This window comes from Haliotis cracherodii, unplaced genomic scaffold, assembly GCF_022045235.1.
Source record: "Haliotis cracherodii isolate W230 unplaced genomic scaffold, xgHalCrac1.p SCAF_19, whole genome shotgun sequence".
In the NCBI taxonomy this organism is placed as follows: Eukaryota; Metazoa; Mollusca; class Gastropoda; order Lepetellida; family Haliotidae; genus Haliotis; species Haliotis cracherodii.
The window spans coordinates 3,278,354-3,395,377 of NW_027266274.1; the positions used below are offsets into that span (position 1 = coordinate 3,278,354).

At 42.7% G+C, this 117,024-nt stretch overlaps 3 protein-coding genes and 1 non-coding gene across 10 annotated transcripts; 1 reads left to right on the top strand and 3 right to left on the bottom strand.

Annotated features, from left to right (window-relative positions):
• Positions 1-1,400: 1,400 nt before the first annotated feature.
• LOC139467013 (SET and MYND domain-containing protein 4-like) lies at positions 1,401-36,137 on the bottom strand. 2 transcript variants are annotated; one of them, XM_071248721.1, is made up of 17 exons: positions 35,995-36,137; positions 32,267-32,411; positions 31,963-32,064; positions 31,056-31,179; positions 30,639-30,698; positions 29,912-29,963; positions 29,286-29,415; positions 28,420-28,547; positions 23,619-23,724; positions 20,704-20,764; positions 17,674-17,813; positions 10,189-10,469; positions 8,226-8,299; positions 7,243-7,361; positions 4,592-4,754; positions 4,286-4,399; positions 1,401-2,125 (listed from the first exon to the last, which is right to left on the bottom strand). In XM_071248721.1, the coding sequence occupies exons 1-17, from the start codon at positions 36,135-36,137 to the stop codon at positions 1,851-1,853; spliced, it is 2,217 nt and encodes a 738-aa protein (XP_071104822.1). In that variant the 3' UTR covers positions 1,401-1,850. The 2 variants fall into 2 exon arrangements, with proteins under 2 accessions (XP_071104822.1, XP_071104823.1); XM_071248722.1 differs by having other exon boundaries at positions 32,267-32,430; positions 35,995-36,067.
• Positions 36,138-37,476: 1,339 nt separating this feature from the next.
• LOC139467014 (uncharacterized) lies at positions 37,477-47,115 on the top strand. 2 transcript variants are annotated; one of them, XM_071248724.1, is made up of 4 exons: positions 37,477-37,526; positions 45,157-45,613; positions 45,720-45,890; positions 46,065-47,115. In XM_071248724.1, the coding sequence occupies exons 2-4, from the start codon at positions 45,167-45,169 to the stop codon at positions 46,881-46,883; spliced, it is 1,437 nt and encodes a 478-aa protein (XP_071104825.1). In that variant the 5' UTR covers positions 37,477-37,526; positions 45,157-45,166; the 3' UTR covers positions 46,884-47,115. The 2 variants fall into 2 exon arrangements, with proteins under 2 accessions (XP_071104825.1, XP_071104824.1); XM_071248723.1 differs by lacking the exon at positions 37,477-37,526 and adding an exon at positions 44,622-44,704.
• A 2,704-nt stretch (positions 47,116-49,819) lies between these two features.
• LOC139466668 (DNA damage-regulated autophagy modulator protein 1-like) lies at positions 49,820-97,427 on the bottom strand. Of its 5 annotated transcripts, none has more exons than XM_071248266.1 (9): positions 97,277-97,427; positions 64,886-64,998; positions 62,381-62,434; positions 60,100-60,167; positions 58,135-58,286; positions 54,862-55,039; positions 51,731-51,789; positions 51,116-51,265; positions 49,820-50,502 (listed from the first exon to the last, which is right to left on the bottom strand). In XM_071248266.1, the coding sequence occupies exons 1-9, from the start codon at positions 97,379-97,381 to the stop codon at positions 50,428-50,430; spliced, it is 954 nt and encodes a 317-aa protein (XP_071104367.1). In that variant the 5' UTR covers positions 97,382-97,427; the 3' UTR covers positions 49,820-50,427. The 5 variants fall into 5 exon arrangements, with proteins under 5 accessions (XP_071104367.1, XP_071104366.1, XP_071104370.1 ...); XM_071248265.1 differs by having other exon boundaries at positions 60,100-60,182; XM_071248269.1 differs by lacking the exon at positions 97,277-97,427 and adding an exon at positions 77,966-78,177 and having other exon boundaries at positions 60,100-60,182.
• A 5,153-nt stretch (positions 97,428-102,580) lies between these two features.
• On the bottom strand, positions 102,581-102,653 carry Trnaa-agc (transfer RNA alanine (anticodon AGC)). Its single transcript has one exon. It is a non-coding gene; the product is annotated as a tRNA-Ala (tRNA).
• Between the last annotated feature and the right edge of the window lie 14,371 nt (positions 102,654-117,024).

Sequence of the window (117,024 nt, forward strand, 5' to 3'; positions counted from 1 at the left end):
TGCGGCGTTACACAACAAACAAACAAAGCTCTGAAATGAAAATACTTTACAGAAGAAAATGTTAAATTATGCAATACAATAAAAAGGAGCCCAGTGACACTCTTCATTTTCATACCTGAAACTGCAGTAATCTAGACTTGGCAACTAGTACACAGACTTGCATGGTCTGTATTGGATATATTGTTTTAGTGTCTGTGTAAGAGAGTAGTGTCAGCAGAGTTCACCCACATCACCTGTAGACACCAGTGGACAGAATAAGATTAACTGATAAAAACAATCTACAATCTCGCTTGTGGTTTTGACAGACCCGAGTCCGAATCAATCTAGACTTGTGTTGGGGTCCTGTTTATAATTTATTCTCAGACTAGTGCCAGTGGTATGATGACAACCATTCATTGTAACTAATGGATCCTCATCTGTCGACTCTCACTACACTGCGGGGTACTCCAGAATCCCACTTGATCCCAATGATTTATCAGACACTTGCTGAATAGCTACATTGAAAGCTATTTTGAAACTAAACCTCTGTACTCCTGAACCAGAACAGCAACTTCTGCGATGACATATAATTGTCTTTGTAGTGACAGATCAACCATTATGGAGGGGTTCAAAGAAGGTCAAATAACCTTGATAACACATTAGGACTGATCAGTAAAGCTGCAGCCACCTGCTTAGGTAGACAGTGAATATTTGCTGCTTCACCCCTCAGACAGCAATATTTCAGCCATTCGACAGGCTGATCATAGCTGATGCCGTGCCAAGCAAACCAGCTGGTGATGATATGAGCAATGCTCAAGGGTATGATGACACACGCATTAGGACCACCCTTCCTCAGGTTTGTCAGGTCTAAGATAAGCATGTGGTGATGGGCATCTTTTCCCTTGGGGATGCTCTGCTAGAACAACCCACTTACCAGAAGTACATCTAACAGTTGTGTTGCTGCTGTGGCTGATAGATGACAACACCCAAATGTCCTCAAAGGTATTGTGGCTCTCTCAAATGTGATTTTGACATTGCAAAACCTGTGACTAAGGGCATTAATATACCTTCCTGTTTACTGCATACATATATTGGACAATACCTATGTCAGTGTGGGACAATAAAGTGTCGTGTAAAGGTTTGTAATCTTGTTCAACTTCACTAGAAACACAATGATAAACTAATGATAAATTAATGACCTATCAAAACCGAAAATGACAATAAAGTTCCAATATGCTTCAGCATTGTCTAAAAGCTGCACCCTACAGCACCCAGATAACAGCTGTTTAATGAAGCTGAGAGTTGATGCATACATTTAGTGTTGTCAGGTTCCTCTGAATCATTCAGCCTGACCGATGTCATATTCTCAGCCGTATCTCTCACGTACAGAACCTGGCACTGAAAGTCATACAAAACACAAATTGTGAGTACTCCATTATTTATTTCTGTGTTGTAAAATCACCCAATCCACAGGATCATGTAAATAAAATGTTTGTTATTTGTCAAAGATCTTGGGAGCCTCTGACAAATATGTTCTCATCTTTCATGCCAAACATCTTCCCATCTCAATGGAACCACTGACAAACGTTCTCATCATTCACGCCAAACATCTTCCCATCTCCTCGGAACCACTGACAAACATGTTCTCATCCTCAAGCTTCACATCAACATGTTTATCATGTAGAGGTCAACCTAGGACCTGGTCATTGATCCATGTCAGACAGAAGGGTAGGTCCAGCAGGCCTGATGGGTCTGTCTGTGGTGACACACACATGTCCTTGTATACAGTAGTTCATCAGAGAGGCTCAGTTCTATACAAACTGGCTGGCCCCACTGCCCAGTAGATTGTGTTCATATTAATCTTCCCGTCATCATGTGTCTATAGTGGCTTGGTACTGTACCAGACATGACTTCATCTGCACCAGCTCCTCCATGTCTTTATTACCAGAGTTCTTCCCAAAGTGAATGGTGAGTATAGTGAGAGCTCTATCTATGACAGTGAGTGCTTTGCCAACTTGTTTATCATTGAAGAGCACCTGTGCTAGCTTCTGCAGCTCATAGCCAAGCTCTATGCTGGAGTGCCCGTACTTCAGCTCCGAGGCAGACAGGTTCAGCTCCAGGTACTTGGCTGCGCTGCTGAACTGGCCTGGGATAGGACACAAGGAGAAGGATCAATCACAAATGTATCTGGATATGTGTGTGATGTATAAACAGCTACCCTATTTATATCTTGAAATTATCAGTCCCACCTGAATTAAAGCCATACAAATATACAAAACAGTTCATAATTTCCAGCCCAATTGGGGGTCATGGGGCAGAGAAGCTCCCAGTTTCCCATGACTGATAAAAATCAGGTGTGTGACCAGGCTGTGTCAGCCTACCCTGACCGTGTAGATCCTATCCACCACAGACTTGACTGGATCAGATAAACGGACTGAAGCTATGCACAACAACTATACACAACATTCAGTCAGTAAGTAAGTCTATTTTCACACGAGAAGTGGCTTCTTCCTTTAATCCTATATTAAGATGTATGTTGTAGAGATTTGTTTACATTGTACTTTGAATATTCAGTCATGCTTGGCTGAGTGTAATATGGACCAGGCAAAGTACATTTAAAAAGTGCCAGATTCCATCCACCAAGTGGCTCCTCACAGTGCTACATGATACAGGAAAGATAAAAGTAAAAATCAAGAAATCTACATATACACAGTTCTGTCGTGTAAATAGAGAATCTCACCCGAGTGTCTTTTGATATCAAATATATCAACACGAGTTGATAAAAGTGGGAAAACTCCGAGGGTGAGATTTTATTTATCATTCAACATCTTTCTTCCAACTTTTTTAGTTTGTAGACAATAATAAGCAGTGTCTTAAGTGTAAAAAGTACTGCTAACAGCTTCAGTAGCAGAGCCATTAGTGATGTCATTTGATTGTGACGTCATGGTAACCAATGACATCACAATGGTCTGCAAAGCATTGTGATGCAATTTCATTGCAGCGATATCTACAGTTTATATACTACCTACATATATATACTACCAGCCACTGGAGCACCATGACACATAGTCGGTCAATATACATATATATATACAACCAGACACTGGAGCACCATGACACACAGTCAGTCAATATACATGCATATATATAACCAGCCACTGGAGCACCATGACACACAGTTAGTCAGTATACATACATATATATAAACAGCCACTGGAGCACCATGACACACAGTCAGTCGGTATACATATATATATATACGACCAGCCACTGGAGCACCATGACACACAGTCAGTCAATATACATATATATGACCAGCCACTGGAGCACCATGACACACAGTCAGTCAGTATACATATATATATATATGACCAGCCACTGGAGCACCATGACACACAGTCAGTCAGTATACATATATATATACGACCAGCCACTAAAGCACCATGACACACAGTCAGTCAGTATACATATATATATACGACCAGCCACTAAAGCACCATGACACACAGCCGGTCAGTATACATGCATATATATATATGACCAGCCACTGGAGCACCATGACACACAGTCAGTCAATATACATATATATATCTGACCAGCCACTGGAGCACCATGACACACAGTCAGTCAATATACATATATATATCTGACCAGCCACTGGAGCACCATGACACACAGTCAGTCAATATACATATATATGACCAGCCACTGGAGCACCATGACACACAGTCAGTCAGTATACATGCATATATCTGACCAGCCACTGGAGCACCATGACACACAGTCAGTCAATAAACATATATATGACCAGCCACTGGAGCACCATGGCACACAGTCAGTCAATATACATATATATGACCAGCCACTGGAGCACCATGACACACAGTCAGTCAATATACATATATATGACCAGCCACTGGAGCACCATGACACACAGTCAGTCAATATACATATATATGACCAGCCACTGGAGCACCATGACACACTGTGAGTCAATATACATATATATGACCAGCCACTGGAGCACCATGACACACAGTCAGTCAATATACATGCATATAGGACCAATTCTTATATAGTCAGGAGCCTGAACGGGACATCTGGAACATTGACATATCAAGCCTGATTTGCCTGGTTCATAAGACCAAGTAGACTGTAGCAGGCATGTAGACTTGTGTAGCCACTTCCAATACAAACCATAGAAGGATCTGCGATGATATATTGTAGAGATGTTGGACAGTAAGAATCAGCAGTCCCTGTGAGACATGATGTCTGCTCAAAGTCGTCTAAGTGACTTGTGACTTACCTGTCATTGCATAAGATCTAGCCAGACAATCCCGGGCCTCACAGAGAGGTGTCTGGTGCCTGTCCATGCATCTCTCCCTCAGTTCAACACACCGTGTGAAACTCACTATAGCACCTACAAGGAGAAAACTCTCACATTGTCACATTATAGCCACAAGGGAAACCAATAAGAGCAATTCTGTCTTACAGGAGTATATTGTATCTATATCATAGTATTGATGGAGAGCTACCTGCAACATCCATCTGCCATGATATACTTGTCAGAAGAGTATATTGTGTCAGGGTCTAAGTATGGATGGAGAGGTACCTGCAATATCCATCTGTTGAAGCCGGTCAAGCCCTTGTTGGAAGAGGTGGTCAGCCTGTCTGGTGTCGGAGACCAGCCTCTCAGTGTCGTAGTGGCAGACTGGACATGGAGTTGAGGCACTGACCAGCTCCACTCTACAAGCTGGACACGTCAGGACCTGTAACTATATTCACATTACTACTGTCAACACCTTCACAACCTTCATGAAACATTACAGAGTGTCTTGCTAAAATATCAGTTCTAACAATGCCACTGGATTAGAAAAACAGTGCATTTGGCAACAATCATTAAACATTCTGTTTATCATAGAATTCTATGACATTACTCCTCAAACAAAGTGCTCGAACAATAACCAGTTTGGGACCAAACCACTTCCGTTAGGTTCACATACATGACAGAAAATAATTCCAACTTAAGAGATGAATGGAAAATTATGGAAGTGTATTCTAAAACAGGCCAAACTGCCAATTATCAAGTGCCAAGTTTGTTTTAACCAACACCAAGTGGTCTCTTCTAACAATGATGTGGCAGTGCCACTTCAGCGATCCTAACCTCAAGCCATGACGAGTGGCCTTGAACTGGTGGCTATATGTGATATTACGTCTCTCAAGAGACAACATCGGCTTATCACCACTCAACTGAGACAGAGGACATATTTCACTGATAGATGTGACTATTCCACTGCCAAGTATACATCAAGAGTTATACATAACAACCTATATGTCCACTGTCCTTCCTGGCAAAAGCCTACTGCCACCAGATCATGGGCAACAACTTGTCTCACAGCTGGAGTATCTAGGTGTTACCATGGGTGCTGTCAGATGGTTAACACTGGTTAACAGGCCTTCTGTATCCATCAGGAGCACTTATTTACACTTACACTACACATTTATCCAGTACTTAACCCATCTGACTGTTCACTACACACTTATCCAGTACTTAACTCATCTGACTGTTCACTACACACTTATCCAGTACTTAACCCATCTGACTGTTCACTACACACTTATCCAGTACTTAACTCATCTGACTGTTCACTACACACTTATCCAGTACTTAACTCATCTGACTGCTCACTACACACTTATCCAGTACTTAACCCATCTGACTGTTCACTACACACTTATCCAGTACTTAACTCATCTGACTGTTCACTACACACTTATCCAGTACTTAACCCATCTGACTGCTCACTACACACTTATCCAGTACTTAACCCATCTGACTGTTCACTACACACTTATCCAGTACTTCACCCATCTGATTGCTCACAGTACACACTTATCCAGTACTTAACCCATCTGACTGCTCACACAACACACTTATCTAGTACTTAACCCATCTGACTGCTCACACTACACATATATCCAGTACTTCACCCATCTGATTGCTCACAGTACACACTTATCCAGTACTTAACCCATCTGACTGCTCACACTACACACTTATCCAGTACTTAGCCCATCTGACTGCTCACACTACACACTTATCTAGTACTTAACCCATCTGACTGCTCACACTACACACTTATCTAGTACTTAACCCATCTGACTGCTCACACTACACACTTATCCAGTACTTAGCCCATCTGACCGCTCACACTACACACTTATCCAGTACTTAATCCATCTGACTGCTTACAATACACACTTATCCAGTACTTAACTCATCTGACTGCTCACACTACACACTTATCCAGTACTTAATCTATCTGACTGCTCACAATACACATTTATCCAGTACTTAGCCCATCTGACTGCTCACAATACACACTTATCCAGTACTTAGCCCATCTGACCGCTCACAATACACACTTATCCAGTACTTAATCCATCTGACTGCTCACACTACACACTTATCTAGTACTTAACCCATCTGACTGCTTACAATACACACTTATCCAGTACTTAACTCATCTGACTGCTCATACTACACACTTATCTAGTACTCAACCCATCTGACTGCTCACACTACACACTTATCCAGTACTTAGCCCATCTGACTGCTTACAATACAGACTTATCCAGTAATTAACCCATCTGACTGCTCACACTACACACTTATCCAGTACTTAACCCATCTGACTGACTGCTCACACTACACACTTATCCAGTACTTAATCCATCTGACTGCTCACAATACACACTTATCTAGTACTTAACCAATCTGACTGCTTACAATACAGACTTATCCAGTACTTAACTCATCTGACTGCTCACACTACACACTTATCCAGTACTTAATCTATCTGACTGCTCACACTACACACTTATCCAGTACTTCACCCATCTGACTGCTCACACTACACACTTATCCAGTACTTAATCCATCTGACTGCTCACAATACACACTTATCTAGTACTTAACCCATATGACTGCTCACACAACACACTTATCTAGTACTTAACCCATCTGACTGCTCACACTACACACTTATCCAGTACTTAATCCATCTGACTGCTTACAATACACACTTATCCAGTACTTAACTCATCTGACTGCTCACACTACACACTTATCTAGTACTTAACTCATCTGACTGCTCACAATACACACTTATCTAGTACTTAACCCATCTGACTGCTCACAATACACACTTATCCAGTACTTAATCCATCTGACTGCTCACACTACACACATCCAATGCTTACCCCGTCTTGCTGTGCTGACGGCTGGTCCTCAACACAAGCCTGACACTGACAGTGGAAGAAGTACTGGCTCCTGAGGGCCTGTTGTCTCTCTCCACGGCACATACGCTTGCAGTGGGGCCCTGTCAGCAGGAAAGACATTATCTGTTACGATTATACAAACACACATGGTGTATGCTCAAGTGATATGCAATGGTCATCATTGTAGGAGCCATAGCAGATCAATATTGACTTGTTTATGCTGCCAACAAAATGAACTAGATGTAGATTCATCAATAGTTGATGGCAGAAGATGCTGTGAGATCACATGAGTAAAATTTAACCTCCTTAAGTACATATTTTTCACTCAAATACAAATAAAAGATACAGTGATCAAGCATGTATACTGGTATGGCAGGTTTGGTGAAAAATCAGTCAGTATTGGGTTAAGGAACAGTTTTTGTATAGAAGGTAAAAGCTTGTTTAATGTCTGGTATATTTACATATCTAAAAAGTCATGCTGTGTTTAATAGCTAAATAGCTTTTTTCAGTTGATTGCCAGTGGCAGTATAATATTATTTTTCAAAAGATGGCCACGTAATTTTCAAAATGTCTTGCACAAAAAAAGAAATGAACACTTTGCCCCCTTATTGTCAAGAACAACTTTACAAAGTTTACTTTCATCTATTCAGCATTTCTCAGAACATGCTGACATGTGATACTGTTCCTGGATGTTGAACCATAAACTCCATTTGGAAACGGAAAGACTTCCACCCATATCCCCCCTCCAAAAGTCACATCTCCTATGCATTGGGACTCAATCCTTTTTATTATATAAATTTTGGCGGGAGAATACAGGCGGAAGTCTTACCTGAGAAACAAGGTGCTACATTTTAATACAGTCAACTACAGACTGCCTGCACATTCTCTAAATAAAAAAGATGATTGTCTTAATAAACAAATGCAAGAAACATTTGTAAGTGTTGTACACAAAGTTTGCTACTTACCGTAACAGTTGAAGATCTCCTGACCGGCAGCTACGTCCTTGACTGCCCTGACTACCAGCATGTCTCCCTGAAAGCTGACATCACACACAGAGCTAGTGACATATGCTTCATATTACTTCAAGGACTGCAGAGTACCTAAATGCAGAATACCTTAATACTGCAATCAGGACCCTCCTTCACTGGACATGTACACAACGAGCAGTGTTTTGCTTGTAATTGTAAGATAATGTGACAAGATTACCATGGACAAAGACGCTGTCATCAACTTGTGAGGCAGTGTTTATGTATGTGTACTTCCTCTATTTTGCAAATTTATATTGAAATGATGTACTGACCTTGTACTGTGTGGCTTTAAATGTTAAAAACCTGGATAGCTGCTGTACTCTACAGCTTTGCTTTCAGCAGAATAATAACTTGACCTGTGTGGGGTCTTCTTTAATCAGCTCTATTTTAAATTAACTGTTATCAGCTGTGGGCAGCTTAGGTGACTCCAGCATGTAGTTTCTGATTGGCCTTGATCAAAATACAAACTAACACTCAGCATTTGACCTGCACTTCACATTTTACACCTTGACTGACCACAACCCGATTTTGTGTGGTCACTGAGATTCTTTCACAGATAAGTAGTAAATTTTATACACATTGTTTTGTTGTATCTATTTGTGTATTAAGTCATAGGTATATATTTTAATATTTACATGGTCAGAGCAGATGGTCATTCAGATGTTTTAACAAGATCAGTAAATTTATAAATAGCTTACGTAATTCCAGCAGTATATATCTTCTATATCTTTCATTTGAGAATGAGCAAGCAAGTGCATATTAACCTACTGTGTGTTGTAGTATTTTTAGGGCAGGAGCAATAACAACGAAAATCTGTAAAACCTGTTCAATCATTTACTAGGATGGCATCTTCCACATACACTGGTGACGTCACGCATGACGTAGTTCACGCACAGTGGGTGTGGCACTGCTGTAATATAAACAATACCATGTGCTGCTACAGCACTCCATAGCATGCAGGAATTATATACTACATTCAAGAGTGATCGAGCGAGCGCATATTAACCTACTGTGTACGTGTTTATGAATAATGTGAAGTTCCCATGGTATATGTTATGAGTATTACACAATATTTGTTTTCTACACTACACTACTTGTTGTCTGAAGTAGTATGTTTGTATTTGTATTTAGATGCAGTGACCACTGTCATTCAGATCAGATCAGTACTGGGTGAATCCAGGGAGTGCCACAACAGGGTAGGCTCGTCTTGATGTGTATGACTCATAATGCATGTATACAGAAGCATATGTATACATAGTTATTGTAACAAATAACATCCTTGAATGTATTTGCTGAATACATGAGTTCTGTTTATTTCTATGATGACATCAGTGTGATCACTGCATGTGATGTGTCCTTATGTTCTCATGAACATGTCTACTTAGTTTCAAGTATGTTCCAGGGTGTTTGTTCGACTTCCGTTGATATATACCTGGTATCCCCATTGCAATGCAACCTGCATCCTGTCTGCGCACAACCCCACCTACACTTGTGTAAACAAATTGACAATACTTGACGCAGAGCTTGGTGAGGAGCAATGTCTATATGAAGTGCTCAGTTACGTTGTGATTGAGTGAGTTTGGTTTTACGCCGCTTTTAGCAATATTCCAGCAATATCACGGATGGGGACACCAGAAATGTGCTTCACACATTGTACCCATGTCGGGATTTGAACCCGGGTCTTCGGCGTGATGAGAGAACGCTTTAACCACTAGGCTACCCGACCACCCCAGTTAGATTGTGAGCTTTGTTATATATGCCATTGTTTCCACACGACTTTATTAATGCGAGCAAGGTATGATCACATTTTTTGAATATGCCACCAGTCTAAAGAGTTCCAATTGTAATCTGTTGTTGCATAACCTGAAGAGCAATCACTGGAGCCTTGTCTCCCACTGACCTTGAGATGATGGTGGAATCGCACGAGTGGTTCATCAAGCTTGCTGTGGGATATATTGCTGTGGCGACACGGACCTGGCTCTTGCTGTCCACCAGGTCACTGTCAGCAACTTGAGACACCTGCAGCTCCGTAATGGCGTGTGCGTTGCACACCAGCTGCAGGATGTGCCGCAGTAGACAGCTGCCTATACGCATCATGTCGTCGGTCAGCTGGTCCGCCTGGGGAGCGCCGTGAGGGAACCACCCCGCATCAACCAATACCCGGATAAGTAAGTATGCTGTCTGCAACAACAAATTCAAGCAGATACCAAAGTTACTTTTTTTCTGGAGAGTACTGACATGAATTCACTTTCAAAATATTTGCCATGATGGCAATTCATTTATTATGGAAGAAGACAGCACTGTAGCTCATCTGGCTATGTAAAAGCCTGACATGTCAACAGACACTCAAGATACTCTGCTGTCAGCTTTGATATTTAGTCACCTTGTGTATGATTACTGAGAATCAATGGACAAATTCTGTACCATGTAACAGTGTTTCCCAATCTGCACCAATAATAAGGTGTCATTTGTACACCATTAGGACATACACAAACGTTAATTCTCCTTCACCAAATGTATCAATGGACATGAAATTGCTTCAAAAAATCTAATTTCAATTTTTATTCTTTTCACAAAACTATACTCTTACAAACACCCATATATAGCAACATTTAACTACAGCTGCTACTGATAAAGTTCAAGCAAAAGTCTTCACATGACATACATGCTCACCACCTTTCCCTCAGTCCCGCCAAACAAGTACTTAAAAAATGGCCCAACGATGGCATGTAGACTTAAAAAATGAAGCTGCATGTTAATGTAGCGGCCATAAAATTTCCGAGTCCTATGATGGGATTCGAACCACGGATCTTCTCATCCGGGGTGTATGCCTTGTCCACATGACCAAGGAGGTTAACCCCGACAGCAAGCTGACAAGGTAAGGATGTCATCTGTGGGATGACTCCACGTCCTGCTACATATTCCCCGTCATCAGAAGGCACGTCCCGGACCGCATAGTAGGGTACTGAGGCTTAGTTTGATCAAATTTAATATGAATGTGCTCAGCCCCACATTGGGCGCCAATGTAGCAGCCATAAAATGTCCGAGTCCCATGATGGGATTCAAACCACGGACCTTCTCATCCGAGGTCAGGCGCCTTGTCCACATGACCAAAGAGGATGCCATCTGTGGGATGACTCCACGCCCTGCTACATAAACATGAATAAGTTTTGATCTTTTATAATTTTCATCACAAAGAATATCACATTAAATTAGACATCTACCCACTTGATTCATTTTTGGAACCATAGATTGACATTTATCACTGTTTGCAAGATAACTGACTTAAATTATTAAATGATGCAGTAGATTTGAAGAAATGTAATATTGAAAAAGTATACAGGCTACAGCCTCAGTTGGGATAACACTAGCTGAAAGATCTTTGTAAAAGATTTGTGCCTAGGAACATAATCCAGTTACGGACCATTCAGTGATTACTTATGCACTATTATGTTCTGACTAAAGGGGGTTACTCAGCCAGGTAGAACAAGAGACAACTAGTACAATATACACAGATTTATTTACATGAACATCATATATATAAGTAGCTAACAAATATATATAACAATGGTGAGCATACATAGACTTCCCAGGGACCGAGCATGTTCCTAGGAAGGCGAGAGCAAGTCTCCAGACACTAAGTAAGTAAGTAATTTGGAGATTTTATTTGTGCTTTCCGCATTTTGAAATGTAAAACGATACATCCCACGGGGGGTTGCACTTATACTATTGGGGAAAAAAACCGTAAAGAATAAATAAAGAAGTGCAACCCAAAAAGATATAAACGTTTATAGTGCTTAATCTGAAAAAAGTAAAGGGGTGGGGTTTGGCTGGGCGGGAGTGAGGTATAATAAAACAGCAATAAGGTGGAAAATTTGGGCTTGGGTTGGAGGGGGAGGGGTCAAACGTTTGAAGGCACTGCGTTGGCTGGCGAGTGTGTGAGGTGGCTGGTGCCGTTTTATCGGCGGTAGCTATTTCCTCTTCAATAGAGCAAGGGGACTGGTAGAGACTCTTGGTGAGGAGGGCGGTGGTGTTGGCAAAAAAGTTCTGATTGGTCCATATATCGCAGTCCATGAAGAAATGGGAAAGGTCCTTGAAACTATGGATGTCGTGCTCAAACCGCTCCCCCCCAAGGTATTGCACCATGACAAGTGGAGAGCGAGGGCGATCGCTCAGGTAAAGCTTGGTCATGGGGGTCTTAATGAGGTCATGCGTGGTGGCCGGTGTGGACCTTGTAGTAGTCCAGTAGTACGTCCACTCGCTTGAGCAATTCAGCACAGAGGTCCTCGGCCATAAAGGTCTGGGTGTGGATGCGATTTAGCGAGGGAGGCACTGGGGAGGCGGTCTTGGCACAGCTGTCGTTGAAAGAAGGCGGCGCAGGTGTGGAGCTCTGGGACTCAGCTTTAGCGGTGTGGGTCGGTCGGGAGGTAGCTTCGGGAGAGGGGATGTCTTTCCTCTTCCGCTTCTTTCTCCCATGACCCGTGCCCTCTGGCGAGAGGAAGGGCTCCTCCCCTCTAGATTCGTGGGGTGCAAGTTCCAAGGCTGTAGCTGGGGGCTGGGGGGAAGGGTCTCCATTGTGCTGATTGAAGGAGCCTTCTTCCTCCTGACTGGTGGTCTTACTTTCTGCACCGAGCCTGGTGCAGTAGGGGTCAGTGCCGGTTTTGGATGTCTCCTTGGGCTTGGACTTGGCCGGAGCTTTGTCCAGAGGCCTCTTCCTCTGACCCAAGTCAAAGGAGATGGAGAGGGTCGAAGTCCTTTTGCTTTAGGACATATTTAGGGAGAAGTCCCCAACCCGGTACGCTAGAAGCGGTTCCAAGATGGAGACTAACTCCCTGGGCAGAGCTTTGCTGATGTAGAGCGCTTGGAACGTCACGTCAGGTTCCTCCAGACACTATCTATCTATCTGTCATTGGAGATTTAACGTGCACTATAGCGTATGTTGAACATGGGGTTGCACTTATACTATTGGGGAAAAAAAGCGTAATGAATAAATAAAGAAGTGCAACCCCCCAAAATATACAGTTTACAGTTATACTTTACAGTTCTTATCTAAAAAGGCTTAAAGGGGGTTGGATTTGGCTGGGTGGGAGTGGGGGATAAAAGAATATACAATAATATGGAAAAGTTTTGGTCATGGGTTGGAGGGGGCGGGTTCAAGCGTGGGAAGGCACGGCGTTGGCTGGCGAGCTGGTGTGGTGGCAGGTCCCGTTACTCACTACTGTTTAAGCCAGTCAGTGAAAGAGCTCCTCCCCTCTGAATTTTGGGGGAGCGAGTTCCAATGCTGTGACCAGGGGTGGGGGGGTAGTGGGAAGGCTCTCCTCAATCTCCATGACAGAGACAGGTGGAGTCTTCTTTACCCTTGGAGGCCTAGCATTCTGAACCGGGCATGGTGCAGTAAGGGTGGGGGCCGGGGTGTATTTCTCCTGAGACTTGGGCTTGGCCTGAGCTTTGCCTAGAGGTCTCTTCCTTTGGTCAAGGTCAAAGGAGATGGAGATGATGGAGGTTTTAGACTTATAGGAAGTCTTGAGGGAGTAGTCGCCTACCTGGTAAGCCAGCAAGGGCTCCAGGATGGCAACTAGCTCCCTCAGCAGAGACTTAGCGAGGTCTCTCATGTTGCAGAGTAAGTGAGCTTGGATGGACACGTGTGCACTGTGCGAGTGTCCAAGCTGAGATTTCCAGACACTTACTTACTTACTTACTTACTTTGGAGATTTAACGTGCGACTGATCCGTATTTCGCACACGGGCCCGGACAGGCCATTTAATGTGTTTCCGAAAGGGGCGAAAGTGGTCTGTGCAACCCAAGAGGGGGCTTTAGGGGTTGCTTATATAGAATTTGGGAATTTTGAGATTTGGAATAGATGCCGATGGGGTTGGGAAGGAGAACTAAGGGAACTGGGTATGGTGGATGTTTGTTTGTTTATGTGATTTGGTAGGTTATTGTGTTTTTAGATGCGTTTTATTAGTTCTGTTTTGATTAAGAATACGCCTAAGGTCTTGAAGTTTTCTAGTTTATTTTGTGGGTTTAGTATTGCTTCTAGAGTGAGAGCCTTGTATAGTTTGAGGGTGGTTTGTAATGCGGTTCGATGTGGCAGGTAGTGTGTGCAGTGGATGAGTGCGTGTTCTGGGGTTTCTGGTTGTTTGCAGTGTGGGCAGTTACCTGTAGTGTGTTTTTGGGGGGTTTTTTAGGTGGTTATTTAGGTGGGTGTGTCCTGTTTGGAGTTTAGTGATTACTCTGTCGATTTTTTTTGATGGATGGAGAATTTTTGGTTTGGTTAGTTGTTTGTTGAGCACTTTTTGATTTGGCTATTTGAGTTTAGATATAGGTTATGCCATTTTTTTGTGATTTTTGTTTGTTTACACTTTTAATATCTGATTTTGTGTTTAAGTTTAAGCTTATTTCTGGGATTTTGAGGGATAGTTTAGCTGCTTTATCTGCGTTTTCATTACCGTATATTCCTACGTGGGCGGGTATCCACAAGAAGGTTATTTGTTTGCCTGCCTTAGTTAGGTCGTTGGAGCTTTTAAGTATTTGATTTATTAATTTAGGTCGTTTTTTGGATTCTTGATTATGGAGGGCTGAGGCCATGCCCATTAGTTCTGACATTTGTTGTTGTTGCATTAGGTGTTTAAGAGGTCGCCTTCTGCCTAGGCAATTTCGGCTGACCTGTCCCTCTTTGGGACTCCTGTGTGTGAGAAGGGTTCACATATCTATTGTGAGTTCGGTGTTCACATAATTTCTGTTTTTGCATTGATATGATTTCTTTTTTCTTATATTGATATGATTTCATTTTTATCCTTGGCTGCTCTGTTTATATACGTTCGAGCAGCTGTCCATCTCTCAGAAATAGAGTTAGTTTGGCCTTCGCTATTGCATCTTTTGGCTTTAGATCTATGACAGATAGCGGATCTAACTGCAATTCTTGTTTTAACCTAGCCCGGGCTGGGGCATGGTCTTGACATTCTAGTAACAGGTGGTCAATGGTTTCAGCCTGATTGCAAGATGAACAAACCTTGTCATAGTGCTTTTTGTGACCAAGTCTGAGGCGTGAGATAGCAGTTTCAATTTTCCTTTCATTTGAGTATGAGTTTGGCTTTTGTTGGACCTTGGGTTGAATTTTGTATAGCCATCTGCCGATCTTACTTGCGTCCCATTGGGCTTGCCATCTTTTTGCTATGGAGGCTTTGATTTTGCTTTTTATCTCTAGTTTACAAAAGGGAATAGGCTCTATATCCGCTTTGTCTAGAGCTAGCTTCGCCAGTGAGTCTGCTTTTTCATTTCCATGAATATCTATGTGAGAGGGGATCCAACACAGCTCCACCTGTTGCCCTTGGTCCGATAGTTTTGTATATTTGTATAGAATATTGTTGACTGTGTTTGGCCTGGAGTTTGAGTTTCTCTCACTGATGGCCTGAAGTGCACTTAGCGAGTCTGATAGGACGACTGCCTTTGCTTCCGGGAGTTCCGGTATGAGTTTGAGTGCATGATGAATTGCCTCCAATTCAGCCGTGAATACTGACTGACCATCAGGCAAGCGAACTGAATGTGCTTGGGGTTTGGAGCTGTGGATATGGATCCCGTAACCAGCACTGCTGTTGATAGGATTCTTGGATCCATCGGTGTATATATGGGCCCAGCTGTCCCAGGTAGTTTGAATTTTAGTGATAGCTACTGATCGTAGTAGGGTTGGGTTTTCTCTTTTAGTGACTTCTGATGTTAAAGCAGTGTCAACTTTGGGAGTTTGTAAAGTCCAGGGAGGGTGTAACCCTTTGTAATGACTTTCTGGAGGCTGAATGTCATCGCAGTTGTGACTTCGAATGAGTTCACACACTAATATCCCAGATGGCTTTAGTGAGGGATTTTTTCGAGGTAGGGCTTCATCTCGAGCGTTTTTGTCTTGCCATATCTTTTTAACCAAAGGACGATAATATTGCCTGCTCTCTTCTTAGTTTCAATGGGAGTTCTCCCGTTTCTACTTGTAGTGCTTCTAGTGAGGTGCCTGTCGCTGCGCCTGTGGCCAGCATTAGGGCTTTGTATTGTATTCTGTCTAGGCGCCTCAAGACAGTATTTGATGCTGAGTGAAAAGCCTCACTACCATAGTCAATTTTTGATCTGATAAGAGCTTTGTAGAGGTCCAGCTGAGTGTCCCTCGATGTGCGCCAAGATGTGCCTGAAATTGCCCGTAATACATTCAGGTCTTTTTGACACATCTTTTCCACATATTCTATATGCTTGCGCCAAGTGAGGTGTTGATCAAGGATAACTCCAAGAAATATTGCAGATTTTTCGAATTTGATAGGTTTGCCTTTTATGGAGACACGGGGTATCATAGCATCTTTCCCCCAGCGTTTGAATAGAACTCCAACGTTTTTTTCACTTGAAAGGATGAATCCCCATTTATTGCACCATTGATCTACTCCGTCCAGGGCTGACTGGAGTTTTTTTCTGATTTGTGAGATATCTCTGTGCTTTACCCATATTGCTCCGTCATCAGCGAATTTAGAAGTTTGGGTAGGAGAGTTGACATGGTCAAAAAGATCATTGATCATGATATTAAACAGGGTTGGGCTTATGATGCTGCCTTGTGGCGTGCCATTGTCCAGTGCCATAGGATCCGATCGATTTGTTCTGACACTTCTTCCGGACCGATATTTATATTAACTTATATGTGGTATACCATGGGTTTGGGTAAGTTGACCAATCACAACAAGCTAAGGTTGTGTTGACCAACCAATGTTATTATAAGGTCTAGAACTATTAAGAACCTTAAGATGTGTATCCTTTGATGCTAACCAGCTGGCAGGTGACACATCTATTGTTTTAGATGATTAGCTCTAGGTAATTAGGGTGCTGTCTAGACTTATTGAATACAGAGGTAATTAAGAAGTGGAGACAATGTTATTTCAGGGCTATGTTTATATAGTTGGATTATGGGGATTAAGGTTTGTTTACATTGATACTTAGACACCCAAATTAAGTCATAGCTTACATAGCATTTAGATTAACAACATTTCAATAGGGATAATTATTGAATGTTTTGGTTTATGTGACAAAGTATTTATGGTTTAATATTAAGTTGATTTAGAACATTGCAATGATATTATATTTTGATATTTTATGTATTAAAGTATATTTTATGAATAACTACCATTAAAGGTTTTCTAACATTCTTTTTTTTAGTATATAGCATCATTACAAAACTGATGTTCCTATTTAATGCCAATGATAGCACCGACAGATTTGGGCAGAGTATATGTTTGTTGAAGACTTGAGAAAGACATGGTGGAGGTACATATTGGGTTGGGGAGGCTGCCTGATTCAAGGCTTTTTGTAGTGTGGCTGTCGGGCAGGGTAAAACAGAAGCTGTCGAGGTAGCAGAACCTACCAAGGAGTACTGGAACAAGTCCTCGGCTTCAATGTCCTGTTCGTGAGTCAACAGATCGTACACGGCGTGGTAGTCCCCCTGGTACTTCTGCCCTCCTGTCAGACCTCGTATAACACTGTCTCTGTCTGGGGTACTGAAAGCTGCACAAATGTGGTCCAATTAGGTGACAATAAACTCACACTGCATAAGATAACATATAGTAACATATAGTAACATATAGTAACATAGACTTTTATTTTTAACTTATCCTGCATTAAGTATTGCACATTGCTCTTACTAAGTCCTAACTGGAAATGAATGACGATCTATCAACGTATTCAGTAACGCTTCTGCCCAACATGACCTCCATGACCCTTGTGACATCTGCTGTCAAAAGACATGACCCCTTTACGTCATTATTCTCTTACTTTGCTGACTGAACAGGACATGGTTTTTTTAAGATTATATTCTTTGCTGGTTGAATTGAAGCTGTTTTAGTGCAGATGGTGTGTTATCCTCCCTTTTTATCACAGATGACTAGGTTATTCAGCGTTTTTCAGTGCATGGAAGTAATTAATCCATGCCTCTACCTCAGATCAGGCTACATGTTAGCTGCAACTTCTTCCTGTTGGCGTGTAACGCGAGAGGTTGTTATCGACAGCGTGATTCATAATATGAATGTTTTAACTTTTGCAGCATTTATTCTTCATATTATTGAGTAATCAAACCTATTTGCTCTACAAAACATGGTTTTACTCACTCATTAATGACATCACATCACAGTACCAATGATGAGACTTGAGTGGGCTTTTATGTCGTATATGAGGTTACCTTCAAATCCCATGTTACAGATGTTTGCTGCCAAGTGTGGTCTATGCAACAACAAGAAATCGAGTGCACATCCCTCTGCAATACAGACTTCCTGTCCTATATCAGAGTCATCGCCAAGAGGAAACAACAACAGGCATTTCTCAAAACATCAGAACACTCCTCTTCCTCTTCATCGCCTTGACATTGACCAAGTCTACCAAGATGCCCTTATGGGTATGGACGCGCACCTAGGAGACCACCCATCTGATGAGAAGCAACAGTTACAGTCAGTGTTGTCCTGGCATCGTCCCTTATGGGCATGGACGCGCACCTAGGAGACCACCCATCTGATGAGAAGCAACAGTTACAGTCAGTGTTGTCCTGGCATCGTCCCTTATGGGCATGGACGCGCACCTAGGAGACCACCCATATGATGAGAAGCAACAGTTACAGTCAGTGTTGTCCTGGCATTGTCCCTTATGGGCATGGACACGCACCTAGGAAACCACCCATCTGATGAGAAGCAACAGTTACAGTCAGTGTTGTCCTGGCATCGTCCCTTATGGGCATGGACACGCACCTAGGAGACCACAGCTATCCTAGCACTGGACTGAAGGTAAGCACCACCACCTACTATTGGATGAAGTGCAATATGTAAAGCAGGATAAATTAAAAATATTCCATAATCAGAATATTATGATTATTCTATATACTTAAGCTGCATTCCCCGAAGGGCTCTCCTGTGACAGACGTCTTCCTCCGCAAAGTAGAGAAAGTAGAGACAATTTATGGACAACACTTATTTACTGTTTCAGTATAGATCCTTATACCTTTTCAAGCAAGTACCATCAGTCCTGAGGGAAGCTTTGGAAGACAATAATGACATATACCGTAGGGGGCATGTCATCCGACACCAGATGTCAGGAGGGTGAGGGAGGTCATGTTGGGCAAAAGAAGGCACCAACAGATCGTCAATCATTTTCAGTTTGGACTTAGTAGTAAGAACAGTGTGCAATATGTAATATTATTAGTATATTAAATAAACTCTTATTATGGAATTTAGCCTCAAGGAAATACATAATACATAACTTTTGTCATTTAGCATTATACATGCTTTTTTCATAATACTTGCTATGACAAGACCAAAAGCCAGTATTTTTATTTGCAGTGTTCACAGTTCATCACTGGTATTCTATTTTCATTTTGAACAGTCAGATTCCCATATCAGCAGTAGATATTGAACGTAAAAGTGCTCTGTATACATGTTCTAAAATCCAGAAAAGAACTGTGTCGTGTTAATGCCTTACATGACACAGTGAGAACAATCTGTATTGCCCCTGTCTGTAAATATAGTCCATATTTGGGTTCTATGAAAGTTATTGTCAATGATGGTACCAAGGCACAAATATTCTTTTCTTTACATTTAAAAATAAGTAGTCTTCGTTTCATCACTCTATAATCTTTGTTGCATGTGTTTCTTGGCTCAATGAAGGACATAAAACAGATTCAATAAGGACAAAGACAGATAAACATTGAGAAGTTCTAAATCTATTCTATACATGATAAATCCATCTTCCCTAGGCAAGGGCGTTAACTGACCATAAAAGTCCAGTTTCCACCCTTGCAGAACTTGCCTAGAATAACATTTTGGCTGTTCTAACGAGTCTATGCATTGTCCAATCAAAATAATGTAACCAACTAGACATCAGGTTCATAAACAATATGGATTTCAACGTGTTCATTTTGGTCCACTGCAGGCTTTGCAAAGCATGTGTACTGCCAACATGGCTTTGACAGATATTTTGTAAACTGTTTCATGTTTTTAATCAAGGTGCTTAAGTGAAATTATGGACTTTGCGGGGTAAGACCCGTTATAGTACAATATTGATCTTGGTTATCGATCAGATCGTCTTGAATGGGCGCCACTAATTTATTAGAAGCAAATACAAGTGATAATAGAGATGGAATCTTATTGGTCAATAGGAGAGACATAGGAGGGACATAATAGCATAATAGCCACTGGTGGTGCTACGACCTAGCCTGGAAATTCTAGCCTAGTTTGGCAAGGGTGGAAACTGGACATTTACAGTCATATATGCCCTGGGAAGATGGCTAAATCACTGTAAAATCAGCCTCATCAGAAATCCTTGACAAGCATCACACGGCAAGGGTAGGAACTGCTCTCAGCCATGATTGTCAACAGAAGAAGGATATTGTGCACACAACCCACTCCACACTTACCCAGGAGAAACTTGAGACCTGTCGTCAGGATGATTCTCAGACTCAAGTGAGCAATGCCAACCTGCAAATGAGTAGTATCAGTCTGAGTACAACCTGTAACATTAGCACGACACCAGCGGCAGCAGGACATAGCCTTGCTGCAGATGAGTAGTATCAGTCTGAGTACAACCTGTAACATTAGCACGACACCAGTGGCAGCAGGACATAGCCTTGCTGCAGATGAGTAGTATCAGTCTGAGTACAACCTGTAACATTAGCTCGACACCAGTGGCAGCAGGACATAGCCTTGCTGCAGATGAGTAGTATCAGTCTGAGTACAACCTGTAACATTAGCTCGACACCAGTGGCAGCAGGACACAGCCTTGCTGCAGATGAGTAGTATCAGTCTGAGTACAACCTGTAACATTAGCACGACACCAGTAGCTGCAGGACATAGCCTTGCTGCAGATGAGTAGTATCAGTCTGAGTACAACCTGTAACATTAGCACGACACCAGTAGCTGCAGGACACAGCCTTGCTGCAGATGAGTAGTATCAGTCTGAGTACAACCTGTAACATTAGCACGACACCAGTAGCTGCAGGACATAGCCTTGCTGCAGATGAGTAGTATCAGTCTGAGTACAACCTGTAACATTAGCTCGACACCAGTGGCAGCAGGACACAGCCTTGCTGCAGATGAGTAGTATCAGTCTGAGTACAACCTGTAACATTAGCTCGACACCAGTGGCAGCAGGACATAGCCTTGCTGCAGATGAGTAGTATCAGTCTGAGTACAACCTGTAACATTAGCACGACACCAGTGGCAGCAGGACATAGCCTTGCTGCAGATGAGTAGTATCAGTCTGAGTACAACCTGTAACATTAGCATGACACCAGTGGCAGCAGGACATAGCCTTGCTGCAGATGAGTAGTATCAGTCTGAGTACAACCTGTAACATTAGCTCGACACCAGTGGCAGCAGGACATAGCCTTGATGCAGATGAGTAGTATCAGTCTGAGTACAACCTGTAACATTAGCACGACACCAGCGGCAGCAGGACATAGCCTTGCTGCAGATGAGTAGTATCAGTCTGAGTACAACCTGTAACATTAGTACGACACCAGTAGCAGCAGGACACAGCCTTGCTGCAGATGAGTAGTATCAGTCTGAGTACAACCTGTAACATTAGCTCGACACCAGTGGCAGCAGGACATAGCCTTGCTGCAGATGAGTAGTATCAGTCTGAGTACAACCTGTAACATTAGCACGACACCAGTAGCTGCAGGACACAGCCTTGCTGCAGATGAGTAGTATCAGTCTGAGTACAACCTGTAACATTAGCACGACACCAGTGGCAGCAGGACACAGCCTTGCTGCAGATGAGTAGTATCAGTCTGAGTACAACCTGTAACATTAGCACGACACCAGTAGCAGCAGGACATAGCCTTGCTGCAGATGAGTAGTATCAGTCTGAGTACAACCTGTAACATTAGCACGACACCAGTGGCAGCAGGACATAGCCTTGCTGCAGATGAGTAGTATCAGTCTGAGTACAACCTGTAACATTAGCATGACACCAGTGGCAGCAGGACATAGCCTTGCTGCAGATGCTGGTGGCCTCATCTGATAGAATCCCCTCTCATATGGTTAGTGTAATAGTGTACATGTAGATTGTAGTTCCTGTATAAACTGATCATGTTTTATTGATTAGCTGTTTTACTTCAGTATGTTGTACCTACTGCTACTTTTGGATTGTTCAGATATGGCAGTAATTAACAAATTATTGAATTTGTATCTGATTTATCAAGCAACTATCTTCATTGATGTTCATACAATTGTAGTTGTAAGTAGTTGTTAGCTACGCATCAACAGTTAAGCTCTAGTCTTGTGTTAGGTTAAGTTCATGGGGTCGGTCCACTGCAATATGAGAAGGACACGTATGTCTTAGGTTTGAAATCACAGTGTCCTGCTTTAGGTCCCTTGCTTTCACCTCTAAACCTTCCTGAGGCAAGGGAGTTAACTAACTACAAAAGTCCAGTTTCATCCCTTGCCAAACGGCAGGAATTATAGAGTTATATCTTGGTTGTCTATGCACAGTCCAATCAAATTCAACATCCGGTTCGTAAACTGCCTTGTGGATTTTGGTCAATTGCAGGATTTGCAAAGCATGTGTACCGACAACTTAGTGTGTTCAATCAAGGTGCTCACGTAATTTGATGAACTTTGCAAAGAAAATAGATCTTGATAATTGATCAGATCGCCTTCACTAGGCGACACCATTTTATTTGAAGCAAATGCAAGTGATATGAGAGGTGGAATCTGTTTGATCAATAGGAGGGACATACTCGAGACATAACTTGTAACAGCCACTGGTGGCACAACGATCAAGCCCAGAAATGCTAGCCTTGTTCGGCAAGGGTGGAAACTGGCCTTTTACAGTCAGTTAACTCCCTTGCCTCGGAAAGTTGTCACCTCTACACCTCTCTTTCACTCTCACTCACTCCAGCAAGTTAAAGGTTAGTAGTATAACATGCAAACCTCTTCAGATAGATACATGTCTACATCTCATTACTAGTACTTAGCATGTTACATATACTAGTGATTGTGTGTTTATGGCAAGTGTATGTGTACTAGATATATTTCACTTTGTTGTATGTGCGTGTTTTGGTCTTAGTGTTAATTATATTAGTTTGTATATCCAGTGCTTGCTTGGTGGAGAATCCTCAGAGTAGATTTTGTGGACTTCCCAGAATGTAACCCCCTGTTCCCAGAATTTACCTCCAGGGGGAATAATCTTGGATTTCCCAGCTATCTGTATGACCGGGCTAGTACAAAATCATGCTGATTCATGAGACATTTAATAAGATTCATAAGCGCTGGCAGGATTACAGACATTCTTATCAGAAAATGTGAGTGAATGAAGGCTGTTGCTTACAGAGGAGAGAAGGTCTTGGTACTGGCATTCAGTGCTGTGGTACATGGTCCAGGCAGTGTCACGACATTCTACACTGCAGTACAACACCACACAACACTCCATACATCTGTAACACAACACACACATGTAGGATGATAATGATCATGATAATTTCTTGACAAACTTGTATCTATGGCCTTCAATACAATTACTAATTTACAAATTATAACATTAGACCAATGTGAAAATGGAATAAGGTTGTATTAACAGTGGTTTTAGTAGAAAGTTCTACACAGATGCTATGACATCATTGTTTCCGGCTATGGCTTTCTTCATGTCAAGGAACAGATGGAAGTCTGATGGAGCCGGATCAAAGCAACACTTGTTGATTATAGCCATGGCCATGAATGATTTGCGCACTCGCACATTGTCCTTATGGAAAAGCACACCTTTTCTCAGCTTCCCACATCTCTTAGTCCCACTTTCATCCTGCGTAATATGCACCCTTTATTGTCTGGCCTTTTGGAAGACAGTCCACCATGATGACACCCTGGGCATCCCAGAACACAGAGGCCATAATGTTTCCAGTGGATGGTACAGTCTTTGCCTTCTCTGCTGGTGGTGATGTTACATGCTCCCACTGCTTTGATTGTTGACTGGACTCAGACTCAAAGTGGTGAACCCAGGTTTTATCCAGTCACAAATCGTTGCAAAACTCTTTCTGGATCACATTCAAACAGAGCTAGATTACCACGAGATACCTTGTGCCTGGTGTGTTTTGTTATCAGGCGTCAGAAGCTTTAGAAGCAAACAAGCATACATACATTATAATGGAGTGTACTCTCTCCTGAACCTATTGAACCAGCAATATGATGCTCTGTCATTTGCCGTGTTGATGACATGACAGACCTTCCAGGACAGGGGTCGTCTTCAAGGCTCTCCATGCCATGCTTAAACTCTGCTGCCTAACTCTTTACAGTGGCAGACAGAGGGGCATCCTTCCCTAGTGGTGTACTCACATCTTCATGATGTTGGGTGTTAAGCCCTTTTTCTGCAAGTACTTGGTCACTGCATGTTCTTCAAGTTTGTCCAAAAATAATTTGCTCAACTGACTCAAGTTTTTGCAGATATAGCTCTTGAGACATCATGTAATGTCCACAACAGAAAGATTAAGCAATTCCTTCTATGTGAGGCTCAGAATTAGTCAATCATTGTTGGCGCCAGTGAGAGGACATGGGAAAAGGGTGTGTTAACATACAGTGTTGGCGCCAGTGAGAGGACATGGAAGAAGGGTATGTTGACATACAGTGTTGGAGCCAGTGAGAGGACATGAAATAAGGGTGTGTTGACATACAGTGTTGGAGCCAGTGAGAGGACATGAAATAAGGGTGTATTCACATACGGTGTTGGCGCCAGTGAGAGGACATGGAATAAGGGTGTATTAACATATGGTGTTGGCGCCAGTGAGAGGACATGGAATAAGGGTGTATTAACATATGGTGTTGGCGCCAGTGAAAGGACATGGAATAAGGGTGTATTAACATACGGTGTTGGTGCCAGTGAGAGCACATGGAATAAGGGTGTATTTACATACGGTGTTGGCGCCAGTGAGAGGACATGGAACAATGGTGTATTTACATACGATGTTGGCGCCAGTGAGAGGACATGGAATAAGGGTGTATTACATACGGTGTTGGCGCCAATGAGAGGACATAAAATAAGGGTCTATTTACATACGGTGTTGGCGCCAGTGAGAGGACATGAAATAAGGGGGTATTTACATACGGTGTTGGTGCCAGTGAGAGGACATGGAATAAGGCCTAAGGGTGTGTTAACATACAGTGTTGGAGCCAGTAACAGGACACGGAATAAGGGTGTGTTGACATACAGCGTTGGAGCCAGTGAGAGGACATGGAATGAGGGTGTGTTGACATACAGTGTTGGAGCCAGTAACAGGACATGGAAGAAGGGTGTGTTGACATACAGTGTTGGAGCCAGTGAGAGGACATGGAATAAGGGTGTGTTGACATACAGTGTTGGGGCCAGTGAGAGGACATGGAAGAAGGGTGTGTTGACATACAGTGTTGGAGCCAGTGAGAGGACATGAAATAAGGGGGTATTTACATACGGTGTTGGGGCCAGTGAGAGGACATGGAATGAGGGTGTGTTGACATACAGTGTTGGAGCCAGTAACAGGACATGGAAGAAGGGTGTGTTGACATACAGTGTTGGAGCCAGTGAGAGGACATGGAATAAGGGTGTGTTGACATACAGTGTTGGGGCCAGTGAGAGGACATGGAAGAAGGGTGTGTTGACATACAGTGTTGGAGCCAGTGAGAGGACATGAAATAAGGGGGTATTTACATACGGTGTTGGTGCCAGTGAGAGAACATGGAATAAGGGTGTGTTGACATACAGCGTTGGAGCCAGTGAGAGGACATGGAATGAGGGTGTGTTGACATACAGTGTTGGAGCCAGTCACAGGACATGGAAGAAGGGTGTGTTGACATACAGTGTTGGAGCCAGTGAGAGGACATGGAATAAGGGTGTGTTGACATACAGTGTTGGGGCCAGTGAGAGGACATGGAAGAAGGGTGTGTTGACATACAGTGTTGGAGCCAGTGAGAGGACATGAAATAAGGGGGTATTTACATACGGTGTTGGTGCCAGTGAGAGAACATGGAATAAGGGTGTGTTGACATACAGCGTTGGAGCCAGTGAGAGGACATGGAATGAGGGTGTGTTGACATACAGTGTTGGAGCCAGTAACAGGACATGGAAGAAGGGTGTGTTGACATACAGTGTTGGAGCCAGTGAGAGGACATGGAATAAGGGTGTGTTGACATACAGTGTTGGGGCCAGTGAGAGGACATGGAAGAAGGGTGTGTTGACATACAGTGTTGGAGCCAGTGAGAGGACATGAAATAAGGGGGTATTTACATACGGTGTTGGGGCCAGTGAGAGGACATGGAATGAGGGTGTGTTGACATACAGTGTTGGAGCCAGTAACAGGACATGGAATAAGGGTGTGTTGACATACAGTGTTGGAGCCAGTGAGAGGACATGGAATAAGGGTGTGTTGACATACAGTGTTGGGGCCAGTGAGAGGACATGGAATAAGGGTGTGTTGACATACAGTGTTGGGGCCAGTGAGAGGACATGGAAGAAGGGTGTGTTGACATACAGTGTTGGAGCCAGTGAGAGGACATGAAATAAGGGGGTATTTACATACGGTGTTGGTGCCAGTGAGAGAACATGGAATAAGGGTGTGTTGACATACGATGTTGGCGCCAGTGAGAGGACATGGAATAAGGGTGTGTTAACAAACAGTGTTGGAGGCAGTAACAGGACACAGAATAAGGGTGTGTTGACATACAGTGTTCGAGCCAGTGAGAGGACATGGAATAAGGGTGTGTTGACATACAGTGTTGGAGCCAGTGAGAGGACATGGAAGAAGGGTGTATTAACATATGGTGTTGGCGCCAGTGAAAGGACATGGAATAAGGGTGTATTAACATACGGTGTTGGTGCCAGTGAGAGCACATGGAATAAGGGTGTATTTACATACGGTGTTGGCGCCAGTGAGAGGACATGGAACAATGGTGTATTTACATACGATGTTGGCGCCAGTGAGAGGACATGGAATAAGGGTGTATTACATACGGTGTTGGCGCCAATGAGAGGACATAAAATAAGGGTCTATTTACATACGGTGTTGGCGCCAGTGAGAGGACATGAAATAAGGGGGTATTTACATACGGTGTTGGTGCCAGTGAGAGGACATGGAATAAGGCCTAAGGGTGTGTTAACATACAGTGTTGGAGCCAGTAACAGGACACGGAATAAGGGTGTGTTGACATACAGCGTTGGAGCCAGTGAGAGGACATGGAATGAGGGTGTGTTGACATACAGTGTTGGAGCCAGTAACAGGACATGGAAGAAGGGTGTGTTGACATACAGTGTTGGAGCCAGTGAGAGGACATGGAATAAGGGTGTGTTGACATACAGTGTTGGGGCCAGTGAGAGGACATGGAAGAAGGGTGTGTTGACATACAGTGTTGGAGCCAGTGAGAGGACATGAAATAAGGGGGTATTTACATACGGTGTTGGGGCCAGTGAGAGGACATGGAATGAGGGTGTGTTGACATACAGTGTTGGAGCCAGTAACAGGACATGGAAGAAGGGTGTGTTGACATACAGTGTTGGCGCCAGTGAGAGGACATGGAATAAGGGTGTGTTGACATACAGTGTTGGGGCCAGTGAGAGGACATGGAAGAAGGGTGTGTTGACATACAGTGTTGGAGCCAGTGAGAGGACATGAAATAAGGGGGTATTTACATACGGTGTTGGTGCCAGTGAGAGAACATGGAATAAGGGTGTGTTGACATACGATGTTGGCGCCAGTGAGAGGACATGGAATAAGGGTGTGTTAACAAACAGTGTTGGAGGCAGTAACAGGACACAGAATAAGGGTGTGTTGACATACAGTGTTCGAGCCAGTGAGAGGACATGGAATAAGGGTGTGTTGACATACAGTGTTGGAGCCAGTGAGAGGACATGGAAGAAGGGTGTATTTACATACAATGTTGGCGCCAGTGAGAGGACATGGAATGAGGGTGTGTTGACATACAGTGTTGGCGCCAAGGAGAGGACATGGAATAAGGGTGTATTCACATACGGTGTTGGCACCAGTGAGAGGACATGGAATAAGGGTGTATTTACATGCGGTGTTGGCGCCAGTGAGAGGACATGGAATAAGGGTGTATTTACATACGGTGTTGGCGCCAGTGAGAGGACATGGAATAAGGGTGTATTTACATACGGTGTTGGGGCCAGTGAGAGGACCTTGAAGCAATGGTGGCAGTTAGAGTGTTTGTGGCCAGGCAGGAGCACTGCTGCATATGGACGCTCCACAATCAGGGTGGCACCCGCAGGGATGGCTTGCTTGGCCTGCAGTAGATAAAGACACTTCAACCAATAGGCAGATGATACAATGTTCAGGTTACCGAAGTACAGGACAGCAGACAAAGATGGATTTCAGTTCACTTTGTGAGTGATGGTGAATAATTCACAGAATGAGGTTAGGTTAAATTGGGTTTAACGTCGCGTCTAAGATTAATGCACTTATATAGAGACTTGCATGCACGTGTGTGTGGGGCTGCTTGTACTAGTCCGGACTGATGCCAATTTATAGTGCTAGCTCACTGAGATACCATGCCGCAGTTTAACATGAATACCCTACTCAGACACAGTATACTGACTCCAAGCAGACCAGTCCTTGTTTTAGCCCCTTAATGCCGAGCGCCAGACAGGGTAACAACAAGTACCATCTTTGAACGTCTTCACAGAATGAAGAAGACAGTAGGTTCAAGCTCTTTGTTTGCCACAAAAGATAACAAATATAAGGGAGGAGGGGATCATTGTGCTTGATATGGTTGAGTGCAGATTGTATATGGAGCTGTTTCAGCCAAGATCTGACTTCCTCCCCAGAAGGATACCCTGTGTATGTTGTGGAGCATATTAAGGGGATTGCGGACAAACACCTCAACTCTCCATTACTCGTTCAAAGAAGGATTATATTATGTGCAAGTTACGAATCACACCTTGAAAACTCGTTATGAGATAAAAGCATACCACATGACATATTTAAAGGTGCCATGTTATACATCATCAGGCTGAAACACTCACAACGAGATGCCGTCCTTGGCTGCATGTGTGCTTCATTTCCACAGCTGTAGAAGCTTGTGTGATGACTTCACTTGCCCCCTGGAACAACTGAGGCAGCTGTATCTCCGTCTCCCAATCAGTGTCCACCAGTCTAGACAACACAGGCAACACTATTCTCACTACGCCCTCAGTAAACAAATAATGAGGTAAACATCAGTTCCTCAACAAAATGTGGGTACATGTATCTGCACATTACCATCAAAGCACTACAAGGTTTGAGCATGGACTATTCCTTAGAGTAACAACACAAGTCTCTCCCCTTCTCGTACTACTCATATATCAAAATATGGACACCTGATACTGCACATAAATGTGTGCATGTGTTGGGGATGCATATGTGCATGTGTTGGTGATGCTGCACATATGCTGCATATGTTGGGGATGCTGCACATATGCATGTCTTGGGGATTCTTCACATGTGCATGTCTTGGGGATTCTGCACATGTGCATGTCTTGGAGATTCTGCACATATGCATGTCTTGGGGATTCTGCACATATGCATGTCTTGGGGATTCTGCACATATGCATGTCTTGGGGATTCTGCACATATGCATGTCTTGGGGATTCTGCACATATGCATGTATTACCGGTTCTGGCTCAGCTTAAGTTGCAGAGTGGCTATGTCATCTTCTAATTTACCTGCAGTAAAAGAGAAAGATCATGTATAATCAAATATGTATTAATGTTCCTAGTCAAGACAAATGTAAACTCTGATAACACACCTGTCTGCATGAAGAGCTGGTGGCACCTTCATGGAAGAACTTACTAACCCCCTAATCAGCATGGAGGCCTCTAAAGTCTCAGTACAAGCAACAAAGCAATTATACAAGCTTATCTGATCTCCCAAACCATCATTATAAAGGAATTTCAACACAAAAATAAAAAAGCCACACTGCATTATTGTCGTGAATTTTTATAAATCCTGTTGTGTCTGAGCTGATGATATTAACACCCAAAAGGGTGTACTGATGATGGCATATTTGTTCTGTGGTAGGTTTTCTTCTGTTAAGATCAAAATGTGTGAAGCCCATTTTTGGTGTCCCCTGCGGTAATATTGCTGGAATATTGCTAAAAGCAGCATTAAACCATACTCATTCACTGCTAAGATCAACATTTCTGAAGAGGCGGCAGAGAAAAGAAGCTGAAATGTTTTTGAAAGCTGACATCTGATTGGCTCAAGAACCCAGGGTTCACCTGCTGTGACCATCCATGGAGGTGTTCTTAAAACTTTAAGCAGAGAGCTATCAGAGGAAAATATCATTTAATAAGATTCGGTAAATAATTACCTTAATTTCTACTAGTTATGATGCATACCTTTCACCTTCTTCTCAGTGTCTTTATGATCGGCCAGGTGTTTCATCAAGTCTCTAATGACTGAAGCATGAAGCAGAGCACCACATCAACATAGACACAAGCTAGAAACGCATCCAGGTATTGATATCAACTTCCAAAAATGAAATGTCAGGACAGATCACTCATGAGCTAGGTTATCTTCTTCAGTTTCATGTTAACACTGCCAACTAAACGTAAGGTATATATTGCTGATCAGCTTTATATCAAGTCAAACAATGTCCTACAATCACCTGGCCAAGCCATATTTTTTCTGTAACTTTTATATCACATGCTTGAAAATATATGTGAGCAGAGACCTATACATTATATGGTCTCTGATGCAAGGCTGTATTCAAAGGACTTTCTTGAAGCTATTGACTCTGTCCTGTTGAAACCTACCTTGCTGAGCTTCCTGTCCATGCCCCAGATTGACCAGGCAGTGAATCTTCCTCATCTGCAGCTTGTCAGCAGTGGCTTGTGGACAACCACAGGTCAAGGCCATTGTGATGTCTCCTAAACATGCCTGAAGTAAACGATCAAAAAGTCAAGGAACTAACATGAATGGCAAGTCAACACCGCTGACATGTAGAAACCATCTCTAAAGCATAATGTCCCACCCCAGTACAACAACCAATCGACAAGGACAGTGGTGAGGGAATAAGTTGGACAGTACTTCAGTCAAACAGCATGACAGTTTATTGAGGGGAAAGCCTAAAATGATGTCGGTCACAGACCTTAAACACTTCATGGGTATGGTGATGATAACCAGTATGATTCTTGAACCAACATCAGATTCTGGCAGTTTCCCTGTCAACAATGTCAATACAGTTAGTTTCCTGTCAACAGTGTCAATACAGTTAGTTTCCCTGTCAACAATGTCAATACAGTTAGTTTCCTGTCAACAGTGTCAATACAGTTAGTTTCCCTGTCAACAGTGTCAATACAGTTAGTTTCCCTGTCAACAGTGTCAATACAGTTAGTTTCCCTGTCAACAGTGTCAATACAGTTAGTTTCCCTGTCAACAGTGTCAATACAGTTAGTTTCCCTGTCAACAGTGTCAATACAGTTAGCTTCACAGTCAACAATGTCAATACAGTTAGCTTCCCTGTCAACAGTGTCAATACAGTTAGTTTCCCTGTCAACAGTGTCAATACAGTTAGTTTCCCTGTCAACAGTGTCAATACAGTTAGTTTCTCTGTCAAAATTGTCAATACAGTTAGTTTCCCTGTCAACAGAGTCAACAATGTTAATACAGTTTTATATGATTTAATAAGACTCATGACAAAATAGTTGTGGACAGAACTACCTGATATTGTTTGAGGTGGAAGAGTGCAGCAGATCTATTCCCTAGACCAAGAGCAAAAGCCGGGTTCTGTTGCTGTTCTGCCATGGAAGCATGCTGGATGCTCTGTAAGTAGAATAATTGAGCAACACCTCCATGAGATACTAAATATATAGACGTGACATTGTGTTTCAGTGCTCTTTTTATCATGATCAGAATTTTAAGATTAAATATTATCTCCAATTTATTGTCTTGCAGGATGTAAGTATATCAAGACCAAGTGCTGTAAACTTCAATACTTGTTTGACAGAGGAAGGCTACAACCTACCTTTGTGTAACATTCAATGGCACGTTTGTACATCTTCTGCTGGAAGTACTTGTTGCCATCATCACGGTAGCGTACTGCCTTTTCTGTGGACTTTCTGTGCATGTTGTGACAGTTGCCCCAGTACAGAGGCAGCCATGCTATGTTGCTACAAGTACAATGTAGATCTAATGGTGATCGTTTTGAATGAAAAACATATATTTATCAAGCATAATATCTGACAACCTGGCTAAAACATTTATGACAGAAAAAGTGAGTAATATTTCTTACATTGTGGTTCAATGAAAATAATGGTGAAATGCTTCTGTCAATATTGATGTCAAAAACATATTTTCAGGTCACATATTTGGGACAGAATAATATAGCACCAGGTATTGCTGACTATATATCTTTTGGATGTTTGGATGGTAGCATAATGATAATAACAATTTTGCATGAGTTCTGCCTTGATTTCTAGATCTGTGACAGGGAGACAGAGTTAAAAGGGGCCCTGTGTATATGACAATGTCAGTCAGTGCCAGACCAGTCTTGGTGCTCAGCATCATGTTCAGTATAATAGTTACAGACAATTATTAGCTGCAATTAATAGACTGAACTTCTTTACTGGATCAGGCTTCAGACTGGCTCAAGTCACAGCCGTTGATGTTACCGAGGTAAAAAATGACACTGTCAGCAACACTAAAGGGACACTGCTTTGGAGTCTGAATTGGAATCTGGCTAAAACATCACTAAATGAAAATGTCACAAAATTGGTAAACCTAGAAACCTAGAAAGGTGAAACTGTGACCATATGTTATCTGGCGGAAATAACACTGTATCTGCTTCATCATGATAATGTCCATACTACATCAAAACAGTTCATAGTCACATACCAACCAGTGGATACTTCTTTAAAAACTGTCAGCTAAGTAACAATATTTGATAATTGTGACTACATTTGAACAATTGTACATCTGGTCAAGTGTGGTTTCAGCTGAATTCTGAACTTGCAACTTTCAGAACAACCCAAGAATGTAAAGTTTTGTACATTTGAATCACATATAACTGAAAAAAAAATGTAAAGAAATGAGAGTGAGTGAGTGAATGAGTGAGTGAGTATAGTTTGATGCTGCTTTTAGCAATAATCCAGCAGGGGAAACCAGAAATGTGCTTCACATATTATGCTCATGTGGGGAATCCAACCTGGGTCTTCGTCAGGACAAGCAAATGCCTTAACCACTAGGCTACCCTACCGCCCCTGAGAACGTACAAAGTGCATCCATCCATCCACCCATCTGTATGAATGTGTTGGTTGTTTTCTCAAGTTTTGGCTAGTTTGATATGTGACTTTAAGTCTGATGCCTGAATCTTATGACAATACACTGCAGGGGACCAGAGACCATATAATAGATTATATGGTCTCTGAGGGGACTACCAAAAGTCTCTTTAAAGGGGCACTGATCTAACGCAATTCCCCGGACTGGTTGTTGCCTTTGTTATTGTTTTTTTCCCCGTGAGTACCCGGATGACACGCAACGCAACTGAGCGTGACCAGAGATTGGGCTACGGTCTGCAAGGACAGTTAAATAAACTTTGAGGCTGGAGGCAATATTTGTTTCATGCATTTTTGCATAAACACTGATTGGTTAACTGTGATCTATAAAGCTTTCGACAAAGGGCGCATGTTAATTAATTTCTTCAGCCTAAACAAACAGACAAAAAGAACGGCGGAGCTCAACGGATGTCGTCATTTGGAAATACCCCAGATGGTTATAGTTTAATACTAAAAAAAAAATCCATGCAGTGAAAGCATTTTCGGATTTCGGATTGCGTGGATAATACGATTACTACTCCCTTGTTGTCATCCACGTTTTCTCGTATAACCCTACAATTGTGTATTTGTCGTCATTCACTTGATGCTCAGTTAATGAATATATTACAGGTACAATTAGTGGTAGCACCACTTAGATTACCTGACAAAGGTTCCCATTTGGCATTTATTGTGTCTGGGGTAATTATTCAATCTAAATCCAGGTTTGAAGTGAGGTGAAATGTGTGTTATGTAATATGCACGTGGCAGCCCAGCAAGAGATGAATGATCAGTTGATTTACTTTTTTTGTAAATCAACGGATCGTTCCTAGTTATCAAAGGATTAACAGAAAATACGTTGATTGATTAATCACTGTTATATTGCACAGTGGATATGTCAAAAGTAAGTGTTTACATGTCTTACTATATCAAAGGGAATACACTCATATCATGGCGTGAAGTGCCGATGTAAAAACAACATACTTTGTTCAAAGGGTTAACTGATAATACGTTGATTGATTGATCATTGTTATCTATCACTCAATGGATTTTTTAGGAACCGTGGACGTTATGAAAATAGTTGTCACGTGGGCTTTCTCAGCCGACCCTTGAGACTTGACACCTATGTGAAACACCTGAAACAATCCAAGTGATCAGTTGAGAAACGAACAAGGGTTATAATATCCCGAAACGATATATATCTTTTAAAATATTTGATTGTTACAGAGACACGTGACATCAATAAGTTTCTTTGTACAGCTGCAGACGAGTGGGATATTGTTCCTTTGTGTGGGTATTCACGGATACATTCCTTGAACAAGGAAGCTGCCTAAAATTTATACACATAAATTTGGTAGGTTGTAATTATGGTATTTGCATTTTGTTTCTTCCTTCATTTGAACCGATAATTCGTTCTTGTTTCTCTACGTCTTGTTTGGGAAATTCTTCAATGCGCGATAGACGTTGTTTTCACAGGTCTTTTCCTGTGTAAGCATGTATATATTACCGTCAATTTTTAAAATGTGTTTCTCTCAGGCAATTTATAAAATGTGTAAATATTTCAGTCATTTTGACTAAAAAATCTGTCCAGATTGATTAAGACTATCAAAAGGGCCTACAAACATCACAACAGATTATTATGTAGGATTAGAAGCCAAACAACATAGAAATGTACTTTTCAACGTAACATTTTCAGTCTCTTGGTGATGACATTAAACATCAAAATGTTTGGAATTTGTTATCATAATAATAGAGATGGAAATGTTTTCAGTCAATTTGTAAAATAACTGAATATTTAGACGTTTAATAAATATGTTACACATTTTGACAGTAAAATAATATACACACTATAAAAAAGCAATGCTCAGGTGAAATATTTACTTTATGTTGCAAGTCAAAATAGTGTAAACGAAAATCGGAAAATTACCAAGCAAGTGTCTTATCAAAACTTCGTCACCATTACCGATGCTACCCACAAAGATACTTAAATTTCCTTATTATCTCGAAAACTGTATTTCATTTTGTTGATCAATGTGACCATACGCCCTTATTACTACCGATATCCCTAAAAGTGACTAATGCGCTTACGAAGGGCGCAGCAGAGGTCGCGAACTAGTCTAGATTTCTGCTATACATCCGGGTACTCACTGGGAAAAAACAATAACAAAGGCAACAACCAGTCCCGGGGAATTGCGTTAGATCAGTGCCCCTTTAAGTTATATGAAGTTATCAATGCCTAAGTACTAGCCTGTCATTAGTGTCAAACTGTATTCCAGTCACATAAAACGTAATATCTTAAACTTAAGCCCTCCCTCACGTATTAAAAGCTTAGAAAATGAAGGTGCGAGAATTGCCCGATAAAATGCATCATTGAAAAAAGGGGGAAATGTACATTATCACGAAATTAGGTAACATGTCGCTTAAAAAAGATAATGTTTGTTACTTTATGATGTTTTGCTTGTGAATGAATTCGATTCGTTTGTAGTTGCTATCCAAATCAATGAAGGACTTCAGACATCCGTCACTTTTGGCTGTCTTTGTCAAACTATCGATAGCACATTGCCAATTTCCAAAGTTTGACGCCATTGCTGAGGCAAATTAAGGGAGATAACTGCATGTACAATGTAAAGTGTGTACCATTTATTAATTCTTGTTTGGGTTTCTGACAATATCGTATCAGAGACCATATAATAGATATTATATGGTCTCTGATCGTATTTAGACGCCAGACTGAATCTCTTGTAATATTTGAACATATAATAATGGTAATTTCAATATATATAACTGACGATAATAATGACACCTCATTGTGTGCGTGCGTGCGTGCTTGCTTACGTACGTGCGTATTCCCTACAGGGATCATATATGTAGATCTACGCCATGTAAATAGTGTACGAATTATAACATATATTTCGATAACTTAAGTGTATTTTATTAATTCATTCCATGTTTACATACCATATCCCGTGTTATGGGTTACGGGTAACTTGATCAGCCATTATTATAGGCCTGTTTAGCTCGGAAAACGAAAGCTTCATAACTGCATAACATTTTCACACTTATTGTGAGCCTAATTTCCTAATTTCATTGTGAGAAAATTGAGTATATTTTCACTGATATTGATATTAACTAATTCTAAAATTGCGTTTTGTTTCATATATTAGAAAGTGATTTTTGAGTGTACATTTATTTACCTTTTAAGAAACATTCGTAGTTTTCTCTCTAATCACATGAACAGCTGCAAAACATCTTCACTTTTAAAAGACAACTTTCTCTAAAAAAAAACAAGCCATCATCTGAGTATTAACAATGTCTGTGTGATGCTACACTCCCGTGAGTTATTGTGATAAACATGACAGTCCGAAATCGTATGACGTCCGAAAACTTATGATCCAATGATGCATGTGCATACTCGTCCCTTAGTCAAGACGGGAATCAATATACATTTCGATGTATATGTAGCATATTTGCCATACTCGATTATCCAGTGTATCATTCTCTAGACGCCTGAAGTGGTTATAATATTGTGGACTATGGATGTTTGGATGGGAAAACGAGCATTGTCAATGTGAGGTTTTTTATGTTTTGGCTGAACTAGAAATGTGTTCTATGAAAAATAACAAGTATATCCCGTTGCAACCCAGTATTTCTATACTACGGCCACAATGATACAAGGGAGACATTTTGTTTTCTTGCAAGACAATTCCTGAATTTGCACGCACACTTCACAATATTTTAACGAGCGACAGACATAATTCTACCTGGGTTACTAAAATAGCGTACAAAGTTGTAAATGTCACGTGACGCTATGACAGTCTCGCGAGACTTATGACGTCGTCATGACGACAGATTCAATACCGATATCGCCATATTGTGTGAATATCATACTGCTGTTAAACTGCCACTATTTTGCGACTGGTTGCCTTGTAGTTTGCTCATCTTCGCTTACAAACGCCATGAACGGATACGCCCAAGGTATGGTTTTATTTCTAAGTTAATCATGTTATTTTTTTTCTTTCTGTTATTACTTATTTTCTTGATTAAATCTGAGAAATTGAAATGATTTGACCATTGTCCTTTCCACGTTACTTGGGGACTTTCAAACTCTCCAGTAACACAGAAACAACACGTTCATCCTTTAGCGTTTGGCTATATTATAAAGAAATGCATGTATGTTTCCAATTTCAAAATACATGTCACCTCTCAAATATCTCATGAGTCAAAGCTGATGATCTAGATCTAAGGCTGAACCTTCCCTTCTCAGTTCGAAAAGTTCCAGCACTAGGTTAGCCACAATGCATATGTAGGGAGGTCCAGTGACCCTTGGATTATCCTCAGACCAAAATTTTGGATTCTCTGTATAGATATGAAAAGACAAGAAACATTTCCAACAAAAGCAGCCGTAGAAATTCGTGTTTTTAAAGACTACTCTAGATAACTGTCAGACGAAGTGAAATTTTAGCTAGCCCTGCTTTTACTGTGTTTAACATTTCATTTTCTGTCAGTTGTATTCAGTTCAGTTTGCAGCAAACTCGAAGCATTGACGACTGGGTCTGAATTATAGCCCTCAAATGCTGAAATGTGACTGGTCAATGATGGCTTCCGTAGGGCTACCATCATTGCATTTTTAATTTTCTTCGGCACAATTTAGAAATCTCGGGTTTGTAGACTGGCGTGAATTTCGATGGTTTAAAGTGGTAGAACATGGGGAGCCAAGCAGCCAGCTGCCTCTTTAAAGATAACTGTGGTGGTGGTTCTTTTACGAATGTACTACTAGGTTGAGTCGCTAAACTGTGGCATTCGAACAATCAATGGATATCTAAAACAAAGTCAGTACTGTTAACGTGTGTCACCAGGTCCTACTCTGTGAATGTAGACCACACACTGATCACTTGTACTCACGGAGGGAATCAGTTATGTTAGCATTTAACCCAACATTTAGATGATTTAAACTCATAATATCGGAAACGTCTACAGGTGTGTATCATGTGTCATTGAGCACATTGATTCTGGTGAGTCACCCATATTTTCCCGCCTCACCGTCAATGAGTACAAAAGCTATGTATGATTGTGTTTGTTACAGGTCTATATATCTAACAAACATTAATTGGTTCTTACCGTTGAATAAAATGGATATATGTAGCAGCACTGCTTTATGTCCACATGCTAGAACGTGATTCCCAGTCTACAATAATACACTTTGTTTTCATTGTTAGCACAACCTTCTGTGAACAATTCCTTCATATACGACGATGTCTTTTATCTAATAATTCTATAGCATATATAATGATAATAGTACCTGTCCTTTACCATCTTTATTGGTACCTGTATCTTTATCTACAAAACACTGTATATCCGGCTTCAAGTTATTACTTTTATTAAATTGTCGTGAGTATGGCCATTTTTATTTCGACGATGTTAAGATTTAAGTCGATGACCTGAACATCGACCTTTACTTTTAAATGTGCAGGGTGACAATGGATCAACAGAGTCAGTGTAAACGTTTGTATACTGTTATACCGCCCACTGTAACCTGTCTCGTGTAGCCTCATTTAACACACTCATTCCTTCTTTCCCGACAGCTCTTGACCTCGTGATCAGGTTCCCCTTGAACTTTGACATCTGGGCCCCTCCTCGACAAGTGGGTGTCATAGGGAATCAATGATATTCTAGAGAAAATATAAAACTGGGATAATGTGTAACTGCATCTCTCTACGATTAACCCTTACTAATATTTTTCAACTAATAAATTAGTAAGATTATCCAACCCATCTCTTTAATAACAACTACAGACTTCTTTCCCGACTTCCTTATGTTCTGTCTCAACATGTCCTCTCTCTCCGTACCAGCGTCCTACTGGGAGATACATGACCATCCTTGAACCTCTGTCAGAACTGCCCCTCCCCCCCACCTCTGTTCCTGCACTAATCTTTCCCTCCGTCCTCCCTGATGCCCCTCACTTTGTGGATATCAACCTTGATGATGACGACACCCCGACCCAGTCCCCAGTTAGAGTCTTCCTGTCACGTGTATCTGGATTCTTGAGGAGAGTGTTCCGTGTCAAGATGGACGCTTAGAGTGACATCTTGCAACTTCTTGGATGTTGTGTCCCATAAAATAGTTACCTTGAATATTAAGACATATTTTTTAAATACAAAATAACTAGTGATTTTGACTCCTCCTATTTTACCTTTCTGTCATTTTAAAACTTTTCGGACCTTTCGGACCTTATTCAACACCAATTCTGTTACACATTTTGGCACTTTCGGACAAGCTTTTAACCTTTGGTTTTACTTGATTAATCTTTTACCACTCAGTATTAACTATTAAAAACTAATGTTTTCTCTTTCTTTTTGTCTTTTTTTTTTCAAGCAACGCATCTATGAGCATTATATAACCATATACGGATTATTTTCCTCCTCCTCCTCACATAGTTGGATATTTTGATTCTTACCAGAGTCCATACACCGATATGTGGTCTCTGTTCTTACTCATTTGTGACAGTTCCACACATTTGATACAGTAGAGGATCCACTTGCACAAAGGATGCTTTTATCCTGTAACATTGTTTTACAATAGTTTTATAGACCCTTACATCAATTTGTGCCAACAGCCCCTGCCACCCGTTCTCAATTCCCTCACAATATCAGGTTTAAGTGATATGACTCCAATTCAGTCCTCTGGTGCTATGTCGTATTGTTGAATATTGCAGGGATATGATTAAGATTATATTTTATGTGCATAAAGATTCAGAGGGACAGAAAACTCTCAATACTGTATGATAAAAGGAATAATTTCAAATAATCAACTTTCCCTTCATGTGGAGCATTATTCCAGCAGCCCCAGGCGTAAGGGCCTATTTTGACTTGTACCATATGTTCCCGGTTTTTTTCAAGTGAGTGATTGACTTGCCCTTGCATGTGTTTATGACGGATGCCACTGGTGGGACAGGATACGCTCACCTATCCACGAACACCTTGTGAGTGAGTGAGTGAGTTGGGTTTATCGCCGCTTTGAACAGTATTCCAGTTATATCCGTGTCACTTAATGTGGGAGGAAGGCCTAAAGTGATGCAGGCCTCAGATGTTTACAACTTTGGTGAAACCAACGAGCACGGTAGGATGCTAACAAACCTAGAAACAGAATCGGGGAGAACCGTAATTCGAATATTGATAAAAGCAACAAAGCCCTTTCCATAGATACAAGAAATCTCTACTAAAAGCAAATTCGATTGCACGAATCCGACTGTACCATAAGCATTTGTTTATGAATCACAATAAAAAAGTTATGACAGGGTCGAGTTACTTGCACCAGGTGCATGTTGATATAAAAAATCTAGTTGCACCAGACAAAACCAGGTAGCACTCTGGTCCCATTCAATTATCAAAGTTGAAACACAGATGCATAGAATAGCCTAAAAATAAAATCTCAGATATCTGATGACTGTGTCATAATTTTACATACGTTAATGGCGTATTACTGTAAAACATAATATGAACACATAATCTTGAAGTTCCCAAAGCTTGATGGTGTCAAGCAAGCATGACTAATTACACACAACCCAGGGATTAGGGATATTGTATGATAAATAAAGTATTAAGTGTTCAAAGATCGATGTTGTGTGGAAAAGAAAGGTTAGTCAGACCACGGACCTATACAAGTCCGTGGTCAGACACAAATTTGAATTTCTTTTACATGCTCTTGCTGCATGTAGAAATAAATATTAGGTAACACTTTTAAATAATACGTTGCTCTCATGCATGTTTTATATAGATAAATAGAGCCCTGTGATAATACCAGGTGTTCGCTAAAAGGTGAGCAACTGTCACAGACACATACAAAGGCCACCCTCGAACACGGGTTTCTGGCGTCCCCAAGGGACGCAACTCTCTACAGCGAATTGTGGCGCTAGGGACGACACTGGAGCTGCTCCCCAACCATATCAACAGGTACTCGATCATATCATATTTTGCTGGCATCAAATCTCCCACCCCCAATTTTGTCAAATGTTATCCACACACACAAACACGCGTACGCACGCACGCAACACACTCACACACACACACAATAAACGACCAGTCCCCTATTGAACAAATAGAAATGTGTCATGTTTTCGTGAATAATCTCATTTGTTAGTGTGCCTGTACACGTGCTATTTAATCATTATCACAGTATCACAGTATCACAGTTAAAGTAATTCATGACGTATATGAGTGTAATGTTCCGTCTGTCCACAGGTAGAAAATAGGTAGCCCTCCTCCAGCTGGAGATGTATCGCCGAGAGAAAGAGGATCTCTTCAGCTTGTAGTAAACATGTACCAGTGAAATGATGCAATAAAACCCTACTGTGAAAACGTAATTGGTGTCTACTTCTACATTTCCACATTAGCTACGTTCCAAATGATTTCGTGTAATTATCACGGGAGTGGTTATGAGCGAGTTGATTCTTTGACGGTATATAATGTCAAGGTGTGTCGGCTTGATGTGGGAGGGAACCCTGAAGTGATGCAGGTCTCGACGTTTGCCAAGTTGGCGAAACCCATGAGCACGGGTATGGTGCTGACAAACAAAGAATCATACTCAGGAAAAAACTGGGATTCGAACCCATGTCCATGGGATTCCGGTACACCGAGGTTTCACAGCGGGACGTGTTGGATCTTTGGCGTGTGATTTGTTTTGAAATACCAGTTGAAAGAATGTGCCCGACGATCTTCTGAACCCATTTTTCCTGCTTTTTCTTCTTAGGGTGCATCAATTTGATTTGTAGTGTGTGTGTGTGTAAGTATATTTGTAGAAGAATATAATATTGCCTGGAGATTAAACACAATTACATGACTTCATCTTATAAGTTAGCACATTAGCACTAGCATGAATAAATCCTTAAATATGAATAGCAGGTTGTTAAATATTTCTGAATAACTATATAAAATTACCATTTGTAAATACTATGTGAATACATCACATTCACACAAAACATTAATTTAGAAGGATAACGAGATACTAGTTTGAACCATATATATAATTTGTTCCCCACTTACCGCCGTGTGAGCTTAACACTTGGGCACGCAGTCACGTTCAAGGTTGGTTAAGGTCACATCATTCTATAACAAGTTGAAATAAAACCTTGACAATACTAATAATGGCCATATAAAATAAGATATAAAAACAACAGATGTCCCATACATACGTTCTTATTCCATACCGCATTCAGACGGTTATAGGTTTTAGAAAATGTTTAAATAATAATTTAGTTTAGTAAAGTGTACACTGGTAATGCAGTATCTAAGTAGATAACATACTGTATAGATGCAATACGATACATTTTAGATTGAAATGAAATACATTCCACATACAACCAACCGTACTGATAACTTCTTTGATAGGCATTTAGAAGTTGGAGTACTACTACTAAGTAAGGATAAGAATTTATGGATGAACAACTTCTTTATTACAATTAAAAGCGACGTTTCGGTGTAGGTTCTAACACCGTTATCAAGCAAGTGTTAGAACCTATCCCGAAACATCGCTCCTAATTGTAATAAAGAAGTTGTTCATCCATAAATTCTTATCCTTACTTAACTGTACTGATAGTTGAAATACCTACTTTACTTTAACTACCAGCTTGGTTTAATTGTACACTGATGCATTAATCTAACACCTCTTAAGAAATACAATATGTACAAGACCATATATACAGTATATGAAATACACGGACCAAATAAACTAACCTGGATAATGAAATCCTCAATAAACAAATACCGAGTTCCTTGAATGCACACAATATTAAGGAAAACGATCCAATATAAATCCAAGTGACCTCCTCGAATAAATGTGTATGACTGCCAACAAGATATGCCGGACAGAAACCTTTAAAACCAAATACTAAATACACAAAAGATAGTAAGCTGACCAGAGAAACTAAAGCAGACAGACAAAAGAAACTTGTGCAGAGTACATACGCATGGGTCAGAAAATGGCCTGACCCAGTAAGGTGGCTATTGTTAAATGCAGGGTGCTGGGATAGGCTTATTGTATTGGGGGCTTGTATAACACTAAAGATTTTTAGTGTTTGTAGGGTACTGTATGTAAAGTTTAAAGCTAAAATAAAACATCTAAAATATTTAACTTGTATGTACAAATACTTAAAACATTTTCACAAAAATAAACTATTAATTTACTTCACAACTGCCAACAAACTATTAATTTTGGGCATATTTCTGAACAACCTATTCATTCAAAAAATCTTTCCACCCCCACAAAAGAAATCAAATGGATGTTCCCTTACTTGCTTGTTGTTTAACGCCGCACTCAGCAATATTCCACCAATATGATGGCAGTCTGTAAATAATCGAGTCTAGACCAGACAATCCAGTGATTGACATCACGAGCGTCGATCAACGCAATTGGGATCGATGACATGCATCAACCAAGTCAGCGAGCCTGACCACAGGATCCAGTTATATAGTCGCCTTTTACGGCAAGCATGGGTTGCTGAAGAAGCAGTCTAACCCACAGGACCATGTAACTAATAATTATACGGAACAAACTTGCAGCCTTCGGCCTCGCCTACGAGATTGTTTGTTATTATTTGTTAGTGTTCCTGCGTCTAACCCGATGTATACAAGTCTGCTTCCTCACATATTATGTATGAGGGATGTGTCAATATACTACAAGTTTGTAAGTGTCACCTGCGTGCACATAAGCTTCGAAACCTAGGGGCCAGATTCTACGATCAGTTTTAATTATCTCTGTCCATGATAATAATGTAAGCTATAAATATCACAGCATTGCCCTTCTCATATTTGCACAAGTTCAAACGCGTCGAGGGTTGATCTATAAATAGAAACTGTAAACTCATCGGACTCGATGATCCAGACGGAGTTATACTAGAGCTCCACACAGCATTGAAGATACATTTCTTTCGTTTCATTTGAGTTAGTAAGCGAAGTGTAAAGTTTACACCAACTGTATAATCGAGTTGATAACGCGAACGGACTTGTTTCTTTCCGCGAAGCTCTGAGGTCCTATATAAAGCGTTAGCAATGCTGAGTCAGGTAGCAGACGACAGCTACCACTGCGGTGAACAGACGCTGGTTATCAAAGGCTACATACGACACGCCCACCTTTAATCAAAATAGTTTTACCGACACAAGGTAAATTGACTTTCTCCCTTACACAACTAGTACACCTTTGGTGTTACAGTTCTAGTGGAGGGAGTGTGCGGGGTTTAACGCCGTATTTCATGTTCCCGGATGGAAAAGTGACGCCTACCACTGTAGCGAAAACCAATAGCATGTTTACGGTGTTGACAGACCATTTATAATGAGGGCAAATCTGGGATTCGAACACACGACAAGTGGGGGTGACATTTTTATGAACAGGCGTAAGGACCATTCACTCACTCCTTTGAACGATCACCAAGAGGAAACGATTTGAAATTATACACATATAATATGTATACAGTAGTATATCATAAAACGAATCCTATTTCCACGAAAAGAAACATAATCACACCTAAACCTGATTCTCAATAACAACTTGATGTATAAATTTTTTCTTGTTGGCATCCCTCGCCCCATGTAATACCATGTTTTTCAATTTCCAGTAACGACACAATGGCGTTTTACCCACCTGGGGGGCCAACACAGATCGTGTTTTCCTTTGACACAACTGGCTCCATGTCCGCTATACTGGACGAGGTGCGGGGTCGCCTGCTGGACATGATACAGCGCCTGCAGGCCGACATCCCGGGGATAAACATCAGTGTAGTGGCTCACGGAGATTATTGCGACGAGGAGATGTTCTATGTCACGAAACACGTGGACTTCACAGACAACGTCATGGAACTTTGCAACTTCGTCAACGAGGTTGGAGGGACTGGTGGGGGTGATGTAGAAGAATGCTATGAACTGGTTCTGCGACTTGTACGCGGGTTGTCATGGAAAGGGGATTCCCAGAAGGTCCTCATCATGATCGGAGACGCTTATCCCCACGAACCAGACTATCCACTGAACACCCTCAACCTGGACTGGAGAGATGAAGTTCAGGAACTAGCGAACATGGTGAGTGGACAATACATTAGTGTATTGGTTATTATACCCGTATTGCTCTACGAGTGTCAAGTGCTGGGTGTGGCTAGACCTATAAGATGGTTGGTTGTGTTTGCAGGGTGTACGAGTGTACGGCGTGCAGGTGGGTGGGGACGAGACGTCCGAGACCTTCTTCCAAGCCTTGTCCGATCAGGGAGGGGGACAGTATCTGAAGTTGGAGAACTTCGCCAACATCTGCACCTTCATCATGGCAATCTGCTATAGGGAGAGAGGTGAAGACTTCCTTCAGGTATGTCTGCATATACCCCCTTCTCTACTGTCATTTCTCTCATCAATTTGAAATGTGTGTCTCTACATTGCATATGACTTCCCAATAATGTTCATCAAATTTATCATGGTGGTCAGGGTAAATACTTTATCACAGAATGGATTATTTCATATGTGTCTTTTAATTATGTTACAGGGTTACGAGGCTGAAATCCGAGCTGTGAAGGGAAAGCAGTCCATGAACAAGGACCTCGAGGGTCTGTTTGGAACATTGAGAAGAGATGATTCCAAGGCCAGCAGTCTCGGAGGACCAGGGGCACTCATGGGGCCACTTCCGGACCCGATATCACCGCTCCCACTACAGAAGGTGCCATCAGCTAGTACAACTGTACCAGTGATTTGGGTGCCAAAAACTAAAACAAAGAAAGTAAAAAAGATCAATAAAAAGTGTACAGTAAAAAGATCACAGCCAAGAAAGCGTGAGAAGACTGAAAAGAAAAGACTTCGAAGAGAGAAAGTCCCTCAAACTAATTTCATTTACAAAGACTATCGTTGGTCACCATGGCAACTTGCAATCGTCCCATCCCGAGATCAAACTACAAGCGGAACGTGGAAAGATGTTAGACACGGTCTGGGTCTCAAGAAATGTTGTTTGAATCTCTTCAAGAAGTCCGGCAACAAACATACCTTTGTCGAAGTTTCAGTTCAACCACGGCCTCATGCAAAGCGGCACGTGGTCATGTTCAAGGTATTGAATGGCAACGTGTCTCCTGAGAACTGGTTTCGAGTGTTGTTTGGTCGGAGGAAGATACAGGATGAATTAGAGAGAGTCCTAGACAGTGGGTGTAGGTTGTTTGTGCGCAAAGCGGAGTTGAAAAGATCAAGACAGACAGTCACAGAAGAAGCTAAAGACATTTCCAGTCTGTATGACTACGCGTGGCAAACAACAGACACGTGTCATAGAGACGTATATATAAAGAAGTACGACTTTTATATTTCTGGTGATCCCCTGTAATGTGTATGTGTTGTGTAAAGAGAGTGTGTGGCTGTAAAGTACAGCCCTGGATAAATATGTGAAGGTGGCCCATGGTTCATGGAAACGAATATTGTGCTTATGATAACGCCATTCAGACAGAAGTACATCATCTATACTTTAACATTGTCACAGTGTGCTTGGGGTATCTCACGCTGAGGTATCTATCTCATTGTATTATGCCATGTTGTGAACGTATTATGTAATATTTATGGTTGCCAAATAAATGTATTTGGATGAATAATTCTGCTTTCTAATTCATCTTGAATAATTTGATAAAAAAAATCAATTACGCGTGCACCCGACACTTCTTATTGGAGACCACAGAACACGTACGTGCACCTGACGCTTCATTATGGACAGCTCGGAACACACGTGCGTGCACCTGGCACTTCATTATGGAGACCACAGAACACGTGCGTGCACCTGACGCTTCATTATGGACAGTTCGGAACACACGTGCGTGCACCTGGCACTTCATTATGGAGACCACAGAACACGTGCGTGCACCTGACACTTCATTATAGAGACCACAGAACACGTGCGTGCACCTGACACTTCATATTGGAGACCATAGAACACGTGCGTGCACATGACACTTCATTATGGAGACCACAGAACACGTGCGTGCACCTGACGCTTCATTATGGACAGTTCGGAACACACGTGCGTGCACCTGGCACTTCATTATGGAGACCACAGAACACGTGCATGCACCTGACACTTCATATTGGAGACCATAGAACACGTGCGTGCACCTGACACTTCATTATGGAGACCACAGAACACGTACGTGCACCTGAAACTACATATGGAGACCACAGGACACACGTGAAGTTTAAATGTTTATTTCGAGACTGACATGTTGAATATATTCAAACATATAAAGAGTAAACAACGTCAATATAGACATCAGAAAAAATCTCATATAAAACGATGCCAGTACAATGAGACTACTGTACACAGTAAGGTATGCTTATTCTTACTCAGCATTATTGTCCGTCTTACACACAGGCACTGACATCCCCAGGAAGTCATACCTATCTAATGCCTTATTCGTTACTTGGATTACGGATCATAATTTGGCCGGAAAAAAGAATAGACGTGAAACGTTGGGTGACACGATAAACCAGAAATTCAAGAAACGTTCTGTCTAAAGGCAATCGATCTATCTGTTCACTGGTGGATAATTCTCACTGAAATGGGATAAAATATATTTATTGAAACGGCTTCACATTTGACAACATTTGGGTGAGCGGATCCGTAAACCAAGTTATGAAATATCACCAAATATTTCAGCGAAGATTTACATAATAAAACAAAATATGAAATCTTGTGTAACTGAACCGGACAGGCCTCAGTAGAAGCCAGCTATAGCACCAAGGTGGGGAGTTGCATAGATCCCACTGACGTTAGCTCCGTATCAGTTGTATATGTAATAGCTGTGTCCCCACAGCCCTTCAATAGTATCTATTTTACATGTATTGGTTGTATTGATACGTCTAGTGTAAATGCTGCCTGTCATGTGGATTGGCAGTTGTATACATTAGGCAGGCTGCCAGGCATTGCCTTCACAACAAACAAACAGAGCGTCCAAACTAGCTGCGACCATGTTCTCATTGATCAAACTATGAGATTTTTAAGAAGCTGAAATCTCTTCTTCTTTGATGTGTTAATATTCTTACTGAGCTGAAAATGGAACCTAAGCCATTTTAAAGAATTGCTTTCATAATGTTAAATTTAAATCTGCCAAACATATTTGTGTTCTTTACATAAGGTAGGTAAACCTATTGCTTATGTGACCTTGCCTATTAGATATCTACAAGAGAGTCGAGGTAGTGAAGGAATCTACGCGTGTCTGGCCATGTGGTTTCTAGTGTACACATCAACACAGCCACACATTACATATCATTAAATAACATTAATTTCCACTTATCACTAAACGTATATGATCACAGAATTTTACTTTTATCGTTAGCCTACTGAACTGTGAAAAATAATTTCAGTCAAGCCATATCTACTCTTTCTGTACATATCAGTACAACTACCTCTGTCCAGCCTTTTCTTCATTCAATATGTCCGCTTTAACAAAACACATGATCATTCAACTATGACACTTTAAATATAGCATCTGATGCTCATGTACCTGGCAGTACCTTGACCTTTGCTCCCAGAGATTCACCTGTCACACCAGCTGCCACTTACATTTGTGATGATGTATTATAAAAATAATGTGCAATCACGTTTCTGTTGGCTTTGTATATCTAAATATGTAGACCTCCCCATTCAACGGTTCTCAGCAAGTCGGCTAATGGTACAAGTACAGTGACACAGAGTGTGAATATATAAACTGTCCAGGTGCCAATCCCTGTCTAAATGCGTTACGTGGAGATTCGCCATGGAAGCACCCTCTGGATGCTTCTTTACCCCAAAGATTGGAGTCAAGTGTACCTGATCGCATAGACACACATACGTATTTAAACTACCACCACCACCTCCTGTGGCGATTTAAGTGTGACAGTTCAGAGTTGTCTGTTGTTCAGGAAAATATAGAGGATGTCATGTTATTATTGTATTTACATATTTGTCAAACATACAACTCCCACACAACCGCATCTTATTGTCACACATGGGAGAACATACTACACATCTCACTGTTGTGAAAGGTGTACGTGTATACTAGACGTGGTGGATGTATCCTGCTATCACAGAATATTGGTGCATATCAACATGCGATCTCAGTATGATGAGTTTGTGTTTAACACAATACCAAAACCAGATATTTGTTTTATTTCGAACTATTTTCTTTACAGAGAAATTGCCTTGCAACAATGTCACAGGCAATTTTTTTTTTCCAAAGGCCTACAGTAAAAATCTGAAGTCCCCCGCCGCCCCCCCCCCCCCCCCCCCCCCCCCCTTCAAGAATATCCTTGATCGGTTCCTAATGTTATTCTATTCAGCATTCTGTTAAGGGTTGTTACAAGGTGTTTGGTTTAAATAAATAAGTAATTTACAATATGCAATATTCGCTTAATGTCTCGTCTATTTTCATATATATGTTTCTGGGAATCTCCTGACACCTCTAGTATATACATCACCCTCGTGTCGCATTCTACATCTACACATGCCATATATACATACATGTATTACCTGCACCTCCCACATGTCTACCTCTCTCACATTCACACATCTTCACACACGAAACCCAAATATACGAACACAAAACGCTAACCGTGTGTTCCCACTTGCTCAAAAGTCTCCTGATATACCAGCTAGACTTGCTCCAGTCTCCCGGTATACCATCTCATCGCTATAAAACATACGCTTTATGTTTTTGGCCTTAGCTTCGGCTCCTGCTGTGTGTTGGTTGAAATTCATTGTGTATGAGACAACCGAAAATAAATAATAACATCTCTTTGGTCTGGTATAAGGGGCGTGGTCTGTTTTCGTGCTGTCCATGTGGGGGCCATTGTATGTTGTCCTCGTGTCCCCTCACACTCTGTCCTCGTGTCCCAGGAGTAGGTCCTCAAACTCTTTCCTCATTATTCCCTTGTAGGCCATCGGCGTTGACATGAACGTCCCCGTTACTGGCCGTAGATCGCTACAACAAATCATGGCTCGATTTTAGGAACTGGTCCATTTTCCAGAAGCAAGTGGGTGTACCACTGTGCACACATAGAGCTTAACTGTTCGTGTAACGTGTCACAGCAATCCGTCATTAATTTACAGACACTATCAGAAGAACGGCCTATTTGTTTTAACTTTGATAAGTTTATGGGACCTGGGTACAACCCGGATTTGTTTGGTGCAATTAGGCTTTCATTTCAACATGCACCAGCTGGAAGTTAAGTCCAGATAACTCATAATAACCACTGATGACGCTACAGTCGACCGCAGCAATTCCAGCCGGCAAGGGTGGAAACTGGACTTTTAGTCAGTTAAATATTCCCTTGCCTCTGGAAGATGGACTAGACGGGACTTGTTGCAAGAACTACACACGAGAACAATACGTGGAGATAACACGGCCTAGCAATTCTAGTTGTGCTCTTGAAAGAATGCACTTATTCTGAACGTTTCCCTTGTTTAAATAAGATCCCGTTACGAAAGGAATGCGAGGCAACTGTCATACTTAACGTCATACACAACCTGGTCAGTTTATAATGTTTCACATATGTGATGATACTGCTCTATGAAAAGTAGAAAATGTGACTTACTGGATAAACATCTGTATTAAACTTCACCCTCGGCCCGTAGAACCTGATCTTCTTAAAGTCGGGGTAGTAGGTGAGGACGAAGGTGACGATGAAAGTTGCCGTCAACCATTCCGTGATGGTGGACAGCAGGTACACGGTCTTCAGCGTGTCCTGCAGACAGAAAGACAACAATACAGAGTTTGGTCCACCACTCACGGATTGTGTCTCATGCTTGCCCTAGCAGTCTTAGCTAACACTACATAACTGAACTGACCCTGAGTATACAGAGCTGGCAGAACTGAGCTTAACTTTGATGACTAATTTGGTTGCTAATGGTTTTTCAACATAATCCCCATCGGGCTCAACACATTTCTGCCAACGATTCTGGAGTGCCTGGATCCCACTGGCGTAGAAGACCTCCTCCTGATGGTGTAAATAGTTCTCCAAAGCAGAAATGACGTCATCCTCATTTACATAATGCATGCCAGACAGTTCTTTCTTCAAGTTTGGGAAGGGGTGAAAATCTGACGCATCTACACATCTTTCGTGGTTTGGCTCACAACATTTCAGAAATCCCTCGTATACTAATATACACAATTTAATGTTCTCAAGGGATTGATTATTTGCTTAACGTACCCATTTTGTTCCCATTCCATGGGTTTCCTTGTATTTATAAATCGCTTTTGATACGCCAACTGTTTTCATGTTAAGGAGAAAAAGACGTTTATACAAATTGTGCAAGATACATAGGTCAATACGAATCCAGACGGAACAAGTGTGATAATAATGTCGCTCGATATACATTGTTGACGTGTTACAGACTTCCTTGCTGCTGCTGTGTGTAATTAACGACACGGTATGTCAATATACACAACACGCACACTTCACCGCAGTGATCAGAAAGTGATATTATTATAGAGAGTATTACAGTCATGTGTGTATGTTACTGATTTTATAACACTTCATTGGGAAATACAAAAATTCGGACGCCCATTACGATACATACACTCACGCCCTGTACTGAGGCTAAAAAATGTGCCCTACGAAACCTATCTGTATGTAGATGTAGGAACTGCACGTGCCCCACGACACCTATCTGTATGTAGATGTAGGAACTGCACGTGCCCCACGACACCTATCTGTATGTAGATGTAGGAACTGCACGTGCCCCACGACACCTATCTGTATGTAGATGTAGGAACTGCATGTGCCCCACGACACCTATCTGTATGTAGATGTAGGAACTGCAAGTGCCCCACGACACCTATCTGTATGTAGATGTAGGAACTGCATGTGCCCCACGACACCTATCTGTATGTAGATGTAGGAACTACAAGTGCCCCACGACACCTATCTGTATGTAGATGTAGGAACTGCAAGTGCCCCACGACACCTATCTGTATGTAGATGTAGGAACTGCAAGTGCCCCACGACACCTATCTGTATGTAGATGTAGGAACTGCACGTGCCCCACGACACCTATCTGTATGTAGATGTAGGAACTGCACGTGCCCCACGACACCTATCTGTATGTAGATGTAGGAACTGCACGTGCCCCACGACACCTATCTGTATGTAGATGTAGAAACACGTGCCCCACGACACCTATCTGTATGTAGATGTAGGAACTGCATGTGCCCCACGACACCTATCTGTATGTAGATGTAGGAACTGCACGTGCCTCACGACACCTATCTGTATGTAGATGTAGGAACTGCATGTCCCCCACGACACCTATCTGTATGTAGATGTAGGAACTGCATGTGCCCCACGACACCTATCTGTATGTAGATGTAGGAACTGCATGTGCCCCACGACACCTATCTGTATGTAGATGTAGGAACTGCAAGTGCCCCACGACACCTATCTGTATGTAGATGTAGGAACTGCATGTGCCCCACGACACCTATCTGTATGTAGATGTAGGAACTACAAGTGCCCCACGACACCTATCTGTATGTAGATGTAGGAACTGCAAGTGCCCCACGACACCTATCTGTATGTAGATGTAGGAACTGCAAGTGCCCCACGACACCTATCTGTATGTAGATGTAGGAACTGCAAGTGCCCCACGACACCTATCTGTATGTAGATGTAGGAACTGCAAGTGCCCCACGACACCTATCTGTATGTAGATGTAGGAACTGCATGTGCCCCACGACACCTATCTGTATGTAGATGTAGGAACTGCATGTGCCCCACGACACCTATCTGTATGTAGATGTAGGAACTGCAAGTGCCCCACGACACCTATCTGTATGTAGATGTAGGAACTGCAAGTGCCCCACGACACCTATCTGTATGTAGATGTAGGAACTGCAAGTGCCCCACGACACCTATCTGTATGTAGATGTAGGAACTGCATGTGCCCCACGACACCTATCTGTATGTAGATGTAGGAACTGCATGTGCCTCACGACACCTATCTGTATGTAGATGTAGGAACTGCATGTGCCCCACGACACCTATCTGTATGTAGATGTAGGAACTGCACGTGCCCCACGACACCTATCTGTATGTAGATGTAGAAACACGTGCCCCACGACACCTATCTGTATGTAGATGTAGGAACTGCATGTGCCCCACGACACCTATCTGTATGTAGATGTAGGAACTGCACGTGCCTCACGACACCTATCTGTATGTAGATGTAGGAACTGCATGTCCCCCACGACACCTATCTGTATGTAGATGTAGGAACTGCATGTGCCCCACGACACCTATCTGTATGTAGATGTAGGAACTGCATGTGCCCCACGACACCTATCTGTATGTAGATGTAGGAACTGCAAGTGCCCCACGACACATATATGTATGTAGATGTAGGAACTGCACGTGCCCCACGACACCTATTTGTATGTAGATGTAGGAACTGCAAGTGCCCCACGACACCTATCTGTATGTAGATGTAGGAACTGCATGTGCCCCACGACACCTATCTGTATGTAGATGTAGGAACTGCACGTGCCCCACGACACCTATCTGTATGTAGATGTAGGAACTGCAAGTGCCCTACGACACCTATCTGTATGTAGATGTAGGAACTGCAAGTGACCCACGACACCTATCTGTATGTAGATGTAGGAACTGCACGTGCCCCACGACACCTATCTGTATGTAGATGTAGGAACTGCATGTGCCCCACGACACCTATCTGTATGTAGATGTAGGAACTGCATGTGCCCCACGACACCTATCTGTATGTAGATGTAGGAACTGCATGTCCCCCACGACACCTATCTGTATGTAGATGTAGGAACTGCAAGTGCCCCACGACACCTATCTGTATGTAGATGTAGGAACTGCATGTGCCCCACGACACATATATGTATGTAGATGTAGGAACTGCACGTGCCCCACGACACCTATCTGTATGTAGATGTAGGAACTGCATGTCCCCCACGACACCTATCTGTATGTAGATGTAGGAACTGCAAGTGCCCCACGACACCTATCTGTATGTAGATGTAGGAACTGCATGTCCCCCACGACACCTATCTGTATGTAGATGTAGGAACTGCATGTGCCCCACGACACCTATCTGTATGTAGATGTAGGAACTGCATGTGCCCCACGACACCTATCTGTATGTAGATGTAGGAACTGCATGTCCCCCACGACACCTATCTGTATGTAGATGTAGGAACTGCACGTGCCCCACGACACCTATCTGTATGTAGATGTAGGAACTGCATGTCCCCCACGACACCTATCTGTATGTAGATGTAGGAACGGGGGCCTGTGAGAGACAAGCTGGCCAAGGATACAGACAACAAGGAAGACAGTAAGTACGACGCTGTTGATGAGCTGGAGGACTGCCACGTAAGTGTTGTTCATGTTCACGCGTTGTTTCCACGTGAGCGCCGACGACATCCAGCAGTAACACATCCCGAAGACAAATGCCAATCCTGCCCCTGTGTAGTGTAGCGGCCGCATCACCTGGGTCTGCAACATGCATTCGTTATAGAATCTATTACTTGGACTGACACATCATAGATAAGAGTTAAATTTCCAGGGCGAGATAATTTGGTTTTAAGTCTGTTGAATGATAATATATGCCTGCAAAGTGAGCACACCCCGTTGGTTTTGAGGATAGATAATCACGTTGTCTATGTTGTTGTAGATAGTGTGGTTGTTAATCAGGGTGGGGTTGATCTGTTGAATGATAATAGGAATGATGTCTTGTTTAACGCCGTGCTCAATAACAATCCAGTGACTGATATTATGAGCAACGATCCACGCCTGTAGGGTATGTGACATGAACATCACCAGACCAGCTTAGATTGCTGGGGATCAGTTCTAACCTGAAGTCCCCAGGGTGAGTGTGATCAGCGCGGGGCATACTGCAGCGTGGACAGAAGCCACACCCGTTGCTGTATTGTCTACGTCCCTGAACCTACCACCCCAACCCACCTCTTTACAGCCCCAAACCGCACCTTATACGCCCCCACCCCCTCCACACGGATACCCTTTTGTAGACAGATTCATGGCACTGACATAAACTCAGCAACACCCACCTTCAGTTTCTAATCTTTGATCCTACACTGCTATTCCAAAACTGCCCTTATAACCTCAAACGAAGATATCTCCACTTCACGCCTCCCTCTAGATCCTTTCTACACGTGAGTGACATTTTGTAATGTGGGAAACTCAACCAAGCCAACAGTTCATCAAGCATTCCAGTCTCGTGGTTCACCGTCATTGTTGGCTACATACATTTAACCACCGCAGCACTATACACGCTGGAACATGAACGTCGGGAACATACGTTCCTCGGTACCGACTTTAACGAAGTTATGTGGAACAAGCAAAAGGCTAACCGAAACATATTTTGTTTGATTATCACACCAAACATGGACGGTAGTTGTTAGGAAATAAGAAAATATATACATTTCGACGTTTGTCCAAAAGAAGACGTTATTTAATCTTGACTTAACGAATTCAGCACAGATGGGATAAGACATAAACACGATGGATAAGGAAGACAGACGGTCTTCAGTTCTGTGTCTGGCAAGTTAGATAACATTGACGAATGATATGTTAGGCTATTTCCACTTGCAGTCTGCTATAAAATCCGCGTGTGTATATACACTCCTGTACAACGTCCCTGCTCCTCTATACAGCTGAAGAGAGAATGTGTTGATAGGAAGATAGGACAAGGCGGCTCAGTCATTTTACAGCAACACTGCCTGCCTCCTAGTGAAGACGGGGGGCCAATCTAATGTAATGGCTTATGATATCATATGTAATTAATTGAAAATGTATGAGAACGTATTAAATTACATCAAGACAAACCTTCAGTGCAAAATCTACACTGACTTTCGATCGGTGATCATATATCCTCAATATGAACGAGGTGTCAAAACACACCTATGGGGCGGGATACATCTCACTCAGCATTAGGCCACGGAGTTCATGATAATTACTGAAATCCACGTGGTGTTTTTCTGACCGATCTGTACACAAAGGCAGAAATACTTGTGACAAAGTGTTTTGAAGCAGTGGACAAATTAATTCTAAAGGTTGACCATACAGGTTCATGTTTAAAATCAAAATTAAATTGTTTTGAATTTTGTCGCGTTGTTGGAGGTCGTTACTAGCGTTGTGAAATGTCTGGTCAGGGTCATTGAGAAAGGTACAGCAGTATGAAAGGGAGACTACTGGGGAGTGACTCGTATATTATTTGACTGCCGAACAACCAAACCACCTTAGTTGTTGACAATTATGTACACTATTTTTAGATTATGTTTCAGTCATGTTAGTTCCTTTGAGAAAAGGGATTCTATTTCAACAAATCACCCATTGCTTTCAACAGCCGCAACGAGTCACTGCGCACACTGGCAGTGACTTCAACTCTGCCCGAGACCATATACCGATGTGTGTGTGTGTGTGCGTGCGTGTGTGTGTGTGTGTGTGTGCGTGTCGGTGTGTGTGTGTGTCGGTGTGTGTGTGTGTGTGTGTGTGTGTGTGTGTGTGTGTGTGTGTGTGTGTGGTGGAGGGGAGTATGTCGATGACTGGGATGAGGGCAGACATATTGTGTGTGTGTGTGTGTGTGTGTGTGTGTGTGTGTGGAGGGGAGTATGTCGATGACTGGGATGAGGGCAGACATATTGGGTTGTGTGTGGTCAGAAATGTCAAAGCACTGCACGTGTTGCCACGTGCGCGTTCCTCTTAGTAGCACTTGAAGTGCCAGACATGCCATTTACGACGTCGCCTGGTTTCAGAACTGTGCCACAGATTTGGAATTCCGACCGCGTTTTGACAGTTATAGTACAGACCTTATAATAATGCGTTTAATGCCGAAAAGTAATTTACACAGTTATCGTTCAATATTGTGTTAATATATGGATTGTAAATGTAATAAATCTTTATAAGTATTCATTTTCATACAAACTGCATTAATGATTGAAACGATATACGGTCACCGTGAAACGATAAACGGTCACCGTGGCACGCACGCCTGCACGCACGCAAAAATAGTTTTCTCTTTCAACAAGGAAGGTTGGCAAATTGCCGCATTAGAGATGTAATCTATGAAATAGACAATGACCTACACATTGCCAGAGCCTACTACAGATTAGAGGGGTGACTACCAGTAAGCTGTATTGCAGTCAAGACTTATCCACCTGTCTCAGTCTGGCTGTAATTGTCTGTAACGTTACTCCCAGAGGCCGTGCAGAGACGCGGCCCCTCACACACACACCTGGCAGACTTCTCACCCTCACCCCACACGACGCTGGGGGCGGCCCGCCAGCCGGGCACACCAACAGTATCCCGGGATGCGGGAAATAGGTAAAACGTACAGCAAAACGAAACCATTTGGGGCTTCATTGACCCCATTTCCAGCATCTTTATTTCTTTAGGGAAGCTTTTGTTCCTTCTGAGATTTGGTGTTGAGATGGAAGTCAGGTGATGTTGTCTGTAGAGGTGTATATGTAAGTAGATATCTGCTCGCCAGCAGCCCTGTGGTCAGTTGTGGGGACACAAGAGGCTGGGTCAGCCAGGGGTCAGTCAGCCGGGGAGGGGTGGGGTAGACTCACCTGGAAGTTGGCCACCATACTGAACCCCAGTGCTGACAGGAAGCCGACTACAAGACAGGCTATGTTGAGACGGCGGTGCGAGGGGTCGGCGGTGTTGTGTTTGCTGAAGACTTCCTTCATCTGTAGGTATCTTATGAATACATTCCCGGCCACTGAAAACAAAGTGATGAAGTACAACAATAGAGCCCTTGTGTATGACATGCAAGTCAGTCTACGCCAGTTTTCTACACGCATGACCTAGATGGTTGATTCAGTAGCTCAGTACACACTATAAACACATGCATCCATGGAAGCGCGTCATATCCTGGGGTGTAACAGTGACGTGCTCTGTCTTAAAACTACTGTCCAAGACCCACCCTAAAGCAAAATACTAAATCTGGAATTAGAACCCATTATTTTCGAATTACGACAGAGACGGATAAAACCCTTGTCAGCGAAATGAGGCACCCGAGATCCCTGTAGCCTAATTATACATTTATGTTCTGTGAGAAGACAAGGTAGCCTGATTATACATATATGTTAAGTCACAGTAGTTTAATTGTACATATAAGATACAGTAGACAAATGTCATGAGACACCATGTTATCGGACTAACGACTCGTGGCCGTGCCTATCCCTATATATGTTATTGAGTCAGTGTTGTGAGAACCGAGATAGTGGACGTTAACCAGATGGTGGTGTCGGCTACTGCTGGCCCACACAGGGACTCTCTACGTTGTAGCAGGGAGGGGTCCTGGTCTCCTGGTCAGGTACCTGTCTCACTTCCTTGTCTGCCCAAGAGTATGTTTGTTTACTTACACAACTCGACATGGCACGTCTGGATTCAGAAGCTGGAGATAAAGTGGTAATAAGCAGTAATAACCAAACAGAACCGTTTGGGTGTCCTCCGTAACTCCTGGATATCTTGTAGCAGTGTCGGGCCGAACACAAGGGGTCAGGTGTTAAGTAATAGTCGTCGGTAAATTGTAATGGTTACATTGTCTTTTTGTCCCTTTTTAAAGAATCCATACAAAAGTCTACTTGAATTTCTTTGAGATTCGTAAGACTACAGGAGGGACAACATTAATTTCCCAAGTCCTGAAGATGCATGATGGGGAAACACTAGTCTGGGATACAGACCCTGAAGCAAATAATACCAATACAGCCCATGCAAGTCTATGATATTTGGCAAGTCTAGATTACTGCAGTATCAATGTTTAATTCTGTTTAATTCTCTTTCCTTTCCAAAAATATTTTGAAAGCCTTAAAATCACAGAAATAGTAAGTCTACTTTTTCAAATAATGAACGAGGTAACATAGAAAAAGTCTGCTATCATGCATATAACTTTAAATATATTTGAATTACTTATTATATATAATACTAGGTCATAACATAATATTTTTTTATTGATACTTCGTATTGTTATCCTGACTTAATGTGTATCTGATTATATAGTTTATAGAATATTGTCACTGTTTCTACATGGAACGTTTATGCAATAAAATATTGTGTATCTTGTATCGTATCTTGAACCAAGAAGATGGGCTACATATTAATATATTTTATAACGATGTGTTTTTTCTGTAACATATATTCATTTCAGAGACTAGATGTTAGTCTAGGGAAAAACATGCCCTCTCACAGACAGAAGTCTACGGGAGCCGCGTAATCTAGTTGAGTTTAATTATTAAGCCTACACATAGTGATATATTCGATGCGATGCGATGCGATTAGAAAGGAGCTAAAGCGGACCAAACCCTCGGCCTAACTAATTCAGTCCGACGTCTCTGTATCCAATATGTGGTGAGCCCCGGCTGTGCACGGACCAGCATCTAACATCCAGGGAAAACAATATACTAGTATCTGAGTCTTGTGGCAAGTGTGTTGATGAGATGCTAATTAGTTTAACGCCAAAGGTTAACGGATCAAGCAGGCGGGTATATACAAGGCAGACAATGTGTTCCAGCATGAACTCAGGTACTCACGCAGGCAGGCCCCGAAGTTAATCAGCTGGCTGAAGTAGCATCTCTCTGGCGTCTTGATGGCGGTGTAGCTGCAACGACAACCACTGTGTGGGTGTACTATCACTGACAACCACTGTGTACTATCTCTGACAACCACGGTGTACTATCACTAAGAACCACGGTGTACTATCACTGACAACCACTGTGTACTATCACTGACAACCACTGTATACTTTCCCTGACAACCACTGTGTACTATCCCTGACAACCACTGTGTACTATCCCTGACACCCACTGTGTACTATCACTGACAACCACTGTGTACTATCTCTGACAACCACTGTGTACTATCACTGACAACCACTGTGTACTATCACTGACAACCACGGTGTACTATCCCTGACACCCACGGTGTACTATCACTGACAACCACGGTGTACTATCACTGACAACCACTGTGTACTATCACTGACAACCACTGTGTACTATCCCTGGCACCCACTGTGTACTATCCCTGACAACCACTGTGTACTATCACTGACAACCACTGTGTACTATCCCTGACAACCACTGTGTACTATCACTGACAACCACTGTGTACTATCACTGACAACCACGGTGTACTATCACTGACAACCACTGTGTGGGTGTACTATCACTGACACCCACGGTGTACTATCCCTGACAACCACTGTGTACTACCTCTGACACCCACTGTGTACTATCCCTGACAACCACTGTGTACTATCACTGACAACCACTGTGTACTATCCCTGACAACCACTGTGTACTATCCCTGACAACCACTGTGTGGGTGTACTATCACTGACAACCACGGTGTACTATCACTGGCACCCACGGTGTACTATCACTGACACCCACGGTGTACTATCCCTGACAACCACTGTGTACTATCACTGACAACCACTGTGTGGGTGTACTATCACTGACAACCACGGTGTACTATCACTGACACCCACGGTGTACTATCACTGACACCCACGGTGTACTATCTCTGACAACCACGGTGTACTATCTCTGACAACCACGGTGTACTATCACTGACACCCACGGTGTACTATCACTGACAACCAGTGTGTACTATCACTGACAACCACGGTGTACTATCACTAACAACCACTGTGTACTATCACTGACAACCACGGTGTACTATCACTGACAACCACTGTGTACTATCACTGACAACCACTGTGTACTATCACTGACAACCACGGTGTACTATCACTGACAACCACTGTGTGGGTGTACTATCACTGACACCCACTGTGTACCATCACTGACAACCACGGTGTACTATCACTGACACCCACGGTGTACTATCACTGACAACCACGGTGCACTATCACTGACAACCACTGTGTACTATCACTGACACCCACTGTGTACTATCTCTGACAACCACTGTGTACTATCTCTGACAACCATGGTGTACTATCACTGACAACCACTGTGTACTATCACTGACACCCACTGTGTACTATCTCTGACAACCACGGTGTACTATCACTGACAACCACTGTGTACTATCTCTGACAACCACGGTGTACTATCACTGACAACCACTGTGTACTATCTCTGACAACCACGGTGTACTATCACTGACAACCACGGTGTACTATCACTGACAACCACTGTGTACTATCTCTGACAACCACTGTGTACTATCCCTGACAACCACTGTGTGGGTGTACTATCACTGACAACCACTGTGTACTATCCCTGACAACCACGGTGTACTATCCCTGACAACCACTGTGTACTATCCCTGACAACCACTGTGTACTATCCCTGACACCCACTGTGTACTTTCCCTGACAACCACCGTGTACTATCCCGGACAATCACTGTGTACTATCCCTGACAAGAGGGGATTGGGGGTGACTAATGAAAACGGAACGTACCTTTTTTGTCAGAAAATGTATTTTATACATTTGCATTTAATTTCTTAAAACGAGTATGTGGGAGAATGTAGTTTAATGACACATTCAACAATATTCAACAATATTCCAGCTGCAGCCACTAGTGGAGTCTGGGCCATGCAGACCTGTACAAGTGGCTGATAGTATGAACACCGATACACGTCACACTGTATCCGCTCATCCCCCTGTCAGGACGAACATGGGACACTGTGGATGAGTGTACAGATGAGGTTCACAACATCATGACAAAACTGTAACACAGCTACAGCCTCATTAATAGTCCTCGGGATATGTCCCACTACCAATCAGATATCTTACTGCATGTTCATGTCGGCGTGTGTTCACGTGCAGACTGTGCTTACCTGATGTAGGGGAAATCTGGCTCCACGTGGCCATGTGCAACTGCTATACCGTAGCTGTAACACAACACACATAGCGGTTATTCTACAACCGTCACACACTGCCCATTACACGTAATGTATAACTGTAACACAACACACATAGCGGTTATTCTACAACCGTCACACACTGCACAATGCACGTAATGTATAACTGTAACACAACACACATAGCGGTTATTCTATATCTGTCACACACTGCACAATGCACGTAATGTATAACTGTAACACAACACACATAGCGGTTATTCTATATCCGTCACACACTGCACAATACACATTATGTATAACTGTAAAACAATACACATAGCGGTTGTTCTACAACCGTCACACACTTCACAATGCACGTAATGTATAACTGTAACACAACACACATAGCGGTTATTCTACAACTGTCACACACTGCACAATGCACGTAATGTATAACTGTAACACAACACACATAGCGGTTATTCTATATCCGTCACACACTGCACAATACACATAATGTATAACTGTAACACAACACACATAGCGGTTATTCTATATCCGTCACACACTGCACAATACACGTAATGTATAACTGTAACACAACACACATAGCGGTTATTCTATATCTGTCACACACTGCACAATGCACGTAATGTATAACTGTAACACAACACACATATCGGTTGTTCTACAACTATTCTAGTATAGCTAGGACATACACACATTTGACGGTTATTCCATGGCTGTAACATTCTCATATATATATATAGCTTAAAGGAAAGATTGGAAATCACGTGTAGCATATCGTGATGGGAATTTTAAGACACTGTGGTAACACTTGACTGTTTTTTGGTACACAATGGAATCATCTCATCTTAACGTAGCTACCTCTCTGTATGTTTCTATGGTTCGCGATTGGCGGTATACATATATATGTATACACTCAACATATACAATGTTACAATTAATATATATATTTAACTAACTGTACTAAAAGGATCAGCTGTATACAGATTCCTTTAGAAAGATAAGACGAACAGACTAGTGCCGCAACATAAGGCATTGACAAGAGGGGTACTCGGGAAACTTAATATATCAACTTATCTGTTCTGGAACCAGATATAATAAACGTAGCAATCAACCAGAAGACTTCTGTCATTACTGAACATAACCAAATAACGGTCGGTTACAGCTGTAACATAAACACACATGGCGGTTATTACATGGCTCTTCATTCTTCCAAATGGAAGTTATTCTATAGCTTAACAAACCCGCGGGAGGAACTGGGAATGGCAATACAATTACCATGTTAACTCATCTTGTTTATAGTTATCTGTGTTCTTCTTGGGTGATTTAAAAAAATTCTTAGGGGGCTAAATACGCGTGGTTCATCAAGAAGCAATCTTTGAAGCCTGTCATTCTGCTATCTTTTAACAGGGTAGGACAGGCTTTCATGTTTTCTGTGTAAGCACGATTGGTGAAGAAATCCCACCCATACATAGCAAAGAAAACTTCAAGTGAGATTTCTCACTAGATCGTTGAAAGTAATAATGGCATTGTAGATTGACAGGGAACCTAGGTACAATGATAGAATAAAGACAAGCACATCCGTCAGCGTGATGCCTTCATTATCTTCTTCATTATTCCTAAGAATTAATAATGTCGAAACTGTTTGACCAGCAGTCGTTCATCAATATGTGGTCAATGACCCAATGATCAATACAGACAAGAGACAGAAACAATAACTTGTAATTGTCATAAGTGATAGTTTTAACATTTGGCCTACGCATAACCCGACCGCCATCACGTGGCGCTAATCTGCAAACATGTTAAAGTTTCAGCTTCATTGGGCGAGAAACACGGAGCTGTAGATACGTCAACAGGTGCACTTGTTCAATGAAGGTGAAAGTTTACAAAGAGGAAGAACACGACCAAGCATTATGAAATGACTTAATATATACATATATTTATTGCCTATCACTTTAGTCTGCATTTGTGTTATCTATGCAATGTTTCGGCACACCGGTCGAGCGCTTCCGGTAATGAAACATGAACGATGTGCATATGGTGTAAGCTCATTTGGGTTAAGGTAACTTTACTTACTACCTAGGTAAGGCTATCTCCCCTTTACAGATATACCTTGTGTCTGGTGTAACGAGAGGTCAGAAACGTCTAATTTCCCCAGCACTGAACTCCCATGTACTATGTTCACGTTAAGCCGGTTCACTACCAGATTCTTCATAGTCCCACAGTTCGTACTTGTGTCCTTGTCCGACATGCTAGAGGGGCATTATATTAACCCAATATTCACGATATGTGTGCCAATTTAAGATATTTGCCTACATCTTTCGTAAACGATATATATAGACTGTATAGTGCAGCTGACGGGGACGGGAACCTCACGTGACGTAATACTGACCATATGTAGAAGGAAACGATATATATAGACTTTATAGTGCAGCTGACGGGGACGTGAACCTCACGTGACGTAATACTGACCATATGAAGAAGGAAACGATGATGAAGATCCAGGTGAAAACAGGGAAAAAATGGACCTTCTTCCTCATCAGCATCATACAGAACGCCATGTCCTCCTGTCCTGGCTGGTCCTCCTGGAACATGAACATCACAGATTACAACATCTTCATCAACTGTGTCTGTCCTCTGCTCATTGACCACGCAGTGCTCAACGACCACAGACGCACTTCACATCTGCCGACTGGGCACTGTACACTGCCGTCTGCACAAACACATCGTCAACTCACCTGTCTACTGAGGTATCTATCTACAACACTGACAGGAACATCATCCAAGATGTGCACGTCTACATCAGCAGTGAGAAGAGGGGTGACACACGCAGGTTCCTAGGATCGCAGTCAGTGTGTATCCAGCCCCTTCATCTCAAGTTCTGTAGCATCGGCTCAGTCTACTCATGACACCCTATCACCTCTCTCGCAGCCCTGAAACTGACTCCCCTCCTACTACCGTGTGCCCCCCTGCCTCCCAAAGCTGCGGGGTACGGGAGATCGCCTGTTGTCGGCGTTCAGGCCAGCGTGCGTTGTCTAAAATAAATTAACATAATCCCTGTGTTGTAATTGTTCTTTGATTTCATTGCCTGGTGCTTGCACTCTTTAATGTTTACTTTTACCAGGAGTTATGATTGAATTTAAATGGTATCAATATGAAATAGAATTCTTATAGATAACTCTCTTAACAGAGCCTACCACACCTCGAAGGAAATACGAATGTGTAACAAAATATAATATAGGGAACATTCTTTAACACCAAATTCTCATGTGCAATTCTCATTTGCATGGTGAGTAATTTGATTTTTTAAGGCCGTTCTGTGTTGCTCCCTGTGCATTGAGCTGAGAGTGGATGACGCGGGGCTGAACCCGGACTCGGGTTTATCTACACAGGGAGGGTTTAGTACACTTGCGGCAACATCTCGTTCCACTGCTCTCATCAAGTCACTGTACATAAGTTCCAACATCCCAAAAGCTGGGGCAGCTTCTTGGCTTTCATATATTCCTCATTAAGCATGTACACGCACTCTGTGAAGTAGGACGAGCACGCCTTAATCTTGGACGAACACACTTCAATCTAGAACGAACACAATTCAAACCAGAATGTACACGCGTCATTCTTGGATGAACACACTTCAATGTAGGACGAACACGCTTAAATCTAGGAGGAACACACTTCAAGCCAGGATGAACACACTTCGATCTATGACGAACACGCTTCAGTCTTGGACGAAAAAGGTTCAATCACTGTATATGACGCTCCCGTCTTTCTATAAACGTGCCTCTCCGACCGCCTTCGTGGTCTAGTGGTAGAGCGTCCGCCCGGAGAGCGGAAGGTCCGGGGTTCGATCCCCTGCTGCGTCATAACGACAAACGTTGAAGATGGTACTTGTTGTTACCCGGCATGAAGGGGCTAAAACAAGGACTGGTCGGCTCGGAGTCAGCATACTGAGTGGCGTATTCAGGTTAAACTGCGGCATGGTATGTCAGTGGGCAAGCACCATAAATCGGCATCAGCCCGGACTAGTACAAGCACACACACACACGCACGCACGCACACGCGCGCATGTACGACACGATATTTGTGCAATAATCTTGACAGCGACGTTAAACCCCATTTCACCTCACCACCTCACATCACATGACTCTCCTGTCTATCTCCGAACACCTCTGTTCAGGTAACTCTTCCAAGACAATTGTGTGTCATGGTGTTGCGGCCGGTCAACCCTAACTATTCACCAATAGAGACCTGGAGTCGGTAGCGTATTGTGACTAACAGTAGTTAATTCGCATATTTTTGTCCGGTGTATGTGGAATATTCGAATCTGCAAAGAAAAGCATCACTCTGCTTTCTCGTCAGCGCTATCAGTAGAAGAGGGGGATGCTGTAAACAATTGTACGTAAATTTCCTATAATCTCCTTAGCTGCGAAATGAGTTTGGTTAAAGAAGTGAAAGATCCAAATGATAAAAAAACAGCTGTCAGATAAATATTTACACGAGCAGCAGATTCCCACTGGTGTTTTATACAAGCAGAGAACGAGTGCTGGAGGCTGCAAATGTAGCATGCATTAAGGCATTTATGTAGTTACATTGACACATTAAGGTGCGTCTCATCATTCGCCGATTAGAAACTGAATGTAGACGTCTCTATGTGCCCCACTCCTCAGTACGTCAACATGTCTCTATGGGTCTTATCACTCAGTACGTCAACACGTCTCTATGTGTCTCACTCCTCAGTACATCAACACGTCTCTATTTGACTCACTCCTCAGTACGTCAACACGTCTCTATGTGCCTCTCTCCTCAGTACGTCAACACGTCTCTATGTGTCTCACTCCTCAGTACGTCAACACATCTATATGTGTCTCACTCCTCAGTACATCAACACATCTCTATGTGTCTTATCACTCAGTACGTAAACAAGTCTCTATGTGTCTTTTCACGCAGTACGTCAACACGTCTCTATGTGTCTCACTCCTCAGTACGTCAACACGTCTCTATGTGTCTCACGCCTTAGAACGTCAACACGTCTCTATGTGTCTCACTCCTCAGTACGTCAGTACATCAACACATCTCTATGTGCCTTACTCCTCAGTACATCAACACGTCTCCATGTGTCTCACGCCTTAGTACGTCGACACGTCTCTATGTGTCTCACTCCTCAGAACGTCAACATATCTCTATGTGTCTTATCACTCAGTACGTAAACACATCTCTATGTCTTATCACTCAGTACGTAAACACGTCTCTATGTGTTTCACGCCTCAGTACGTCACCACGTGTCTATGTTTCTCACTCCTCAGGACATCAACACATCTATATGTGTCTTATCACTCAGTACGTAAACACGTCACTATGCGTCTCACGCCTCAGTACGTCAACACATCTCTATGTGTCTCACTCCTCAGTACGTCAACACGTCTCTATGTGTCTCACTCCTCAGTACGTAAACACATCTCTATGTGTCTTATCACTCAGTACGTAAACACGTCTCTATGTGTCTCACGCCTCAGTACGTCACCACGTATCTATGTGTCTCACTCCTCAGTACGTCAGTACATCAACACGTCTCTGTGTCTTATCACTCAGTACGTCAACACGTCTCTATGTGTCTCACGCCTTAGTACGTCAACACGTCTCGATGTGTCTCACTCCCCAGTACATCAACACATCTCTATGTGTCTCACTCCTCAGTACGTCAACACGTCTCTATGTGTCTCACTTCTCAGTACGTCAACACGTCTCTATGTGTCTCACTCCTCAGTACGTCAACACGTCTCTATGTGTCTTATCACTCAGTACGTCAACACATCTCTATGTGTCTTATCACTCAGTACGTCAACACGTCTCTATGTGTATCACGCCTTAGTACGTCAACACGTCTCTATGTGTCTTATCAATCAGTACGTCAACAAATCTCTATGTGTCTCACTCCTCAATACGTCAACATATCTCTATGTGTCTCACGCCTCAGTACGTCAACACGTCTCTATGTGTCTCACTCCTCAGTACGTCAACACGTCTCTATGTGTCTTATCACTCAGTACGTCAACAAATCTCTATGTTTCTCACTCCTCAGTACATCAACACATCTCTATGTGTCTCACTCCTCAGTACGTAAACACGTCTCTATGTGTCTCACTCCTCAGTACATCAACACATCTCTATGTGTCTTATCACTCAGTACGTAAACACGTCTCTATGTGTCTCACTCCTCAGTACGTCAGTACGTCAACACGTCTCTATGTGTCTTATCACGCATGAGTCAACACGTCTCTACGTGTCTCACTCCTCAGTACGTCAACACGTTTCTATGTGTCTCGCGCCTTAGAACGTCAACACGTCTCTATGTGTCTCACTCCTCAGTACGTCAGTACGTCAACACGTCTCTGTGTCTTATCACTCAGTACGTCAACACGTCTCTATGTGACTCACAACTCAGTCCGTCAATAGAGGTTATCACGCGCGTGTGTTTTGGGATAGTGTTTATTCCTAATTCAGGATATTTACCATCCCCAAACACACAAGCGTGATAACCTCTTTATCATATAATGTCATTCTTTAATTCTGTGCTTCAAAATCGCTTTCCCTCTCTCAAAAACATTACCGAAACATTGCGAGTTTTCCTGGAATGCGCGCATTAATAGTTATTACGACACAGGGTAAGTGATGTGTCAGTCGGACAGTGATAGTAGCCAATATAGTTCCAACTGAAATATGTTTCTTATACAGTGACGAAGCAACATATTCGCGAAACAACAATTGTTTTTAATTGCCTTTCGCGGCAATCGATCGGTCTGTCTGCGAGAGAAACTGCCCTTTATCAAGGGGAAGCTACTCTAACCCTAGTCTATGAGACGTCACGGCCATGGTCAGACGTTGTTGACAGTCGGTCTGTCCTGTCATAACGTTAAGAAGTGTAGTCAGATGTACACACAGCGACAAAGCGAAACAAGGTAACAATTCAAACATATTTCGGCCAAATCCAACTATTTTAATTTGTGGAGAAAGGATCAAGCCGCAGAGGTCTACTAGCACAGATATGGCTACTGATCCCGTTTGGCTAGGCCTCGTGCCCTCGCAAATTGTGTAGAAATTCATGTCTCCAGAGTTGCCAAAACTTATAAAATGCCTTAGCAATGTCACAGTTAGACACTGATTTTCAGTATATTAGACTGTTCTTTTGATAATGAAAGCAATTATCTCTGTAGTTTATCCAGATTCCCGATGGTTAAATCTGACTCGATCGCCGAGTGACGAGGCCGACGCCATGTTTGTTTATAAACAGTGAAAGTAGTCCCTACTTGACCTTTGATATTTGCATCTCTATCCGCATATGACCCTAACGGATATCGTTTTTATCCGTTGGCTTTATCCTGTTGAGAAACCTACCCATTATATGATAAACACGTATATTGTGTCTCACTCCTCCGTACGTCAACACGCATATTGTGTCTCACTCCTCCGTACGACAACACGCATAGTGTGTCTCAATCCTCCGTACGTCAGCACGCATATTGTGTCTCACTCCTTCGTACGTCAACACGTATATTGTGTCTCACTCCTCCGTACGACAACACGCATAGTGTGTCTCACTCCTCCGTACGTCAACACGTATATTGTGTCTCACTCCTCCGTACGAAAACACGCATAGTGTGTCTCAATCCTCCGTACGTCAACACGCATATTGTGTCTCACTCCTCCGTACGACAACACGCATAGTGTGTCTCACTCCTCCGTACGACAACACGCATAGTGTGACACAATCCTCCGTACGTCAACACGTATATTGTGTCTCACTCCTCCGTACGTCAACACGTATATTGTGACTCACTTCTCCGCACGACAACACGCATAGTGTGTCTCACTCCTCCGTACGTCAACACGCATATTGTGTCTCACTCCTCCGTACGATGACACGCATAGTGTGTCTCAATCCTCCGTACGTCAACACGCATATTGTGTCTCACTCCTCCGTACGACAACACGCATAGTGTGTCTCAATCCTCCGTACGTCAACACGCATATTGTGTCTATCTCCTCCGTACGTCAACACGTATATTGTGTCTCACTCCTCCGTACGTCAACACGCATATTGTGTCTCACTCCTCCGTACGTCAACACGTATATTGTGTCTCAAGCCTCCGTACGACAACACGCATATTGTGTCTCACTCCTCCGTACGTCAACGTGTATATTGTGTCTCACGCCTACGTACGACAACACGTATATTGTGTCTCACTCCTCAGAACGTCGACACGTGTCTATGTGCCCCACACCTGTTAGTGCGTCAACGTTGCCATGTGTCTCACTCCTCAGTACGTCAACACGTCTCTTTGTGTTTCACTACTTAGAACGTCAACACGTCTCCATGGGCCCCACCCCTATGTGAGTGAGTATATACAATATACAATACATCGGGTACACCGGGAAATGTGCTTCGCACATTGTACTCATGTGGGGAATCGAACCCGGGTCTTCGGCTAGACGCCACCCCTAAGTACGTCCAGACCTATATATGTGTCTCACTCTATATTTTGTCAACAGGTCTCTGTCTCTGACGTTTCATAATGATAATAGCCCAAAGTGACATTTAAATATGACTGCCGTGATGGCCATGACTAAGTCCGATCGGAGTCATGTGAGCAAATGTTCAAATGTGAGACACAATAGAGGAGATCATTCACACAAGTGTAGCTCCATAGTTTCAGAGGAGATTCGAAAGCTTAACATAAAAAACCCACTCAAACACAGTATACTGACTCCGAGCCGACCAGTCTATGATTTAGCCCCTTCATGCCGAGCGCCAGACAAGTACCATCTTCTAACGTCTTTCGGCATGACGCGGCCCGGAATCGAATCCCGAACCTTCCGCTCTCCGGGCGGACGTTCTACCACTTGACCACGGAGGCGGTCAAATTTGATAAAAATCAAAAGGGCCCAAAATAACATTTTCAATATGGTCGCCATGTTTTGAGTACATGTTGGAGACATCAAAGCTGTGATGTGTCATACAAAATTTCAGCTCCATAGGAGCTGTAGTTTCAGAAGAGGTGTGGATAATGCAGTAATGTAATGTTATCTTTATAATAGGCAAGTAATAAGCAGACAGTCTAAGGACACCAGTCTTTTATATTATTTATTGTTTATATAATCTAGAAATAATGATTTCAAATAATAAGTATTGCCTTAGAGACTTGTAGAAGTCTAGGGTACAATAAGCATCTAAACTTCACATCCTCACTAGGGTTTGAACAAACCGTATATTTCTATATACATCTCCATGAATGCCGTAACGGGACAGACTGAAGCCCGCGTTACAACTTTATCAATGGCAGGTATTTGGGAAACTCGGGGTTTGTTGGAAGACAGGAGAACCCTTTGGAATACCTCCGTAATTTGTTGTTGCCCCTATCTAATCATGCAGCTTTTCGCGCCAAAGGCCACTGTCGCGATTAGTCAAAACAAAGTCTCATTATCATCTATAACAAGGGTGGAAGATAGGTCGGCTCAAGCCTGCGCTGCGCATGTCGTTCTGTCGGACATACACACTGGTTGATTATAGGCTGAGAGAAAGTCAAGGTGTTTAGCATAATAGAATGCCAACCTGTCGTTCGGTTCAGCTTTACCAACTGCTATTCAAATACAAATATTTATATCTGTGCCCCAGCGCTATCTGTCAGCGTCTTGATGTAACTACTTTATCTGAACATGATGCGAGCAGCAAACGAAGATTTGTTAGTATAAGCATTAAAAATCATTGCATTGTATCTAAAACGTATACATCAGTGACACACACCACAGACACATGTATCCACCGACACATACCACAGACACACGCGCATCGCTGATACTCATCACAGACACACGCACATCATTATCACACACCACAGACACACGTGTACCACTTAAACTCTCCTTTGACATACGTACATCACAGACACACGTGAACCACTATGGCTCTCCCTTGACACACGTGCATCACCGACACATACCACAGACACACGTGAACCACAGAAGCTCTCCCTTGACATACGTGCATCACTGACACTCACCGCAGACACACGTGCATCACTGACACTCACCGCTGCCACACGTGCATCACTGACACATGACACAGACACACGTGTACCACAGAAGCTCTCCCTTGACATACGTGCATCACAGACACGCGTGCATCACTGACACTCACCGCAGACACACGCGCATCACTGTCACATACCACAGACACATGTGTACCACTGAAGCATTCAATTGACATACGTGCATCACAGAAACTCGTGCATCACTGAAACTCACCACAGACACATGTGCATCACCGTCACATACCACAGCCACACGTGAACCACAGAAACTCTCCCTTGCGTGCATCACAGACACACGTGCATCACTGACACTCACCACAGACACACGTGTATCACGGACACACACCACAGACACACGTGTATCACAGACACATACCCTCCACACACGTGTACCAGTTAAGCTCTCCCTTGACATACATGCATCACAGAAACTTACCACAGACACACGCGCATCACTGTCACACGCCACAGACATGTGTGTACCACTGAAGCTCTCCCTTGACATACGTTCATCACAGGCACACGTGCATCACCGACACATACCATGGAGACACGTGTAGCACTGACACTCATCACAGACACACGTGTACCAGTGAAGTTCTCTCTTGACATACGTGCAGCACAGGCACACGTGCAGCATCGACACATATCACAGACACACGCGCATTACTGACACCACAGGCACACGTGTAGCATACAGACACACACTCACCACATACAAAATTTAATCACTATACAGACACACACTCACCACATACAAATCACTATACAGACACACACTCACCACATACAAATCACTATACAGACACACACTCACCACATACAAATCACTATACAGACACACATTCACCACATACAAAACACCAGCCAGACACACACTCACCACATACAGAACACTATACAGACACACACTCACCACATACAAAATTAAATCACTATACAGACACACACTCACCACATACAAATCACTATACAGACACACACTCACCACATACAAATCACTATACAGACACACACTCACCACATACAAAACACCAGCCAGACACACACTCACCACATACAAATCACTATACAGACACACACTCATCACATACAAAACACCAGCCAGACACACACTCACCACATACAAATCACTATACAGACACACACTCATCACATACAAAACACCAGCCAGACACACACTCACCACATACAAAACACTATACAGACACACACTCATCACATACAAAACACCAGCCAGACACACACTCACCACATACAAATCACTATACAGACACACACTCACCACATACAAAACACTATACAGACACACACTCACCACATACAAAACACTATACAGACACACACTCACCACATACAAATCACTTACCCAAACCCCTTCCATGTGTACCTATTTAACTTCATTCAGAGGCAACTTTTTACAACTTAAAACTGAATGACAACCTTCCCGGAATGGCTGCCGGCTGTAAATGTTTACATTACAGATGTAAGAGATTGAAGTGAACAAGTCCTCCAGGGTGAATGGAAGCCACATGTGGCAAGTTTCTGAACGGACCTGGCTTCAAGGCTGCAGTTACAGATATTTTTCTACGACGCTATTTAGGCCAGGAAGCCGGATCTTAAACGACACAGACCTAAATACATTCGGGGGTGTATCCAGCACGTGCACTTCTCTGCTGTTTCCATGCAGACGACGGACCCGGATGTCGCTGCTCGCTGTTGCTGTGGGGGGTGAAACAGGAAAGCGTAATACTCGAGGCTCCGAATTTAATTGCCGGTACTATTAGCATTGTTCATTCTTATCACGGCCAGACACGGAAACCATATCAATATATTCACGATTTTGTTGAACAATTAGCGTTCTTTGTGAGAGAAATAAGATGAACTCCTCTGGTAAACATTAAAGCATTCGAATTAGCCACTAATGACAACGCTTAACTGACAACATCAACAACCTTCCTAATGCACACCACGCCATCAATTAATGCATTATTTGGGATGGAAATGTGCCCATATCAACAAACGTGGTATTAAAATTGTCAAAGGAAGGAGTTAGCTCCTGCCATCGTGCAGTCTTAGCAACCTTTTGTTCCTCAAGCATGAGTTCGTTTGTTTTCTAGCTCTCAAATTGTGTGATGTATGTCAATATTTCGATTGATGGATGCCCTAATCACATAGGGCAACAATCACATTTTTTTGACCGAGACTGTTATACCCAAAGTAGGTTCAGTGAGATGGTACATGGGGTAATGGTTAACGCATTCCCTTGTCACGCCAAATACCCGTGTTCATTTCCCCACTTTGGAGCTGTTAAACCCAGCAAGCAGTCCTATGCTCACGAACAATATCGCTTATTTCAAGCCTAAAGAGAACATGATCGACGTTAAACTTGAGATTGATACTCAGGTCCCTTCAAGGCTCACGGACGACAGGTCTGTTTACAAAAGAAGGTCAACAGGTCTGTTTACAACAAGAGGACAGCAGGTATGTTTACAACAGAAGGATAACAGGTCTATTTACAAAAGAAGGATAACAGGTCTGTTTACAACAGGAGGACGACAGGTCTGTTTACAACAGGGGGACGACAGGTCTGTTTACAACAGGGGGATAACAGGTCTGTTTACAACAGGAGGACGACAGGTCTGTTTACAAAAGGAGGACGACAGGTCTGTTTACAACAGGAGGACGACAGGTCTGTTTACAACAGGAGGATAACAGGTCTGTTTACAACAGGAGGACGACAGGTCTGTTTACAACAGGAGGACGACAGGTCTGTTTACAACAGGAGGACTTGTCTTTTTCAACCAGATCTGTGACAGCCTCCATCCAACAGAGATTATTGTCCGAAATGAAATGCATAATTCAGTTATTTCACCAGTTGCCACTTACAGCGCACATTAGTCTGTCTTCCAGACCCTAGAGAAAATATGAAAATGGAGTCGAAATATAGAATGATATGGCAAGTCTCGATTGCCACAACTCTTGGGGTGAGTGAGTGAGTTGGGTTTAACGCCACTTTCAACGGTATTCCAGTTATTTCACGGCGTGTCAGCTTAATGTGGGAGGAAAGCCCGAAGTGATGCAGGCCTCAGACGTTTACCACTTCGATGACACCCACGAGCACGGGTATGGTGATGATAAACTTAGAAACATAATCGGGGCGAACCGGGATTCAAACCCACAATCATAGGTTCCATAGGTGCCCATGGGACGCAACTCTGCACAGCAAATCGCGGCGCCTTAGACGACTGGGCCACCCGTGCTCCCTCTCAGCTCTAGGAAAATGAAGATTGTTCTGGGCTCCATTTGGATATTTTATTTTAATTTGTAGATATTTATGTTTAAAGATAACTTTAAGATAACTTTATATATGGGACTAAATGTCAGTCCAGGCGCAGCCATTCGTTTAAGGAGTTTTCAAGGACACGCCGAATGCTTGTTTTACTGAGGAAGTCAGTATAATCTCAGAGGCGAAGACTGGGGAGTATGGCCATTGGCTGTCTAAATAGACGGGTATTTGTATGATCAGAAAAGATTAAATCTTGGAGCTGCGAGAAGTGGAACTATAGGATACATTCTGTTTTCGTTGAACAAAATATGGTTGAATGTAAGTGTCCGTTACTCCGTTTCTCATGATGTTGTTGGGGAGTACTAGAGTTATATCACAGGTCACTTGGTGAAGCTTGGACAAACCAGGATGTAAACACTGCTGGTAAGCTTCGCTTGTGTCGCTTGTTTAAATCCAGTTTTGGTGCTGAAAAAATTGTAATCATGACAATGCCTAAACGCTACAAAAAGGTTTCAGCTGACTTTAGATCTGGGAATGCCCCTGTTCGACTGGTGACTAGTTGATAGGAAAACGTACACGTTTCCTATCTTCACGTAACAGTTTAGAAGACGAGGTTGTGTACTTGTGTACAGGCATTTAGCTTCCTGATGTCAACGAGAACAATTGTGATTCATGGTTGCCCAAACCCTCTATCATCTGCTATCTCACCGTCGGGCATTGATCTATTAATGGTGGAGATTAATAGCTTGTGTCTTATGTTGGTGAATTTTATACGTACCTATTTCAAACCGATATTACTACTCGCATGTGAAGAAGGTGTGTGTGTGTGTGTGTGTCGGTGTGTGTGTGTGTGTGTGTGTGTGTGTGTGGTGAAGGGGAGTATGTCGATGACTGGGATGAGGGCAGACATATTGGATTGTGTGTGGTCAGAAATCTCCAAGCACTCAGATATTCTGCACGTGTTGCCACGTACGCGTTCCTCTTAGTAGCACTTGAAGTGCCAGACATGCCATTTACGACGTCGCCTGGTTTCAGAACTGTACCCCAGATTTGGGATTCCGACCGCATTTAATGTTTATAATAATGCGTGTGTGTGCCTGTTTTAACCTGTTTATTATATCACTGCACAAAGGTGAGACTAAAATATACTATCAGTCTGTCTGTCGTTTTAAAAAATATCCGGGCTCTGATTGATCACCAGTTCTCACGCTTGCTCAAGATTCAGATAGGTCTTATAAATTACTAACTAGTCTAGGGGTCAAGCGGCACTCGTATCTTTTCAACAGAGATATCTGGACCGGTTTTGATACCATCTCCATCTTCTAGACATATGTGCTGAGATTTTACGGTGCTTCGTAAACTGCATACAGATCGTCTATCGACTTCCATTACCCGCAACCAATTCTGTGAATGCAGTTCAGCAGGCCCCACGATAACACTGACATGGGTACAGGAGATAGGGTCTCATTTCACGCAGTCTTTTTAGATACACAGCTTCACGATAGATGTTATTTACAGTCCCGAAATGAAATATATCAAGATTCTTATCAACAGTTCAATGCAACTGTATATGCGCACATACATACTTTCTGTTGGGAGAGTGAAATCTCTCCTCTGTAACCTCGACTTTGGTAACATCAAGGTGTTGGATGTCAAACCCAATTCGCCGCCATACAACATTTTGACATTATATTTCGTCTAGGTGGTATAAAGTATTTGACGTAATCAGACCCGTGCTGATCCAGGTTATAACTGGTCTTCAGCAACCCATGTTTGCCGTTATAGGCGACTATGCTTTGGTATGAGGCATGACTAACGGGATCGGGTGGTCGGGCTCGCTGACTTGGTTGATGCATGTCATCGTATCCCAGTTGTGTGGGGCGATGCTCATGATGTCAACCACTAGATTGTGTGGTCCAGACTCGATTATTTACAGACCGCTGTCATATAGCTGCAATATTGAATCGTGCAAACAAAACAAACAAACAAACTATGACGCTATCATGTTATACATGTTAGGCAGATATCCCTTGGTCAATCAGCTTCAGGGGCGGTCGGGTAGCCTGGTGGTTAATGCGTTCGTTCGTCACACCGGAGACCCGGGTTCGATTCCCATGTCAGGTGTCCCCGCCGTGAAATTGTTGGAAAATGCTAAAAGCGGCGTAAAACCATACTCACTCACTCAATTAGCTCCATGCCTCAGATTTTCTGCTTCCTGAACGCTTTGATCATGAGTTCGTGAGTATTGAGACATGACAGATATCCTGAATAGTTGCTGCCGAAAATGGAGACTTCATATGAACCAGGACACATCCAAGATTGTACATTTTAGGTGTAAGAATGCACCCATCTGCATCTCAGATCTCAACTTTGTATGTGGGGATACCCAGCTGGAACACAGAAGATCATATAAATACCTAGGACTCTGGTTCGAGGAACATTCAGATATGAAGTGCACAATTAGAGAAGTCGCTACAAGTGAGAGTAGATCTCCGCCCGTCCTTGTCACTCAGTAGCACCAGTGTTGAGATATAGCTTGTGACGTCTTCACTAAGCTTTATGAGACTACAGTGGAGGCGATCCTATGTATGCTGCACCGCTATGGGGAATCCACTCTTAACGTCAATAAATAAGATTCCAAACTGAGCATGTCGCTTCTTCCTTGGTGTACAGCTAGACACATCAAACATTGCCATTTGAAATGGGTTAGATATACTATTGGACGAAGCAAAGACATAACTATTCGCCCTTTTATAAAAAAATAAATCGAACGCGTGAAAATAGGTTATCCACAGTGCTGTTTGAAAGGTAAAAAATCTTTTGCCAGTAGAGTGGAGAATACCTGCAATAAAACGGACATCTCAGACCCTTCTTGAAACCTGCTTCAGTCGACAGAGTGATATCTTAAATGCGAAAAGAACTTCGAGGAAAAGAAGAAGAAACTTGGTTCAGAACATTATGGAATGATAAAAACAAAGAAAATGGAAATAAACCAAGGACATACAGACAAAAAGATTTGCAAGTAGAAACTTATATATGGACCAGTGTATTCCGACAAAAGAGGAAAACTTAAACCCGATTTCGCTGCGGATCCCTCCCAGTGCACATAGAACCTGGCGGTACAGTACTCCCCACACCTGCTGATTTGTGATAATGATGAAACTGAGCTACATTTTTTTACTGAATGTTATTTTTATGAAGATCTTAAATTTGACTTTAAAAACAAAAAATGTATGACAAAAAAAAACATTTTAACAATTCACATTTTGTTAAACATTTGGCATGTGTCTTATCAAATATGTTTAATAGACGCATGTTCTGTACATGATATATGATCATTTTATATCATATTTTAATCATGCAGCTGAAATAAGAGTGTTATTAAACTTCGCTCTATATGCCTACCCATCTTCGACATTCATAGCGGTGAAAAACAAGATATCACTTGGTGTAACACAATGCAGGTCATCAAGAATGAATTCTCACATTGCTGGCGTACGGTCCGTCGTGATGAGTAAGAATAAGGCACGCACGCACGCACGGACGCACGCACTGACACACACGCTGTTATCTGATCCCGGTTTCGGTGGAGGGGTATCAAGCCGGGGCAACTCGGCGTCTCACCGCCATGAATAACTTGCATTCCTCCAGACACATCAAGATGAGAACCAAATTGAGGAGACCCGTCTTATCCCGACATCACGGCCTCCAGACACTAACTCCTTCTAAAGCGTAGTCCATCATGCTAGGAGGGATTCAACATTAATACTTATCAGATTCCCCGTGACAAGGGTCATCTCAGTACAGACCTCGGTTTGACATGCAGTGTTGATACACTTTAACACACATCCTGGAACACAACCATGGAACCAGGCATGATCATGGAACACACATAGCCACCATTCTTGATAGAAGAACATATATCTTATGGTCACTCTTCACATGTAAACCCAGACCGAAAGTACTCGTGTCTCACAGGGCCATTACAGAGACAGTGCACCTCACAGGGACATTAGAGAAACACGTGAACCTGACAGGGACATTAAAGAACCACGTGTATATCACAGGGCCAGTATAGAACCACGTGTATATCACAGGGCCAGTATAGAACCACGTATATATCACAGGGCCAGTATAGAACCACGTGTATATCACAGGGCCAGTATAGAACCACGTGTACCTCACAGGGACATCAAAGAAACCCGTATATATCACAGGGCCAGAATAGAACCACGTGTATATCACAGGGACATCAAAGAAACACGTGTACCTCACAGGGCCAGTATAGAACCACGTGTACCTCACAGGGACATCAAAGAAACACGTGTATATCACAGGGCTAGTATAGAAACACGTGTATATCACAGGGCCAGTATAGAACCACGTGTATATCACAGGGCCAGAATAAAAACACGTGTATATCACAGGGTCAGTATAGAACCACGTGTACCTCACAGGGACATCAAAGAAACACGTGTATATCACAGGGCCAGTATAGAAACTCGTGTATATCACAGGGCCAGAATAGAAACACGTGTATATGACAGGGACATCAAAGAAACACGTGTATATCACAGGGCCAGTATAGAACCACGTGTATATCACAGGGCCAGTATAGAAACACGTGTATATCACAGGGCCAGTATAGAAACACGTGTATATCACAGGGCCAGTATAGAAACACGTGTATATCACAGGACCAGTATAGAAACACGTGTACCTCACAGGGCCAGTATAGAAACTCGTGTACCTCACAGGGCCGGTATAGAAACACGTGTATTTCACTGGGCCGGTATAGAAACACGTGTAACTCACAGGGCCAGTATAGAAACACGTGTAACTCACAGGGCCAGTATAGAAACACGTGTAACTCACAGGGCCAGTATAGAAACACGTGTTACTCACAGGGCCAGTATAGAAACACGTGTAACTCACAGGGCCAGTATAGAAACACGTGTAACTCACAGGGCCAGTATAGAAACACGTGTTACTCACAGGGCCAGTATAGAAACACGTGTTACTCACTGGGCCAGTATAGGGGTACATGTATCTAACAAGATTGGCCGCCTCCCTGGTCTAGTGGTGGAGCGTCTGCCCGGGGAGCGGAAGGTCCGGGGTTTGAGCGGTAGAAAATGGTATTTGTTGTTACCCTGCCTGGCATTCGGCATTTAGCTGCTAAAACAAGGACTGGTCGGCTCGAAGTAAGTATACTGTGTCTGAGTGGGGTGTTCATGTTAAACGGCGACATGGTAGGCAAGCACTATAAAATCGGCATCAGTCCGGACTTGTAAACGCCGCTACACACACGCACACGTGCATACGCTATAGCTATAGCTATTTGCGTGCACTAATCTTGGATGCGACGTTAAACCCCATTTCACCTCACCTCACCTCACCTCACCTCAACTCACTAGATTTACTAAAGAGATCCAGTGAGATGATCCTTGGCTTTTTAACCAACTTTCCTTGAATATCATTACTATTATTTGCTATTTTTCACTGCAACTTAGGACGTGACATACAGTGATTAATGAGGATGTCGAGTGTTCAGGAGAGATAACAGTAAATAGAGACTTCCAGCTCAGGAATACACTTATATTGGGCAGTTTCAGTTGGAACCCCGAGATGCTTTCGGGGCAGACAAGGTCTTCGCCACTATCGTAACAAGCGATTTGTACTGGACCTGGTGGTGAAATGGTGGGTCGCCTGACTGGCTCAATGTGTATTATCGTACCTCGCTACTGGTCTGTCCCAGATAGGTCAGGGTGATGTGATAAAACGTCAATCCACATTCACTCCGTCAGGAAGGGACCGCCTCCGTGGTATTGTGGTAGAGCGTCCGCCCGGAGAGCGGAGGGTCCGGGGTTCGATCCCCGGCCGCATCATACCGAAAGACGTTGAAGATGGTACTTGTTGTTACATGTTGGCGCGGAGTCAGTATACTGTGTCTGAGTGGGGTATTCATGTTAAACTGCGGCATGGTATCTCAGTGAGCAAACACGCAGCCACGCACACACGTGCACGCACGTCGCTATATAAGTGCAATAATCTTAGACGCGACGTTAAACCCAATTTCACTTTACTTCAGTCAGGAAGGTGATCACTAACGCCACAAAAAAAATTACATTGTTGCAAGGTGTGTTTTTTTTGTTTTACACTATCAATTAGCAAGCTCTGTGAGTTGGCAGCCTATCAATTAGCAACCGCCATGACTTATCAGACGATGAAGTAGCATGCTGGTAGTTTGATAACGGATACCGTATGTTTATTGATACTCTGATAGAAGATGCTAATAGATAGATAATTGAAACGGTATGCTGACTGATAAGTAAACGGGCTGATATTTGATAGTCTGATAACTCTTAGAGCATGTTAAATCTTAGTCTGACAACTGATACGGTATGGTAATTGGAAGACAACTGACTATTGGGACCTATTGGCCTACATATTGTCTGTACCTTGTGTCAACTATCAGTGTTGTCACACACGGCAACGCTATCTACAGCCATTGTTGAACGCCGAAGCAATTAATCCGATCAAAGGAATATTGGCACAGCCGCCAAGGTCACCAGATACCATCCCCGACAAGACAACCACGGTCTTGATGAATGTGATCAAAGCGATGGTTTATAGCGGGCCGACCCTGTCACTGCCACGGCTATTAGTGTTGGCCTTGGGTCTACACAGATCACTGTTATATCACGCTGATCAGTAATAAGCAATGAGTTAGGGCACCACCCCACATCCCACCACCACCTCCCCACCCCTCTATCGGTACGTGACACCTGTGCGCTTCCACAAGACAAACGTCGTACCTTCAGGTCTGAGACGTCTTGCAACAGATGCTGTTAGCCTCCAGTGACGCCTTGCACAGAGATAGCGAGTGAGTGAGTTGGGTTTAAGGCTGCGGGAAGACCTGAGATGGTAGCACGTGGCCAGTGTGTAGGCTATGCGTGCATCAGTACAGAGAGAGACAGCAATCTTTTATGTACAAGCATATATAGTAAAGTCAGTATATAATTTCAGACACATCCAATCGTACCAAGGTTACGAGACACAATGAAATTATATACACTGTAAAATAAAATATATACACTATAACCGGCATATTTAAATATAATGTAACCATTCATAATAAACATAAGTTTGTCTGAATTAATCAAGTTTAAAAAATCCCATTAATATGTCTATGTACTGTAAATCCAAGATGGCACAGCAGCTTATCTGGTGAATCTATAGACATTTTCTGTTGATCATGCCATGAGCTCGAGATCGTTCGACGATTCTAACCTACACCTCCACCACATCTACCTGTACAAGCAGCTGGCAACTGTGGAGAATTACTAAGCTAATAAAACAGCTTCATCTGATGAATCTCACACCCCCGCTAGACTGACCAGGCGGTGTTTGAACAACGGACCACAGGACAGTTCACAATAAACACAAGTACTAACAGTTTATTCTGCCATAAGTTCACGCCAGTGTCTGACCACGTGCATGGCGTGCAGGGAGCTCCAGCGTGCAGTACATCACCTTGTAGTTTACTCAACGTGGTATCTCAGTGTTCCCCAACAATCCCAGTTTCATGAAGGCCATTGTCGTCAGCACCGGCTGTAGTGCTGAATCCACGAAGTGGATTAACTTTACTCTGGTATCAACATAAGAGGATTGCATATTGCAACCTGAAGGTGTATTTTAAGTTTTTGCTACCAGATAACCCAACAGCTGGCATGTACTGTTTGTCATGTAAATCACAGTGGTGTCGGCAGGAACCGAGATTTCAGTAAGCAGGGCGCTCGACAACACATTACAAAAACGTCTTTCAAAAGCCTGTCCTGCTTCTACCTGTAACGATCTTCTTGTACATTGTGTTCCGGTAGTGTTCATCAGCAGTTCATTTTCAAAATGACAAAGTCGCCCGAGTTTTCGAATAATGTTTTTTTCAGTAGGCAGAGAACTTATTCAAATTCGTTTGCAGCCATGGCAACATAGAAAGGATAAGGAATCATAAAACCTTGACACCCACCAAGATACAACCGTACTTTTCCCAAACCAAATACACTTGCTGCGTATTGATGGCCCTTAAAATCTTCACGTGTCTTGAATCGTATAACTTTCTTACTTTTTATGGCCAATCAAGTCAGGTATCTTGACGTCTGATGGCTGTGATGTAACGTACGCCACGTAGCAGATCAAGTCATACGCCAAGTACGTCACTTAGCAGATCAAGTGGTACAGCAAGCAGTACTTAGATCATGTGTTACGTCACGTGGCAGATCATGTGATACGCCAGGTACTCCAGGTAGCAGATCATGTGATACGCCTGGAGGCAGATCATGTGTTACGCCAGGAAGCAGACCATGTGTTACGCCAGGTAGCAGATCATGTGTTACGCCAGGTTGCAGATCATGTGTTACACCAGGTTGCAGATCCTGATGTGTCTGTACCTGTCGATCGGCTTGTGCCAGTGGTGACGGTTAGCAGCACAACATGGGTGGTGATCCCTGCTGTGATACTGCCAGAAAAAAAGCGCCACAAAACCGAAAGTTCTATCCCATAGCATGGTCCCTGATATAAATAGTTTGTCAAAGTCCTCCCTTCAAAAGCACCTAGTTGTACAGAATCTGCTGGTGACCTACGTAACACAGGCTTTGTGACCGAGATGACCCCACGACCACCGCCATTCAGTCAACACCTGGACTGCCACAGACACATTTCCACGAAACTGATTCAATATTAAAACTGCACCCCTTCACTTCCCGACTGCGGATGCTGCAAGCATCACTTGAAAGCCTGGGCGGATCTGAAACTAGAGTGTTTCCAATGCCGCCGTAGTGAAGCTGAAATACCCGACTAACAGCAGATTTCACATGTCACTCGGCAAACAGTTGATAGTCCCAGGCTGTGTACATTCTATAACAATATAGATACGCTTCTTTACGAGTAAAGTAGTATTGGAAACATATGTTATCCAATACCTTTAATAATAAATGATTAACTTGGCGATTCAATATTCCTTTGTGACAAACTAGTCACATATAATAAATTTCCTTAAATTGTTTCTACATTTGCAAGAAGCTCAAAATACCTCGATATAGGACGTCAAACGTTCCATGCCCATTTCAGACCTCAAAATTGAGATTTCTATAAATGTCGCCAGCACTTGTACCTTGACACCAAAGACCAGTCTCCACCCTGTCAGTGGGCACCCTGTCACGCCAGTTCACCTAAGTTCTGTCTGTTAGTGTACAGGAATACACCAGCCTTGGGGTAATCATCTGTGGTGATACGGCAGAAAAAAACCTAAAAGGACATATTTTCTAAGAGGGCTGTCGATCAATTTCAGAAGTACTTCATGTGGGTGAGCTACTCGTCAGTCATAGATTCAGATAGATGTGCATTACATGCAAGTGGTTAGTATATCAGCTCTCTGTATTCCAGCTACAGTTTACACATATAACTGGGACGCATCTGGCAAAGTGGGACTCAAACAATGAAGCCACACATTTCTGAACCGATCAGGTCCCACTGACATAATCTCACTCACACAGCACAGTGAAAACAGACAAATCAGATTACTTTACAGGCGTCGTAGTGATTCTGACCATGTCATTGCGGGTGTAGTGGTCAAGCCACACGCAACACCATAAAGAGGTTAAAGCAGCACAGCCCACACATAGCAGCAAAACAACTGATGCGACGTAACGTCATGCTGCACCCGAACAGAACCTCTTCCTAGTCAACAACTCACAGGCCTTCTTCCAACAAGAAAACAGCGTTATCACTATCCCCGTCATGGGGCACATTAGAGTTTCTTTCTTCATATAGTAATAAACATAAGCTGTAAAAAAAAAACATATCAAGCCTTAAGAAGAGATAGCCACATATGGGTCACTTTTGGTCATCAGAAAAGACATCAGATTAAATGTGAAATTAATACACAAAAGTCCCCTTCTCTGGAAAAAATAAGTAATGGCAGAAACTCACTGTTGATAAGTATCTCTTAGATAAGCTTGCAAAGTTTCATTCGTCTAACTGCAGGAGTTCTGAGAAAACTTGTCCCCATTGCAGACACTAAGCACTTAATTGAAAAGCGTGGGGCAAGGGCCAGAACTCTGTAAAAAATAATTTACGGCACCAGTCTTTAAATTAAGCCTTGACAAGTATCTCTTATGTAAGCATGCGAAGTTTCATTCATGTAACTTCAGTAGTTTCTGAGATAACTCTGTAAGAAATTATTTTAACCAATTTTCGAATTCATTTAAGATCATGATCAGTAACATCAGTGTGTAAAATTTTATTTCTGTAACACAAATAGTTTTAGAGAAAAGTTGTCACCTTTGAGGGACGGACGGACGGACAAACATAATCCTATAATCCTATTGGACATTTTGATTCAATCCACATGCGGTCAATGCCAGGAATATAAGATGCCCCGGGACCTCGCTCAAACCTTTTACAACCGAGGAGCTGTTCCTCTACCCCACCATCACCCACCATTCATCCCCTCCCCAAAGTGCCTGGGGATGTGCAGGTGGTGAGCAAGAGTGCTGGAGTGGTCAGAGTGATCTGACCGCTGGTCAGTCAGGGGAGTAATGAGGTGAGATAACGAGTGCAGCTGGCCACCAGTGGCTACGGACAGGCAATTATACATTGTCAAAAGTTTTCAAAAACTGAAGCCAAGTTTAATTCCTCGTTCAGGTAGAAACAAAATACCCAGCTACCCCAGTAGACAGAGTGAAACGCACGGAGAGGACACACTGCAGCTGATCAAAAGCTCACTGGAATATCACTGTCCAAATCGGAGACCCCAAGCTAATCCGTGGCGCAGGTAGCCCCGTCAGTGTTTTCAGCAACCTGCAGGTTACGCTTAGGTGAGGATGTTTGTGTCAAATATTTGAAATTTTGCAATTGGGATATACTCCTCACATAAAAAGTAGCAACTAAAAAATTATGCAACAGCAAACTGTAATGTACGTACCCACACACCCGACATGCCTTCACTTAGGAGATAAACAAACTGTAATGTACGTACCCACACACCCGACATGCCTTCACTTAGGAGATAAACAAACTGTAATGTACGTACCCACACACCCGACATGCCTTCACTTAGGAGATAAACAAACTGTAATGTACGTACCCACACACCCGACATGCCTTCACTTAGGAGATAAACAAACTGTAATGTACGTACCCACACACCCGACATGCCTTCACTTAGGAGATAAACAAACTGTCAAGTTCCGTTAATCCGACATTGCTTCTTTGCATATGATTATGTCGGATTAACGAGTATGTCGAATTTACGAATTTAGGTAGTATCAAAGTTCGTGGTCGAAAATTGGACAACTACACGGTAGATAACGCTACGAACACGTAATAAAAAATGAAAAAGGAGTTATTCATATTGTTATGTGACATTGTTAGCGGAATGTTTTCTAATCATGCAACCTCTAAAGTTTAACACAAAACTACTGTTACGGACTGCATGACTGATTCAAAATACTTTTTAAAGTACTGTAAAATAAAAGGCTGCCCCTACACCCTACATACGTTCACGTACATTTCTTAGCATGACACCAGAGCATTTAGAGGAAAGCCTCCCTCACAAAGCAAACTAAACTAAAGGAGCAACCATCAATACCAATGTGTCACAAGTGCAAATGAAATCAGTATCATACTTCATGTGAGTTTAGTCAACATTGCCACCAGTCCACCGTGTACTGGTGCAAGTGTACTCTACGCGCTTTAGCCGAGTCTTCGGTGTGGCGCTTTAACCACTACCTACCCCACCGCCCCTTTAGGTTCACGGTAGCTTTGTCGGTACAAATGTACGCATCACTGGCGTGATATACCGCTGCGGTATTAATCTAGGTACTAATTATAATTCATCAGTTTATGTAAAACGTTTTGAGCAATACTCCAACTCTGCCGATCTAATGATTAAAAACATGTGTAAAGCTTTAAGGACATGATTGGGTTGCGCAACCTGAGCGCTTTGTACTCGGTGTCTCATCTCCCTTGTTAAGCGGGGATGTATGATTCTGGTCGTGTGGAAGTTCTGAGGAAGGAGGAGAGATGGCGCCTGGGATTTTATGTCTTGATTAGGTATTTTTTTCAACATCATTATTTTTTCAAGAATTTTCGGGGACAATTATTATTTATCGATAAAATCACAGCTTGGCAGAACAGTACTACAGATATACCACCGCATGTCAGCTTGATGTGGGAGAAAAGCCCAAAGTGTTGCAGGTGTCAGACGTTTACCACTTTGGTGAAACCCACGAGTACGGGTATGGTGCTGACAAACCTAGAAACAAAATCGGGGACGAACCGGGATTTGAGCCAAGAATCATAGGTTTCTGGCGTGCCAAAGGGACGCAACTCTGCACAGCGAATTGCGATACCTCAGATGACTCGGGCACCCTCGCCCCAACGTGTATCAAGACTAGTTGGGTAAACACTTCAGTCATGTACAACTGCTCCTTGTAGGTTTAACAAATTGACGGTCACTGTAATTGGAAATGAAAATTATGGTTTTACTTTTGTATGATTAAGAACATTAAGCTGAGTGTGACCAAGGATGAAGCGGTTCCCCGGTAGACGGGTATCAGTCGGATAGATCATGTCTTGTGTACTAAGACTGTACTCCAGTCTTCAGAGAGGTCGTTCCGATGCCATACATTATGTGAAGACAAAGACATGTTAAAATGGTTTCAGTTGTGTGAACAATTGTACCAGCACTCGAATGATTCGTGAGTTCGAGTTCCAAAGAAAGGAAATACATGAACTCCTCTGCTATAAAGATAAAAGGAAAGAATTGTTAACGAGGGGTTTTGCTGGTCGATGGTAGGCGTTAAAACAATCGTCAAAATGGTAGAATGAAACTCGTTTCAAACACAGTAACCGTGTTATATTTGATGTATTGGTGTACAGTGATGTACACCTACCTGTTCCTGCATCTCCAGCATTCCCACAGAAGATAATGAGCTCCCATAACTCTACTTAATAACCTCAAGTCCTACAGGTGCTTCACTAATTAACACAACAAAGTCATACAGGTGCTTCACTACCTGTCTCTATTCGTGAAGTGAGCCAGTCGGGCAAATCACTACCAAAATGGTTAACAACTCTCCAAAGAAATGTTTGATTTCATATGATTTGTTTAATCCTGTCCAAATGCTCTTCGAACTATACTCCGCCCAAATACTAGCCTCAGTCAATATTTCCTCTGCAAATATTTTTACCCCAAAGCAAATATGATAATTGCAAGACAGAGGAGGTGCATGCTGCTAGACAATGCCTGCTAGCTGATAGAGAGGAGGCCTGTCATCCCTGACCCCTGCCTGACCCCTGTAAGCACCCTCATTACCGTCGCTGTCCGGGATGGCGTTTGGCGTCGTCGTAACGCCGCATTGTCATCCTAAACACAACTGCCTGACAAAACACGGAATCCCTTTATCTGATGGGATTATCCCTTAATCTAATTTATGGCGGCAGGATGACTATAAAGTTTGATCAGAAGTGCTGATAGGAGGAGAAAGTCAACATTGTGTCATGCTAGGATGGGCCTGTTTCATTGAGTGGACAATGCACTGTTGTAAATCCATCTCCAAATTTTGATATTTAAACTTTTATGGCTAGAAAAGTCTATGCCAGGGTAAGCTATGTATCCCCACAGTGCCCGTAAGAGCTGCTTCAGGCACGTCACACGCCGTTACAAACGTTCATACTACGCATCTATTGTTTAGCAAGGTTAAACAGTCACAGAGGATGTCAATGCGGAAAGTATTATATATTCTATATGTCAACGATTGCTAGCGATTGACGTAGTATGTGGACGGCGGTGTTCCTAAGGAAGAAAACATGAATCAGTAACAGCTGCACCACACAAAGACGTGTACGACAACGACGCACATTGCCATGTCGATTTGAGATACATAGCTGCTTTATTAGCCGTTAACAACAGGCGCAACATGGGCAATACCAGGATGTACTTCAGATGTTTACATGCAGTGACTGTTTACTTCACACTGACTCAAGCCCGGGTCACACTCGACCCACACGTAATACAACACTCGGTTCCTGAGTTACTGGTGGAAATGTAACCGTGTTTATTAGGCGTTCTACCGTTAGCTGCGAGTGTGATGTACAAGCAATATACAGACTTAGTGTGGTGAAGTTCCTCACTACCTGCCCTGATCCCCACGCCCATAATACATACACATAATACATATGTAAGTCTGTATAGTTTGACCATTTAGTTTATACTGGCTTCGTCAGCTGCTGACATATTAAGATTATTAGCTGAGCGTGTTTCTGTGTTATCAATGTCGTATAATAGGAATGGAAATTGTATTACGCGAGACTTGGGTAAGCTCAATACTAACCTTTACGACACAGAAACATACGAGGGGTATGTCATTCTTAAAATAGCCGATGCGGAAGACGGAATTTCGCTCGATGAATTAATTTCACAAACTGCGCATGAATTCAATGTTTGGGTGAACAGCCCAATTTAACATATAGTGCCAAATGATTTGCAGCCCCGTTGTATTCAGAATCGCACACACATCGGGTAAAACCCCATCTGAACTCATTGGGAGCGAAAGTTTAAAGTCTGGAGCTAGGCAGTAGTTCCAGCTAGGTGACCTCCTATTTCCTTGAACATGACACAAAGTTTGTCGGACTGGATTATGGCATCGGTAACAATCTGCAGTAGCAGCCAGGTTCGAGTAACTTCTACAAGGCGGGACTATAGTCAAAAGTTCATAACCCTCGTTCAGGGGCGTTAACAAATCATGTTTACAAATTAATACAAAATGAAAACAGTACAGCTAAGAGTCACACAGCTACATTATGCTTTGAGTGATAGATAGAAAAAACTAAGAAGAAACCTGGCAAAAGACAGATACGAACATTGTAGCCCACCTGGCTACATAGACGGCATTCTAATGATTTGAACAAAATAGGTGATCGTGGTGAGGAGAAACATCCCAAAGTTGAGCTTCCTCAGTCGGTAAAAAAGGGGAAGAAGCGGTTTACAGAGCCTATACACCTGCGAGAGCATCGTGAAAACAAGATCAAAATCTAAAAATATCACCAAACACTAAAAAACACAAAAAATAGAACATATTTAGAGCCCAACTACTAACTACACGCGTAACAAATTCCATTCCATTTTGGGAACATAGCTTTCTCAGAACGGCTTCCGGTGCAGCCATATTGAAAATCGGATTTGGTCCTCTTGAACAAAGATTTAGGTAACACCATTGGTGAAACAAGCTTTCAGCTCCATTGATCCAGTGGATTCTCAGATTGTTTTTTTTACAACGGACGAAGGACAAACAGGCCAGATGAAAATGAAAAACGAGAGAGCGGAAGGCATGTGAATGATGTGGGAATATGTACTTTTTTAAAGCTGTGTCACAAATGTCAGATCATGGTAGGGGGACTCGCAGAGATCCATGTCGTAGAGGTTTACCATTCGGTGAAACCCACAAGCTAACGTATGCTGCTGACAGACTTAGAATCATAATCACGCGGAACCTGGAATGCGAACCCAAGATCTGCGGATCCGGGCACTGCTAAGGAACAAAACTCTGTACATCGTCTTCCGCCGCCTCAGACCACACGCTTCCCGTATTTCGAGATTGCCAAAAGTCGGGCCGGACCGGGACCGAGTTGTATTGGCAAATTACTCCATTATCGGCGACCATGCCTAGATATCATCGATGCAACACACACACATGACATTAATGAACAATCACCAACCAAAAACGTGCACCATAATTAAGTGATTTCGAGTAAATCGCTTGAAAACCAGAGCTGTGTGTAAGCGTCGCTGATCTAGGTAACATGTAAAAGAACAATCGTTAAACGAAATAGGATTTGAAACTATCAAATACTTCTAGCTATCGTGATTTCCATCTGTCGGCATAGCGTTTACATTTATATAATTTTTTAATTTGAAGTTTACACGATATACGGCTTTTCCATTGGACGAGAGGTCGGTCACATGACCGCGAAATTGACGTTCATAAGTGTATGGACGACACAATTTGACGTTCATTTAAGAATTGACCTTCACTTTGTGTGAGTTCATTGGAGTATGAACCTTCATAGAGTGAGGGCCAAACTGTATGAACGTCGGAGCTTGTTATTATAGTGTCTCAGATCGCGGTATTTAAAGAAAACAAGGTGCTCAAAGTGAAGCCCTTTTCCCTCTCCATTATTCTGCAATCCATTTCTATGTATTACCCGCTGGTCCGGCCCGGCCCGACTTATCTTGGCCCGACTTTTAGGCAATCCCCCGTATTTCCTCTATTTGGATACGGAGATATTGGTTCCCGAGATTGCTCGTACCCCGGAACCGTCCCCACGTGCAGGTATACGTGCATACATCCAGACACTCTCCCACTGAGGTGCACGGGATAGCCAGGTGTTCCCCCACGCACGTTGTCCTAGGCGTGTGTGAGGAGTGTTAGTTCCATCACTGTCACCTGTTATCTAAACTATGTTACTTCCGGACCTTAACTAGAAAACACTGAAGACTATATTCAAACAGTCAGACTATCTGCAGGTAGCTCAATTCCCGCGCCAATATTCCTGTTCTCGGATAGAAAATACATCCAGACACATTCCTGATTCAAGATGTAGGTTTAATTACGTTTACTAAAAACATTTGTTATAGTTGCAGCAACACGTTTACATGTATACAGTCTATATGTAATGCCTATGTTGTATCAGCTCAGCAGCTGGTGTGTAACGGTTGATCAAATTATCAATGCCTTGCCGTTGTACAGGGCCCGATATCGGTACGCCACAGAATGTCTGAATCGATAGCTACGACACTGGACCGTCTCGCAGTCCCTGAATCATAATATTTTACTTTCCGCCCAGCTCTATAATGAAGCAAGTCTAGATTTCCACAGTTTCTGAAACGCCTATTTCACAGGGGCTCCTTTTCAAATTAAATATTGTTCCTGATTTCTATCAAAATTATATATTTTCAGAAACTAGGCGTCAGTCTACTACGACACATGCAGTGAAAAGAAATGAAAAATATAGTGATAACCAACACACTGTTTTCCTAGAAACCTAATTATATATGTGAGGGTACGGGTGGCCCAGTCTTCCAATCCCCGCAACATGCCGTGCTGATTTGTCATTCCTTTGTAAATATACAGTACAGTATATGCATGCAAACACAAATATGCAACTGTGTTGATATAAATGGGGCTTACAGTATTATGTTGAACAAGCTAGCAGGTTGAGCGTGAAGGTATTGTCGTCCCACTATTACAGCACTATTAGATTCCCCTGAAGTAGTGTAGCTTCAGTATTGCACATCAGGCGAGAGGGCACTGAGGGTACTAGACGTTGGTGTTTGGTGTCTGGCAGGCAGGACCTCATGTCGGGTGTTATTTCTGCTTTGTCAGTTATTCCTCTGCCCGAGGCTGCCCGCAGTACCCAAGATTCCCCAGCTATCTGCCAGGTTATAATATATCCTGTGTCGTTCACATATATAGGGACCAGCCTAAAAATCTAAAAACGTATCTCTTCTTGGAAGGCAGTAGTCCTGTGCCATGACTGTGGATTATTATTATTATTGTTGTTGTTGTTGTTGTTGAAAGCCAAGGCAAGTCGACATCAAATTAAATCAAGGCCAGTTTCCTTGAAAAAGCAAAACAGGAACGGGTCTTTTGAAAAACAAAATTACAATTATTTTAACGAAATGCTTCACAGACTAATTATAAGTGATAGTCTAGGACATCTTCCCGAGGCAAGTCCAGTTTCCACCCTTGCCGAACTAGACTGGAATTCCTGGGCTCGATCGTAGCGCCACCAGTGGTTATTACGAGTTATGTCCCTTCTAAGCCTCTCCTATGGATCAAACAGATTCCACTTCTCGTATCACTTGCTTTGTTTCAAACAAAAATGGCGGCGCCCAGTCCAGACGATCTGATCGAGATCAAGATCTATTTTGCGATAAAACGATCTATATTGCGATAAAACGGGTCTCACATCGCGAAGTGCATCAAATCACGCGAGCATCTTGATTAAATACATGAAAAGATCTGGAAAATATCTGTTGACAACGAGTTGGCGGTGCGCATGTTTTGCAAATGCTGCAAGCGACAGCGAAATGTGCACGATTTCGTTGCGCGATTTTGATTGGACTATGCATAGACTCGTTTGTCCAGCCAAAATCTAACTCCATAATACCAGCCAAGTTCGGCAAGGGTGGAAACTAGACTTTTATAGACAGTTAACTCTCTTGCCCCGGGAAGATGAGTCTAGGACGCAATACCCGCCGATTGATCACAGTTTATCATAAAATGACAGAACAGCCACACAGGACAGGAATAAATTGGCAGTCAAATTCGACTAACCACAAAATGTACAGGGCAGGTTGTACCCGAGAAATGATTGCAGGGTGATTGTGTCCACCTGGCCGTTCTTCCCAGTGTCGATGATAGAGGTGGAGGTGGCATATGGGGGCTATTTGCAAGTTTCACACCTCCACTGTGCACCTTTCCTGTTACCGGTCTGTCATACACAGCATGTCACGGGACTGTCGACACAGCCTTTCTGAAACACCATGCCATGGGCCTGTTGACACAAGGTTGTCGGAATTGCTGAAGGAAATGTGCAGGGAAGTATAGTTAATATGAATGAACACGCCTTGTTCTTACACAGCTCTCGGTGCCGTATCACAATGATACACCATACCATGTAAACACGGGAACATGTGGACCATGTTAGTAGCGATAATGGTGATAGGAAGCCAACACGGCATATGAGAGAGAGAGAGAGAGAGAGAGAGAGAGAGAGAGAGAGAGAGAGAGAGAGAGAGAGAGATGTAATTCTACTGCGACGATGATTTCTACAACAATGCATCCGCGTTCCGCGTTGTGAAGACTCAACCCCACCCAGCCCCCAGTATGTGGTGAGTGAGTGGTTTGGGCTTAGTTACTTCAATAACGTAGGACTTGTCAACCCAGGTGATAAATCTCCATCTGTCAACACCACACAGGTGGGGAGACAAAAGGTGGGGTTAGGGGACAAAGGGTGTGAGATCGGGAGGTTCATAAATCAACGGGAGGTCCAAAGAGACAGTCACATTATTTGAATTGGAACCGCATATTTCATAATTCAAATTCAAATCACATATACATGCCATACATACATCACACACAAACATACCAGACACATATCTCACACAAACATGCCAGACACACATCTTTCACAAGCATGTCAGACACACATCCCACACAAACATGCCAGACACACATCCCACACAAACATGCCAGACACACATCTCACACAAACATGCCAGACACACATCTCACACACACATGTCGGATACACATCCCACACAAACATGCCAGACACACATCTCACACAAACATGCCAGACACACATCTCACACAAACATGCCAGACACACATCTCACACAAACATGCCAGACACACATCTCACACAAACATGACAGACACACATCTCACACAAACATGACAGACACACATCCCACACAAACATGACAGACGCACATTCACAAACGCACACATACATGCCAGACACATCAGAGCTACTTTCAGTTGACACCAGATGGTGTTATAGTCGGTGCGTGTTGTGGCTGTGGTCGAGGTACATCGCTGTAGCAGTGAGGTGGTGTTAAGTGGTACCAGTGAGGTGGTGTTAAGTGGTTCCAGTGAGGTGGTGTTAAGTGGTACCAGTGAGGTGGTGTTAAGTGGTACCAGTGAGGTGGTGTTAAGTGGTTCCAGTGAGGTGGTGTTAAGTGGTACCAGTGTATTGGAGTAACGTGTGGCTCGCAGTTAGAGCGGGTATCAGGCGGCAGGCTTGTATCAAGTGGTTGTCGGGAGCAGTTAGTCTCTCTTACAGACCCTCATACAAACATATCAAATACAGTCCATGTAAGTCTATAATGTTTGGCAAGTCTAGATTACTGCAGTATCTGAACATGAAGAGAGTCTCCTTTTATTATATTTTTTATTAAGGGGATGTGGTTGTCAGGTGTATACCCTAGACTACATGTTGGGGGATGCGGCCGTCAGGTGTATACCCTAGACTACATGTGGGGGGTGTAGCTGTCAGGTGTATACCCTAGACTACATGTTGGGGGATGTGGCTGTCAGGTGTATACCCTAGACTACATGTTGGGGGATGTGGCCGTCAGGTGTATACCCTAGACTACATGTGGGGGGTGTAGCTGTCAGGTGTATACCCTAGACTACTTGTTGGGGGGTGAGACTGTCAGGTGTATACCCTAGACTACATGTGGGGGGATGTGGCTGTCAGGTGTATACCCTAGACTACATGTTGGTGGTTTCCTCACAGAACAGCCCGGGACAAGGACAAATTTGATTATCATTTTCTTTCACCTAGTTTCACTTTCAGAGCCGGCTCTGTGCGACACCACAGCCATGCTATAATATTCCCCAGTTGCCAAGTAGGTCAATATGGACGTTTCCTCATGGAACGTGAATGCAATAACTGAGAAAGCTACCGCTCATATTCCCTCAATCACGAGGCAGATGTGTTGCTGCACAGCAAGCGGGTGAATGAGAGCACTGACTGCACACTCCAGACTTAATAGCATTGTAAACCTGGCATGTCAGTCTGGCTACGTCAACATGATGTGGTTAACTTCAGTGTATGCACAATGAAAGAACACGTTCTATCAGTGACCAGCAGACAGTGACTCTGTCCTCATAACAATAGTGGTGCAGTATGAAACAAGCGATGGACAAGATGACCGATGACCGACAATCACGCCAGTTACCACATTAGCTCGGCCAGCTTCACGTGCATGTCACACGCAAGTTCACGGTCTGCTGGACACAGAGCTGCAAATCCGTTACTTGGTACTATTAATACACTAAAAGAGAATAAAATGGTACTGCTGAAATGACGTCACTTTACTGCGATGATCTCTACAATGCATCCGCGTTTCAATGTCACGCTATCTCTCTCCCCCCTCCCCTTCCCCTTCCCCTTCCACCACCACTACCGCGACGTAGCCTGCCTCAGACGGAGAGGCCTGGTTACTTCCATGACATAATAAGGTGGGATCGACTTGTCATCCCCAGGTGATAAATCTCCAACTGTCAACACCGCGGGCTGGCTAAGTGTCTACGTATACAAGACGGCTTCGTGACTCTGGTTAGCGAGGTTGAGTCGCTTAATGTTTATTTCAGAGGATGATTCCCTATAATACAGCGGGGATCAGTTGGACTTGCCCCCTCAATACGCCATCTAATCTACTGAAGGACGAGAATATCGATCTCTAGTTGAGGAAACTTCATTATAACAACGGACCAAAAAAACTTAGATCCCCGTTCCAATGTGATAACACAGACTTATAGGTTTAACTGGCCGTTGACTCTCTGCAGACACGATAACAACATACTGCACGTGCTGCAATAGACAGCTTCACGCACGATGTAAATAGCAACTTACCTCATTCGTGTGTGTCCCGTTGGAGCGAGGGGGTCGAGGCGAGTCCAGTATCTGACGCCTCTCCTCCGCTACACCCTCTGTCATGGCCTTGCTGGTGCCGATCATTCAGTGTTAAACGCGCAAGGCTTGTATTGACTGCTTGTTGATATCACTTCGTTCAGAACCTCCTTTAAGGCTTTACCTCGGTGTGAAATGAGCACGGATTTCCCCTGCTGTAGAACTCGTCTCGCTTTGGCGGCAACAGCTGCCTGTATGGGGAAATCCCAATGCTGCGACACAGTCATATGGGCTGACCTCTGACCCGTGGAGGTGAGCCATGCCGCTCGAAGCTGTCGTGCAGGTCACACAGCAATATATCCTCTATGAAAATCGCAGGAAGTTTGTGAAAACCAAGTCAGCTAATACCCCATGCCTTAGCTCTCATCTATCGCATAGCCCTGTCCTATTTTACAGACGGTCACTGTCTATTTGACAGCGGCCAGTTCTTACCAGACCTTAGGTTTTTCACGGAACACAGTCAAATCTGTATGTGATGCTTCGTCCCCCTTGTACTGGCTCGACACCAGATCTGTTTGTAGGTAGGTACATGCCACTGCTTTGTGTCTTGCTCAGCACTGGATGAGGACCTCGAGATGCCGTATGACCACAGATACTGATCAGCAGACAGTTAAATTACAACACAACATGCTTCTAGATACAGGCATAGTCTGTCAATTGTTACTGAAAGTAAACACTTCTTCCTGATTCTACTGATTAAAGCATGTCGCTACGATGTGACGGGATTAGATGCAGAACCTCACGATGATATAGTCCCTTTGCTTGTACATTACATCAGCAGCTGGACAGACACATAATTGATGCAGCGCGGACAACGCTGGCATACATGAGTGAGTGAGTGAGTTGGGTTTTACGCCGCTTATTAGCAATATTTCAGCAATATCACGAACGTGGGAAGGCATTAGGGCAGGATGTGGGACATGACTCACGGAATGAGTGAGTGAATGAGTAATACTATGGTTTTACGGCACTTTTAGCAATATCACGGCAGGGACACCAGAAATATGCTTCACATAATGTACCCATGTCGGGAATCGAATCCAACTCTTCAGTGTGACTAGCAAACGCTTCAACCATGCACTAGGCTACCCGCCCCGACTGCCCCTTGCCGAATGTGATTTGACACAGGTATATGTACCGCCCATCTCGTTTAAATTACTGCAGCCTAAAGGAAGATAACTTTTCACATGGATGTTCATGGTTTGGGCCTGTGGCAAGATTATGTCCCAAGTTATGTCGGAAGATCGTGACTGCTGAGTGGTAACAACGTGTGTCCTAGCTTACTGTGTAGAACTATACACCGACAGTGTGTGTTGTCATACTATCCACACCCTGGCTGATTAGTAACAGATCGCCAGGTGAAGCTGGAACAATACCGACAATGCCGCTGAAACAGTACCGGCTGCCTGAAACAGGTTATGGTTGCATGGAGACATCTCACGGAGACACAAGTCACACGGAGACACTAGTCACATGGAGACACTAATCACATTGAGACACTAATCACACGGAGACACTATTCACATGGAGGCATCACACGGAGACACTAGTCACACGGAGACACTAATCACATTGAGACACTAATCACACGAAGACACTAGTCACATGGAAAAATCACAAGGAGACACTAGTCACATAGAGACATCACTCACAAACATATTCACACTCAATTACAACTGTACAAATCGAATATCAAACATAATTATCACGTGAACGGAAACGTGACACTGATTGCGAGTTGATACAATATGGTCACTGTACATTCTTCATTCCATCCCGTTTTACATGTAAATCTTCAACACTTTATTTTTTGTTTGTGTGAGATAATTAATCTATAGCCTTGCTCCAGGGCTGTCCTGGAAGATAAGTCCTTGGATGTGTAGTAATTATACTCTTCTAATAGGCAAGTCCAGATCAACGGGTAGTACGCCAGTCTGCTATGGGGACAACGTGTTCTTATTGTTTATATAATCTAGAAATTAGGATTTAAAGTAATAATCATTGCATGAGAGACTTGTGTACGTCTAGTCAATCTATGAAGTGGAATACCCCTCCTAGATAGACCCACCTAAACACATGGATGTCACCATATGCTGGGCCTGTGTCATGTGGTTCAGCTTATCAGTAATCCTTGTTGATGTTGAACTGTGTGTTAGTTGTGGGTAGTCCATGTCTTTATCATCTTCATCAGACAGTCTGTCACAGATGTGTCTGTATGGCCCCTCGACCCACATTCCAACCCTCCTCGAATGACGGCCAAATGTCTTCTTGTATCGTCTGGGTGATGTAAGAGTACCCATGTTGGGGATGCTGTGTACATATCACAACATTAAACCCGTGTTCAACAAATCAAGCGCACCCTACAATGTTTGCAGGACGTGTTGTATCCTTCACAGTACCCTGGTTAAAACCGAAACTGGCTTCATATATATATACTTCATGGTCCGTGAAACTGCTTTGATAACCCGGGGACCAGGGTTAGAATAGAGCCACAGTTCGACTAACGCTTTGTCTCTGAAAACATGTGTCTGGGGTTGTCTCTGAATAAAAGTTTGATAGAAACAAATAACTCCATCTAAATCGAAAAGGGGTCCCAGGGATATGCGAGATTCCGAATCTGAGGAAAATCGAGACTCGTTTCATATATTTAGTGATTTTGTATTAAAGGGGTGGCCGAAGGGAAAGTAATATGGTCCATAGACTAGGAGACACACTAGTCCAGAGTTCTCCATGGCTTGTCGCGTGAGTTACATTGGCCGGCTGATCAGGCGCTGGGGCAGGGCTGATCCTGGGTCTTTGATGGGGTCGTTGCTCGTTTTAATCGGTTTGCCCGGTCCAGACTGGATTACCAGTATTTACAGACTTCCGTGATATGGTTGGGATGTTGCTGACTGTGTTGTACAACATTCTCTCACTCAGTCCCTGGCTTTGATTACATGCCTGTCGGCTTTCAGTCTATCACACACATGTTGCCATGAATACATCTGTGAAAACAGAAGCTTCATCTTCTTCTAGTTTCATATATTCCCAAATTCCAATATCTACATATGCTATTGACCTAACGATGATATATATCTAAGATACCATCGATATCGATCCCTGCTGTAAGGTTGGGACAAAAATAATGTTGCATGTGTTTTTTCCAGATACTCGCAAGTACTGAGTCCTCTGAAAACTAAATCCATGGAACGGTTACAACTCACTCACTCACTCACTCACTCACTCACTCACTCACACACTCTCTCTCTCTCTCTCTCACACACACACACACACACACACACACACTCACACGTATGCATGAACATGCACATACATGCACACACGAAAGCACACACACGCACGCACGAATACGCACATACATGCACGACCATACGCACCGACGCACGCACACATAAAGACGCACGACCGTACACACATGCACGCGCGCAGGCACAGGCCATGTTATCGTGTTTAGGATTAGTCTTCTCACTAAACACATTTGTACGTCACTTTGTAGGCAAAATACCAACATGTTTTGTCAGAAAACTGACCCAGGGCAGAATACTAATATATATATGATGAATCCATATAATGAAATAATGTATTCGGTGATTCGGCGTTATGTGACAGCCAAGCATATCCGTCATATATCTAAGTTGAGAACAATAGCGGGAGAGATGCGGGACAGGGGAGACAACTCTATCAAACCCTCGGACTCTTCTGTTCAGGTACAAATGTATAACATGCTTGATGTAGTGTTTGTTGTGTTGAAATTCATTAGTTGACATGCCATGTCCTGACTTCATGGACGAACAAATGACGTGTGGATAAGTTTCCAAGGATAAAGTGTGCACACGCCACTTTCAGTCACTGAGTCACGGCTGCCTCCTGCCAGACAGTGAACCGGCACATAGCGAGGCCTGAAGACAAGAGTCATGGCTGCCTCCTGCCAGACAGTGAACCGGTACATAGCGAGACCTGAAGACAAGAGTCACGGCTGCCTCCTGCAAGACAGTGAACCGGTACATAGCGGGGCCTGAAGACAAGTGTCACGGCTGCCTCCTGCAGACAGTGAACCGGTACATAGCGAGGCCTGAAGACAAGAGTCATGGCTGTCTCCTGCAGACAGTGAACCGGTTCATAGCGAGACCTGAAGACAAGAGTCACGGCTGCCTCCTGCAGACAGTAATCCGGTACATAGCGGTGCCTGAAGACAAGAGTCATGGTTGCTCCTGCAAGACAGTGAACCGGTACATAGCGACTCTTGAAGACAAGAGTCATGGCTGTCTCCTGCAGACAGTGAACCGGTGCATAGCGAGGCCTGAAGACAAGAGTCATGGCTGTCTCCTGCAGACAGTGAACCGGTTCATAGCGAGACCTGAAGACAAGAGTCACGGCTGCCTCCTGCAGACAGTAATCCGGTACATAGCGGTGCCTGAAGACAAGAGTCATGGTTGCTCCTGCAAGACAGTGAACCGGTACATAGCGACTCTTGAAGACAAGAGTCATGGCTGTCTCCTGCAGACAGTGAACCGGTGCATAGCGAGGCCTGAAGACAAGAGTCACGGCTGCCTCCTGCAGACAGTTAACCAGTACAAGCAGAGACCGACGAAGCGTCTCCTGTCCCATGCATAGCAGATATCGATGTTTTCGACCGTCAGTCTCAGTGAATCAGCATGGGTTATTTTAATGCTTAGTATATTTTTGTCATAACTTATAGTGATTCCAAGAAGATATGAAAAACTTTCAATGGTTGTATGGGGCCAACATGAAAGTCATAAATACAATTCTTGGGCATGACTTATTTTCGACACATACTTCCTAATCTCTTTTCAATGAATTTGCATTTTTCGGCACAAATTCCATTTCAAACATGGTAGGGGTCATGTGGTTGCAAATTAATTTCTTACCCCAGTCTTCATTGAACCAATTTATTTTTATCTAAAATTACCCCGCCACAGATGACTTTTTTACACACCTTTTGCAGGATAGAGTGATGGCTCAAGAGACATAATCAAATTTAGGAGCAATTCCTTCACTGTTCAATATCATAAATGAGGTCGTCCTGACACTGACCTACTTGAAACTGTGGACAATTACCTTCTATAGTGTCATGGTGGTGACAGTGCAAGGAGTGTATGCATGGGGCCGACATACAACTGAAGTCATAAATACATTTCTTGGGGATGACTTATTTTTAACGCATACTTCCACATCAATTTTTCCATAAATAGAAAAAAGTAACGGGGAAAAATAGTAAAAACTACCTGGAGATGCGGGGTATCGATCCCCGTACCTCTCGCATGCTAAGCGAGCGCTCTACCATCTGAGCTACATCCCCTCACGCTAACACAGGGTACCGCTACTCTAAATAAGATTGGTGGACGCTTTGTTATCGTATGCGATTGCGCGCGAAATATATAAGGGGACTTAACTCTTCCATTCCTACTTATACAAAAGACTACAATAAACACGCCTGTGTTGAGGAAATGACACAAGCTATGGCATTCTTGGTAAGATTCAACCCTGTATGTAGGAACAAAGTGGAACTTATCCGAAATACGCACCGTGGGCTTAATGCAAACAGAAGTAAACTTGGGGGCTAATGAAACTCTACCTCCCAGTTGATCCTAACATATGTTTGATTTTCAGTTGAAAAGTCTTAGCAATATTATATCCCCAACATGAACTGTGCTGGCGCTTAGTCAGCACTTCATACTTCTTGTTGCTTTTTTAAAAAATGATTTGGTTTAAAACTTTTAAAAATAAAACAATGACACAATACTGCTGATATACTCAATACATTTGCTTTTTAGGCCAAAATATCAACATTTGTCATGCTGATAATTCATTTCTTGTCCCTGTCTACATTGAACAAATTTATTTTTACATGAAATATACCGATGACTTTTTACAAACAGGAATGAGTGGTGGCTAAATAGACATAATTAAATTTAACATCAGTTCTTTCAATGTTCAATATCATAAAAAGTAAACTCAGTATATACTTCCTTTTGTCCCTCAGATTATTAAAGATAAAAGAATGTTTCCGCTAAATGTGGTCGTTCTGACGTTAACCTTCTCGAAACTGTTTACAATTAGCTTAAACAGTACCATGGTCGTGACAAAGCAGGGTCAACCTCGGAGATGTCGTGCAAGAGACAATAACGTCATTGCCATGGTGGCCGAGAGGGGACATCGCTTTCTCGCTCTATCGCTTTCTCACGGTAAAGCAATATCCCCTCTTGACCACTATAGTGGCTGCGTGTGCTATCTGCTGCATTTGGTGGGGGGGGGGGGGGGGGGGGGGGGGGGGGGGGGGGGGGGGTAATGTTGAACTTTTCTCACGATTTACTTAAAACCTAATTTAACTGTACAGACGTTGGTGATTTTAAAACAATCTACAGAGTTTTGATTAAAATGTAATTGATTGACCGTATTTAGTTTTATGTGACCTTCCAAAAGAAGTTAAGAAGACTTTGGTTAATAAGTCATGGCTGATTGTATTGCAAAATACAATCTTATAATTGTGGGTGTTCTATAACTTGTTTTCGGTAGTATATGATGTTACAGAGTGTCATACTATTGTCCGTAAATATTCTTTTTGACATTTGATGTATGATCAGTTTGAATTGTGTCTCTTCTTATGCAAATAAACAAGTATATGTACTTGCATATAGTAATTTGATAAACACCGCTGTGGGTGGGTGAGTATGGTTTTAAATCGCTTTAAAACAATAGTCCAGCAATAATACGGCGGGGAACACCAGAAATGGGCTTCACACATTGTACCCATTTCGGGAATCGAACTGGGTCTTCGGCTTGACGAGCAAACGCTTTAACCGCTGTGTACTTGTGTAAACTACACATATGGAGAGACATACAACATACAACAATATGAAGTGCATTACTATGATTATCTATAAGATATGTTAAATCAGCTATCATTGTAATATTTCATGTATATATCTTAAGTACAGTTTTGTCAAAATTATGTGTGTGTCTGAATCATTGTCTGTGTACATACACAGTTCACATCAGAACGCACAATTGTTAACCATATAGTTAAAAGTTAGAGAATCGTTACATACATATGCATATTCCTGCTTGAGCCTATACTATAATCGGATATCTTGTTTCCCCTGGAGGGAAAGTTAAACTCCATTTTACAAGCACTAAAATTTAATTCCCGAAGACAGTTTGATCGAAATGAATTATAAGAAACGAGTTGTTTTTACAATGCATTTCATTGTCATTGTCTAAGGAATGAGGTTACGGGTTAATGACGCTCTCAAAAGTCGTATATGTGACTTAAAGGGGGGGGGGGGGGGGGGCGCTATTCTGTCTGCGAATCTTGCTTATTTACTACACTACAAGAAAATAACCACATACAAACTAAACGAGATAATCTGTACATGTGTGTATATTTAACATATTTATCTACTACAGGATGTTGAAAAAATCTAATTATAAGAGGCAAAATAGTGGTGAGAAAAGGATCTCTGAATATCAGCAAAAAACGCTTAATGTACGGCATTAAGGGAAATATCGCTTTCTCGCTCTATCGCTTTCTCTCATGACTAACCATAGTCATATGAAAGAATCGGGCGTTCTTTAACCTCTTTTGAATAGTATGAACAGTAAATTTTGAAATTAACTGCACACTTTGAATAGCGGAAGTACCAACTTGAATATAAAACCAGTCAAATATCTATTTCCACATTACGATTTACTGAGATCAATATGTCACTCAAACACTAGAAATTACCTAATATACATCCGGTAGTGTTACCACTGCTGGGGTGAGGACTTCAAGTTTGATGACATCTACTCAGCAGAATAAACATTGATATAACATAAGTGTTGATTTTAGGAAAACACTATTGTTTTTTAGGCTCTACTCAGCGCTAATAAGCGGTGTTATTTGTTGTTTGCTTTGATAACTAGGCCTTTGGGCGGGGGATCCAATAAAACTGCTAAATAGGGCCATCAATGAAATCCTCTTTTACGCAGAAATCCGTGGATTGTTATAAAAGCACCTGTTAAATTATGTTTAAGTAGATAGTGAGAAACTTTCAACATTCCCTCCATATGTATAATTTAAAATGTGACTGGAAAAATCTCAGTTCTCTTTCATGATTAAAACCCACCTCAGCCTCCGCCAAAACAACACACTTTGTTTAAAGGATTAACCGATAATACGTTGATTGATTGCTCATTTTTATCTAACTCGATGGACGTTTTATAACAACCGTGGACATCATGAAAATAGTTGTCACGTGTGATATCTCAGCTGACCAAATGAGACTTGACACCTATGTTAAACATCCGAAACAAACTTAGTGATCAGTTGAGAAACGAACACGGATTATAATATCCCGAACACTATATATATTTAAAAATATTTGATTGTTACAAAGACACGGGGCATCGAATTAGTTCCTTGTGCCGCTTCAGATGTATAGGATATTGGTCCTTTATGTGGATATCTGCGGATACATTCCTAAAAAAATGTACTTGCCTAAAATTATAACTTTCGTCGGTTGTAACTACGATATTTGCATTTTGTTTTCACTCATTTGCTGTAGCATTGAACAGAATCATTGTTGTTCTACGTCTTGGTTGGGAAGTTCTTCGATGCGAGACAGACGTTGTCACAAGTCTTTTTCTTTGTAAGCGTGTATATGGTACAGTCAATGTGTAAAATATTATTCACTCAGACAATTCATAAAATGTCCAAATAGTGCCGTCATTTTACAAATTGCCAGAGAAATCTGTCCATTTATTTAACAGATTGACTAAAAATGAATAAGACGTTCAAAAGGGCACACGTTATACTATGGTTCTGTACTGCTGGGCGCTACAGAAATGAGTGTCAACCAAGCAAAGTGCCATATCAAATCGGCCCACACTCAGCTTTCGAAGGAGATGCAATCTGAACGACCACTGCATCGAGTTTATGTGCAGTGTGTTGAGAGGATCAGCAACCCTGCATAGTCCTTCGCTTGGATGAAGTCGGCTGGCTTGAAAAGTGAAACAGAAGGCTTTCTCTTTGCTGCTCAGGACCAGTCACTTCCGACTCGAAACCGCCAATGTGTGGTTTTACATCAAAATGTAAATATGAAATGTAGATCATGTAAAGAGGTCCTTGTACGCTACGACCCGGAATATGTAGGCGTCATGGAAAAAGACAAATACAAAATTCTTTGGAATAGGTCCATTTACAGCCTCAGACGTATCCAGGCCAACAAACCCGATCTTGTCATTTTTGATAAATCCAATGAAATCATTTATATCGTTGAATTTTCTGTCCCCTTTGACACTAATGTGATTGACAGGAAACATGGCAAATATGCGGACCTCGCTTTCCAAATGTCACGCTTGCATCCCAAGTACCAAGTTGTCCGACTCCCCACTGTTCTCGGTGCCTTAGGTTTGGTACCTCCCAATCTGCTGACTGACATTGGGAGAATACCCGGGTTTGCTACCAGGAATGCAGCCTCTCTGACAAGCTGCGGTGTTGGGGAATCTTCACATTCACGGAAAAGTTCTGGGTGGGTTTACTAGGCAGCCCTTCCTGGAAGAAGTCCCATTCTCTGTCTGGGCTGCGTGTAGAGGGGGCAAGGGCCCGGGGCTGATGATGAGCCTAACCAGCCTGACTGTGCCAGGATGACCCAAACCCTCTTTACTGCATTTTTAATTTTAATCTGTAAATAATAATAATAATCCTTAATGCCTATAAGCATGACAATGGCCTATAAGCAACACAATGGCATATAAGCAACACAATAGCCTATACGTAACACAATGGCCTAAAAGCAACACGATGGCATATAAGCAACACAATGGCCTAAAAGCAACACGATGGCATATAAGCAACACAATGGCCTATAAGCTTGCCATGAAAGGTTTAAAAGGGGCAAAAGCCTTTCATAGTAGGAATACATCGGATATCTGTACCATTGTCTGTATCTCAATGTGTCTGATTGTCTGCATGTATATGTATCACTATTGTCATTATTTGTGACATATACAACTGTACGCTTGTTAACTGTGCATAGTGTACCGGTGCTGGATAAGCCTGACTCTACTGTCATTACTCATGGCAAGTTATGTACAACAGGTCATGCAGCTTATTTTAAAACACAGTAATTATTCTGTAATTGAATTGGTATTTGGAATGACGACATATTCTATTTACAGACACGGTATATAAAATGTGATTGATCGATGTCTAGTTTTGTTTTACGTTTCTTCTGTTATATTAATAACTCCAACGACACCGTGGTCCAAGACATTGATTGACGTCTATATAGAGGGGACTGTAATGTGCACGCTGCTATTATTGCCTGAGACGGAAAGAACTAACGATACAGCAGAATGGATATAATAGATCAGTTGGATTTCTATGCCCCATTGGGAGTTCCCCCCACCCCACCCCCCCCCCCTCCTCCCAACAGACGCAGATGAAACCCGAGTTTGCTGGCATGTGTGCAGGTATATGCGGAGATTGCACAAATAACACGCCCGATAGTTGCTCGGGTAATTGACACACTGGTAAGTAGATATGTCACACAACGGGAAGTGTGTATACATGGAATGGCTTAATGGCTTTATAACTTATGTCTGTAACCAGGCTATCAGGTCTGCTATCATAAACACCGAGAGAGCCGCCTTCTTTTTAGAACGGAAAGGAGTACAAGCCATCGTGGTCCGATCACGTAAATTCGTTCAATAGAGTTGAATCTGTTCGTGACAGATGTAAAGCGGAATAGGCTCCAGTAGTGCCAACGAATAGGAGTAACTGTCGGGAACAAAATGGTGTAAATGTAGTGAACGAATAGGAGTAACTGTAGACAACGAATAGGTGTAACTGTCGGGAACGAATAGGAGTAACTCTAGACAACGAATAGGTGTAACTGTCGGGAACGGATAGGAGTAGCTGTAGACAACGAATAGGTGTAACTGTAGACAACGAATAGGTGTAACTGTAGACAACGAATAGGTGTAACTGCAGGGAACGGTTAGGAGTAACTGTAGACAACGAATAGGTGTAACTGTAGACAACGAATAGGTGTAACTGTAGACAACGAATAGGTGTAACTGTAGACAACGAATAGGTGTAACTGTAGACAACGAATAGGTGTAACTGTAGACAACGAATAGGAGAAACTGTAGACAACGAATAGGTGTAACTGTAGACAACGAATAGGTGTAACTCTAGACAACAAATAGGTGTAACTGTAGACAACGAATAGGTGTAACTGTAGACAACGAATAGGTGTAACTGTAGACAACGAATAGGTGTAACTGTAGGGAACGGTTAGGAGTAGCTGTAGACAACGAATAAGTGTAACTGTTTGGAATGAATAGGTGTCACTGTCGGGAACGTACAGTAGTAACTGTAGTGAACAAAGGGGAGTAACTGTCGGGAACAAATAGGGCTAACTGTAGGGAACAAATATGTGTAACTGAAGTGAACAAATAGGAGTAACTGTAGGGAACGAAGAGGAGTAACTGTAGGGAACAAATAGGAGTAACTGTAGGGAAAAATAGGAGTAACTGTAGGGAACGGTTAGGAGTTACTGTAGTGAACAAATAGGAGTAACTGTAGGGAACAAATAGGAGTAACTGTAGGGAACAAATAGGAGTAACTGTAGGGAACGAATATGAATAACTAGGGAACGAATAGGAATAACTGTAGGGAACAAATAGGAGTAACTGTAGGGAACAAATAGGAGTAACTGTAGGGAACGAATATGAATAACTAGGGAACGAATAGGAGTAACTGTAGGGAACAAATAGGAGTAACTGTAGGGAACGAATATGAATAACTAGGGAACGAATAGGAGTAACTGTAGGGAACAAATAGGAGTAACTGTAGGGAACGAATATGAATAACTAGGGAACAAATAGGAGTAACTGTAGGGAACAAATAGGAGTAACTGTAGAGAACGAATAGGAATAACTGTAGGGAACGAATAGGAATAACTGTAGGAAACAAATAGGAGTAACTGTAGAGAACGAATATGAATAACTAGGGAACGAATAGGAGTAACTGTAGGGAACGAATATGAATAACTAGGGAACGAATAGGAGTAACTGTAGGGAACGAATATGAATAACTAGGGAACAAATAGGAGTAACTGTAGGAAACAAATAGGAGTAACTGTAGGGAACGAATATGAATAACTAGGGAACGAATAGGAGTAACTGTAGGGAACGAATAGGAATAACTGTAGGGAACAAATAGGAGTAACTGTAGAGAACGAATAGGAGCTTTTATAGGGAGTAAATAGAAGAACTTGTAGGGAGTAAACAGAACTGCAGGGAGGACATAGGAGAACTTGTAGGGAGTAAACAGAACTGCAGGGAGGACATAGGAGAACTTGTAGGGAGTAAACAGAACTGCAGGGAGGACATAGGAGAACTTGTAGGGAGTAAACAGAACTGCAGGGAGGACATAGGAGAACTTGTAGGGAGTAAACAGAACTACAGGGAGGACATAGGAGAACTTGTAGGGAGTAAATAGGAGACCTTATAGGGGACATATATAAGCACCTGCTGGGAACGTACAGGAGCACTGGCCTGGTCGTGAGGTAGGTTTTGCAGACACACAGTGCTGCCAAATAACAAACACATACAGATTACACTGGAATGTGCAGATACTATAGACTCCCGTTTTTAGTCGAAAATTAAAAGAAACTGCGCAGACAAGGGGGCTTTGTTGCGCGTTTATTCTTAGTGAGGGAGTTGTGGGTTCCCCTAATGACGATGTTATGTGCCATGTTAGGTTAGTTTGTCGTCGAAATTCCCAGGCTATACGCTGCCAGACATTTACCATACATGATGGCTGTTCTCGAGGCATATATTGACAGACTAGGTCACCTGACAAATAGGACTGTCTTCAAGGCACACACTGACAGACTGGAATATTGACTATAATAGATGACTGTCTTCAAGGCACACACTGACAGACTGGAATATTGACTATAATAGATGACTGTCTTCAAGGCACACACTGACAGACTGGAATATTGACTATACTGGAGGACTGTCTTCAAGGCACACACTGACAGACTGGAATATTGACTATACTGGAGGACTGTCTTCAAGGCACACACTGACAGACTGGAATATTGACTATACTGGAGGACTGTCTTCAAGGCACACACTGACAGACTGGAATATTGACTATACTGGAGGACTGTCTTCAAGGCACACACTGACAGACTGGAATATTGACTATAATAGATGACTGTCTTCAAGGCACACACTGACAGACTGGAATATTGACTATACTGGAGGACTGTCTTCAAGGCACACACTGACAGACTGGAATATTGACTATAATAGATGACTGTCTTCAAGGCACACACTGACAGACTGGAATATTGACTATACTGGAGGACTGTCTTCAAGGCACACACTGACAGACTGGAATATTGACTATAATAGATGACTGTCTTCAAGGCACACACTGACAGACTGGAATATTGACTATACTGGAGGAGGTGAGGTGAAATTGGGTTTAACGTCGCGTCCAAGATTATTGCACTTATATAGCGACGTGCATGTACGTGTGTGTGTGTGTGTGTGGCTGCTTGTACCAGTCAGACTGATGCTGATTTATAGTGTTAGCCCACTGAGATACCATGCCGCAGTTTAACATGAATACCCCACTCAGACACAGTATACTGACTCCGAGCCGACCAGTCCTTGCTTTAACCCCTTAATGCCGAGCGCCAGACAGGGTAACAATAGGTACCATCTTTTAACGTCTTTTTGGCATGTGGATACAATGTGTGAAGCCCATTTCTGGTGTCCCCCGCCGTGATATTGCTGGAATATTGCTGAAAGCGGCGTAAAATCATACTCACTCACTCTTTTGGTATGACGCGGCCGGGCATCGAACCCCGGAATCTCGCTCTCCGGGCAGATGCTCTACCACTAGACCACGGAGGCGGTCGCACTATATTGGATGACTGTCCTCGAGGTTTCAACAGTTTTTCCATCGTGGACAGAGGACACGAATGGCAGGACCCAACAGGCCAGTGTACACGTGTTTCACAAGGCGGGACACATCACCAGTACACCGAGAACACCGAGTACTTTATATGTGTTAGGAGCTCAGGTAGAATCGTGTTGGTGACAACTCGCGGGTCGTTATGGCTTGACAGCAGAATATATATATTTGACACTACACGATGCGCTGTATGGTGTCAAGTGTAACGTCTATATGTATGTACCTTGAACATTGCCAACCCAGAGAGCATGGTTAAGTAAAATCAGAAACAGATTGAAACTCAGTATCATATTTAACGTAAACTTACTTACCTTACTGGCTTAGTGTTTTCAAGCTTGACAAAATTCCTGAATATACGTACTGAGCAATCGTGGTTTAGCCCGCCTCTCTAATCGTAAGCGTCACGTGTAAATTCACTTATCCGGTTTGACACAATTTCACAGAGCGTCTTAAATCCTTGTCCGAGTTTTGCCAAATCACAGCATCGGTGTCACGTGTTGCGATGCGTTGTCAGTAGCAACAAGACTTCCTCCAAACATTTATAGCGCCAGCTGATAGCCTGTGCTAACCCCCGCGTGTTTGATAAAGCAAGGTTTGTTGATATAAATACCGACAACTATACCTTACTTTCGTTTCATAAGTCAGTGTGCGCTTGTTGTAAACGCCTGGGACCGGTTCTTACATAACACCACAGAACCTGAACACGTATTTTGGGGGTAATGAGTGCAGAAATCAAACGCCACGCGGGTGCACAGCCTCTTTCAAATTTTATTTTTATTTATATTCATATTTATTTTTGTTAAAGACTTGTTACTCAATGATTCACGTGAATATATGTTTGTATGTCATAAGGATAACTATGCCCAACTAGATGGGGACCGGAGTAGTGCACCTCGGCACCCCTCCGCTGGGTCCGCGTATTGAAATAATTAATAAATTACGTTTTACTCTTTTCTAAATTTAATGTTGCATTTTCATGCCCATTTGACTGGAAGAGGGAGTCACGTGTGCCTTCTGGACAGACGATGATGACGTGTTAACTGCTCATGCCGACGTGCCTGATAACGTGGTAGTGTTGTGTAGTTGAGTCATCACTAAGTACCACCACCTCACGTATCTGTAGACTGTTGGTTGCCCCGGGTATGTTTTAACAGTGGGGCATTCTCGGACATTTTGAACTTACGTATCGTGAGGTTTCTTATGTTAAATAATTCGCCTATTATCACCTAACTAAGGACTAAGTTGGAGGGTTGAGTGTAGAGTTATAGACCTGAAACCAGCCAGCGCCTACGTCCACTTCAGAGCAATTACCTGTTCAAGGACAATGACTAATACAGTGACAATGTAGTAGTAATTGGCCACCGGTCACCCAGTTAGCAGGATGTACCTCGTTAGATCATTTATGTTAATGAGAAAATATCAAATAATTGTTGGGACAGAGCTTTTTGTTGGAAATGTAGAGGCTAATGTTAATTATAATGTGCTGAGTTCCCTGTGTATGTATACATATAGGAGCCAGCTGGGCCTCCACCGTTCGGTGTCTGGTCAGTGAAGGACGTTTATCAGGGCAATGCCATGTGTCGCTCTTCGTCGTTGTTTTTAGCTGTATACGGTCTATACATCTGTATGCATCCGCCCCCTCGCTTTGTCAACACGTGCTATGTATATGTAAACCAGTACAATGCGATGTTTGACTGTCGATACACGTGGATGTGTCTAGGTAGCCATGAACAATGCGATGCTTGACTGTCGATACACGTGGATGTGTCTAGGTAGCCATGAACAATGCAATGCTTGACTGTCGATACACGTGCTGTGTCAATGTAGCCATGAACAATGCGATGCTTGACTGTCGATACACGTGGATGTGTCTAGGTAACCATGAACAATGCGATGCTTGACTGTCGATACACGTGGATGTGTCAAGGTAGCCAGGAACAATGCGATGCTTGACTGTCGATACACGTGGATGTGTCTATGTAGTCATGAACAATGCGATGCTTGACTGTCGATACACGTGGATGTGTCTATGTAGCCATGAACAATGCGATTCCTGACTGTCGATACACGTGCTGTGTCTATGTAGCCATGAACAATGCGATGCTTGACTGTCGATACGCGTGGATGTGTCTATGTAGCCATGAACAATGCGATTCTTGACTGTCGATACACGTGCTGAGTCTATGTAGCCATGAACAATGCAATGCTTGACTGTCGATACACGTGCTGTGTCTATGTAGCCTTGAACAATGCGATGCTTGACTGTCGATACACGTGGATGTGTCTAGGTAGCCATGAACAATGCGATGCTTGACTGTCGATACACGTGGATGTGTCTATGTAGCCATGAACAATGCAATGCTTGACTGCCGATACACGTGGATGTGTCTATGTAGCCTTGAACAATGCAATGCTTGATGGTCGATACACGTGGATGTGTCTCTGTAGCCATGAACAATGCGATGCTTGACTGTCGATACACGTGGATGTGTCTATGTAGCCATGAACAATGCGATGGTTGACTGTCGCCACAAATGCATGTGTACATGCAGCTGGGGAAAATGCGATGGTTGATTATCTTTAAACGTGCATGTGAACATGCAACTAAGAACATTGTTTTGGTTGACCGTCAACAGTCCCTGATCCATATTATGTTCCCTTTCGTCCAGCTGTTACTGCAATGCTTTATCCCAAAGTAAAGCAAGTTTAGATTTTCCCCAGGTTAAGGTTCTGAATCTCCCATCTCACTGGGCCTCACGTTTGAATTTTTATTTGGTTCTATCAAAATAACATATTTTCAGAGACTAGGCGTTAGTCTTGTTGAAGGGCACAACACTTACATATACGGAGCCAGGAACAAACCTTTATTCAAAAGACGCATGGAATAACATGACATATACTGTTCCTCTTCGAACAGTGAATAGAATGTCACAAAGTTATCAGTTTAGAAAATGAAAACAATAGCAGCCGCCTGTAGAGAAGTTGAGTTAGATAAAGGTGTATTTACTGAGTAAGAAAATGTTGTAACATCTCGCTCTAAATGTGGAACCCTATTATCATTTCATTGCCCTTGGCATGTTTCTGATCGAATCAAAGTGACTTACGGACGAAAATGAGCAAAAATGGCTGTCGTCAAGTATCTCCAACCGAAATCGACAATCGCCAACAGCCAACCATGCAGACATGGTGTCATCTGGGGGATTGTGCTCCTTCCTTTGCAAGTGTTAAGAGGATGGCAGTGGAGTTCATGACGGTGAAAAAAAACATTTCAACTGCCACCACTAATGAAAATATTGATAAGATCCATGATTTGATTATGGATGATCAACGACTCCCCACACGTCACACAGCCAATACAGCTGGCGTCTTTACTGAGTGAGTTGAGAACATTCGGAATCATGAACTGGGCACGACACAGTTTCCATAACGCTGGGTCACAAGGCCTCTGACGCACAAGGTTCATCTCTCATACGACTTTACGTCGTTTTGAAGTAGACTAATTTTGTTGAACTTCTGTGACCATGGATGCGTCTTGGGGTAACAATTCACTTTCAGCAAGAGACTAAACAAAAGTCAAAATAGTGGAAACATCTCACGTCTCCTCCTCCGAATGCAGGGTGATGGTTTCGGTATTCTGGGAGTCCTACTGGTGGACTACCTTCCGAAAGAATTTATGACCAATAAGGAAGAGAATTTATGAATGTCAACTTCTTTATCACGGGGAACAAGTATATACATACTCCTACATCAGGTGAATAAATGCTATGTGGCAGAAAACACATGGCCACCTCTTCCCAAACTTGAAGAAAAATCTGTCAGGTAAGCATGATGCAAATGACGATGACGTCATTTCTGATGGGGGGGAAAACGAACACCACAAGGAGGAGGGCTTATGCACCAGTGAGATTCAGGCACTTTACGTTGTGTGCAACCCCTTCAGTTAGCAACAAACTCCATCACCAAAGCAGTCCGTCATAGTTAGGTTGAGAACGTTTCAGTCAGGGTTGTGGGCTGTTGATGCCCCACACGAGTTTAATGGAGGAAATATCTCTCCTCAGTGCGGACACCCTCATATGATGCACGTGCGACGGAGGGAGTCTATGTGGTTATGTTTCACTACGTGACCATACAGTCGGTGGTTTTATTTCTAGATTACAATATCCTTTTATATGGTTGTCGATATACCCTATTTTGCACCAATATAATTTGCTCCCTACATTCCTAGAGGGAAACAAGTTACCAGCAGTTGTCCGCTTCCTTTCACTGTAAACACCTGGAATGGAACATTAAACCTAGTTGGTTGCCTTGTGGTTCAATCGTTCGCTCATCACACCCCAGACATCGGTCTCGGCACGAACCAACATTCTGGTAGATCCATCGTGGTTCTAACAATAATGAAGCACACACTAAACATACACTAGTATACCCACCACGCCACATTCGACCACTCACCAACCAACATCAATCACATCCTTCCTTGCTTCAAGAGACAGTGAACCACGCACCAACCAACATCAATCATCATCCACACTTGCTTCAAGAGATGAGTAAGGTGAGTTGAGGAATTTAAATATTTCATGTTAATGCGAGGTAAAGTATGCCTGGATCATAGGACCTCCTGCTGATTCATCGCATGCATGACCGTTTTCAACCACGTTTGAAACAAATCTTGTTATCACCACGAACATACTAAACTGACTGTTCAGCTGACGTCAGCTTTCCTGGTTCCCGTGGCTTGTAACAGACCCATGAGATATATTCTGTGTTCTGGGCGTACCCACACCTGTCGGCACACCCTGGACATATATATTAATCATCCGCACCAGTCGCTGTACCTGTTATACCGTAGAGAGCTACACAGTATAATACAAACTGATACAGAGAATACAACGGATGGAGTAGGAACCCAACGGAGTTTAATTCAAATAGGAATTCAAAGAAGCATTTATACAGACAAATGAACATGTGATTACTGCGTGTTTGTACAGTTAAAAGTTTTATCACACAATCAGTTAAAACATTAATGAAGACAGGGACAAATATATATTTGGGAACTATAGCATATTTGTTGTAGGCGTGTATGTGGTTTATCGATTGTCTGTATGTGTGTTTTAGGGATTGCAGAGGCTTGGGGGCGTTGAGGTTCAACTTACAAGACATTTTCAGTTGGAGTCATAAACAGTACTTTGAAAGGGTCGCAAAATGCTGGATAGATATTGGGAGTTCAAATGCTATGAGCAGACTCTCCACACTGCCTTTAATAAATGTCTCACCTCTTAATAAATTTAACACTTAAGCATATGTCTGTTCGCATGAGTAGATATCACCTAGGTTTAACACTCCTGATGGATGATAGGTGGTGAGTACACTACAGAGCCTAGGAGGCCACAGTTGACGGGGAAGGCTTCAACGATTCGGATCCTCGTGGAGAACGACCGCCAGGCCGATACCTTTTAGTCTGAGAATATGTAGAAAGGATATCATCCTATATATCGTTTGATATATGGTGCCGCGAATCCAGATGGTCGCGGTTCAGCCTCAGGAAAACAAAATGGAAGCGGAAAAATAATATTGAACGTTATTATGGACACCTGATGTGGCGACTCCCTACTGTTCATAATAGTTTAAAAGCGATACTATGCTTCACGATCTGATGCCAATTTTTCAGGCTAGGTCTAGACGTTGT

What these genes read in the sequence shown, in the direction of transcription:
- LOC139467013 (XM_071248721.1), bottom strand. Translation starts at nt 36,137, where the DNA reads ATGGCGTCAAACTTTGGAAATTGGCAATGTGCTATCGATAGTTTGACA. An exon ending in CACTGAGAAGAAGGTGAAAG is followed by an intron (nt 29,964 to 30,638) that starts GTATGCATCATA and finishes CTTTTACTGCAG; the next exon opens with GTAAATTAGAAGATGACATA. An exon ending in TAGATCTTATGCAATGACAG is followed by an intron (nt 2,126 to 4,285) that starts GTAAGTCACAAG and finishes GTCCTATCCCAG; the next exon opens with GCCAGTTCAGCAGCGCAGCC.
- LOC139467014 (XM_071248724.1), top strand. Translation starts at nt 45,167, where the DNA reads ATGGCGTTTTACCCACCTGGGGGGCCAACACAGATCGTGTTTTCCTTT. An exon ending in TTCAGGAACTAGCGAACATG is followed by an intron (nt 45,614 to 45,719) that starts GTGAGTGGACAA and finishes TTGTGTTTGCAG; the next exon opens with GGTGTACGAGTGTACGGCGT. An exon ending in GAGGTGAAGACTTCCTTCAG is followed by an intron (nt 45,891 to 46,064) that starts GTATGTCTGCAT and finishes ATTATGTTACAG; the next exon opens with GGTTACGAGGCTGAAATCCG.
- LOC139466668 (XM_071248265.1), bottom strand. Translation starts at nt 97,381, where the DNA reads ATGATCGGCACCAGCAAGGCCATGACAGAGGGTGTAGCGGAGGAGAGG. An exon ending in TAACTTCGGGGCCTGCCTGC is followed by an intron (nt 58,287 to 60,099) that starts GTGAGTACCTGA and finishes CTTTGTTTTCAG; the next exon opens with TGGCCGGGAATGTATTCATA. An exon ending in TACTGTCTTCCTTGTTGTCT is followed by an intron (nt 51,790 to 54,861) that starts GTATCCTTGGCC and finishes ACATGAAAACAG; the next exon opens with TTGGCGTATCAAAAGCGATT.